This window comes from Acomys russatus, chromosome 8, assembly GCF_903995435.1.
Source record: "Acomys russatus chromosome 8, mAcoRus1.1, whole genome shotgun sequence".
Taxonomy (NCBI): domain Eukaryota; kingdom Metazoa; phylum Chordata; class Mammalia; order Rodentia; family Muridae; genus Acomys; species Acomys russatus.
The window spans coordinates 48,316,709-48,460,887 of NC_067144.1; the positions used below are offsets into that span (position 1 = coordinate 48,316,709).

The 144,179-nt window shown below is 35.5% G+C and overlaps 1 protein-coding gene across 1 annotated transcript; it reads left to right on the top strand.

Annotated features, from left to right (window-relative positions):
• Nucleotides 1-131,043: 131,043 nt before the first annotated feature.
• On the top strand, nucleotides 131,044-131,314 carry LOC127193139 (thymosin beta-10). Its single transcript, XM_051150470.1, has one exon. It carries the CDS (start codon nucleotides 131,071-131,073, stop codon nucleotides 131,203-131,205), a length of 135 nt encoding a protein of 44 aa, XP_051006427.1. The 5' UTR covers nucleotides 131,044-131,070; the 3' UTR covers nucleotides 131,206-131,314.
• Nucleotides 131,315-144,179: the final 12,865 nt, after the last annotated feature.

Below are 144,179 nucleotides of genomic sequence, written 5' to 3' on the forward strand. Positions count from 1 at the left end.
GGACCCTGTGTGGATTTTGGGCCCAGAATCCCTGGCTGAGCTCGGCAGATGGTTCAGGCCCTGAGAATCTAGCTGAGTTCGGCCCGTGGTTCGGGACCAGTGGTCCTGGCTGGACTGGGCAGAGGGCACAGAAGGCTGTGGATACCTTGGCCTGACCCAAAACTCATTCAGAGACCCAGAATGAGTGCAGGACCCACAGCATAGGGGAGCTGAAGATCACTGACTGTGAGAGTCCAAAACAACAGGGCTAACCTCCTAACATCCACACTAGTGAAGCATTAGAGCTCCCAGCCTAGGAAAATCATGAGAAAACAAGTGAGTCTATCATCAGACTCCCTCCATCCAACTCTGGAAGCTACCCAACAAAAACAAAGATGGGAAGATGTCTAAAGGACAGCTAAAAAGCATACGCAAAAAACCCCAAAACAACATGGTGTCTCCAATTTCCAGCTCTCCCAAAGAAAATAACCCAGAGAACTTATATACAATGGAAATACAAGAAAATGACGTCAAATCCTTAGTAATGAGGATGGTAATGGAGGAAACAAATAAAATTTGTAATCAAATGCAGGAAGACACAGCCAAACAGGTGAGAGACATAAAAGAAGCACATAGAATGGAACTGGAAAAGTTGCAGGAAAATGCAAGCAACCAGATGAAAGAAATAAATAAAACGGTTCAAGCTCTGAAGACCTATAAAGAGGCAATGGAAGAAACTCAGGAATGTACAATCAGATGAAAGAAACAAAAAAATCAGTTCAAGATCTGAAAATGAAAATGGATTCAATGATAAACACACAGACAGAAGAAAAACGAGAACGTGAGACCTTAGAGAAGAAGGTGAGCAACACAGAGGTGAGCTATTCTAACAGAATCTAAGAGATGGAAGAACGAATCTCAGGTCTAGAAGATACAATCACAGATCTTGAAGTAACCACTAAAGAAAATGCCGAATCTGGAAAACTCCTGACACAAAACATCCAAGAGATTAAGGACACCATGAAAAGAAGAAATCTGAGGATAATAGGCATTGAAGAAAGAGAAGATATCAGACTCCAAGGCCCAGAAACTATTCTCAACAAAATCATAGAAGAAAATTTCCTCAATCAAAAGAAAGAGATGCCTATAAACATACAAGAGGCCTACAGAACACCAAATAGAATTGATCAGAAAAGAAAAACTGCCTGTCACATAATAATCAAAACACAAAACATACAGAACGAAGAAAAAATATTAAAAGCTGCAAGGGAAAAAGGCCAAATAACATTTAATGGCAAACCTATCAGAATTACACCCGACTTCTCAGCAGATACCATAAAAGCCAGAAGGGCCTGGACAGAGATCCTGCAAACGCTAAGAGACCACAGATGCCAGGCCAGACTACTTTACCCAGCAAAACTATCACTAACCATTGAAGGAGAAAACAAAATATTTCATGACAAAAACAAATTCAAACAGTACCTATCCCCAAATCCAGCTTTACAGAAGGTACTAGAAGGAAAACTCCATCCCAAAGTGTCAAGCTACAACCAAAACTACTCAGGAAATAGATAACTATCCCATGACAAAAACACAACTACACAAACGCTCGACTGGAAACATCAAAATTAAGACTCTTAACAGTCACTGGTCATTAATATCTCTCAACATCAATGGTCTCAATTCTCCAATAAAAAGACACAGACTAACTGAATGGGTGCATAAACAAGATCCAACATTCTTCTGCATCCAAGAAACACATCTCACCCATAATGATAGGCATTACCTCAGGGTAAAAGGTTGGAAAAAAATATTCCAAGCAAATGGTAACAAGAAGCAAGCAGGCGTAGTCATTTTAGTATCGAACAAAATAGACTTTCAACCAAAATTAATCAAAAGGGATGAGGAAGGACACTTCATACTCATCAAAAGTAAAGTCAACCAAGATGACATCACAATTCTGAACATCTATGCTCCCAATACAAGGGCACCCACATTTGTAAAAGATCTCCTAAAAAAGCTTAAACCACACATCGATCCCCACACAATAATAGTGGGGAGACTTCAACACCCCACTCTCACTGAAGGATAAGTCATTGAAACAGAAAACTAAGCCGAGAAATAACATCATTAACCAATGCATTGGGTCAATGGATCTAACAGATATCTATAGAACCTTTCACCCAAACAAGAAAGAATATACCTTCTTCTCTGAACCCCATGGAATCTTCTCCAAAATTGATCACATCGTAGGTCACAAAGCAAGCCTCAATAGATACAAGAGGATTGAAATAATACCTTGTATCCTATCAGATCACCATGTTCTTAGGCTGCAATTCAACAACAACAGAAATAATAAAAAGCTTACACATATGTGGAAACTAAACAACTCTCTGCTAAGTGACACCTGGGTCAGGAAAGAAAGAAAGAAAGAAATCAAGGAGTTTCTGAAATTCAATGAAAATGAAGAAACAACATACCCAAATTTGTGGGATACATTGAAAGCAGTTCTAAGAGGAAAATTCATAGCACTAAGTGCCTTTAAAAAGAAATTGGAAATATCGCACATAAGCATCTTAATAATACAACTGGAAGCCCTAGAAAAAAAAGAAGCAGAAACACCCAAGAGGAGTAGACGTCTGGAAATAATCAAACTCAGTGCTGAAATTAACAAATTAGAAACTAAGAAAACAGTCCAAAGAATCAACAAAACCAAGAGCTGGTTCTTTGAGAAAATCAACAAGATAGACAGACCGTTAGCCAAACTAACTAAAAGGCAGAGAGACAGTATTGAAATCAACAAAATCAGAAATGAAAAGGGAGACATAACAACAGACACTGAAGAAATACAAAGAATCATAAGATCCTACTTTGAAGGCATATACGCCACAAAATTTGAAAATCTAAGGGAAATGGATGATTTTCTTGATCAATTTCACTTGCCAAAGTTGAGTGAAGAAGAGATAAACAAGCTAACTAGTCCCATTTCCCCTACAGAAATAGAAGCAATCATCGATATTCTCCCAACCAAAAAAAGCCCAGGGCCAGATGGCTTCAGTGCAGAATTCTACGAGACCTTCAAGGGTGAGCTAATACTGATTCTATTCAAGCTACTCCAAAAGATAGAAATGGATGGAAAATTACCAAATTCATTCTATGAGTCCATAGTCTCCTTGATACCCAAAACTCACAAAGACTCAACAACGAAAGAGAATTTCAGACCAATTTCTCTTATGAACATCGATGCAAAAATACTAAATAAAATACTTGCAAAATGAATACAGGAACACATCAAAGATATCATTCGTCATGACCAATTAGGCTTCATTCCAGGCATGCAGGGATGGTTTAATATACGGAAATCCATCAATGTAATCCACCATATAAACAATCTGAAAATAAAAAACCACATGGTCATCTCTTTAGATGCAGAGAAAGCATTTGATAAAATCCAGCACCCATTCATGTTTAAAGTTTTAGAGAGACCAGGGATACAAGGCACTTTCCTCAACATAATAAAGACTATATACAGCAAGCCAATAGCCAAAATCAAAGTAAATGGTGAGATACTCGAGGAAATTCCTCTAAAATTGGGAACAAGGGAAGGCTGACCACTCTCTCCAAATCTCTTCAATATAGTACTCGAAGTTCTAGCCAGAGCAATAAGACAACAAAAGAAGATCAAGGGCATCCAAATGGGAAAGGAGGAAGTCAAATTATTCCTATTTTTAGATGATATGATAGTGTACATAAGTGACCCTCAAAATTCCACCAGAGAACTCCTACAGCTGATAAACACTTTCAGCAAATTAGCTGGATACAAAATTAACTCAAAAAAGTCTGTAGCTTTCGTATCCACAATTGACAAGCTTTCAGAGGAAGAAATTAGGAAAACCACACCCTTCACATTAGCCACAAGCAATATAAAATATCTAGGAGTTACTCTAACTAAGCAAGTGAAGGACTTGTTTGAAAAAAATTTCAAAACTCTGAAGAAAGAGATTGAAGATGACCTGAGAAGATGGAATGATCTTCCTTGCTCAAGGATCAGGAGAATTAACATAGTAAAAATGGCCATCCTGCTGAAAGCAATCTACAGATTCAATGCAATCCCTATCAAAATACCTACACAATTTTTTAAAGACATTGAAAGTCAAATTCTGAACTTCGTATAAAAAAACAAAAAACCCAGAATAGTTAAAACAATCTTGTACAATAAAAGGTGATCCAGAGAAATTTCTATACCTGATCTCAAACTGTACTATAAAGCAATAGTAATTAAAACAGCATGGTACTGGCACAGCAACAGGCTGGTTGATCAGTGGAATCGAATCGAAGACCCAGATATGAATCCACACACATATGGTCACTTGATTTTTGACAAAGAAGCCAGATCCACTCAATGGAAAAAGGATAGCATCTTCACCAAATGGTGCTGGTCTAACTGGAGGTCTATGTGTAAAAAATTGCAACTGGACCCATATTTGTCACCTTGCACAAAATGAAATCCAAGTGGATTAAAGACCTCAACATAAAACCAGAGACACTAAGTCACTTAGAAGAAAAAGTGGGAAAGAGCCTAGAACATATTGGCACAGGAGACAACTTCCTGAACAGAACACCAACAGCCCGGGCCTTAAGGTCAACAATTAATAAATGAGACCTCATGAGGCTGAGAAGCTTCTGTAAGGCAGGAGACACTGTCAAGAGAACAAAGCGACAGCCTACAGACTGGAAAAAGATCTTCACCAACCCTACATCTGACAAAGGTCTAATATCCAAAATATATAAAGAACTCAAGAAATTAAACACCACCAAACCGAATAACCCAATTGAGAAATGGGGCTTGGAACTAAACAGAATTCTCAACAGAGGAATATCAAATGGCTGAGAAACACTTAAAGAAATGCTCAACCTCCTTAGTCATCAGGGAAATGCAAATCAAAACAACTCTGAGATTCCATCTTACACCCATCAGAATGGCTAAGATCAAGAACTCAAGCGACGCCACATGCTGGCGAGGATGTGGGGAGAGAGGAACACTCCTTCATTGATGGTGGGAATGCAAACTAGTACAGCCACTTTGGAAATCTATCTGGTGCTATCTCAGAAAAATGGGAATAGGGCTTCCTCAAGACCCAGCTATTCCACTCCTTGGAATATACCCAGAAGATGCTCCAGCACACAACAAGAAAATTTGCTCAACCATGTTCATAGCAGCCTTATTCATAATAGCCAGAACATGGAAACAGCCTAAGTGTCCCTCAGTAGGAGAATGGATAAAGAAACTGTGGTACATATACACTACGGAATACTACTCAGCTATTAAAAACAAGGAATTCCTGAAATTTGTGGTTAAATGGATTGAGCTAGAAATGATCATAAAGAGTGAGTTAACCCAGAAGCAGAAAGAATCAAATGGTATACACTCACTTATATCTGCATACTAGCCCAAGGGGCATGTCCCACGAAAGCCTTCACTTACCAGGAAACTGGGACAGAGGTAAGGACATCCTATTGGGACTCTAGATGAGAGAAGCATGGGAGAATAGCAAAGTAGAAGGATCCAGAGGGTCCTAGAAACCTACAAGTAGAACATTATGATAGGCAGATTTGGGCCAAGTGGTCCTGCTCAAACTAAGGCACCAGCCAAGGACAATACAGGAGGTAAACTTTAAACCCCTACCCAGATCTAGCCAATGGTCAGAACATTCTCCACAGTGGAGTGGAGAGTGGGATATGTCTTTCTCACGTACTCTGGTGCCTCACATTTGGTCATGTCCCCTGGAGGGGGAGACCTGGTGGCACACAGGGGAAGGGCAGCAGAATACCAAGAAGAGATTTGATACCCTATGAGCATATACATGGGGAGGTAATCCCCCTCAGGAACAGTCATAGGGGAGGGGAATAATGGGAAAATGGGAGGGAGGGAAGAATGGGAGGGTGCAAGGGATGGGATAAACATTGAGATGTATCAAGAATAAATTAATAATAAAATAAAATAAAATAAAAAATTATAAATATATAATTAAAATATAAAAAAAAGTAAAACTAGATTATGGAAGAGGATTTGGAGGGAGGAATGAAGAGAGAAAATGATATAATTATAACACTAAAAGTAAAAGAAGGAAAATGTTTGCATTCACACATTTTGAACATGAGCTGATTGTATTCATTTTCCTTTATTAACTTATTCCTTAAATATTGTCCCATTAAAATTGCTTAATGTATTTTGCTTAGCTACAGAAAGATTAAAAATGCAGAATAACTTGACATAAAAAGATAAAGTATTAAAATACTAATTTGGATTTGAAACACAACGTTATGGGTAAAAATGAAGAATCATAAACCACTTAAGGGATAAGAATTCTCCCCAGGAAAAATTATTTGTTGACAATTTAAGAGCACTAGGCCAGGTGCCAAGGTCAAATCTAAGCCCCAGTATGAGTTATCCATGGACCTCTCAGGAAATGCTTTAATCATTGTTGATATCATTTGCATTGTAATCAATTAATAATTATTTGAGATATTATAAGATACCTTTATGAACATTTTTCCTATTCTTCTGCTTTGGTTACATTTTAAAAAAATAAGTGGCATTTAAGACAAACACTTGACATTTTTACTACAGAATATTACATAGTTATGATTGTCACTCTGATAAGCAGTCTCACTTCATGATGCTTTTAAAGAACTTTGTTGCATAAAATTCATTATTTTGAAAAAGTCTTTCTATGTTTAGGATTAACCAGTATCAAGCAACTAATCTCTCCCTAGATTTTAGATGAAAATAATTGTATATGAACCCATTTCCTAGACTTATTTATATGTGAGAGATAATTTTCAACCAAGTAAATGTACAATAAATGAATAAATATGCAATAAAATAATAGATATTTATTACAGATGACTTTTATGCAATTTAGAATATTTTCTTATGCTCACACTGTGTTTCACAGATAAAGACCCTGAGACTCCAGCTGAAAAAGTAACCTTGCTGAGGAAATATGGCCATTCAAAGGTAGAATAGAAACTTAAACTAAGGCAGTCTGTTCCTACATGTTTGCCATTGGATTTTCCATGTACTGTATGTTTTTTGTTGAACCGAGAATCCTACATAGATACAATTATTGTGTATTATTTATAAGATTCATAATTTGTGTTTGTTATTAGCTAATGGTCTAACAAATCTCTTTCCATTTTGTACTTTAAAATGTATGTTGTGTACATGGAAAGATGTGTGTGTGTGTGTGTGTGTGTGTGTGTGTGTGTGTGTGTGTGCACCTACTTTGTAATTTGAACACTTGGAAATAACCCTGTATACAAGGGTTTAAATAAATGTTAACTCTCTTCCAATCGGACAAATTAAGTAAGCAAACATGTCAAAATATTATATACAGAATAATGTAAAATATATAAAATTTACCATAATAATGTTTTACACAATCATATTAATTTATCGTTTGAGACATTTCTTCCATTTTATTATGTTTTTAAAATACTTAAATCTATTTTTAGGTTTTTTATTCATTCAAATATTAATCTTGATTTTTGCAGTTATCAGTTTTGTACGCCTATTTCCCTTCTACAATCTTCATTTCCTTTGCTGTTAAGAGCCCATTGCTGTACAGAAAGTATTTGAATACAAGTAGAATAGATAGAGATTCTGAAAAAAAATCAGTTTCTGATATACCACAGTATACTGGAATACAATGAAACAAAACAAAACCCAAACAAACAAAAAATATTATCTACCTTAACTCAAATAGAAACATGATCTTGATTCATCATATATTTTCCCATATAGTGTTAGGTTAGTTCAAACCTGGAAGAATTCGAATGAGAAAGAAGAATACAAAGAAGAAGAAGAAGAAGAAGAAAGAAGAAGAAGAAGAAAGAAGAAGAAGAAGAAGAAGAAGAAGAAGAAAAGAAAAGAAGAAGAAGAAGAAGAGAAGAAGAAGAAAGAAGAAGAAAGAAAAAGAAGAAGAAAGAAAGAGGAGAAGGAGAGGAGAAGGAGAAGAAAAAAGGAGAGGGAGATGGAGAAGAAGAAAAAAGAAGCAGGAGAAGAAAGAAGAAGAAGGAGAAGGAAGGAACAGAAAAAGGAAGAGGAGGAGAAGGAGAAGAAAGAGGAGGAGAAGGAGAAGAAAGAGGAGGAGGAGGAGGAGGAGAAAGAGGAGGAGGAGGAGAAGGAGAGGAGGAGAAAGAGGAGAAGAAAAAGAAGAAGTAGGAAAAGGGGGAGATGGAGGAGATGGCGAAGGAGACAGAAAAAGAAGAAAGAGGAGGAGGAAGAGGAGGAGGAGGAAGAGGAGAAGTAGGAGGAGGAAGAGAAAGAAGAAGAAGAAAGAAGAAGGAGGAAGGAGAAATTGAAATAAAAAACAGAGTTTGAGAACATTTGCATATCTCAGTGAGAAATGATGAGGAGTTTATTATAGGTGGTAACAATGTGATCAAAGATAAGTGTGTAGGAATAAAATACACTTGTAGACTAAATGCAAGAAATTTATGAATAGGTAGATATGAGAAAAATGGACAGAGAAGGAAGAGTTGATGGTTTATATGAATCTATCTTTCGTTAAGGGAAATTCATGTCATTTTTTCCTGTAAGAAGGAAGGCAAACGGGAAATGATTGAAATAGAAGATGGAGCATTTGATTTTGGAATCATCTAGTCCAAAATACTATTAAGAGAGAGAAATAAAATATTCAAGGTATATTTAATAGGTTAATTGTGTTTTTCTATTCAACTAACTTTTAGATGTAGTTCAGTATTAGGGAGACACCAAAAAACTTTTGAATGGTTTTTGAAACAATGAAAACATTTTAAGGAAATTAGAGATAAAATCCTCTCTATGGGCTGGAGAATTTGCCTTTGAAAGGAAGATTTGAAAAACAAACAAGCTGGGAATGTTGGCCCACACTTTTAATCCCAGCACTTTGAAGGCAGAGGCAGGCAGATCTCTGTGACCTGGTCTACAAAATGAGTCTAGGACAGCCAAGGCTACACAGAGAAACCCTCTCTGGAAAAACCAAAACCAACCAACCAACCAAACAGTACACCAATATTTTTTCATTTCAAAGTTAAAAAAAAGAAATGTAAAGAAATTCATTAGATCCATTTTGTTACCATTACCCAATAATATATATACTGATGTATTTATGCAAAAGCCTGAAAAGAGGATAAAACCTGAAAAAGCCAATTTCTTAGTGATAGAATACTGTAAATACTCCTGTTATATTCTCAATTTCAAGTGTCATTTGTATAAGTCTAATAGTATTTCATATGCTTGTATATAGCAGAACTTTGAGGGAGGGCAAATAAAACGCAAAGTAAAAGCGTTTAAAAATATGTTTGCTTAGTCTCAGGTTATTTCAGGTCATAATTTCATCAATTCTGGAAATGGCTCTATATTTGATAAAGAATATCCATAGAGGTTTCATCTGATACTCTAAGACATTTGGGGGACCTAGAGGGAAAATATTATTCAGGTCATTAATATGTTTATGTCTGTTCTTTTCCAATACAAGGTGACAAAGAGAAGAATTCAGGTTTATGTTTCAGTTTGTTTTGTCTGTTGCTAAAATTTCTTTCCAGGCATGGCTAGTTTATTAAATGTGAGAAGGGAAAAGGTTCAAGAAAAAAAAGGAAAAGGCACCTTCAAAAGGACATGCTTTATCAGGTAATTTATCTTGGAGTTAATACCATGACTCAAATACTATTCTTCTTTTTTTTTTTCAGGATAGTCTAATTCAAATAATATTCTTAATACATTCTAACTGATAATCATTTATAAGCTCAATAAATTCCAGATCTCTCATTTCATTGTTAAACAATGCCAGGGCTAGTTTTGGGAATCTCTGAAGTACCACCAAGATTTCTTATGCTCATTACATAACTGAATGATTATTTCTTTGACCCATTGATCTCCTGTAGGTTATGATGTCCTTAACATCTCAACCACCTAAAATATAATACACTCTCCTTCTTCTATTCCTATTTTTCTTAGATTTGGTCTTTTTGTAGTGTCCTAGATTTCTTGGGTGTTTTGTGATAGAAACCTTTATTTTTTATTTTTGTATTTTTGAGGCAGGGCTTCTCTGTGTAGCCTTGGGTTCTCCTAGACTCACTTTGTAGGCCAGACTGGCCGAGGCATCCACCTGCCTCACAGTGCTAAGATTAAAGGCGTGTGTCCCCACACCCGTTTTCCTTGACTGATGTATCAATAACTTCTGATCGATCATATCTTCCACACTTAAGATTCTCTCTTCCATCTCTTGTACTTAGTTGGAAGATACTAGCACTTCTTGTCTACTCAGATAATTAATTTTATTCCTTTTCAAGTCTCTGATGTGATTGAAGACAAGATAGTTTAGTTTTGCAATGAAGCTTCATTGTTTAAAGGTTAAATTATTTTTAGGTATAGATGGATTTTTTAAGTTGATGAAGATGAGATATGATAGATATTAATTTACATTCAAAATTTTAGACTCACCAAGATAGGAAAAATGTTTTCTTCAAGGTTGTACAATACAAATAGCCAAAACACTATGAATATAACATTTATATAATTCCTGTTTATTTCATTGTTCTTTTTGCTATGTGTAGTTTAATATATATGTGTGTAATAACATAAATATATGTGGAAAAAAGAAAAAATAATAAAAATTACACCCTCAAAATTCTTAATCTCAAGTGTTTGTAGTGAGATAGATTTAGTTTTGTTTTGATAATAAAGATGGTACTGTCTGTATTCACTTGTACAACTTAATGATTTCTTTATCTCTTTTGATACGATTTGTATAGAGCTTTCTAGAAGGAAAAGGATTTCATTTGTTTGTTGTTGGAGGTCATCAATTCATTTTTTCTAGAATATATGCAAATTCCTTCTCACTCCCATAATGATTTTTGGAGTCTACTCACCATTTTCAATTTGCAGGGAAAAACTGCTATGTGTACCTTAACTTTTTGATAACAGCACTGTGTAAACAAGTGAACTGTCACAGTTCATAGGAAAACCTATCTAGCACTTTGGTTTGGAAGTAAGGCTTTGATAAACATAAGTAAAGTAAAGCATTGGCAATCTCATTAGACGTTCAAGTTACAGAATATTTTAAAATATGCTTACCCTTTTTTTAATTTTTAAAAAATACGTACTTGGATTACCTGATTATGCTGGAAGTGCAGGTTAGTAGCTTTCCAAATGAGAAGATGACAGAGACAGTTTGCTACCTGAATAGTTAGCCAAAACTCTGTTATGTTGGGACATCTTCTTCAGCTCTGGCCCAAACTATCTGACAGACATATTTGTGAGGGAGGAGCTATTGAGGACTTGCTTACCCTGTCTTGGCAGAGACTTTGGCCTTCGACTGCCTGCATCCAAGCATGCCGTTTATTAGGTAGAATTCTGTCTGTGGTAGAAATGAGGACATTTTCCCCAGTGGCTTGTTTGCCAAATATGAAGACATCTCCATAAGGAGGTTCTTTGATGCTCATCATCCTCTTTGAGGTAGGCAGGGTATTTCCAAGAGTTAGTCTGTTTCATTGTTAGTGAATCTTTATAATAATAAAAGCATTTTAAAATGTCATACTCTGCATGTCTCTGAGGTTTATTCCTTCTCAAGTCTCTGATGGGGTTGAAGACCAGGCAGCTCAATTTTACAATGAAGCTTCATTGTTTAGGGGTTAAGGTGGTTTTTAGATCTAGATAGATGTTTTAAGCTGTTAATGTGGTGGAGATTGATTTACATTCAGAATTTTACATGCACCACGATAGGAAAGATGTTTTCTTCAAGGCTATCAAACACAAATAGCCAAAACATGGATCTTCTTGCTATAGGTAATTTATTGTATACATGTAATAATACAAATATATAGGTAAAAATAAAAAATGTTTAATAATAAAATTAAAAATTCATAGCCTTTTTTTACATTAATTGTTTTTTAACACACACACACACACACACACACACACACACACACACACACTCCAGAATATATAAATACATCTTAATTGGTCTGTATATTATTGTGTTTTTGTTTTCAAGTCTGACCATTGGTATTGCATAGCAAATTAGTGTGCTCCTCTCTGGGGAAAATGATTCTCCCTCTCCCATTCTCAGGATTCCTTTGTTTCCTGCAGTTCTTGATATACTGGTGATGCCTCCTGAGTTTAAACTACCAGTTTACTAAACTAAAATAATCACTTTTGATTTTAGTAAAGGTAAATACTATAGTACAAGGAGATAGGCCATTTAGATACCGAGTGACACGTGATCCTCCTTGTCACTCCACTGGACAGTTGTTGGCTCCATTGAAATGTCTGATTTTCACACTCAAGAAAGATGAAGAGTGACATCTTCCTATGACTCTACAGTGGAGATTATTTTAATAAAAGCTATCCTCATTTTAATTGCTCCCTTGTTCAGTAGCAACTCTTTAACTATAAACAATGGTGATTTTCTTTTGTTACTTTTTTTTCTAGTGACAATTAAACTAATAATAATTTTAATCACAAAGTTTGGTATTTGGCCTAAATCATTGATTTCCCAGAATGCAGTTTGTATTTTCTTCATGAAACAGTGGATAATATTCTTAGATATGGAAGATAAAATCATCATAAAATAGGTCACAATTTTGAAATGCACTATTCTTATATGTTTAGTGTTTTTCAGGGTACTGAATTGAATCAATGTGGTATTGAATGACACATGATGCATTATTTTGAATACATTACTTGATTGCTCCAGAAATATTACTGATTACTTATATATCTTGATTGGAAATAATTTTATGTTTTAAAGTTCTCAGTAGCTTATAGATATGTTTGATTTAGCATTAGGTAAAAATTTTTGGTACCATGTCCCTCAAGTTTAGCTCTTTATATTCTCTCTTTTTTTTTAATTAATTTATTCTTGTTACATCTCAATGTTTATCCCATCCCTTGTATCCTCCCATTCCCCCCCCCCCCATTTTCCCATTATTCCCCTCCCCTATGACTGTTCCTGGGGGGGATTACCTCCCCCTGCATATTCTCATAGGGTATCAAGTCTCTTCTTGGCTACTTGCTGTCCTTCCTCTGAGTGCCACCAGGTCTCCCCCTCCAGGGGACATGGTCAAATGTGAGGCACCATAGTACGTGAGAAAGTCATAGCACACTCTCCATTCAACTGTGGAGAATATTCTGACCATTGGCTAGATCTGGGAAGGGGTTTAAAGTTTACCTCCTGTATTGTCCTTGGCTGGTGCCTTAGTTTGAGCGGGACCCCTGGGCCCAAATCTGCCTATCATATTGTTCTACTTGTAGATTTCTAGGACCCTCTGTATCCTTTTATTTTGCTATTCTCCCATGCGTCTCTCATTTAGAGTCCCAGTAGGATGCCTTTCCCTCTGTCCCAGTTTCCTGGTAAGTGAAGGCTTTCGTGGGACATGCCCCTTGGGCTAGTATGCAGATATAAGTGAGTATATACCATTTGATTCTTTCTGCTTCTGGGTTAACTCACTCATTATGATCATTTCTAGCTCAATCCATTTATCCACAAATTTTGGGAATTCCTTGTTTTTAATAGCTGAGTAGTATTCCATAGTGTATATGTACCACAGTTTCTTTATCCACTCTTCTATTGAGGGACACTTAGGCTGTTTCCATGTACTGGCTATTATGAATAAGGCTGCTATGAACATGGTTGAGCAAATTTTCTTGTTGTGTGCTGGAGCATCTTCTGGGTATAATCTAAGGAGTGGAATAGCTGGGTCTTGAGGAAGCCCTATTCCCATTTTTCTGAGATAGCACCAGATAGATTTCCAAAGTGGCTGTACTAGTTTGCATTCCCACCATCAATGAAGGAGTGTTCCTCTCTCCCCACATCCTCGCCAGCATGTGGCGTCGCTTGAGTTTTTGATCTTAGCCATTCTGATGGGTGTAAGATGGAATCTCAGAGTTGTTTTGATTTGCATTTCCCTGATGACTAAGGAGGTTGAGCATTTCTTTAAGTGTTTCTCAGCCATTTGATATTCCTCTGTTGAGAATTCTCTGTTTAGTTCCAAGCCGCATTTCTCAATTGGGTTATTCGGTTTGGTGGTGTTTAATTTCTTGAGTTCTTTATATATTTTGGATATTAGACCTTTGTCAGATGTAGGGTTGGTGAAGATCTTTTTCCAGTCTATAGGCTGTCGCTTTGTTCTCTTGACAGTGTCTCCTGCCTTACAGAAGCTTCTCAGCCTCATGAGGTCCCATTTATTAATGGTTGATATTAAGGCCTGGGCCGTTGGTGTTCTGTTCAGGAAGTTGTCTCCTGTGCCAATATGTTCTAGGCTCTTTCCCACTTTTTCCTCTAAGTGGCTAAGTGTCTCTGGTTTTATGTTGAGGTCTTTAATCCACTTGGATTTGAGTTTTGTTTAAGGTGACAAATAAACTATATATATTTTATTATCTTGAAAATTACATGGCACATATTATACATGTGTTTAGTTTTCATAAGTACTCATAAAAATATCCCAGATACTTGCAGCACAAAACACATTCGTTCTGCATAGTTTATTTCCTAATGCATATTTTAACAGCTATGGTATGTTATGAAACGTACAATTAGAGAGAAAGAACACACACACATTCAGAATCACCAATAAAAATAGATAAGATCAATATGTTTCAAGAATCTTGTTTTTTAATATAGAGATGTATATTACTTAGATAAAAATGGATAGCAAGTGATTCTGTGATTAAGTTATAATACTTAGTTTTAGGGGGACAGAATATAAACTTAAGTATTACTGAATAACCATAAAATTATCTGTATATATAGTCAAATATTATGTTCGGTTATGAATAAGTTAATATACTGTAATAACAAGGAACTTGTAGATGATAAAAACAGTTATCCCAACAAGAAAATCAAAATTCAAAGCACACAAAAGCAAACTAGTTCTGGTGCCTTCTCTTTACATTATTGTCACATTTGTCATCTAAAAAGAGATTTCCTTTACAGAAATTGAATTTTTGTTTAAATTTAACTGTAGATCTTTACTATTTGTCTAATTCTTAAAATCCCTGGATGGAATAAGATATGCATATCACACTCCTACCACAAATATAATCCAAACTTTTAATAAACTGTTTCCTAAACAACTAACAATCTTGAAGTGCATAGTACAAAAAGGCTGATTAGCATTGTTTATGATTTGCTATTAAAAGAGCCAAAGAGTATCTATCCAATTGAAAACCACTACTATTGTACAGCAAAGAAAGAAAACAGGACTGGCCTCACACTTAAGATAGAGCTCATGAATTTAAATATCCCATGATCAATATTAATAAATAGAGTCTCTCTAGAGGGCTAGATATAGTCTTTGCTATAAAGAAAAGCAGGAGCTGAAAGACAAGTATCTGTATACTATCAGCATATGTGTATCTTCATTTAATGTCCATAACTAAAGCTCTTTCTCCTCTTGTATTATTGCTAATGGACAATCGTACACTCATAATCTCTTTCATCGTTAACTATAGACTGTGTATATTACCTCCAAATATCACTGTCAGATTAAGCCGCTGCATTACTTTTCAACCATTACATTTTTTCTTTAGAAAATTTCATACACATATATAGTTCAATCTGATCACTGTCTCCTTTATTGCTTTCCACTCATATCAACCTCCTTTCTCATACTCAGAAGGTCCTCTCTTTAGTTCATTACTTTCTGCTTCCTTTGGCATTGGTATTATCATAGATTTGCTATGACTCATTGGAGTATGGTGAGCCTAGGAAGACTTAGACTATGTTTTCCTTATATCCGTAAGAAACTCATAGTTTGGCAGGAAGGGATAGAGCCACAAAGACTCCACCCTGACATGTGATCGAGTTTTAACAGGCTGAGAATTATTTGGATCCACTGCTAGCGGTGATTGCTGTTTTGAGATCTTGATCTCACTGCCTGAACCATACTCAAAAGATAGTATTTCACAGCTCCTTTTACTGTATTCCAGATTTCATATTTTTCCCGTTTTATCTTCTATATTGTTCTCAGTCTTTGTAACATGATATGGATATCCCGCTTAGGGATAAGCATGGAACAATCACTTGAGAAAATACCTATATTTGTATGTTCTTCTTATCATGGTGAAGAGAAGTTTCTCCAATTAAGGATGAGACTCAGGGGGCTGGAGAAATGGCTCAGTGGTTAAGAACACTGGCACTCTTCCAGAAGACCCAGGTTTAATAGCACTCATGTGGCAACTCACAATTGTGTGTGACATTTATAAAAGAATTGCTGGAGGCATCACCATGTTTGATATCAAGTTGTATGGCAAAGTTATAGTAATAAAATAATGGATGGTACTGACGTAAAAACAGATATGGTAATCAATGGCTGGAGTTTAAGACATAAATTCACATACTTACGGACACCTGACTTTTGATAAAGAAGCACGAAATAAACAGTGGAAAAAGACACCATCTTCAGCAAATGGTGCTGGTAAAACTGAGTGGATGCATGTAGAAGAATGCAAATAGACATATATATATATATCACTTTGACCAAAACAGAACACCAGTGGACCAAAGACCTCAACATGAAACCAGACTCACTGTTACTGATAGAAGAGGAAGTGGTGAACAGCTTTAAATGCATTGGCACAGGAGACAACTTTCTGAAGAGAACACTAATAGTGCAGGCACTAGGATCAATAATTAATAAATGGGACCTCATGAAAATGAAATGCTTCTGCAAGTCCAAGACACTGTCAATTGGACAAAGACATAGCTTATTAAATGGAAGAATATATTTGCCAATTCCACATCTGATGTAGTAAAATATCAACATATATAAAGCATTTATGAAATGAGATATTTCTAAAAACTAATTTAAAAATGGAGATCTAAACAAAGACTTATCAATAGAGAAATCTCAAATTGTGAAGAAACACTTGCTGAAATGTTCAATATCCTTAGTCCTCAGGGAAATGCAAATCAATCTATTTTGAGATTACATCTTACATCTGTTGGAATGGCTAAGATCAATAACACAACTGATAGCTCACGCTGGTGAGGAGATGGAGCAAGCAGAAGACTCCACTATTGCTGATGGTAGTCCAAACTTGCAGAGCCACCATTGAACACAATATTTCAGTTATTCAGAATATTGGGAAATGATCTCCCTCGAGACCCAGCTATAATTCTCTGATGTATATACCCAAAAGACACTCTATTCTATCACAAGGACACCTGGTCAACTACATTCGTTACAGCTTTATGCATAATAGCTGGAAAACAAAACAACCTTGATTTCTCTCAGCAATGGATAAAGACACAGTGGAGCCAGACACAGTGGCACATGCCTATAATCCCAGCACTCAGGGAGGCAGGGCCAGGTGGAGCTCTGTGAGTTCAAGGCCAGGACAGCCAAAGCTACACAGAGAAAACCTGTTGAGAGAGAGAGAGAGAGAGAGAGAGAGAGAGAGAGAGAGAGAGAGAGAGAGAGAGAGAGAGAGAGAGAGAGAGAGAATATGGTACATTTACACAATGGAGGATTACTTAGCTGAGAAAAAAAGGACATCAGGGTCAAAGGAGGCATCATCAACAGGAACAATGATGACCCCATGGAATCAGAAATAGTGGAATGATTTCATGGAACATAATGGTGATTACTAACTCCAAAACAAAGGTCAGGTGGCAACACTTGACTGTCAGTAGTAAGATGAGAAATATTATTTTAATGGGCATTAAAATAGAATATCATTAAGGGTGGTATGAATAGCAAGATTAGAGAATCATGACTAACTAACTACAATTTTCCTAAGATGGATGTCCATCCCATCAGAGATATCCATGTACATAAATGCATATATATATATATATAAATACAGATACATAGTATAATACATATTTATTTGAAGGATATTGTTGTTACTCAAAAATTGGAAATAAAATAGCACATTAAACTAACTCAAGAGTTTACTTTACTGTTTATATATATTCTACGAAATTATTAATTTATAGGTAAAGAAGAACTGACAAATGAAAGAGGTTAATCCAAGTAGCCCTTCCATTCCACCTTTTTTCTTTTCTTTGTTTATCATTTTTGAGTCATTATTGGTTAATTCAGAGAAGCATCAGGAATCAAAATGTATATAGTGCAGTTTTCTCGAATTTCTTCCTTCCTTTCTTCCTTCCTTCCTTTCTCTCTTTCTCTCTCTTTCATTCTTTCTTTTTTTCTTCTTTTTCTTACATTTCTAACCACACACACTTCTCTCTTCAAAAAGAACTGATTAGTGAAATGTGTCAGACAGCAACTGGTTAACTGCTCCTGAATCAGTATAAACCATTCCTTCCATGCACATAAGAACAATTCAAATTAAACTCAGTAGATCACAAAGTGACAATGTAAAAGTGGAAGAAAAACTATTAGAAAGTGTTTAGCAGCAGGGGGGGGGGGAGGAAAGATTTATGGAGTGTGTGTAATCAAAACATTATAAGTGTTTATGAAATCGTGTAGGAATCAACTTTAAACAGAAATACATCAATCCTTTGTTGGCAGCACTTGCGTTTGGAAGAAATTAGAATAACATTTGTTTTGTAGTCACTTTACTCTTCTGAACTACTATGTCATGGGCTCAATGAAGCAGGTATTCATGGAACATTTTATAAGTGTCAAGGAATTGGGTCAGCATAATATTCACACATTTATAACTTCTATGTTCAACTTCAAACTAATTGCTCACTGATGTAACTTCAGTGACCACAATGCTATCAGTGTTTTGAAGGAAGGAGAGAACATTGAATGAAGGAAAGGATTCTTTAAAAGGAAAGTCCTCCTGGTGCTACAGGCAAGGTCACAGGCTTATGAAACCATGCTTGATTTTGAGGAGGGATACAGCTTTATTAATGAAAGTGAACCTATGTGGCAAGATAGACATTCTAATTCCACCTTACCTAATCAAATTTAATAATGTTCCCCCTTTGCTTAAAGGCATGCTCACTCTATGAGGGTGTTTATAGTCATGAGCCACTTGACACTAGTTAGAATCTCTCCAATTCTACTCTCCTCTTGTTTGGCTATGGCTCATTTTCTATTGCCCTGTCCTCATATGCTCACTTCTACTTAGAGAACTATTCATTCTGTCTGGCTGTGTTTTATAGAACCCAAATGTGGAGCTCATTGTTTTTCAAATATAAGCTATTAAAGTTTTTTTTTTTCCACTGTGAAACTTAATGTTAAATTCTACCTAATATAAAGTTCTACTGCTAAATGTATTATAATATGTTATATATGTATTAACTGTTGAGCATAAGATAAGACTATCTTCTTTCCCATTGCTGGAAAAAATGTCTACCACAATGAGAAATGTATTCCATCCTAGGTATAGGCATACACTTCAGAATAAAAATGAATTCTTTGGGAAGAGAAAGGCAGCTTTTCAGTAGAGGTTATAGGAATAACCATTGGGAACAAAATTATAATTCACCAAAGGCTGGTCTAAAGCACTACAGTTCTTTTGGAGGGAAGACTATCTCTAATGATTCCACAATCATTAGGCAGAAAACCAATAAAAACCAGGATATGACATCTGAAATGCATTATCCATGAACCATAAGAGAATAATTTTGAGTGTTGCTTCTGTAATTCATTAAGTGTAGCTGTGTAGTCAAGACATAAAGCTTAAATGGGAGATCAAAACCTGGCCACCTTGTATAGATCACTTGTCAGACAAGAGATGTATATATGGTTCTATCTCCATTGCTTCCAGGTCACCTGTCGTCTTCCAGGCCACATAATTACAAGGTGTGAAAATGACTTTGAACTTTGTTCTCTTTCTTCATTTTACAGAATGTTATGTTATAACAACCTCTTTGCTCAGTTTCATTTTTTTTTTTTAACTTTCTTTCCCTCATCTGAGTTTCTGAATTCTAATCATCCTTACAAAATGCATCAACTCATTTCATTTTTCAACCAATACCTGAGGGCATCCTGATACACTACTTTGGAAGTCATGTACTAAATGCAATTTTCCCTTGTTAATACATGTTCCTTACCATCCGAGTTTTTAGAACTCCCATTGCATGTAAATTTTGTTCTCAGAATGTATTTATTAATATGGTTTCTTGTTTCACATTTTCCTTTCTTCCAACAAACAAAATGCCAGTATTATTTCCAAGTTTGTCCTGTTTTATGCCATTCCTGATAATTTGTATGTCAGAATCTGTGAATTTTGGTAATCTGCTGTGAAAATGTTATCTCACTGTGATTTGAAATTTACAACTTATTACTTGTTAAATGAGTTAAGTATCTTTTCACATGACTAAACTATTTGTGTTATATGTAGAATACCTTCCACTAAATTTTAAAGGTTATCTTGAAAAAATTTGGATTTAACTTTTTCTTTGATTTATGGCTTTTATATTTTTCCTCCATCTGTTAAAATGTATTGACAATCTTTATTTAAGGTGGTCACGTGACTAGCTTCACATCAGTCATGTTGTGACTGTGCATGTTGCATGCATGGACAAACATCTACATCCTCGTATGTATGTAGGGGTGTGTGTGGGGTGCTGCTGCTGCTGGTGGTGGTGTGTGTGTGTTGGTGCATATATATTGAGGCACACAGTTGTTTTCAGAAATGATCATATATCACACTTCAATCTTATTCATTAAGACATCTCTCTGTTAAACCCGGAGGTCTGAGCACTTTTCTCTACCTTTTGAGGGCAGAATTGTCTAAGTACCACTACACCTATCTGATATTTTATGTGGGATCCAGAGATCTGAACTTAGGTCCTCAGGCTTAAGCAGTGAGTTCTTTAGCTACTGACATACATATTTACTTCACTGTTTCTTTTTTATATGTTCTATGGTCTGAAGGCAGGAATTCTATAATTCACTTTTCTAATTCTTATCACAATTCACCTACTGCGTTTGAGTTCTACATAAAGCACATTTAGTATACAGGTATTAAGTAATACACGAAAATAAGAATGCTCCCTCTGAAACGTTTGATTTTTGGATCAGAGTTTAAGGGTACAGAAAAGCATAGCAGTGAAATCTGGGTGGTAGTTGCTTGAAGCAGCTGGCCAAGTTACATCAGCAACCAGGAAGTGGAGAACAGTGCTTCTCTCAGTTCTCATTCTCCTATTTATACATTTAGAATCCCAGCCCAAAGAATGGTACCATAGGTAGTGAGCTAGTCTTCCCACTTCAGTTAACCTATCTGCCCTAATCCTAATGGCTCCGGCCACAGGTTAACCTAACCTAGACAACCTCTCACAACATTACCTTAAGGCATGTTGCCCAGGCCATTCGGCATCTCATCCAGTTGGTGGTAGAGATTAGGCATCACACCAGCATTTCAGGTACCCAGCAGAAGACTTCAAATATATGCCTTGTACATAAAGGGAAGTTATAGGACTGGTTTTATTTTGTTTTGCTGTTACTATGTATAGGAAGGCACAATGACTATTTGGAAATCAACATCAAAATCTCTCAATACTATTGACTAAACTCATTGGTTGTTTTAGGTGTATTGTGAAATAATACAAGAGATACTTCAGAATTCCACATAAATGCATGTTTGCAATTAATTTCATGAATACATGTATGTATATTTACATCAAACCACAATGTCTTTATATCATATATGTAGTAGAGAGCTGTCATCAGATAGAGAAAAACTCTACTGTGTTTCAGAACCGTTATTTAAATTTCTTCTTTTGGAAAGACTGCTCTTTAAAAAAAAAACTTATCATTCCATAAAAATTATTATGACCTAATATTTGAAGTTATGAAAATAGATATCTCCTTGGATGATTAAGACAATCACCTAATACTGACAACTATCATATTGTACATTTTACAAGGATCATACACGTCATCTATTTAACTGGTAAACATAATAACATATGGTCATATTTCCTGATATTAACTCAAAACACATTTTATTCTTACATGAAAATTGCCTATTATAACCCAATCCCCTCCATCAATATTGAATCATTTTCTTCCTTTGAAACTTTTATAGATTTTTCACATAAAATTGCATTGGTGGGAGTATGTGGTATGGGAGTAACTTCTAATTCCAAATTTTAAATTCCTAAGAGTAACAAGATTACATAGAATTTTGATATAAGTTGAGAGATAAACATTTAGAAAACCTAGTAATGAGAAACTTCCTGAACACCTCTCTAGGAATCTTGTGTATTTTTGAAGGATAGTTTTGCCCCATATTGTAAAGTGGTTGGAATTTTCCTCCCCTGAAGCAGTCTGGTAATATCCTACTCATTTGAGTGGCAAAAATTCCATTGAGAAATCTGCTAGCAATGTGTTGCAATTCTCTTGAAAGAAGCAGATCACTTTTCTATCACTCTTTGCAAACTTCTTTCCTTGAATATTGATGATTTGGTAAGAATGTATATTGGTACTTTTTTTTCATTCCTCTTTTGGGGGACCTGCTTAGTTGATCTGCATGTCAATTTTCTTAGCTATCTTATCTGATGACATTTTATAACTCCCTTAAAATTATTGAACTCTTTCTTACCTTCTTTCTCCTTTACTTTCAGTGGATAATTGCCAGTAAATTATTTTTGAGTTCAATGGCTATTTATTTTTATTGCCTTCATCTACAATATTCTTTCTTAGTAAATTTTTGGTACATTTACTGTACATTAAATTTGAAGTATTGTAATTTATGTTTTTTATTTTATTATTATTAAAATCATTTTTCCATATGATTATTTTCTCAAACTGTTGCACAATTATATTACTGTTATTAGAATTCCTTCCATATCTATCAATTAATCTATCATCTCTCTCTCTCTCGCTCTCAACATCTATCTACCTACCATCTATCTGTCCTCTATCTATCTATTTTCTATCTATCTATCTACGTATCTGTCTATCATCTCTCTATTATCTATCTATCATCTATCTATCTGTTTTTCTATCTATCATCTCTCTATTATCTATCTATTATAATTCTATCTATCTTTTTTTTCAAGGGTTCTTCTATTTCAGATTTTGTTTTCTAGAAGGTGTTTACCTCAGAGTTTTTGCATATTTTATCTTCCAATTTTCTAATTTTTTTACATATTTTTTAAAATGTGTGTGTTTGCTATGCCTCCATGTATATCTGGGGCTCACAGTGGGTAAAAGAGAGCATCAGATCCCCTAGAATTGGAATTGCAGGTAGTTTTAGGGTGTCATTTTGATGCACAAGTTCTCTAGGAGGATAGTCAGTTCTCTTAAGCTCTCAGCCATATCTCCATACCCCTCAGCTTTCTTAATCTGTCTGTCTGTCTGTCTCTCTGTTTATCATGGATATATCTTCCATCTAACTTTTATTCTCTATTTAGCATCTATCATCTATCTATCTATCTATCTATCTATCTATCTATCTATCCTATCATCTATCTATCTATCTATCTCTATGCTCTTTAAACATATACTGATAACTCTAAGCAATGGAATAAATGTTTTCTTATATATATTTTATCAAGTATTCTAAAAAAGAACAATTTTACAGTGGAATCTGAATCTGTTTTAAATAGTGTTTGGACTCTTTGGTTTGCCTTTTGATTCATCTAATGAGAAAAAATAGAATAACTACGCCTTACTATTTCCTTTTCTTAATAGTTTCCCAAACTGAAAATTCTCTCTCAAGGGGGAATAATAATGTAATATAGTGCCCCTACCTCATTGTAATAAGAGCAGAGTCTGGTATTATTGCAACACTTTTCTATTTCTATTAAGTTAAACATTTATAGAATGATTGAGACTAGTACATAAAGAATAAATAAGACATACCAAGCTAGAGATTTGAATAATTTTTAAAATTTATTTATTATTCTCTGATATATCACAATCATGTTTCCTCTTCCTTCTCTCTTCCCAGTCCTTCCTACTCACCTCTCTCCTCCTTCAGAGTCATTCCTCCCTGCCTCCCCATGTCCCTTCAGAATACAGCAGTACTCCCAAGAATTTCAACCAAACATGGTATATCAAGTTATCAAGTTGCAATAAGACTAGGCACCTCCACCCATATGAAGACTGAACAAAAGAAAAGAGTCCCAAAGGCAGGCATAAGACTCAGAGGCAGGCCCCACTTCCATTGTTAGGAGTCCTGCAAAAACACCAAGCTATTCAACTATATACATAGAGGACCTAGGTCAGTCCCATACAGGCTCCATGGTTGTTGGTTCAATCTCTGTGAGCTCCTACAATTCCTAGTTAGCTGATTCTGTGGGCAATATCTTTGTGATATTTTGACCCATGTAGATTCTAAAACCCTTCCTTCCACAGGATTCCCTGAACTGTGCCTAATCCTTGGCTCTGGATCTCTGCATCTGTCGCCATCTGTTGGTGGATGAAGTCTCTCTGATGACAATTATGCTAGGCTATGGTCTACAAGTATAGCAGATTATCATTTTAAAAAGTGTTTTATTCACATATTTCCTGTTCTTTTTCTTTGCCATTCATGGCAGGTGGTGGTAGCACATACATTTAATCCTAGCAGTTGGGAGGCAGAGGCAGAAAGGTAGGCAGAACTCTGAGTTTGAGCCTAGCATGGTGTACTGAGCAATTTGAAAAACTTTTCAGCTCATAATACACAGGTGTCAAATATACTTATAGAAAAATTAAAATTAAGGTAATTTTTATTTTAAATATTTTAAAATACATTTTCTGTAAACTACTTGAGTACTAAACAACTCAGAAATTATTAGAGTAATTTTATAGTGAGATGATTTTTAAAATCAATATCATGTAATATAACATTAATTTATTGTTATGTATCACATATAGAATGGTTATCTTTAAATAAGAATTTACCTTTTATTTTTAGAATATTGTTTATGATTACATGTTAAGAGACTAGAGTTTAAAGATTATATAATTACTAGTTAATTACTCAATATAGCAAATTTTAAAATTTTCCAATTAAAAATATAGATTTTCAAGTAGTGATGATAATTATTGTAACATTTATTCTCTTCTTAATTAAAAAAATTGTATTTAACCTTTATTCAGGCCTTGAGACTATCATACAAAGTATCTTGGTCACATTCCTCTCCTATGCCTTCTCAGCAATGATCTGAGATCCATCTCCTTCTCCCCCACCTCAGCCACCACACATACTTTGCCTCCTCTTTTCTTCTTAGAAGAGACTGTCTTGCAGCAGATACTGTGTTTCCTGATGTTACAGTCCATGGTTCCATTCTTATTATACAGTATTTCCTGAGCAGTGCAGTGTTTGTGTTGTAAATGTGTTAATTAGAAACTGTTACCCCACCCTCAACTCATCTCTGCATCTCGACCAGTTGTGGTTTAGTGTATTGATCGTCATGTACAACAAAACTAAGCTTCTTTAACGAGAAGGGAAAGCTGCATCAGCAAAGCTGCAGGACAGCTGTAGACATGTTAATTTGTGGTAGAATAGATGATTGGATATAAATTATCACTATTATCTTATTTTTTGAGACAAGAAGATAAAGTGTTAGAGTGACAACATAGCTGCTAGGGTAAAGTGTTACAACAAAACTGTCCTTTACCTGAGAGGATAGAGAAAATCAGTTTTCTCCAGTAGAGTGACACTGGAGAGATCAACTACTCCAGTTCAGTGCTCATGTGCAGGGGTAGTTGACCAACTTTTATTGGATGCCACTGTTTTTTGTGTGTTCTATTTTTTGATTATAGTTTGGTGTTTTGTTTTGCTTTTCCCCCCATGGGAGGTGATTTATCTTGTTTTCTTGTTTTTGTGAGGCTTTGTTATTGTAGTTTATTTTTGTCTGTTTTTTTAACAACATCTCAAAATAAAAAAAATGTAATGATAAAAATGTTTGAGTATTTTGATACTTGTCACAACCCCTCCAGTGGAGTCTGTGTGACAAATGATACTGTAAAACCCGAGGCAACAAACCCTGTCCAGGGAGAGCCACCTGGAATTGGTCTTCTGTTCCTACCAGGAGTGACTGATTGCAGCCTCCTTTTCTTCTTTCTCATTTGTTTTGGAACATTCTGCCTTTTTTTTTTTTTTTTTTTTTTACTTTCTCATCAGAACTTTTCAGACTTAACTGTGTTGCTAGGAGATGCCCTAACTTGAGACTGCAGCCAAGGGCCATTCAGGTTCCACTCCACTTATTCAAACAAACAAGGTTAAGAATTAATCACCAGTTAATAGTTCATATTATGACTTACAAATAAAGTGTATAAGTAATCTCCAGATAGTGATGAGAAGAGCTAAGAAAAAAACTGTCTTGACTCACAGATGTTTGGCATAATGAGACAACATTGACCTTTGATAAAGAGGGCACATGCGTATTGACACTAAACTAGTGACTCAAGATTGATGAAAACACAATTACTCTGCATCCTGTATTTTGAATTGTATGAAAAAAAATGTAACCACAAAAACACTCCCCATTTCAAAAAATGTGTATAAAATCCTAGCTTGCTTGCCTGCAAAATAAACTGACTTAAACTTTCCCCTGAGTTGGTCTGTCAGCTCGTTTATCTTTGCCCACCGATGCTTCGAGAACCCTCGTTTCCCAGGACCTAATCTGCCTGAGATGGTCCGCGGCAGATACTGAATATTAATGGTTTTGTTGTCATCTTGGTGAGTCTGAATATCAAACCCAGAAGTCTGTGTATACTATACAAGTACTTAAAACTAAGTTATGTCCTCATCCCTGAAATTTTTCAACATAACACTCACAGTAATTGTTAAAGTTTAGAGCCCCATTCACATGAGTTATTGACTACAACAGCTCATGCAGTTTCCATGTGTGCTACCTCTAAAGCTAAGAATCCCTAACCGACTGTTAAGATGCCAGTTTTTAGCTGATTATTATTTTTCACTTAGGCATCATAATTGTTAGATCTCCAAATCAGAGAACCTGTTCCTCCTTCCAAACACATCTCACCGGACTCTCTACCTAAACTTTGTCTTCTTCTCATGGCCAGGGTCTCCTCCTGATTCCTATGTACATATATTGTTTCTGTGTTTTCTCTTGGTCTCTTGGCCCATCCAAATTTTTTGGTCCTTAGCTCCTCTCTGTTTTCCCCTCTCCTCTTTTGGCCCAGTTTAGTCTGCTGGCCATGGTTAGCCTGGACTCTTCCTTCTGCCTGCTTTCTCCTTTGTCTCTACAATAAAAATCTTCTAATTTAGGAGTAGTTATGACCTCTTCCTTTCATTTAATTTTTTTTAAATTCAATAATAAAACAAACTTTATCCATAAGGATTTCATTTTGGTTTGAAATACAGATAAAGTAGTCTACTAACTTGAGAATTTTACCTATCAATATATAACTTTGATTTGTATTTCCCTGATGACTAAGGAGGTTGAGCATCTCTTTAAGTGTTTCTTAGCCATTTGATATTCCTCTGTTGAGAATTCTCTGTTTAGTTCCAAGCCCCATTTCTCAATTGGGTTATTTGGTTTGGTGGTGTTTAGCTTCTTGAGTTCTTTATATATTTTTGATATTAGACCTTTGTCAGATGTAGGGTTGGTGAAGATCTTTTCCCAGTCTGTAGGCTGTCACTTTGTTCTCTTGACAGTGTCTCCAGCCTTACAGAAGCTTCTCAGCCTCATGAGGTCCCATTTATTAATTGTTGACATAAATGCAACATTCTAAGTTTTTTTAATCATTGATATTTTTCTTTTTAAAATTTTTATTTATTTATTCATTTTACATCCTGATCATAGCCTCCTCTCTCCTCTCCTCCCTGTCTCAACCTTTCTCCCTTCCACTACCTCTATTCCTCAGAAAAAGGGAGACTCTCCCCTTCCATCCCACCACCACCTCAACAAGCCGCATCAGAATTGAGCATGTCATCTTCCCCTGTGGGCTGGTGTAGCAGCCAAGCCAGGAGAAAGTGCTTAATAAACAGGCAATAAAGTTAATGTTAGAGACATTTCCCACTCCCCTTACTAGGGAATCTACATTGAAGCCCAAGCTGCCCATCACTTACATCTGTGTAGGGAGCCTGGGTCCAGTCCATTCATGGTCCTTGGTGCTTCATTCTCCACAAGGCCCTCTGGGCTCTGGTTAGTTGGTTCCCTTTGATCTTCTTCTTGTCCTGAGATTTTTATTGTTATTTGTATGTGTATGTTTTTTATGGTGTCCACCTGATACTGTATAGCCATTTTTAGTGTTCCTGCAAGAGGAATACAAATTCTTCCTCTTTCAATAATATTAATTGTCTGTAGAACTTCATCTAGGGTTGGAGACTATTTTTAAAAAATTCTCCATCCAGATTGGCATGTCAACTGGTGTTGTTCAAGTCTTTTTAAAGGATCCATGTTGTTTAGACTCATGGGTTAAGCTTTGTTCTGTACATAGAAGACACAATGTCGCAGTCTTTTTGATCTTCTGGCTCTTAAAATTGTTCAGATTCCTACAACTTTCCCCAATAGTCCCTGAGCTTCAGATGAAGATATTGTGTTTTAGATGAATTGCCTAGGGATGGCTTCCACAGGAGCAGTTATTTTCTGCATTTTGAGTATATGTGGCTTTCTGTAAGGTTGCCTCTGCTGCCAAAAGAAGCTTCTTTCATGAAGGGTGAGTGATAAGTGCATCTGCGGGTATAACAATGTTTAGAATGGAAGCAGCTCGGCTTCAGTAGCCATGGGAAGTTGCCTAGGTTTACTGTATCACAAATGAGTTTCCTACTGTCGAATGTGCTTTAATTCAAATCAGACAGCTGTAGGTTATCCGCTGGACATAATTGGTACTCTTGCACCTTTAGAGGCAACTTGTTGAAAAGTAGTATTTTTAAATTTGGAAATGCTGGCATCAGCAATCTACATTTTGGTGCTTTGAAGCACGGTGTTGTCTAAGAAGCCCAGGCTGGCCTCAAATTTATTATTCTCCTACCTCACCTATCCAAGTGCTGGATCACAGGCAAAAAAAAAAAAAAAAAAAAAAAAGAAGAAGAAAAGAAAGACAGAAAGAAAGAAAAAACAAATGTTTCTCTTTGCATAGTTACCTAACACCAACTGAAGTTCTTCTAACCTTGATGCCTATCTGTGGTGTGTTTGTGGGAATTATTTCAGATACAGAGATATTTTACCTCAAGACGAGATGATAAAACAAAGAGTGGGAAATATAAGTGCCTAACTGTCATCCTGGGTAGCAATTTATTATTGTACATTCTAAAGAGACATGTGCTTCCTTTTCATTGGCTGTTTGTCCACTGAAGAAGTAGAACCCAAGAGTTAAAATTTCCTATGGAATCTTATTTTTGGGGTAGGGGTGGTAGTAAGCAAAAACTAAAGACTAAAAGACTAAAGCCAATGATGACGTGTCTCCTGATAAATCTTTATAATGAATCAGAGGAACCTAGAAAGGTGAGTGGCACTGAGACAGTGCACAGTACACCTTGGTAGGTACGTTTATTTTTGCAATTTTCTGTCTCTGTCCCAGTCTCTGTCGTTCATCTTGCATTTACTTCTTATCCTCATGCTGGTCCCTGAAGATGATTTGCTTATGGGTCCAGAAGAGGGCCACTCATGTTCGCTGTCTCTCTTTCCAAGATGACCACATTGAATACATCTCTTTCATTCTGTTTTTTACAATTACAGACTCTAGCACTTTGATATTAGTAGATGGAAAATCATCTCTCTTACATGATATCTATAGTTGAACATCTTTTATTAAAAGTTTTCCTGTTTGTGCAATTAGTGCTAAATTCCAAGTCTTTGATATTCATGTATCACCTGTGTTTATCTTACAGCATCATTCCATCTTCACATCAAAGTTAATCAAAAGAACTACAAGATTGTTAGTCCTATGGTATGTTGATCCTATAGCTATTGTGGAGTATCTTTGGATTTCACTGTATTATTCAATTAAACAGATTTTACTTTTCCCAACTCTTTTTTTTGTTGTTTTACATATCATTTTTTAATGATGTGGGACTGTGTACTAGACCAATAAGACATATGCTAATTTGGGTAAGGGTGGATCAGTAGTTTTGCCATGTTATTTTAAATGACAAGGTCTCTTTCTTTTTTTTTTTTTTCTATTTTTTTTTATTAATTTATTCTTGTTACATCTCAATGTTTATCCCATCCCTTGTATCCTCCCATTCCGCCCCCCCCCCATTTTCCCATTATTCCCCTCCCCTATGACTGTTCTGAGGGGGATTACGTCCCCCTATATATTCTCATAGGGTATCAAGTCTCTTCTTGGCTACCTGCTGTCCTTCCTCTGAGTGCCACCAGGTCTCCCTCTCCAGGGGACATGGTCAAATGTGAGGCACCAGAGTACATGAGAAAGTCGTATCACACTCTCCACTCAACTGTGGAGAATATTCTGACGATTGGCTAGATCTGAGAACACTTAAAGAAATGCTCAACCTCCTTAGTCATCAGGGAAATGCAAATCAAAACAACTCTGAGATTCCATCTTACACCCATCAGAATGGCTAAGATCAAAAATTCAAGCGACACCACATGCTGGCGAGGATGTGGGGAGAGAGGAACACTCCTTCATTGCTGGTGGGAGTGCAAACTAGTACAGCCACTTTGGAAATCTATCTGGTGCTATCTCAGAAAAATGGGAATAGGGCTTCCTCAAGACCCAGCTATTCCACTACTTGGAATATACCCAGAAGATGCTCCAACACACAACAAGAAAATTTGCTCAACCATGTTCATAGCAGCCTTATTCATAATAGCCAGAACATGGAAACAGCCTAAGTGTCCCTCAGTAGGAGAATGGATGAAGAAACTGTGGTACATATACACTATGGAATACTACTCAGCTATTAAAAACAAGGAATTCCCGAAATTTGTGGATAAATGGATTGAGCTAGAAATGATCATAATGAGTGAGTTAACCCAGAAGCAGAAAGAATCAAATGGTATATACTCACTTATATCTGCATACTAGCCCAAGGGGCATGTCCCACAAAAGCCTTCACTTACCAGGAAACTGGGACAGAAGGGAAGGCATCATATTGGGACTCTAAATGAGAGACGCATGGGAGAACAGCAAAATAAAAGGATCCAGAGGGTCCTAGAAATCTACAAGTAGAACAATATGATAGGCAGATTTGGGCCCAGGGGTCCCGCTCAAACTAAGGCACCAGCCAAGGACAATACAGGAGGTAAACTTTAAACCCCTTCCCAGATCTACCCAACTCTTTAAACATGAAATAAAGTCCTTACCTGATACATAAATTGCATACATTCTTTGATTATTTGGTTGGAAGAATTTTTTAAATTAAGTTTAATTATTTTATGTGGATAAGTGCTTTTTGTCTGTTTGTTTGTGTGCATGCATGTGTGCATATGTGTTTGTGTGTGTGTGCATGTGTGTGTGCATGTGCACATGTGTATGTGTGTGCATGTGTGTGTGTGCATGCGTGTGTGTGTGCGTGCATGTGTATGTGCGTGCACACACGTGTGTGTGTGTGTGTGTGTGTGTGTGTGTGTGCGCGCTCGTGTGCATGAGTGCATATATGCATGTGCATGGAGGGTTGTGAATGTCCTCTGCAAGATCTCTCCAGACCCTGGAGGAAATATTTTTATTTGTATTTTTTCAAAAATACCATTTTAGAGTGCTGGAGATATTACTCAACAATTAGCTTTTCCTGCTTTTCCAAAGGACAAAGTTTGGTTCTTAACAATCATCACCTGTAACTCCAGCCCCAAGGGAGCAGACATCCTCTTTGAATCTCCATGGACACCTGCACACTTGTGGCCTTTACACACAGAAACGTAAATAAAAATAAAAATTTAAAATAAAAAAACAGTTGTTTACAGATTGAATTGCATCGTGATTTGGAATAAAATGCTATATAGTGGCTTATACACAATGTACCATCTTCAGCATAGAGTGAGGCGTGAGTTCCTGAAAATGGTAGCTAAGCAGCTTCTAAAGGAAGGACTTTCATACCCTATGACTGGACCAATTATGTCCCTCTGTGTGTGAGTTAGGCATCAGATTTCGATGAGTATCTTTGGTGGCTCTGAACACAAATTAGGAATTACGATGGGCTGATGGATCTTCAGAAAGCCCGAGAAAGCTCACCACTAGGAGAAAAGCCTTCTAAAAATTTCTAAGGGATGGAAGAACAAGGATGTGAAAGTAATAAAGGCTGCTGTTTAGCTGACAGCTTGATGACTCATGGCTTTGAGGATTTTAGCTTCTTATCTCTGATTGTGCAAAGATTATTGGAAAACCCCTGTGATCTAAGAGCTGACTACTGGTTCCACTATACAGGAATTTTTCTTTCCTCTGGCCCTATAGTCCTGAAGAGAGGCAGATAGAATGGGGCCACCTTTCTCTTTATTCTTGTTATTATTGTAGGCATGTTTTGAATTCAAATCAGCTGACTGAAGTATGCTTTTCAACTTTATTATGAAGTAAATGACAATTTTAACAAAGTAATGCCAATCACCATGTTTGGATTAATACATATGATTTACATCTGTGTCTGTGATTTCATAACATAGATATATCTAAGAAAATTTCACTTAAAGAGATGCTTTTGGTGATAGTTAACTACCCTAATGCTTCCCAACCATACTAGCCTAAGCCTTTCGAAGTGTCTAGAAATTACAGAGCTGAATTTCTTACTTCCAGAATGAGTCCCTTAATACAAGAGATACATTTACAAAATTGCTTCCATTACCTACAAATACAGGTAGAAAAAAGTGCCAGCTCTGCAGAACTTGAGAGCCACCTCACAAGAAGTCAGAGAGCATTTTCTGCCCAACATTAACTGCTAAGAATGAGTAACTAGGAAAAATGTTACAGGGAAAAAATACCAACAAAAATCTCCAAAAGTGACATGAAGAAAATAAGGAGCTCGTCATTCGAAATTCTGTGGAGAACACTAGAACAAGTCAGGGGAATCGTGCATTATGTGGTAACTTTTACAATTTTATGCTTCTTTACACATTTTATTAATTGAATGACAATTTCTATTTACTGTGGAGCACTGGGAAATTCTGACACAGTAAACGACGCTGCTTCTCCAAAGAGTGAAGGGCACTTTCCTTACAAAGAATAGAAATAAAAATAAATATTGTTCAAGACTGTTTAATTCTCAAAGCAAAACATGTTAAAAAAAAAAAAAAACATTTTCCAAAGGATCAATTCCTTTAATTTAGGAACATTCACAATTCATATGTAGATTGCAGTTTCTGATCTAAGAAAATGGTTGTGACATAGATGTTTTGGTAATCTAATCTAAACAACAACATGACAAAATAAACCCGTGTACAGACCTGGAAAATATTTGCATGCCTAACATATATTCTGTGAAAAAGCTACACCTGTGCTGAGGCTTGTAAATATGGTATCTCTCAGCTAAGCAGACCCCAGATAGGGTAAAAATACAGCTAGCTACAAGTGAACAATAGTATCTAACTTACAGAATATGATTAATTACAAAACACTACAGTAATTGTGTGGTTTTTATGTCATGCTATCATTTTTTTAATAAAATTGTACAGATTTTGAGTTTAGATCTATCAGGTTATATTTAAAAAAAAAAGAAAAAAATAAAAATTATCATTAGAAATATTGGACTTAAGTTTCGTAGCTAGAATACTTATACCTTCAATGTTTTGTTATAAAAAATACAGTAAATTATGTGAAGAGAAAAATACTGCCTTTTATAAATAACATTCCTAAGTTACAGTTAGGTCATTATTTTACTTTTAGCTGTTCTTAAATTATTGATAGGCAAATTCCAGGACATAAGCCATACCTGACACATAAACTTTTATTGGAAAGAAGACCATGTGCATCAATTGACCTTCTGTGGTGGTGAGCTTTATGTCAACTTGGCACAAGCTAGAGTCACTGGAGAGGAAGGAGCCTTAATTGAAAAAATGCCTCCATAAGATTGAGCTGCAAGGAAGTCTGTAGAGCATTATCTTAATTATTGATTGATGGGGGAGATCCCATTCTACTGTGGGTGAGCTGGTGGGCTTGGGTTCCATAAGAAAGCAGGCTAAATAAGCCACGAGGAGCAGGCAATAAGCAGCATCCTTCCATTTTCTCTGCATCAGATTCTGCCTCCAAGTTCCTGCCCTGATTGAGTTCCTGATCAGACATCCTTCAATGAATTTTTACAATGTGGAAGTGTGAGACAACATAAACTCTTTCCTCCCCACCTTGTTTGTGGTCCTGGTGTTTCATCACAGCAAAAGAAACTCTAAGACACTTTCTTATAAGTACATTCCCACTTCAATGACAGAGGTTAGTAGCTCTCAAAGAGATAAGTTTGATGTGGTCCAGCACACTGAAATCTGGTAAAACAGAAAATCCCTTGATTCTTGCTTTTAACATAAAGCATCAACATTTTCCATATCTTTGCAATTAAAGCAACTTAAAATAACCATTAAGTATTAATTTTTTGCAAATTAATTGAGCATTTCATATATTAAGAGATTATTTGAAGTAGAAGTTTCTCTTCATAGTCAACCAATTTGATATTTATAATTGATCATCATTTTAAAAATAAACTAAATGAGGAAATACAATGAAATAATATTTGGAATCTGGTTGATAAAGTACAGAAAATTTTGAAAGGATTCATAGCTTTACAACAAAGCAATTACTTCACAGTTGTAATATTTAAGAATTTGATGTTATCAATTTTATTGAATAAGAAAGCTATCTGTTCAGTTCACTTTTTCGTCATAATGACCTACAAAATGAGATACAAATCTCAATTTACCATTATTCTGTCATTTAAGTGGCAATGAACAGTTTCTGTGAGATTTTGGATAGTGTCACGGCAAGTTCTAATATTACTTTTTACAAAGCAATGTTTTACTAATGACTGAAACTTAGCATTTTATCTCTCTGAAACCTTTCTTATATTTCCAGTGGTGGGGGTTCACTTTAGGGGCCTGCCTCTTTGTGTGGAATCCTTAGAGCTAACACAACCCCACTTTGTCTCCTGAGACCGCTGCTTGTTGTAATCTCATTGTTGCTTTTGTGTTTCCTTCAGTCTTCTAGGTCAGAGTGATTCATGTAGAGTGTTGTTTCTCCTCCTGCTCCTGCTGTCATCTCTTGCCTTAACAGCATGCTTATGAGGATGGATTCTATTATTAGTCGCACTTGCTTGCATAGTATGGAGCCATTAGAATCTCCATGGAAGGAGAACAGAATGATTCAATTATAATGGCTTTCCTGGAAGATGCATGTACATCATGCAGTTTCCTATCTCTTTGATTTTTTCTTAATGTTTGACTTTTAAAACTTCTCCTTAAGCATAACTATATATTAAAAAAGAAGATTAACAAAAACTTCCATTTTACAATTTTCAGTGAAAGAACAGGTCTTATATTTCTACAAAGATATATTCATCATAAAAATAAGATATAAGACTTCTACTTTTGGGGGGTCTAAATCATACTTAGACTTTCTAAACTAGTTCCATGACTGCTTAAACAGACAAATCTAAACTGAAATAAATTCAGTTTTAACAAAGAAAGAAATGTATCTTTTACTGTGATACAGATATGAACTAATAGAGGTTGAAAAAGCACAGATAAGACCTGTCCACACAGAAGTGAGAACATATCTCGGCATGGGGAGAGGAACTAGCCATCAAGTCCCACCGATGACAGAGGAGCTATCAGCAGTCTGTAACTTCTGTGAGACACGTGGTCAGTTTTCTCTAAGAATGCATCCACTTACAAGTGGATTATTATCCTGTGAATGGCAACACAACCCTGATTATTTGTGTAGAACAAATTGGCCTGTGTGGGGCACAAATTATTGAAAGTCAGGAAGGGACACAAATTATTGAAAGTCAGGAAGGGCAGTTATGTCTGGAAAGAGCTTGGGGAAAGAGAGTGGATATAAAAAAGCACACATGCAGTTTTCAACAAGCCACACACACACACACACACACACACACACACACAGAGAGAGAGAGAGGGAGAGAGAGAGAGAGAGAGAGAGAGAGAGAGAGAGAGAGAGAGAGAGAGATATCACACATTCACACATTCGAAGGAAAAATGGACAGAGTTGATAGACTTAGAAAACATAAGATTAAACCAGGTAAAACAATTAAAGGAAAAAAAACTTGCATGATTTCTCTCATAAATGGATCATGGCATATTACACACATATGTGCACACATATACATATTTACATAAACATATACATAATGTGAGTGTGTGTGTGTCTGTGTGTGTAAAACACATTCACATGTGAGCACAATGAAAGATGTGGAAGGGATGAAATGGAATATATTGGTTAATGAAGAAAGATGGAATCCAAGTAGTGATCATTTGAGTCAAAAAGGTCATACATTAAAAAAAATTAAAACTCTGTCAATTATTTGTACAAATTTTGTACAGAAGTAGATAGGTGCTTTAAAAGATAAGTGATAAAATGAAAGTTTAAACTCCAATGTGACTCCAGTGAAAACTCAGGATGACTGTTCTAGTGGCACAGAAGTTTGCTGAGATACATAGATTTTTATTCTGGCTAATATCACTGCATATTTTTATTTGAAATTTTTTACAATAAATTTTTAATTATTAAAACATAACTTACCTATAAAATTAAAAACAATTGAAATGTTTTTTTTTGCTTAGAACATTTCTAATAATTTATTTTAATACAAATTCTCTATTAATTGTTAAGTAATAATTTAGCTGTATATCATGTTAGTGTTTTCATTGCCTCATGACAAGTATCTTAAAGTGTTCTTAGAGTATTGCATGTTCATGTGGAGAGCTTGCCCTTTCTGTCAAGGTCCTTGTTATTAGTAATTACTTTTACATGTATACACATGCAACAGCAGCATAGATTTATTTAGATAGCAAAGAAAAAGCATGTGAGGGAGCAAATGTTGGGAAGCTGAGAAGATGATCCCCTAAATGAATATTTCACTGACTGAAAATTAGAGGGAATGGGATAAGTGTTGATAGGAGAGAACTTGTGATTAGGAACTACTTGAATAGTTTCAACTTTATAATTAAGTTTTATAAGGGGGTTGTATACTCTCTATGTATGTGCATATTAATTAATTGACACTGTGAGACATGTTACTTAGAGCCAATGTTCTCTAAAATTCTCCCTTGCTTTGCTCTGGCTCTAGTGTTAGGTCACAAAAGGTTATCTGATGTGGGTATGGGGGGATTTGCTTGGTCAGATTTCTGGAGCCAGTCCTAGTCTTGACAACCCAGTGGAGCCTATGGGAAAGCAGAACACTCCCACAGTCTTCCACATCTTACTCAACACTGAGGGGATGGCCTAAGGACAGTACCAGAGGATACTATTCTCTGCAGTGGCACTGGAGCCTTCTCCTGCTTTAACAAGACATTCATTTCTGACAGCATATAAATTTGAATTCCTTTCCCACATTTGAAACAGGACCAGATTCAACTACAAGCAAATGGTTTTTATCCTTCGTTTTCAGCTTGTCAAGAAATTAACATGTTTTACTGTCATCGCACAAGACTCTGGGCCAGAGTTTTCTTTTTTTTTCAACTTTAATCTCATTACTAATTTTTCACTTAAAACAAGTGAGAACAGTGAAGATATTTCTTTAACAGTGAAGCTGTATCCTGTTTGTCTGGTGATGAGTTTTGACTTGCTATTGACTCCCTCATGTCAGCATTTCTGGTTGAGTCTGCTTGGTGGCATCAGATTACTGCATTCAATCTTAATGCCATAGGAAGATATGTTTTTCCTACATTTGCTGTGTTTTTAAGTTTTTTATTTCACCACATGAAAACTCAGTGCACGTAAATTCAAGAGACTGAAGGCAGGCTCAATGTACTTTTCAAGTGAGATAGGGCCCTTGCTTATAAGCTACAGAGGTTCCGGATTGGACAAGCTAAATTATTTTGAGTGAATATTAACTTCTGATTATAAGAAAACTTCATTCCCTGTTCTGCACTATTAATAATACATATGTTGACTCAAATTTTTATCTTAATTTTTTAGTGAAATGTTTCTTTTTCAAAAGATTTATTTTTTTAATGAATATGAGTGTTCTGTCTTCATGCACACCAGAGGAAGAAAGATTCAGATTCCATTACAGATGGTTGTGAGCTCCAATGTGGTTAACAAGAATTGAACTCAGGACCTCTGAAAGAGCAGCCAGTGATCTTAACTATTGAGGCCTCTCTCCATCCCCATGAAATGTTTTTTACTTACTCTGTTACTGAATATAAGCTACACTATGGTCACCATAACATAAAACAAATATTAATTTGAGCTCTAGTGTAAGACTCTAAACTTGATAATGTCAAATCACAAATTTCTATTGCAACACAGAGTAGGACATGTTTCACATATGGTCATCAATCTATACATATTTTAATCAGGTCACAAGATGACTACAGTGAAGTTAAACAGGCTGCGACTCCATCAGGCACCCAATAAACTACATGTCATATTGGCCAGAAAATCAGCTTGCAACACTGTTAGGCGTGCCCTGTGAACACACCAGCTGAGCAGGACAGTCAAACAAGTAACACACAAACATCATCTCTCTGAAAATCCTGAGAGGAAGCAGAAACCTGGACCAAGGACACCCACCCAATAATGATGAATCCAGATATCAGCACCTGGACCTATAATAATCCCAAACCCAGATACATAGACACCAGCATTAGAACATGATCAATAACATTCAGGAAAGTATTCCCACTAGAACCCACCTACACTAGCACAGCAGGCATTGCATATTCCAACATAGATGAGGTAGAAAGAAAATACATTACAACTGACTATATGAAAATGATAGATGAGGCTGGCTTCAAACTCAGAGATCTGACTGCCTAAGAGCTGGGATTAAAGGCTTGCAGAAATGAACAAACAACAACACAAAACACACAAGAAACAACAACCCTACACACACACACACACACACACACACACACACACACACAACCTGGGCCTCAAGAGGCAGAGACATGCAGACTTCTGTGAGTTTGGTCTAATGAACAAGTTCTAGGATAGCCAAGGCTACATAGGGAACCATGTCTTAAATAGCAAACAAACCAAAACCAAAACATATATACACATATATGTACATATACATATGTATATATTTAAAATATGTATATATTTTGAAAGGAAAAAATAAGTTATTTAAATAAGACCAATAATATGAAAATAATTGGAGAAATAAATAAGTTCCTTAAAGAAAGCCCAGAAAATACAAACAAACTCTTCAAGTAAATAAATAAACACATTCAAGATCTAAAAATGGAAAAAAAAGAAGCATAAAGAAAACACAAACTGGGGAAAATCTGCAAGTGAATAATAATCTGGAAATGAATTAAGAATTCAAGATGGAACTACAGAGGAAACCTTCACCAACAAAAAGCAAGAGATGGAAGAGATATTTGCTGGCATCAAAGGTATCATAGACGTGGATACCTGCATTAAAGAAAATGTTAAATCTAAAAAAATCCTGACATAAAATATCCAGAAAATATGGCACATTAAAGTAAAACTCAACCTGAGAATAATAGGAATAGAAGAAAGAGAAGTATTATGGGTCAAAGTTCAAGAAAATCATAGAAGAAAAATTTCTGGGCCAGAGGACCTCACCTGCCAGAGGTCTAGGGGAGGGGAATAGGGTGAAGAAGGGAGGGAAGGTGGGAACAGGAAAATAAGAGACAAGAGACTACGACTGGGATGTAATGTGAATAAATTGTAATAAAAAATAAAAGAACTGTAAAAAAAAAAAAAAACAAAAAATACATGAGAAACGAAAAACAAAACAAAATAAAATTTCCTAACCTAAGAAGGAGATGCCTATAAAGGATCAAGGATCATAAAGAACAACAAATAGATTGGACCAGAAGAGAAATTCTCTTTGTCAGGTTATAAGCTAAGCATTAAGCATATAGAACTACAGCAACAAAAAGTAATATTAAAAGCTACAAGGTAAAAACCATGTAACATAGAAAATAATACCTACTGTAATTATGTCTAGCTTTTTAATGAAGATTTTAAAAGCCAGAAAAGACTGGACAGAAGTGTTTCCAGCTATTAGAGACCAGAGCTGTCAGCTTAGACTATTCTACTGAGCAAAACTTTCAATCACCATAGATGGAGAAAACAAGTATATCATGATATCAAAAATTTAGTATCTATCTATAAAACCTACAATACAGAAGATGCTAGGAGGAAAACTCCAAACCAAGGTTGACCACACCAATGGAAACACAGAAAGTAAATAATCTAAAACCAGGAAAATCTAAAAGGAGAAACACAACCACATACCATCATCACCAACCCCACCACCACCACCACCACCACCACCAACAACAACAACAAGAAAAATATCAACAAAACAACAGGGATCAACAATGTTTCATAATTGATATCTCTCAATATCCATCATGGTCTCAATACCCTAATAAAAAGACACAGACTAACAAGATGAGTTAGAAAATTGGATCAATCCTTCTGCTCTGTCCAATAATACAGCTCAACATCAAGGATAGGTATTATCTCAGGGTCAAGGATGGTAAAAGATATAAGAAGTGAATGAATCAAAAATCAAGTACGTGTAGACATTTTAATATCTAAAAAATCAACTTCAAAGCAAAAGTAATAAAAAATAATGGGGAAGGATGCTGCATATACAGAAATGGAAACAATCCACTAAGGTAACATTTTAATTCTTAACTTTTATTCCCCAATAGAAGATTACCCAAATCTGGAAAAGTAACACTGCCACAGCTTAATTTATATATTGATCCTTACACACTGATAATAGTAGACTTCAATACCATTCTCTCACTGATTGGCAGATCAGTCAGACAAAAACAAAACAGAAAAGTTATGGAGCTAACAGATTCTATAAACAAAATAAACCTAACTGATATTCACATATTCATTTCACCCAAATATAGAAGAAAATACTTTCTATTCTGTACCTCATGGAACATTCTCCAAAATTGATCACATAATCTGTCATCAAGCAAATCTCAACAGATACAAGAAAACTGAAATAACTACCTGCATCCTCATGGATTAAAGCTGGCATAATCAAAAACAGAAACAACAGGAAAGCTGCAAATTCATAGAAACTATACAGCTCTCTACTGAATGAAGACTGGATTGGGGCAGAACTTCAAAAAATTAGACTTCTTATAGCTCAATGAAAATAAATGTACAATATATCCAAACTTAGGAGACAAAGTAAAAGTGGTAAGAGGAAGTTTCATAAGTCTAAGTACCTATATTTAAAAAAGTAATTGGAGATATCTCAAACAAGCAACTTAAGAGTATACTTTAAAGATCTAAAAAGAAAGAAGCATGAACACCCAAAGGACTCCTGGATCTAGTAGATCTTGTGATTGGCTAAATTACAAGAAATAACCAGAGGACTGAAATAAATAAAATAGAAAGAAAGTTCATAATACAAAGAATCAATTAAACAAAGAGTTGGCTCTTTGAAAAAAACTCAAAAGTTAGACAAACTCTTATCCAAACTTACTAAAAGACAGAAAGAAAATATTCAAACTAACAAAAGACACTAAAAAATACAGAGAATCCTAAGGACATATTTCAAAAACCTGTATTCCATGAAATTAGAAAATCTAAAACAAATGGATAATTTTCTTAATAGGTATCACTTACCAAAGTTAAGTCAAGGTCAGATAAATCACTAAAACAGAGCTATAAGCCCTGGTGAAATAGAAACAGTCATTAAATTCTTCCACCCCAAAAGAATCCCAGGGCCAGATTGTTTTAACACAGACTTAAATACTCTCAAAGAAGTGTTAACACTAATATTCATCAAATATTTCCACAAAATACTAACTGAAGGAACACTGCCCAATACATCTTATGAGGCCACAGTTACCCTCCTAACTAAATGATATGAAGATGCAAGAAAGAAAGAAAATTACATACCAGGTTCCCTTATGAACATAGATGCAAAAATACTCAACAAAATACTTGGAAACTTAACCTAACAACACATCAAAATATCCACCACAGTTAAGTAGGCTTCATCCCAGTTATAAGGAGATGACTCAACACATTGGAAAAAAAAAGACAGCATCTTTAACAAATGGTGTGAATCAAATTGGTATCCGCATGTAGAATTCAAATAGATCCATATTTATTACCCTGGACAAAACTCAAGTACAAGTGGATCAAAGCCTTCAACATAAAACCAGATACATTGAACCTGATACAAGAGAGAATGTAGAACAGGTTTGAAACTACTGATATAAGATAAAACTTTCTGAACAGAGCACTACTTGCACAGCCACTAAAATTAACACTTAATAAATGGAACCTCAAAGAACTGAAAAGCTTCTATAAGACAAAGGCTGCCATTGGACAATATGGTAGCCTAGAGAATAGGAATTTTTTTAAAACTACCTCCACATACCATAGAAGACTAATATCCAACACATATAAACATCTCAAGAAACTAGATATCAATAAACCCCTAATATTCAAATTAAAAATGGAGAACAGGCTGAACAAAGCATTCTCAATAGAGTAATTGTAAATGGCTGAGAAAAACTTAAAGTCTCAGCATCCTTAGCTATCAAGGAAATACTAGTGAAATCTACTTTGAGAGTCCACCTTCAGCATGGCTAAGAACAAAAATACATGTGACATTTCATGCTGGTGAGGAGGATGCAAAACAAGGTGACACTCCTCCATTTCTGATGGGAGTGCAAACTTATATATATCCACTATGGAATTCAATATGGTAGTTCCTCAGAAAATTGTCAATTGATCTACTCAAGTCCCAGCTATTCCACTCGGGTATATACCCAAAGAAATCTCCCTCCTATCACAAAGATACTTGTCCAAGCATGTTCATTGTTGCTTTATTCATAATTGCCAGAAACTGGAAACAAGGTAGATGTCCCTCAACAGAAGAATGGATAAAGAAAAGGTGGTACATTTACAAAATGGAGTGTTACTCAGACGTTAAAAATATTATCATGAGGATCATGAGGTGAGGTAGAGGGAAATCATGCAGGGAGAGACAACTTGAACTGGAAAGCATCCAGGGTATAAAACTGAGCAGTGGAAACTTCCTGAGACCCATAAAGGTAGACATAATGAGGACTCCTAGTAATGGAGGATATGACATCTCAAAGGTCAACCTCTTACAAGGTTTTCATTTGTAGCAACTAGGTTGTATTCATTGAGTTGTTGGTAAATGAAGTCTGATAGACATCCTCAAACAACCCAAAAGAACATGGGTTGCCTTCTGCATATTGACAGTGAGGGCCCATTGCCAAGGACAATGTCCACTCAACCCAGTGAACATGGAGAAATCAAGCTTCTGTCTACACAGAACCTTCATGCTGAAGTTCTAATCTCTTTGGTGCAGGAACATGTTGTTTAGGGAAGGTACTCAGTCAGCTATTGAAAGAGAGACATGGATACCAACCAAGCCACAAAATCTTTGACCAAATATATGACCTGCCTACAAAATAAGTTAAGTCAATGGAAGCATAAAACTTGTGGGAGTAGTCAATCAATGCTTGATTTGATTTAAGGCTAACTATAGAAGAAAGAAATGACACCACATAGTGCTTTGATAACCAAGAACCAGAGACCAGATATCCTAGAGACCTATGTAAAACCAAACACTTCCAATCTAAAATAATAATAATAAGATGATTCCTGGTAATATTCCTATATAATCATAATATAAATCAGTCTGTTATTCAATCATTATCAGAGACACTTGCTCTGGCAGAAAGTAGTAAAGATGTAGAGATCTATGCTAGATATTATGTGTGTGTAGGAAATAGAGGGGGGAGAGAGAGAGAGAGAGAGAGAGAGAGAGAGAGAGAGAGAGAGAGAGAGAGAGAGAGAGAGAGAGAGAGAGAGAGAGAGAGAATAAATAGGAAATTTAAATCAAAACTCATTCTTCATAACCCAAGGAATTCCACAGAAGAAGAGGTAGAAAGAGAGTTTAAGAAGAGCCAGAGAGAACGCAGGATTCCAATCAACTAAACAGGGCATATATGAGCTCAGAGACTGAAGAAGCAAGCCAATAGCCTACTTGGGTCTATACCTGGTCCTTTGCATTTATATTGAACGTATGAGCTTAGTATTTTTATGGGACTCCTAACTATGAGAACAAATAGGTCTCTGACTCTTTTGCCTACTCTTGAGAAATTTCTTCCATCAGTTAGGTTGTTCGGTATGAAAGAGATCACTCATCTTTTTATATTTTATTTAGTCTTCTTTGGCTGTTTTCTCTTAGGACCTATTCTTTTCCAATGAAAGAAGAAATGGAATGGACCTGGAAGGGAGTGAAGGTGGTAAGATTTGGGAGGAGTAGAGAAAGGGGAAACTATAATCAGGATATAGTATATGAGAAAAGAATCTATAGTAAAACAAGCAAATAAATTAATGGTAAACTGATCATAATCTTTATGTTCCTTGCATTTCTATAGATGCAGAGGAAAAGTTTTCCAAAGAAGTAAGAAAAGAAAAGGAAATCTGAGATAGATATTGAATCTCATTCGGAGATCTAGAACCAACAAGACAGGAAAAACACTTACTTCAAAGGAGACGAATGCAGATGGCCAAGTCACTATGAATGTAACATATATAGTACTCAGTATTCTCATGAATGTCACATGGTTCTCCCTGTTGTATGTGGTTTGTTTTATACATGTGAAATAAAATAAAAGTATATATTAAAAATTAAATTAAAAAAAACAAAAACAAAAAACAAACAAACAAGGAATTCCCGAAATTTGTGGATAAATGGATTGAGCTAGAAATGATCATAAAGAGTGAGTTAACCCAGAAGCAGAAAGACTCAAATGGTATATACTCACTTATATCTGCATACTAGCCCAAGAGGCATGTCCCACGAAAGCCTTCACTTACCAGGAAACTGGGACAGAGGGGAAGGCATCCTATTGGGACTCTAAATGAGAGACGCACGGGAGAATAGCAAAATAAAAGGATACAGAAGGTCCTAGAAATCTACAAGTAGAACAATATGATAGGCAGATTTGGGCCCAGGGGTCCCGCTCAAACTAAGGCACCACCAAGGACAATACAGGAGGTAAACTTTAAACTCCTTCCCAGATCTAGCCAATGGTCAGAATATTCTCCACAGTTGAGTGGAGAGTGTGCTATGACTTTCTCACGTACTATGGTGCCTCACATTTGACCATGTCCCCTGGAGGGGGAGACCTGGTGGCACTCAGAGGAAGGACAGCAGGTAGCCAAGAAGAGACTTGATACCCTATGAGAATATATAGGGGAAGGTAATCCCCCTCAGGAACAGTCATAGGGGAGGGGAATAATGGGAAAATGGGCTGGGGGAGGAATGGGAGGATACAAGGGATGGGATAAACATTGAGATGTAACAAGAATAAATTAATAAAAAAAAAGAGATGGGATAATAATTTAGATATAATATGAATAAGTTAATAAAATAGTAAATAAAAACAAACAAACAAACAAACAAACAAAAAAGACTTATTCTTTGTTAAAACTTTGCATGTGTTGGTCACTGGAAGATATTTGAATCCATGTTTGATATTTGTATTTTCTTTACAGCTAAAAATACATTGGACATTGTTATTACTGCTGTATTACTATGTATATGTGATTACATAAAAGGATTATTTTAAAAAGAAATTGCATTCAAAAGGTTCCAAGTATATAAACTATAAATTGGCATGGATTCAGAAATTGTGGTGGTGGTGGTGGTGGCAGTGGTTGCCATGGTGGCAGTGGCAGTGCATGCCTTTAATCCTAGCACTCAGGAGACAGAGGCAGGCAGATGTCTGTGACCTGAAGGCCAGCCTGATCTACAGAGCAGCTAGGGTTACACACAGAGAAACCCTGCTTCAAAAACCTGAAAAAGGAAAACAAAACAATTTCATCACAAGTTCCTTTTAGACGCTTAAGGGCAGGGAAAAGAGAATCCAAAATTTTAACATAGCACATATGAAACACAGTGATATTAGCATGTCCTCTTCATTTTAATAAAACTACAAGAAATGACAATTAACAACAATGTTCTTGATTGAGATTTAGAAAAAATACAAATAAATTATCTCTGGTGTTCTCCTGAACATTTTAGTTTTATCTTTTCTTTTCTTTACTTTTCCTGGCTGACCCCTTAACTTTTAACGGTTTCCCACTCAGCAACAAGTCATAACTGTCATTTCTATTGAAAACTTTGTTCAGAATCCTTCTTCTAGATCCTGCAGACCTATTTTATAGGTTGGGATTGCATTCTATGCACATTTTAAGATGTCTTCAAGTTAGTCCATTTCCAAAGTTTATCCTCTTGGAATCTTGAGCCTCCTACAAATGTAATTACCCTAGTTTAAAAATTGAAATCAATAATAACTTGTAACCAACTCCCATTGAAAATAACCCTCTATATCCCAAGAAAGCAGCCAAAAACCTACCCGACCCCCCTAAAGGAAATGTGGCATAATTCTCTTAAGGTTTCTTTTGGCTGATTTGTGATGAATAGTACCTTGTTAGGGGCCCAAATCAAACTGGGGAGATGGTGGTACAGCATTTGTGGTTCAGTTTTTAAATGTTGACAAACTCCAGGTTTAATTAGAGTCCTGTGTGGGACAGATTGAAATGCTGGGCAAATTGGGAGGGACGCTTTCTTTGAAAGTGTCCTGGGAGCTCTCTTGTTCTGATGAGGAAGAGCAACTGAAGCACTTGGTGCTGGAACATGAAGGATACAGGAGGTCAGTGTCCTGCAAGATGAGAGGAATGCATCTTTTCGGGTCTGATCCAATGCCAGTGTCTGGTTCTTTTCTTTGGAAAGCATATAATTTCTCATAAGCGTTACACAATCCTAAAACTATAAGTGTATAAGGTGTTCATGATGCACAGAACAATTAAGACTGGTCTTCTGCTCTTTGTAGAGCAGGAAAAAAAATCTGTAAATCTTCATTCATGCCATATGAAGAATGGCAGCTAATAATAATTCATAGGGGTTCTGTAGCCAACCAGAAGCATTGTCTATGCCTAGACATTCATATCTCAGCCAGTCTCAGAGCTATTCCAATGTAGTGGAATTAGCAATATAAGTTACCTGCTTATTCTGCAGTTAAAATTCTTCACATCCCAATTGTATCTCTCTCCTTCATTCTTTCCTGATACCCCTCCCTCCCTCAGCCCCTCTCCTTCTTTCCCCTAGTCCTAAGAAAGGGGAGCCATCCTCCCCTAACATCTGACCTCAGCCTTTTAAGTCTCATCTGTGCTACATGTAATGTCTTCCTCTGTAGCCTGGCAAGGCCATACTGCCAGGGGGAAGTGGTCTGAATTCAGTGGCGACAGTGCATGTTCGAAGTAGTCACTACTCTCTACATTTTGGCATCCACAAGGAGACTGTGCTGCTACATCTAAGCAGAAGGTCTAAGTCCATATCATACATGATCCTTGGTTGATGTTTCAGTCTCTGTGTTGTAGTGTAGTTATCTTGTATTATGTGGCTAATATCCACTTATGAGTGAGAATATACCATGTGTGTATTATATATCATATGTTTCATTCTGGGTCTGGGTTACCTCAGTCAGGATGATCTTTTCTAGTTCCATCCATTTGCCTGCAAATTTTAAGATTTCTATGTTTTTAATAGCAGAATAGCATTCCATTGTATAAATGTGCCACATTTTCTTTATTCATTCATTGGTAGAGGGACATCTAGGTTGTTTCCAGATTCTGGCTATTACAAATAAAGCTGCTAGGAACAAGGTTGAGCAAATGTCCTGTTTGCATGGTGGAGCATCTTTTGGGTATATTCCAAGGCATTGTATGGCTGAGTCTTGATGCACCAAGCTATGGAAAATATTTTCTTCAAGGCTATCAAATACAAGTAGCCAAAACAATAAGAATGCAACATTTATATAATTCCTGATTGTGTCATGGTTCTTCTTGGTATAGGTAGTTTATTGCATATATGTGAAATAATATAAATGTATATGAAAAAATAAATTGAAAAAGAATAAAGGGGAAATTTAAATTAATGACACATGATTAAGATATAGAATATATTTTATTGGTCTTACAGACATAATGATTATAATGCCTGAAATAAAAACATCCTATGTAATTTAAAACCACATACACCTATTTTAAACATGAGATAGGCAAAGCAAATCTTAATTGAAAAACATTCTATAAATCTCATGTAGTTTTTCTACTTGCAGTTGTCAAAATCCTCCAACATATCTAAATAAAAATGGTAACAATCAAAATTAAAATATAGGAACAATCAGTAAGAACAGATTCTAGTGCCCCATGACATCCTAGGAAATACTCTGAATGAGAGCCAGAAACACAAACAGGACTTTAGGAAAAACTAGAGAAATGTGAATGACAAATGCACACTGAGAAATATGGCCAGTATCGGGTTTGCAATTATATTGTTGAGATTTTTGTTTTGCTTCTATGTTTGTAAGGAGTATTGGTCTATAGTTTTTATTTGTGGTGTCTTTATCTGGGGTAATTATTAAAATTACAATGGCTTTATAAAAGAAAAGAAAACTGAAACCAAATACCTAACAATTGCTTTCAGTCTTTACAAGTATATTAGACCATAAGGTTGGAGGTATAATTTTTATATGTTTTAGAATCTCAAACATTTAAAATAATTTATTCAGATTACATCTCGATTGTTATCCCCTCACTTGTATCTTCCTGTTTCCTCCTCCCATCCTCTTTCCTATTCCCTATTCCTCTCTCCTAGACTTCTGACAGAAGGAGACTGGATCACAGCCTATTAAGTCTCATCTGAATAGCCTGCTTCCCCTACCTCTGAGTGCCATCACGCTTCCCCACCTAGGGGAAGTGATCAAATAGGGAGTACCAGAGTTCATGTCAGAGGTAGTCTCCGCTCTCCCCACAACCATGGAGAATGCCCTGTCCATTGGTTATATCTGAAGAGGGGTCTAGGTTTACTGCATGCCTTGTCTTTGGTTGGTACAGCAGTTTGTGCAGGCCCCCTGGGTCCAGAACCACCAGCCTCAATAGTCTCCTTTGTGAGGCTACTGGATGGACACTCTTAATCGCAATTCTATTGTAAAATTTGTACCAATATAAGTTTTTAAAAAATTAACACAGAGTTTGTGACAGAACAGTAATTTCCTTTACTAGTACAGTTCCTTTTGTTGATTGACTTATACTTACTTAGCAGCTTAAGCATATGCTACTATGAAAACAATATTCAAAAGCTACAGGCTTGTAGTTTTCTTATAATTTTACTATGAATACAATTTGATCGAATAAATAGATGAAAGTCACAGATATACAGCCATCTTTGAAAGACAGCTATGTTCTCGTTTCTCAACTGAGATATTAAATAATTAAAGTCAGTATCAACAAAATGAAACATTGAACTGCAAGTTAACCACAGTCCAAAGATAGGTGTGGTGAGGTAAACACATGTTCAAAGGAAGGTACCATAGCATTCTGCGGGGCTGCTAAAGATCATCAGTTTTTTTTAGCATTCTGTTTCCTTTATTTTCTTAAGTCAAAGGATGATCTGCATGACTCAGTGAATGATGCAGTCTACACAAACTATGACTGTTGCTTCTACCTACCTGTTTCTCCTTTGTACTTGAGTTAAAACAGTAGAAACAGTAGGGGTTCAAGGAAACTGCAGGCAAGGATGAACGTTGCAAAGAAAATCAATGATCTGCTTTGACTGGTCAAGGCAATCAAAACAGTTTCTGCATGTGGAAATACCCAAAAATAATAAGAAAGATCATGCTGCTCTGGGGTCATGAGTGCCAAGTGAGTCCTAACTATTGATAAATTCTTTTTTGTTTTTTGTTTTGTTTTAAGGAAAGGGAAGAAAATACTTAGTCACAGTTTTTGTTCTCAATCAAAAGCCAAATATGGTCTTTCATTTCTAACAAATTCTTCATTCATTTGACCATTTATTATCCTCCATATTACTATTCTAGTTGGCTAGGAAGTTCATTACTGGCTTTATTTCTTTATCTCTCATTTATTTTCATAAAGTGTTTTCAGTGGGAGATATCAATTAAATCACTTCAAGTTAACCTTCATTTAATACAAACACATACATAGTTTAACCTTGGTTTGATGAATTTTGATTGTGATAATTACACATCAGTACAATCATGTGATTTTTTTTAAATCAAATCCAGATTCATTCCCTTTAAAGGTTAAACTGCTTAAAAATTTCTGAATTCTTTCTTCAACTTGGAACTGTTTGCCTTTTAAATTACGATACATGTTCTGAAAATTAATTTAATATTTCTTCAAGAAGAAAACAGCTCACTGCTTGAGTTCCAATGTTGCTTCAAGGAGCAAGAGGAAGAGCAAATTAAACTTGATTTACACTTTAAGCATACTATTAAAGAAAGCATATTTCCAAGTTCTCTGTAAAAACTGGGATGTTCTATTGATGCTAGTTGCCTTTATTGCCACTGATAATGAGGTGCTAAAATGGCATGTGGTGCTCATCTGCAGCAGTGGTGAGATGACAGCTTTGTCAAAGACCTTTCCACTTGCTGCAGGGTGATAAATCAACCCATGATTTGCTCATTCCTTCAAGCCCTAGAATTTATTTGAACACAGGCAAGGTATTTGCCATTGTTATGTCAGGCATAGAAAATCTGTGGCTTGTTCAGCAAGTAGAAAGAGCACCTGTAGAGAGCTTAGAAGTCTGCACATTAGATGCTTTCTGATGATGGCCCCCATTCATACTACTTACAATAAAGGGAAGCCACATGTGAAGTCACATGGTCAATGTTTAAATTGAATAAACTACTACACAATGTCCACATGTATAAAAACACTACATGTGCCTCCATTAATAAGTACAATTTTTATATTTTATGTGTTAATTTAAAATGGCCTTCAAAAAATTACATGACTCAATAACTTTGTAAATTATGAAGCCAAAGATCTAAACTAAACTTTCATTTGAGCTTTAATTGAATAAAAGTCCCATGTAATTAAATAAGAATTACACTATAGTAGAGAACATTACACTTGGTTTCTTGAATAGAAAGATGTTGTTTCACACTGATGTATCCAGGATGAAGCATATGAAATTTCTATCTGGCTCAATATAAGGAGGTGAGATCTGTTGAGTACCAGACAGTAGAAGGGAAATGAGCTAGTACAAAGCTGTAAGGCCCTTGCCTAGTCAATGTACAAACATCCCTGAATCACTCTATGAGAGGTTGCCTACTTAAATATCTTGGAAAATTTTACATAAGATGTAGAATTTTTTTGCTATGAGAATGAGGTCTTAGGTGTATTTGTAATAGCTGGTAGATTACTCAAAGAAACATATGTATGAAAGATTGAGAAATATGGCACAAATCTCAATATTTCAATATTTGATTCTTAGTTAAAATGTATCTTTTTCTCTATTATCTATTTAATCATTAAAAGAGTAGAAGACAGATGCTAGTATTATATTTTGATGCCCTCAAACGTACAATGTTAGAAATTCAAAAGAATATGTATATTGTAAGGATCCCTTGTTTTCTTATGCTACCAATTCAAGATAACTTGTCTTGTTAAAAATAACAACCACGAGGACAAGAATGTTAGCTTTTATAAAGTTTTCAATTGCAAATAATTTGTGTGGTATATTTTTATTGACATTAAATTATTAATTTTAGTTTAATTAATTATTTTATAATAAATATCAAGATCCCATATGCGTTCGTGGTGACCTTTTGTTCATACACTATTTCTTCCTGTGAGTCAAATATGAAGTACTGATTCCATAACATCTGGATAGTGTGAACACTGTGACAAGTATGTAATTTTTTTCACAGCTACTTTCAGAACCATAAAATCTGCTGCTCCTATAGGTCCTCTCTTACACAAATTATAAAATTACTTAGAAGTTTTAATTTAATGGAAAAAGTAGGCAATCACATGATTTTACACAGAGCAATAAATAGCTAGGGATTATGTAATAGTTGGCCATTCCGGGTCAAATGGAATCTGTATATTTTTGTTCGCTCCACCACAGTCAATGATGAAGGTCTGCATAACCTTATTGCTGTTGCTCACCTCACTGGGCTGAATACTGAATGTTACAAAGATTGAGCCTTCAGAGCTTTCAAACCATCACTTCTCCAGATTTCTCAATATTTTGTTGGATGGTTGATGTTTGTTCTTCTTTGAGTTTATACCCAGGCCACAGACTATAATTAGGGAGGGACAATTGATACTATGCCCCAGTTCTCTCAAATGTAGAGGAAGCAACATGAAAATAATAATTTTGAAGACTTAGCACCTACTTAACAAGAATGATTAGCTAAAAAAGGAAGTTACCAGATGGAACACATGGTTAATAACCTCCATCTGTGAGACACATTGTGAATACTGAGTTGATTTGAGGGCACACACAGTATTGCTTCCAAATTAAAAAAAAAAAAAGTTATACCTCTGTTGTCAGGCTTTCCTCTGAGTGATGGCTTTGCATGACTGCTACTTAAGCCCAAACTCAGAAGAACATGTCTACACTCTTCTTGTTAGAGGAAATGACTCTTTTATAAAAGCTTCTAAGACTGTAGGACTAGAGAAATTGATCATCTTTCCACAAATCTATTGACATTATCTCATCTCACCACAGATGAGAATAACAAAATGAATAAGCAATAAAGTATTCTTTGTCAAGAAATGGTACAGTGAGATAAAGAAAGAAATAAAGATAGGCACAAAGAACAATTATTCTGCAAATAACATTGTAATAGGTATTCAGCATGCTAAAGTATATGAGATGTCAGTAAACTGTGATTAAATGTTTGTGAAGACTAGACAACCTGCATTAAATTTCATCTCCATTTCTTACCATCTGTGTGACTTAGGCATGTGACTTAAGTTCCCAGGAGCTAAGTGACAGAAAGATATTCCATCTGGAAAGTGGGGATGATAAAAATTGCATTCCCTACCTGTGAGCACAGTTGTAAAGTGGAAATGTGATGGTATTTTTAAAGCTCTTAGAACAGACTCTTGAACAAAATAAGCATCATATGGTTTAGACTGATAACTGTGATGTTTTGTATTTTAGTTAGATCCCAGGTTTTTGTGAACTTTGTAGTGCTTTGTGCAGTCTAAAAAAGTTAAATGCTCATTATATTTTCCCATGAACTTTAAAATACAAGTTGACTCTGTACCTTAGTAAAATTGTCAGAAAAAGATAATTTGAATTCTTAGTAAAGGTAAAAAAAAAATGAAGGTATTTAGAATGTTTATAAACATGTTAACATTTCTTAATGGATATATGCATCTATTCTTACCCCGTTGTTCACCTGTGCTGTATTCCCTGACACTGGAACTGACTTGATTTGTTTCCTGCCATGAAATCCACCAGAAGTGATGAAACGTGAAGGGTACCTAGGTGAATTGCTGGAAGCCTCCTTAAGATTCCCAAGTCATCATGAACTTTTGATAAATTGAGAGACATCAGCCTTGTGCTGTTTTCAACTGAATACCATCATAATTCCCACAGCATTTCCAGGAGCAGAATGCACAGTAATGTGGAGGACTTTAGCCATTGCAAGGGTTACTACATGTGTTTTCAGTCAAATAAAAAATAGCAAGAGAAGCAATTTCAAATAAATTGTTCACAAGGTTTAGGTATGATTAGGATTATATCTACGTATTGAAACAATCTTCTGATACAATATCTCTTATGTGGACAAGATTAATTTGGAAATTATTTTCTTATGTTATATAAGTTCTGTTTATAAGTGTGTAAACTAATATGATGTATGTGAGTGCATGTAAGCATTTACATATGGAAGACAAAGGAAAACCTCAGGTATTCTTCTTCAAGACCTGCATATGTTTTGATTGATTTATCTGTTGTTTCTTTGTCTCATTGTTTAGACATGACCTCTCACAAGCCTGGTAGTCACAGAGTAGGCTGAGCTGTCTGTCTAGGAGCAGTAGGCATCCTTCTCCTCCTTTGCTTCCTGAGTCCTAGGATTACAGATGGCTGCCATCATCGCACCATACCTAGTCTCTTTATTTGTGGGTTATAGTAATTAAATCTAGGTTGTGGTGCCTATACCAGCTCTCCAGTCCATTTTCCAAGACATTTCTGCTATTTGTTTATTAGGAAATTAATACCATTACTTTGGTATTTTTTTTAAAAATCCCACATTTTAAACAAAACTATATTTGTAATTTAAATGAAGTCACCATGCTATTAAAAGACTGACTAGTCTTTTTCAATGGACATATGTAGTTTTGTAGGTTATTCTTTATTCTGAGATTATTAAATGCTCTTTTATACTATAAGTGTGAAAATCAGATTTGTAACAACACCATGGAAAGCTATACTGACCAAATTTGCATCACATATATAAAAATAAAACACTATGATAAATATAAATTTATGTCTCCAACATAATTGTATGTATCCAACTTAGAACTAGTTGGTAAAAGTGATTGCCCTAGTTCTGGGTGCTTCCTTACATTATATGAACTCTTTTATCTCATGCTTTCCTCTCTTCGTTGTTTCACCTACAAAATCAACACAGCTTTTACTGTTGTCATGAGTCAGTGTAAGACAATAAATGGTAATGCAGTCGTATACTTGCAAGATATTTATAATTACCATTAGAGAAGATTAGAAAGAGAAAGAGGAATAAGTACATTCTTAATAGAGCTAAACTCTATTTGTGTTTGTGTGTGTGTCTGTGTGTCTGTGTGTATGTGTGAATAACTAAAGACACACACGTCATACAAACTATAGGAAGGGAAAAAGAGAATAACAAGACAAAGGATCCACTTAATCTAAACAGTTCTTCAATCCAATATAGTTATTATCATTAGATAAAATTTAATATAAAAGAGGGTAATATATGTGCTTTGTCTTTGTGACACTTTAAAAGTTAAGATGTCAAAGTTTATAAACAATCCTTGCACATCAGTCACTTAATATAACAGAATATTCCTTCTAATTCTTTGCACATTCTCCTCCGGTCAGTGTCTCTCTCATTAACTCACTTCAAAACCTGTTTCATGATGACTGTAACAAGAGAATAGATGTCTAATGATTAGCAGTAATTTTAAAATTCAAAATGTGATACATATTCTATCCTCCCTTAGATAATTTGCATTAAGAATTAATTTTTCTTATTAAAGCAACATGTACAAATATTAAAACATTCTTCTTAGAGGTCTTATCATATTTACTTAAAAGTATAAATGATTTATGTCCATGCCTTCATTTTGTGTCTTTGAATTGGACTTGAAGTGCATTAGGGAGTGCCAGAAGCAAATGTCGATAGAACACATTTTTCAAGATACGTTCATCAGCTGTCCACATCTACAACCACACACCATCAACATATGATTTCAGGTCTTCTTCATCACTCCACATCATGTCAACTCAGCGCTTTCCAGGTATAATAATGAATCTATTGCTATTGTTCTTAATTCTTCATCAAGTTGGAGTCTGACACTGCACATTCTTGACTCTCTTCTTCTTCTTCCAAAATTTGTCTCTATTTTTCATTTCCTTGAGCCTGACACTTTCCTCCCTCCTACTTCTTGGTTTTTCTCTCTGACTGGTGCTGTTTATAGGATATTATTTATTGCACACACACTCTAGACCTACTTTATTATCATTCATCATAATTTCTTACATATTTTTTCATAAAGCTATATTGTTGCTTTGGGGCAATTTTGAAACTAGTTCTACATCATGGCCATGTTGGAATATGTGACACAGAAGATGTTGAGATGAGGTTTATCTAAACACATTGGACAATAATTTCAACCCTAGGAGCAAATCCACTGGTATATATATATGAATTAAGAAGAGTATGGTCAGTGTTCAGACATTTTCATTCCTTCAAAAACTCACTTTGAATCTCATCTCCAGTGCAATAGTTGTCTGGAAGTATATGAGTCAGGAGGTTTTGCTTTAATGGGTGAGATAAGACATTTACGTGGACTTTCTTTTAGCCAGTCTCATGTAGCATAGAATGGCCTCAGTGTTATTATGTAGACAAGAATAAACTTGAATTCCTGATTCTATTTCCTCTATATTTTCAAAGCTAGGAGATCAAGTGTATGACAGCCTGTTAATTTAAAGTCATCTTTCTATAAGTCCTTTGTGGAGAAAGGATGAAGACCTTTTGACTTTTTACTATATTTTCCCATGTAAAGCCACAGTGAAAACTCTGCAGAGTTCACAGTGTTGCTTCATCTTATTTGTGAGGAGCAGGCTGTTGTTGAATAGCTCTATCTGTGGTCTTTTCAGAAAGTGTTTGTCTATCAATGATTTTGCTCTTGTAGGGGAATTTGAATCCAGCAACATGGATGTTTTCTCAAGGGACCAAGGCCAAAGACCTAGGCCTTTCTGATCCATCTAGAATACAGACATGCCATCATTATACACCTTTAATTCCGCTGGCTGGAATGCAAACCTTTAATGTCTCTGGCTGGAATACAGAGAAACCTTTAATTTGCACCTTTAATCCAAAACAGTGACATCTGATTGAGGGTCAAAGTGACTAATCAGAGAAGGATTTGACAGAATGAATAGACAGGATACGCTCAATTCACAAAAACAAACAGGAAAGACAAGCTACTTAAGAAAAGTGCAGAGAATGAGACAGACAGACAGAGACAGCGAGAAAGAGAGAGAGAGAGAGAGAGAGAGAGAGAGAGAGAGAGAGAGAGAGAGAGAGAGAGAGAGAGAATATTAGTTTATGGAGATAGTACAGTAGAGTTCAGGATTATGGAACACTGTGATGTGGTTTGGGGCAGTTCAGTTGAGTGCATGAGTTTGTGCAATTCAGTTCCTGGAGTTCAGAGGCTAGTTTTCCAAACAGACCAATTTAGTGAGAAGCAGAGAGTAGCCAGTTTGAATTAATCAACTTCGAGAGAACTTTTGAGCCAGAACAGTTAAGTTGAAACAGTTAGCCTGAGTTCATAAAGAACTAGAAAGGGTGAACTTATTTAGCATTAAGCTTCAGAGGCTGAAAACATTCTACACCTAGGTTAGCAGAAGAAGACCTGAAGCTGAAGCCTTCAGTGTCCTGGCTTGCAGACTATTAGATCCTATGGAGGTTAAAGCTTTCAGGCATAGGCCTAGGGATAGGTAAGTAGAAAAGCTCTGGACTCGGGTCAAGTCATGTATTCTTAAATCACCTGAGCAATAAAAACTACAACCACAGCTCTTCTGAATACTCTGGTCATAGAAAGCATATGTGTGCTCTGCCTACACTATTTGAAGGTTTGTATTATATATGATAAAAATATGGCCTCTCATTTTAGGTAAATAGATCAACTTTTAGATAATTTTTTGAACAATTTGTCAGAAAATTGTGGAAGGGATGCAATATTAATAGGAAAATTGTAAATATCTTATAACAACATAGAAAGACTTTCTAGATATGACACATTGCACAATTTGAATTGTCCTATCAACCTCCAGTCTTCTTTTAAGCCCAGCCCTAGTGGGGTTCTGGCTATCTCGGAATTGTCTTTATTCTACATGTATTAGTATGTTACCGTACAAAGTCTTTGCTAATTTTCAGATCTCTTGCTTTCTTCCATAAAAATACAATCTCAAAGTCTAGGTCAACATCTTTCCACAGGTAGCCTCACAAATTATTTAAGGCATAGTTAATTGTTCTCATGTTTAGGCTCAGGTGATACATTATTTGATATTCTGATACAATAATTATCACACTGAAGTTTATTCATTCTGTATTATTTGTCTTTCAGTGGTTTTAGTTACAGAAGTAGAGATCTTTTAAAGTCGTCTTTCATAAACTTTAGTTCTAGAGTGCAAAATATAATGCACAATTGCTGAATAGATTAATCAGAATTTTATGCTAATTTCTGGCTTTGTGAATTACACTAATAGCATCCCAGGGTGCCCTCTGAATAATCTATGATTATTTAAAAAGCAGAGCAGCAGTTCACCCTGGAAGATGGGAAGCCCTGATGACCTAAGGAATAATTAGAAATTCAGTGGAAAACAGCCCTCTGTGCTTACCTGTGTTAGTCTGCACTCTTCTTTCATCAATATGAAAGATCTTTGCATGCAAGGATAATGGAGACTTCAATATAGAATATTTGAGAATTACAGAATTACATGAAATAAAAATATCCTCAATTAAATTAGCGAAAGTAGATGAACTATTATTAAAAATCCAAAGTGAGACTTTTAAATGTTTTCGTGATTACAAAAAGAAATGCTTTAAGTTAGGTCTGTGAACTAACTTCATGACCATTTACATTGCATGACCTGAGCTGAAGCAGGTTTTCTTACCACGTTGTAATGGCAGCTGCAGTTTTATGGTTTTTAATTATTGTTATTTCAGGATATTCCCTTTCCCACTTGTTCAAAAAGATACAGATATGCTGGTATGAAAGCCACCAGCATAGGCTTAAAACCCATAACTACTAAAGTAAAAAAAAAAAAAAAAAAAAAAAGGTATAAAGGAAAAATAAAATTGTGAATTTAATATTTTAAATTAATTGCCAAAGTATAAATAAAAGTAGTTACCTCTATAAAAATTTCATTAAAAATTCTGAATCTTTGGTGGGCTGGAGAAGACATCCAGAGGCCCTATCTCCACCATGCCTTTGGTTGCAGGCAGAGGGAGGAAACGAAGAGGCTGCCTAATCACATGGCTCAGCCTCCGCAGGAGCCACTACAATGTGCAAGTACGTAGTGGGCAGGTGAGAAAGTGAAGCAGAACAGTCTGAGCTTTATGAAGAGAAGTGGAACTGAGAACAATAGCCTGTTGGTAGCCAGCCCTGCCACCTGAGGCTATGGTGAGGTCTTAGCCTGTGAAGAAAAGTGGAACTGAGAACAATAGCCTGTTGGTAGCCAGCCCTGCCACCTGAGGCTATGGTGAGGTCTTAGCCTGTGCTATTTCTGAAATCCATTGTCATGCAGTAGCCCAGATCTGTGTTGATAACCGTGGCTCATATTAGCACTAAAGACATGTCCCTGGTCTGGGCAGGATCATGTTGCTGTCCAAAGGCTGTAAAGCGTTGGCCCCAGGGGTCCTGCTTAATCTATGGCACCAGCCAAGGACAATACGTGCAGTAAAATTCAAACCCCTACCCAGAACTATCCAAGGGTCAGGACATTCTCCACAGTTGAGTAGAGAGTGGGGTCTGACTTTTACAGGAACTCTGGTGCCCCATATTTAATCATGTCCCCTGGAGGGGGAGACCTGGTGGCACTCAGAGGAAGGATAGCAGGCTACCAAGAAGAGACTTGATACCCTATGAGCATATACAGGGGGAGAAAGTCCCCCTCAGTCACAGTCATAGGGGAGGGGAGTAAGGGGAAAATGGGAGGGAGGGAGGAATGGGAGGATACAAGGGATGGGATAAGAATTGAGATGTAATATGAATAAATCAATAATAAAAAAAAGAGTTAGCCCCCATCCCTCACTGGCTACTGCATTCTGGAGAGCTGGCCTTGTACCTCACCTTGGCCGCACAGTAGAGTTGGCCCTTGTGCCAGGAGCTTGAGTGAACCATTCCCCACTCTTATTGGCTGAAGCATTCTGGAGGGCTGACCCATCTCTTGCCCATTGGCTGCAGCATAGGAAGAGCCAGCCCAGCACCTAGACTGGGAATTTCAGTAGAATCGGCTTGGGTCGAATGGATGCTGGTGTGCTGGCCCCAAGGACATGAGAATTAGAGAGCTTGTCATTCCCCTTATTGGCTGTGGCATTGGGTGAACTGTCAGAGGATGTTCTGGAGAGCTTACCCTAGGGCTGTAGGTAAGGGAGTGGTGGGAGAATGACCAATTCAACTATCACACAGGCCCAGATCCAGAGCTTTGTGTGTGTGCACCCTAATGTCTACTTCATTCATGAACTACTGGAGTGTGTGAATACACTGGTCCATAAGATACAAAGTTGCAGAATCTCTATGACGTAGGGCAACAAGAGAATATCCTGGAAGAGTCTTAGCGAGTACTGCAACACCAGTACTGATGCTTAGCAGTAGCCAGAGGCCTCAAAGTAAAGCAATGACTCATTGCAATGAACGCTTACAAGTAAAGATGTATACACAAAAGGGTATATTGTGGGATACACTGTGACACACTACAGCTTCCGTGATGAGATTTTTTAATGTTTTATCTTTTATTTTATTTTGTTGAAGAGGTTGCAAGGTTGCAAAGTGATGGGGAGATGAGTGGGATGGGCTGCATGATGTGGAAGTCACAAAGAATCAAAAACTTAAAAAAAATTGAATGTTTATATTAGGAAATGGCTATTCCATTACATAGAAGAGTATGGAATAAATTTTATGGAGATTAGTGTATTAGTATAATTGATACACAGTCTGCTATTATGTAGCAGCTTTTTATTAGAACCATAAGTTATTCTACAGTTAACAAGACAGCATACATAGATATACCATATAACCTAAGAGAATACAAACATGTATATAATTATACATATATCTAATTTGTGATAAAAGGACATATAAACTATGCTCTCTACCTTGGAGGAATACATACACACACAATTATAAGTGCAAATATAATATAATATAATAGTACAAAATGGTTCAAAGCGTCCACAAATACATGTAATGGCTTTATTAGAGGAATCATCTTTATTAAAGCAAATAGAGTGAGAGCCTGGTGAGGCTCAGAGGGACATCAGACTGTACTCTGAGACCAAGTAAAAGCATCTTAACCTGTCTTGCACCTTACAAAAAGTTCTACAGGAACATTTGGCATCTCTGAGACATCTCTATGGATCTTCCAATAATCAAAGTATCCTAGCCTCCCTGCTATATTTACTCATTGCTCAAGTCTGTGACGTTCTGCACAATTGGAAAAGAATCAGGGATGCTCCTCATAATGGCAGCTTGGTTCTTATTCAGTTATGTACCTCAAAGTTGGAGGCTGATGAGCTGCTCATGCAGAATACAGAGCATTTATATTATTTCTTTTTCCCTTCAAAATAAAATAGCATGCATTTGAGCTATTGGAAGACTGGTACTTCACTGTTCTATTTTATCCTGTTAAGGTTGTTTCCCTGGAAGATGTATTTGGTTATCTATAAAAGAAACAAATGAAAAAAAATCAGTGTATCCTTAAACTCTAAAACAGACAACTTGTGTGCTCACTCCTATTGCTGTCAAAACTAAAACTCAACATTGATAAAAGTATGTGGTATTCTTCTTTCTGATACTTGATAGAGGAGGTATAAGAAAGAAAAGCTGATCATCAAATGAACGTCTTGCTGCACCAGATAGGAGTAAATACAGAGACCCACAGCCAGACATTATGGACAGAATAAGAGACGTCAGAACATTCAGCCTTAAATGAGATGTCTTCATCCAATCCCATTCCTCATGGCGAGGGGAACATCTGGGGAGGGAAGGCAGAAATAATTTAAGAGCCAGATGGGATGGGGGAGAGGACGGGCCAATAAAGCAACATGAACAAAGCCAATAAGAGCTCTCAGAGCTGACTCAGGCTGCACAGTGTCCGCATGGGTTTGCCCCAGGTTCTCTGTGTATATATTATGGATTCCAATTGAGTGTTTTTATGAGATTCCTGCATGTGTGAACAAGTGGTTCTATGCCTCTTGTGCCTTTTCTTGGGCTCTTTTCCTTCTTTTTGTTTGTCTTGTTTAATTCCAATATGATAGTTTTTGTTTTATTATATTTTATTTTGTTATATTTTATTATTATCATTACTAGACTTCTGTTGTTTTTATTCCAATGAGAGGCAGAAGAGGGTCCAGTTGTAGGGGGATATTTGGAGGAGCTAGGAGTTGTAGAGGAAAGGGAAGTCATCGTCAGGATATATTACCTGAGAAAAATATTTTCTATAAAAAGTAAAATTAAATACATAGATATTTAGGTGAATAAATAATTCAGACAAAGAAAGCCTAGTTTTCACTCAGTTGGGAGTTTTTTTCCATTATTATTTGTACCTGTTGCTTTATAAATGAAGTGCCATAGTATGGCTGATGGGAATCATTCACCATGTGGTGTCTGAGAAGTAAAAGAAAAAATAAAGAGGAGGAACTCTAATTACCTCTTCTTACGCACACTCCCATCACCAGGCTTTCTAACAGTAGGCTTTAAATCCTAAATGTTATATTATGTCTCTGTAGCATCACAGGCTTTTGACCAAACCAACTCATGGACCTAGGGCAATATTTCATAACTAAACTACAAAATTTTTATTTAGGAATATTGTGGGATTTTTGTTTGTTCTGTTTTGTGTTTGGAGATAGGGTTTCTCTGTGTATCCCTGGCTGTCTTGGATTCATTTTGTAGATTATGCTAGCCTATAACTCACAGAGATCCACCTGCCTCTACCTCCAGGGGTGCTGGGATTACAGGAGTGCATCACTGTGCCCGTCTAGAACTATTCTTATGTTTGTATCTGATTCCTTATTCTCTTCAGAAAGAATATAAATGGATGATCTTTGTCTCAAATTCTGCTACAAGTAGGATGTTCCAAAACACAGTGCTGAAAAATGATATATAAGAAGTATTTTTAGAGACAAAAATAGCCAGGAATATATTTTCCTAATAAGATTGACATATGTGCTTGAATATTATCAAGGTTATATTGTACATAGATACAACATATGTGAAGGCCATACTTACAGTTTTATTTATATCTGTTAGTATTAATGACAACTCTAGTTTTTTAAAAAAAATTTTTATTAATTTATTCTTGTTACATCTCAATGGTTATCCCATCCCTTGTATTTCCCATTCTTCCCTCTCTCCTATTTTCCCCTTATTCCACTTCCCTATGACTGTTCCTAAGGGGGATTTCCTCCCCCTGTATATGCTCATAGGGTATCAAGTCTCTTCTTGGTAACCTGCTGTCCTTCCTCTGAGTGCCACCAGGTCTTCCCCTCCTCAACATAAGACAACTCTCGTTTTTAAAGAAAATTTATTTTAAATTTTGATGTGAGTCTATATTTTGCAGTCAGAATGCTATTGCTCATCTACCATTGCCCTGATTTTCATGTCCTTTTGACATTTTTTTTCCCATTTGACAATTTAATTTCTTCCTTCATTTTGAGTATGCATAGAGAATATTATGTAGTTATAAAGTCTAGGAACGAGAAATGAAAGAAAAATATATCTATATGCTCTTCTGGGACTGGCTTATTTACTTGATATGATAATCACCTGTTGATGTATTTTTCTACAAATAACATATATTCATTCTTCTTTATTGCTGAAAAACCAATTATATGTATATAGCACAGTTTTTATCACTTCACTGACTTTGAGTACCAACTTTGGATATGTAACAACTGTTAGAATAATGTGGTAACTAATTTTGGTGTGGCGGTATATATGTTTTGTTAACTTGTGATGACAAATCTGCACTAAAGGAACTGTGTCAATGAGAGTGTAATGAAAGAAGTACCATGGACCAGCCATCTATCAAATTAGAAGATTTGTAGGATCAAAAAATTCTTGTTTTCCATGACTAAACTCGTTTTATATATGTACTTCCACCATTATTATTTGATATTTACATTTGTATTTAAGAGAGGAGAGAGGGCACAGAAATAGCTGGCTTATATAATATATAAGCACATACAGGATATCAAAGGATAATAAAAGGTTAACAGAATATTTGCATTTTTATAATATCTCATGAGGAATGAATGTCATACTTTATAAATAATTTTAAGATATAGACTCCTCCTAACAAAAAATTATTCCCCTCCCAACAGAAATGCAGTTACGTATTCTGCTTTGACTAAAGGCTTATAGTAAAACCAATAAATATTTATTAGATTTCTGAGACATTTCTAAGTTTAAAATAGCTGAGTTACATGAATTTTGTTTGGGTTGAACACTTTGAGTCAGAAGTATGTTTTGAGAGTATTGGAAAGAAAATCAAAAAATATTCCAAAAGTTGTAGGTGTTGTTAGAAGTATTTATTTTCATAAAAATGACTTTTTAAAAACCCTCCATTGTAGGATATTTTTATTTAAACTTCAGCAACTAACAAAGGACCAATTTACACCATCTGTTTCAGTTACACTCAAATGTAGATTTACTTTCCATTTTTTCTCTTTAAATAGACATTCTATTTGGCACCTTTTACTTAACTACATGTCTTTTAGTAAGAAACGTAGTTAGTTTGACTTTATGTCAAACCAATATTTATTCACAAATATTGTTTTTGTTGCTTTCTTGCATGAAGTCATGTAACACATTCCCCCGTGAGGCGCTGGCTCACAGGCAGTGCGAGGAGCCAGCTGGAACTCTGACAGTTTGGGGTATGCCAGGAGTTTTCATGATGGACACTTTGTTGCTTGCCTTTAGATATATTTTATATTGAAGGGTGTTACTAGTACATTAATTCTGAAAGGACAAGATATTTCTACTTTTAGTCTACATGCACATATTTTGAGTGCTTAGTTAATGGTGACAATACCAATTATTTGTGGCAGTTATCTTGGTGACTGATATACCAGCTCCAGAGAAAAATTGAAAGCTAACGTCTATCTGTTTGTAAGATATGACTCCAGTGTTTAAGAGGTTGATCATAGCACATTTGGAGGAGAGAATGCCATGTATTTTATTCATAAGTATGTTGTGTGGGAAATTATTGCTTAGCAATTCATGCTTCCCTATTCTATGGCTTCGAGCATTAGAACTACCTGACTCTGCTTTGGGGAAACCTTAGCAACTTGTAGAATTATTGCAAAGTTCATTTTCTAAGCTTGATCAAATTCCTGACGTAAAATTCAAATCTTCAACAGCCAGTAGTAACCCTCCCAGTTAGAGATGTCTGTTTATGCTGTTATCTACACAGCCAATGTTGAGACTATATGACAGCTACAAAACAAAATAATTTTGGCCTTCATTATATAAGTAAGTCACCATGTCAAAAAAGATCACCCCACAAAACAGAACTAAAGTTGTATCCATTTGTAAGATTACTTCTGTTTACTGGCAATTACATAAAATCAAAACAAACAAACTAAACAGTACCTCTAATCAACACCAAATAAATAAGAAATGATTCAAGGTATATACACAGAATAAGAACTTAATGTAAAATACATTACTAAACACCGATGTAATGTTTGAAAAATATTGTGTGATAGTAGGACCAGGACTAGAAAGAAAATGTGACAAAACAGCATCCATCTTGATTAAAGCATATTCAACAATACCCGTTCTTGGTGATACAACTTTACCTAAGCACATTCAAAATTGAAAATTAATGGACTTTTTTCCTAACTGTAATTTTTAGGCAAATAAAATGCCAAGATGAAAGGTCTCATTTATTTGTTCATGTGCTCAGCAGCAAACTGATACACTTATTGTCCATAAGAGTCTTTATTAGTACAGAGCACAGAATCAATTTTAAAATATTCAAGATTTCAACAGAACCTTAGTTGACTATGATACTGAAAATGATATTTAGGCAGTATTCAAATCTCAGTTGATCTTGTGCTTGTTTTAGGCACTTCAGGCCCCGATAGCATGTTTCAGGCTACTGTCCCATGAAGGAGATAAACAATAGAGTCCTTATGGCTGAGCTAATAAAAGCATTTGATGTGAAATCATGAGGACAAGAGTTCAGGTCCCATCACTCACAACAAAAGGCTTGTGTCCCCCAAACACCTGTAACTCTAGGTTGCAGCACTCCAATAGCCTACTCTTTCCTCAACACACCGAGAAGCATCTGCACCTATACACACATACACATACATATACAATCATGGAAACACATACCTATACACACTATGCTGAAGGACTGTAAAAAATTAAATAATTGGAAAAATAATGTTATTGTAATTATAATTTATTGTCTCTTCAGAAATTATAAAATATATAATTGCTTATGTTTGAAGGTGTATTGAATCTCTGTGTGTAATGGAATAATTATTCTGTAGGGACAAGCATACAGTAAAATAAATAAATAGAAACTACACATCGTCATCTATTTTTTGGTCATTTTAAGCATCACCTTCTCTTACTCTGTCTTGCATTTACAAATTATATTTCCTGACTTAGACCTTTTTATACTTAAAGGTTAATGCTATAATTCTGCTGATATGATTCAAACTGGAAAGAATTACTATCATACAAATCCTTATTGTCCACATATGGAGGAAAGTGAGAGTCCTTCTAAGTTATTAAGGGTATAAATTTAAAAAATAATTCTATTTTCAAACTATTATTTGCTGAGACATAGTTTTTATACTTTAAAACATATTTGCATTATTTTATTCATGTGTGTATGTTTATGTTTGTGTGTAGTTATACACATATGAGTGCATGAGTGCAAATGTCCACACGGGCCAAAAGAAGGCTTTGGATCCATTGCAGTAGGAGTTACAGGTAGTTTTGATCCACCTGAGGTTAATGTTGGAATCTGAAATCTGGAGGTTTGAAAGAGTAATATATGCTTTGGAATGCTGAGTTAACCCCTCCACTTGGGTTTCTTTATTTTTCTAAAAGATGTGCTTTTCAGTCTGGTCTACAAAGCAAGTTCCAGGACACTCAGGGCTACACAGAGAAACCCTGCCTTGAAAAACCAGCAGGAGTTGGGGTGGGGGGGGGGGAGAAGACTTGCTTTTTTAAAATTAGCATTTCCAGTGTTTTTGTTGTCATTACTGTGAATAAAAGGGAAGGGTAGTCACTACTTTCTTAAATATTAGAAGGCGTCTACAAACAATTTTGTTCTGCCAGGCATTGTTATGGCTAGATGGATCTTCTTGTTTGGAACTGTCCATCTCCTGTGGGATCTTCTCGATTCATCTCTAACCAGGGTGGCTAAGCATATGTGAGACTTCATATATTATTATAGCAATTTGGATTTAGCCAGCAGCTAGATGCTCCCAAGATCATCATTTGGGGCCATAATTTTCACCATTTCGATACGCGATGTTCTAATTTGTTTAATATGAAAATGTCATTCTACAGTCAGCTCAAGCCTTTTACTCTGTGGTAGATAACTAAAGAAGAATTAGGAATAAAAATGACGAGAGACACTCAGACAAGATGTTTGTATAGATGGGAGATACATAGAAACACATGAAAATGAAGAAGAAAAGAAAGCTAATTTATGAATGGAGTAGAGAAGTGAATGAAGAATGAATTACACTTGTAATTTGAGTTTCAATGTAGATGATTATACTATTAATAACTGCAGCCCATGCATAAAAGGATTTCCCAGGAATCAAAATCATTGATAGAAATTGCCCAGTTTTGTTGACACTGAGATATCCAGGTATAGAACTAGAAATTGGAGTTACTTTGGGTCTATGGTTTGTAGCATGATTATTCTGTACTTTTTGACTAATATTCATGATAAGTGTGTATATACCATATTTCTTTTCATGGGTCTGTGTTACCTCACTCAGGGTAATCTTTACTAGTTCTAATTATTTGTATGCAAAATTCATAATGTCATTATTTTTAAAGGCTGAGTAATACTCCATTGTGCAAATGTACATTTTCTTTACTCATTCTTCAGTTGGGGGACATCTAGGTTGTTTTCAGTTTCTGGATACTATGAACAAAGGTGCTATGAACATACTTGAGCAAATGTCCTTGTTACCACAAGGACATATGGTAGAGTTTCTTTGGGGTATGTGCCCAGGAGTAGTGTAGGTGGCTCTTGAGATAGATCTATTCCCATTTTTATGAAAAACTGTCAAATTGATTTTCAAAGTGATTGTATAGGTTTGCACTCCCTCGAGCAATGTAGGAGTATTCCTCTTGTTCCAAGTCTTTTCCAGCATGTGCTGGAACTTGAGTTTTGGATATTAGCCATTTTGAGCATTGTAAGATGGAATCGCAGAGGGTATTTTTGAATTGCATTTCCTTAATGACTAAGAGTGTTGAACAATGCTTTAAGTGCTTCTCAACTATTAGAGGTTATTCTGTCAAAAATTATTTGCTCAGGTTTGTATTTCATTTTTCATTGGGTTATTTGGTTTGTTGAGGTCCAAGTTTTTTTAGTTCTTTATATAATTTATATATCAGACCTCTGTCAAAAGTAGGTTAGTGAAGATCTATTCCCATCTGTAGGCTGTCCTTTTGTCCTTTTGTCAGTGTCTTCTGTCTTATAGAAGCTTTTCTTTTCATGAGGTCCTGTTTATTAATTGTTGATCTTAGTGCCTGAGCTGTTCATGTTCTGTTCAGGAAGCTGTCTGCTGTGCCAGCATGTTCAAGGCTTTTCTGTAATTTCTCTTCTATCCAATCTAGTTTTTCTAGTTTTATGTTAAGGTCAATGATCTACTTGTACTTGAGTTATGTGCAGGGTGATATATATATGTGTGGCGCCCGTGCCACCACGATACTGAATCAAGGGCGAGGGACTGCGGATTTAACTCACACACACATACACACACAATAACACAGCAGGTCCTTCATGCTAAGAGAGCAACAGTGGCAGCAGCAGCAGCAGCTTCAACAACAACAACCTTTATTCAGTGTTCAAAAAGCCTTCTTATAGACAGCAAAACAGGAATACCATTTGCAGGTGAAATCCCTCAAGAGGTGATTGCGCACAGGAGGAAAAGTCTCGAGAAGGGGTGAGGTGCATTCTCAGAGCAGTAAACATGACCAGCTGACCAACATAAACACAGACACGTAACCTGCTAGAAACAGGACATGAAACAGCAAAACAGGCAGGCAACGCAGTCAGACCTGGTTCCTACATATACGGATCTATTTGCATATTTCTACATGCAGACATCCAGTTAGACTAGCAATATTATTGATATATTAATTATATTGATCTATGAGCATGGGAGATTGTTTTATCTTTGATACCTTCTTCAATTACTTTCTTCAAAGAGTTAAGTTGTTGTCATAGAGGGCTCTCATTTAATTGGTTAGAGTTACACCAAGATATGTTATATTTTTTGTGGCTATTGTGAAGGGTGTTGTTACCCTAATTTCTTTCTCAACCTTTTCATCATTTGTATATGGTGCAGAGGTTAAAGATAGAACAGGGTTTGAGGGAATGGCCAACCAATAACTGGCCCATCTTGAGAACCATAACAAGAGAGTAAACCTACTCCAGACAGTATTAATGATATTCTGCTATACTTACAGTCATCAGAGAAGCTTCATCCAGTAACTGATGGAAACTGATACAGAGACCCACAACTACACATTAAGTGAAACATGGGGAATTCTGTGGAAAAAGGAGAGTAAAGATTTAAGAAGCCAGAGAAGTCCAGGACATCACAAGAAAACCTACAAAATCAAGTAACTTTGACACATAGATGTAAATAGAGACTCTACCAACTAGAGAACATACATGAGATGAAGCTAAACACTCTGCGCATGTGTAATAGTTGTGCACCTGGGTCGTCATATGGAATTTTAAGCAGGATCAGTGGCTGTATCTGACTACAATCCTGCCTTTGGATCTCTTTATCTCAACTGGGTTGTTTTGTCTACCTGAAATAGAAAAAAATGTGCCTAATATTACCGTAAATTGATATACCAAGGCTGGTTGATATTCATGGGAGGCCTCCCCATTTCCGGGGAGAAAGGGAGAAAGGATGAATTGGGTTGGGAGAGGCAGGAAAGAAGTAGAGACTTGGAGGAGAGGAGAGAGGGGAAGCTGTGATTGGGATGTCCAAAAAATAAATGAGTTAATCAATAAAAAGAAGTATAATATTCTAGATAACTTAGAAAATAATGAAAATTGTGACAGTAGTTATGAATAAGATATTAACATTAAATAAACCAGAAAGTGGAAGTTGCAAAAAATCTAGTGTTAAATGGTACACGAGGAAACTGCTGGTTACTGTAAGATCAAAAGCATTAGATGTTAAAAGATGCAGAAAAAAATAGACAGAGATTTCAGATAATATTAAAATAAAAATCCTTAAAAAATTTTAAATTATTCTTTTCTTCTTTACATATGAATTTATATTATTACACATATATAAAATAAAATACCTGCAGCAGGAAGAACCACAAGACAATCAGGAATTATATAAATGTTTCATTCATAGTGTTTTGGCTGTTTGTATTTGGCAACCTTGAAGAAAACATCTTTCCTATCATGATGAGTCTTAGATTCTTAATGTAAATCAATATCTATCATATCTCATCTCTATCAACTTAAAACATCTATCTAGACCTAAAACATATTAACCCCTAAACAACAAAGTTTATTTGTAAACTATCTGGTCTTCAATCCCATAAGACACTTGAGAAGGACTAAAATTTAATTACCTGAGTAAACTGGAAATGCAGGTTATCAGCTTCCAAAATAAAAAAAATGACAGAGATAGTTTGCTGCCTGAACAGTCATCCAACACTCTGTAACATTGGAGCATCATCTTTAGCTTTCTGGCCCAATATATCTGACAGACATATTTGCCAGGCAGGAACTATTGAGGGCTTGCTTACCCTGTCTAGGAGGAGTTTGGCCTTCCAGGTCAAATCTTAATATAAAGACAGAGTATATTTAAAGAAAGCATAAGAATCTAAAAAATGATTAAAAGAAAGTTAATGGTTATAAAAGAGAACCAGAATACGTGCCAACTTAGAGTGCTTCCTGTTGTCATAGTTAGCTTTATTCAAATTGACACAAACACAGATATATCTCCAAAGAAGGAATCTCAACTGAGGGATTGCCTTGACCAGATTGGCTGGCCAATTGGGCAATTTCTGAACTCCTAATTAGCATTGTAAAGACCAGTCAAATGGGAGTGGTGTCATCTCTGTGTGGGTTGCCATGGCTTGTACAAGAAAGATGGCTGAGCAAGCTGCAAGGGAAGAGAAAGTCAGGAGTGTTGCACTGAGATCTCAGCTATCTCCCAGTTCTTGGCTTAATTTCCTGCCCAACATTCCCTGATGATGGAATATAACCTGTAAGAGGATATTTATCCAGCAACAGACAGCAACCTAAAACACACTGAGGGAGTATGTTAATATTTTCTGACAATGGTATTGAAACTTGAATACCTCTGTTTTCTATGTTTGAATGTCGAAAGCCTCTGATGTCATTTACTGATAATCAGCTTCTTGTTTATGGAATTTGGGTCATTTGTTTGACAGCAGATAAAGAATCTTACTATTTACCCACAAGTATTCTGCTTCTCACTATAAAACACTGTCTAGCCTCACATTTGTAAGTCCTCTTCTCTTACATTTGAATATTAAGCTGGTGCCCAGTCAGTCTATGTTTAAATAAAATATTCTTGTAGAGCCATCTGGATTTATTAACTTCAATTAAGCTCCTATTGTGTCCTTTAATTAATTTGCTTCTTTACATTTAAACCAATTTTCTACGACAATAATGTTCATTTATTTGCTTGTTTGTTTGTAAACTACTCTGTACTTTTTCTTTTTTTTTCTTTTTTTTTTCCTTTCTTTTTTTTTATTTTATTTTTTTTATAATTATTTTTTTTTATTAATTTATTCTTGTTACATCTCAATGTTATCCCATCCCTTGTATCCTCCATTCACTACCCCCCCCCCATTTTCCCATTATTCCCCTCCCCTATGACTGTTCCTGAGGGGGATTACGTCCCCCTATATATTCTCATAGGGTATCAAGTCTCTTCTTGGCTACTTGCTGTCCTTCCTCTGAGTGCCACCAGGTCTCCCCCTCGAGGGGACATGGTCAAATGTGAGGCACCAGAGTATGTGAGAAAGTCGTATCACACTCTCCACTCAACTGTGGAGAATATTCTGACCATTGGCTAGATCTGGGAAGGGGTTTAAAGTTTACCTCCTGTATTGTCCTTGGCTGGTGTACTTTTTCATGATTTTTTCTCTATATGGAATAAATATGCAGAGATGTGTGCTTCTTCATTTTATACAGCAGCCTATGTGGTAAGCTTTCTTTCCTTTCCAATATACTTACTTGCGAATATTTGTTGATTGAATTAAAGAACAACATAGAGGAAGAGGCTAAAATAGAAAAGGGATGTTCCCATGTAGATTTGAAAGTTTTGTATCATTGGAATTTTTGTTAAGAGAGTTACAAGTAGACCACTGGAAATTACAAAATCAAGAATAAGAAGCAAAGAAGAAATTATTTACTGTGTGTCATATGCTGTTAATTGCTTTGCCTGTACTATGTGACTCAATCCTCAAGACATTTCTATAAGGTTGTTATTATTTCTATCTCAAGTCATTCAAGAACAGAGGGCAAGAGAGTTCACATATTCTTGTTGAGGAAGCATTGAGCTAAGACTCGATTCTGTGTCATTTGTGAAGCTACTGTGCTGCCTATATTTCATGACTTTTATAAGTAAATTGGAAGGAAATGAGTACAGAAAGTAAAAAGGTACTGTAATTTCAATAATTTTAGATAGTGGAAAAAAGAATACATATGGGAAGATGATTGTCAGTGGTAGCTTCACTGCAGAATTTGAGCATATGTTTATTCTGTAACCAAAGTTGAAAATTCCTTTCCTGTTAGCAGTTTTTGGAAGAAAAACGCAATTGATCATGTGAAGTACTTGAGGGTTTTGGAGACCATGTATTTGATGAGTAAATATCACATTAAAATATCACTAAGCTGAAAGGGAGAAGAAACATATTGTGGGTGGTTCTAATACATTTATAGGTTAGAAGGAGCAGAGAAGTAAGAAGATTAAGCAGTAAAGCTTCTGAAAATTTTTTTCTTCTGGTAGAAATATTCTATAAGAATTTATAAAACATAGGACAGCCCAAGAGACCAAAAGATGATGAACTGGTCTTAAACCAAATGTTGTTCAAACAAAAGTAATCAATAATGGAAGATAAAGAGAGTATCTGATTGACTTAAGTAAATTTTATAACATTGAAAGGGGTTTATTCTATGCAAATAATTACACAGAGGAAAAAATATTTTACATCCAGAGGAATTTAATAATTGTTCTTTTTTTCTTTTACAATTTATCTATGACAGTTATGTAAGTGTAAGTTTGCAGGAGAGGTGTTATCGAAATAAGTATGCAGATATTTAGATATAAAATATAAAGCTACTAGTATCAATCAATGAGTTATAGAACAAATGAGAAGAAAGAGATAGAGGAACGGAATGAGAATATTGAGGAAGAAGGGAGGGTGAGGAGAAAAGAAAATCTCTTTAGCATGTATTCAGTTTACAATTAATCTTCTACTACCATAATGCTCTCATGATATTTTACATGCCAATTTGCTTGAAAATTTTAGTGGATGATTTATAAGGAAACTGCAAATCAATATATCCCCTTTGGAACACATTCCATATCCTCCCTGAACTGTGAGTTACTGTTATTGGTATGAAAAATATAAAGTAATATAGAAAATAACCCTCACCTCCAAGAGGCTAATAATATTTTGTAGAAAGAAGAAAGCATGCAGAATAATTAAAGAATATTCATGGGCTAGTCTGTGAAACTAGATTATAAATGCAGTAAAAGAAATAAAGGTAAGGTCAGTGTCATCGAAAGTAATCAAAAGAAGTGTATAGTTTGGTAGATAGGAGCTATTCCAGGTCATGAGAAATAAGTAAGATTTAGATAAACAGAAAGGGGGCGGGGCAGGGGGTGAGGGGAGGAAGAAAACCACATTAAGATAATGTGAAGATTCAGGGCTTGCAGGTGACAAAGGAGGATGCAAATGCTGCTTCAGGTAGCTGAAATCATCAGAACACAATCAATAGAATGCCCAAAACCCCTCCATAATAGAGAAAGAGTAACTATGGCAGATATTGTGACTTCTTGCAGCATTAGGAGCAGCAGACCGACCAGATGGGACTGCATAAGCCAGGGATGGGGTGGATCTTTTTAAAAATAGGCATCAAGCTACCCATTAAATTGAGAAGCTGAGGCCAGGATGGTGACAGGTTTTGAAAAGAATGGGCGGAAAGAAATGTAAGCCACAATTTGGCTTTACAAAGCTGCACATGCACAAACAAAAAAACATCTTTAAATATGAAAGATGAGAATGTGGGGTCCAAACAGTAGCGACCTTTAGTTGTTTTCTTTGTCTGTATATTTTTGAACTTTAAATCATTTATTCCCTCAAACTATTGTCTCTAATATTTGAATATTTAATTCTTCAAATGAGTTCACAGCAGTTAAAGTAAACATTAGGTAATAACAAATTTAGTGATAATGCCAAGATAAAATAAAGCTTTTCATATGTTTGATAACATTTTCAATGTTTAGATTTACTGTTAATATATTTTAGAATATTATTTGGTTTTGGTTTTTACTTATGTGATGCTACTATTGATATTGTTTAGATGAAACTCATTTCTCTGAGAACATGTAGTAATTTAGAATTATATTTTTATTATACATTTTATTCAAAATTAGGTTCTGAGCCAGGAGAGATGGCTCAGTGGTTAATAGTACTATCACTATATAGGGCCAGTGCTATATTCCCAGCCCTCCCTCAAGCTGAGAAATTGACAACAAACTTTTAACTCTAGTTTCAGGGTATCCAACACCGTCTTCTGCCTTCTATAGATACCTGCACACAGTGCATATAATCCTGCATGCAACCATGCACAAGCAGACACGCGCGCACGCACACACACACACACACACACACACACACACAAGGGTGGAGAAAGATACACACACAAATAATAAAATTAAATCTTTAAAAATACATCCTGGTTAAATCTTTTCAGCATTTTAAAGCAAATAGTGTATCTATAATATATTATACATGCACAGCTATTTTATATAATTTGTAAGTAAACTGGAATTCTATCAAGAAATTAAAACTTATATATTTTATATAATAGATATGAATGTATGAATGAGTGATTAAAGTAGTCACTGAAAATAATAAAGAAAAAATAACTATGTAAAATGGAACAATAGGTCATGGCATATATGATTAACACATTTCTCCAGTTTTAATTATTTCAATGTGTGAAGGATTTTTTCATTATGTAAAACAAAGTGAATTGCTGCTATTAAACTATTTCTGTTTGGTAGTTTGAAAGAGATTATGTATGCAAATATTAGACAGTTTTAAAAACTATTCCTTCTTAATTCCATGCTTTGAAAAACAAGTTGATTACATTATATAAATATTTTGGTATTATTTGAAAGAAAATAGCTGGTGTGGGAGATGAAATATTCTTCCCCAAGGAAGTCCTCATTGTAATTATAAGAACTGTGAACGTGACAGCATCGTGAAGGAGTAGCTGGGAGTTCTTCATTTACTGTCTTTAGACACAGGGCGGGCTTCCTTTGTGTAGGTAGCGCTGAGATCCAGGTCAAGTTGCTAAATCTAACCTGTGAGAGACAGAGGAATGTGCCTGTGAACATTCATGGCAGAGAAGCATTGTTTTAAGTATTCAATGCACAAGGTTTAGAGTCCCAAACAGACCTAAATTCAGCTCTTGAAATCTGGAGTTTAGGAAATTCTCTTGGACTTAAGTAACCCCGCCTTGCAATCCCTGTTGCCTCACCCCCACCTTCTCCTGTTTCCAGCTTCTCATCCACTGCAGTTTCAGCCTGTCTGTGCTCTCTTTTCCTCAGGACACTTATTCTTAGCTTCTAGTACACTCTGACCTTGGTTACTCTGGAACACTCAGCCACTTCTGTTTTTTTTTTTTCTTGGTTTGTTTTTTCTTTTTAAAGATGTAAATACATTATTTCCCACACTGTTTCCGCATTCAGTTGTTCCTCTGTCACTCCCTACTTTACTTTCTCTCCTAGAAATGACTCAAAAGTTACACCCATGATACTGCAATGTATGACTGCATGAACATGACCCAAACAATAACAATAACAATACCTGTGGACATGCTAATATGGTGCTCTAAAAGCTCACATGGTCCCATCAGTAGACAAAGAGCAACAGGTACCTAAGGACCACAGAGAGACAGAAAGTTAGTCATCTTCAGGGATGAGCTGAGGTATGTAGAGAATTCCTGGGTTGTACTTTCAGCGAGTTGTCACCTGTGCTGCTGTTGTGTTTTTAGTAATGTAGTTTGCTTTTGAGTCATCTCAGAATCTGTATGTAATTTAAGGCCCAGTCAGAACCTTAAATGAGAAAAATGAATTATGTCACACTTCAGGCAGCTGTAAACCTGAAATCACTGGATGATCCTTCTGGAGGGTTCAAAGAAGAATGTGTCTATATTTGTTGCATAAAATCCAATAATTTCTATAACTCAGTGATCCATTGCTTGAAGAAGTGTCAAGCTAATATCTCACCCTATGTTCACATAATGTTTTTGTCTCCTTTTTCTGTTTTCTAAAGAAAGTGTTCCTTTGGATGAGGCCCTTCTTATTATTCTTATGACCATACACTGATGGCTTCACTACATGTATAAGAAGTCAGTTTCCAAATCCCTCATGTTTTGAAGAGAGGGATGCCTACTTACTTCAGGGAAGCTATTATGCCACACAGCACTTGGTATGCTTCAATATATGACCTTTATAAATTCACAAATTATATATTGTTACAAGAAAGTACTATATCAAGGAAGGTTTAATTCTTCTGCAGTTGCCCTAATTTTATATATGTCTATTTTGGGGTGTTATACAATTGTTTCTTGAATCTGCTTATTACCAAGAACATATGAATGATCATATATTGGTAATAATAATAATAATATACAACTTTTCATTGAATTTAAGAAGGAAAATTTTAAAAATTTTCATGGAACAAACTTGGATATAGCTCTCAGAGTTTTAAAAATATTTTCCAAATTAATACAGGAGTGCCTTTGTGCCTAGCTTTTTTTACATATGTGCATGACAGAGTTTCTTATCTTGGTTCATGATGTTTGTAAACTCTAGAGATACCAGTGCTAATTCATCTTTGTTACATTCTTGGATAATCTGCTTTGAGGCTCTGTGTGTTGCTGACATGCAATGTTCAGGCTGTACTTTTCCTCAGTCAAGCTTATTTAACGTTGCTATCACTAAAGCTTGGTATCGTTTATTCTGCTCATTCAGCCGCAAGGTTCAATCCCTGTCCATCATGCTCTCTGATGCCGGCTGTTTGCAAGGTTTTGTTTTTGTTTATTGGCATAAGCTGCTTTTTGCCCCTTTGGGAAGATAATAGCTCTTGGTTTTTTTTGTTTTTTTGTTTTTTTTTTTTTTACGGAAAGAACCATTTAATTTATTCTTTCATTTCAAAAATATAATACATCTTAGAAATCATTATAGCTCAGGAAAATATGAAATGTGATGGTGTCTTTCAATAGTTTTATTTTTAAAATGTAAATATTGTTAGAGAAAGATATTAGAAAACAAACATATATAGTATGAAGGTATAATAATACATTAAACAACCCAAAGTATCCAGCAATAAAAGATGCTCATAAATAAAAAAGTTAGTCAGTTTTAAACAAAGAGTGTCTAGGAAATCTTATAATCCTAAAGATATAAAGCTGAGTCAGGAAAGGTACAGGAAAGAGGACTATTGGTTTTCAATTAATTCAGATGTGTTCATTGACGAAAATGATTGGATTTGGTGGGGTTCAGCTTTAAAAATAAGCATGGATTCTTTGTCATGTATGGTCATGATATGTACAGTGGCATTGAAGATAAAAATGAGTTACATGCATAGCAATCATCCTGTCAGATAAGTATGGAACTAGTGTTTTGTGAATTGTCAGCTTGTGATGTTTTAGTCATGAAAAACTCAGCACAGAGCAAGTGCTCTTAAAACCCACTGCACTTTCAATTGTGCTAGAAGTAGAGCACACAACATCATTCACAATATATAATGCTGGCTAATGATACTAAATGCAGTTTGAATATGTTATGCATTTTATGCTACGTTTATTACAGGATGATCCTAGCTATACAATCTATGCTGGCAGCAGCTTTGTATTTCTTTTTACCCTGATTCATGACAAAATCACTTTCTCTCACACTCAAATGAACTGGACTAGCAGTTCTTCCTGGGTTCTCCAGGGACACCCTTTACCAAGGGGATGGACCAATAATGACAATGAAAACTATGGTGTCGGGGTCGGGGGGGGGGGATGTAAGAAATGATGACCCAAGACTCCTGAAGCGAGGAAAACAAGTCAGTAAAGCTGAAGTAGGGGGACTCAGAGTACCCCTAGTTCCTCTTCTTCATAGTACATGCTAATACAGTAAGCAAAACATTTCACGTCACTGTGTCTGAAACATTGTGTTGGCTCTGTTTCTTAACAATAAAACTTTATAATACAACCCAACTAGCTTACACAAAAGTTAAAAAAGGTTAAAAAAAAAAAAAAGTGAGCCTTCCGGTATCCTTTCCACGGGACGGGTCCCTTGGTGTCTTTGGCCTGTGCGCGTGTCCGGCCTATACGCTGATCATTCCCCCAATCTACATGTGCTAAAGCCTGGTCTGAACCTGCTGCTCCTCTCTGTCCTCTCCGCCTGCCTGTCTCTCACGTGCAAGGGGCGGTCTCCCTCTCCCATTGAAGGTGGATTAGAAACACAATAGTCCAGGTGGAGTCCCTTGGTCCCCTTCCTGAATTCCAGGCCCAGAATGGCTACATGCAATCTATCTGAAGGTTAATCTCAGGGAGTATCCATGGTATGTGCAAGGGCAAAGCCCGCCAAGACTGCTTTCACCTGTGACAAAGCTTACAATCCTTCTCATACATTGGACCATAGCTTTATGTGGAAATTTCCAAGCTCCAAGCCCTAACCTCCAAACCCCAGAGCCTTTGCACCTGTCAGTTACTAGCCTTTCCATGCATGACCCTGTCAGTGAATGAAACCCTTCACTCGTTCTGTTCACAGGATGCTGAAGGGTCTTTGGCTCTACCTAACCCTAACACTTGCTGTCATCTTGTGCATGTCTTTTACACAGCTCCGGGAATGCTAGCCTTCCAATATGCAGACATACCATAAAGCTTAAGTGTATTATGTTTAATGGGCTACACCATCAGAGTTTGATTAGTAGTTGTATGAACTATGATGTTCATGCAAGAATGAAATCAGGTGATGACAGCTTTCATTTCAACAGAACCCCTTTACACTGATTTATAACTGTACATCTAATTAAGAAGTGATAAAATACAGTGCAAGTATAAAAATATATGTTATAAAGATTTATCAATCCTTACTACTTTCTCACACATTGTTGTATGTATTTAGAAGTCTCAGTGATACAGACATCTTCTACACTTGTGTGCTGGCTTTTTTGCAATCATATACTTTGAGACATCCTGGGAACACTGAATAAGGGGATGCTAAGGGAAAAACTTGCTTCATCCTTTCCTCATGGACAAGACAACACATATTTCATTACCCTACTCTACACACTTCAAAAACTGTATCTTTTGACTTGTTCTAAGTTCTGTAGAGTGTCCTAGATTTTGTGAGGCAGACTCTCTTGTGAATAAGCTTCCGTATAGGTAGTCCTCATAAATACTTATGGAGTAAAACATCATTTTCATATCTGATGCTAGAAAACTTGCCTATAAAGTTTGTTTGTAGTAAATTTCAACACCTTTAAATTGCTAAAAACACCATTAAATTTTTTTAGTTGAAACTCTTGTTTCTCTTTTTAGACTACATAGTATCAAAGTGTAATAAGTTGATTCCTTCTTGAAACTCTAGGGAGGGCACTTTTTTTTTTTTTTTAATTTTGCAGCCCTCTAAAGAGTCCCTGTGTCCCCTGACCTCTAACATTTCTGCAGCTCTGTATCTTACAGGGACACATTAGCATATTTTCTTTATGGAAGTTTCCTACATTCATGTTGCCTTCCTCTGTGCTGCTGTCTTACATCTTTATTGTAATGACTCATGTGTGTACATTGGGAGCAGGATAATCCTGGATCATCTCAATCCACTTACAGTGTCTGGAGATTGGGGTGGGATACATTAGGAAGGACGGTCATTGGGTTAGACTACCACACACCATATGGCAAATATTTTAATATAAACTTTTTTTTACAAGTTTCTTGTATTGAAAATAGATTCTTTTCACATACAATATATTCTAATTATAGTTTCCCCTCCATCTACTTTTCCCGGTTCCTTCCCACCCCCCGCCTTTCCAAATTTGTTGTTCTCTTTCTGTCTCTCATTCGAAAAGAACAGGCTTCTAAGAGATAACCAAATATGACAAAGTAAAATAATAAGAAGATGAAGTAAATAATTTCATATTAATGCTGGACATAGCAAGCCAACAGAGTAAATGAATCCCAGGAGGAGACACCAGAGTCAGAGTCATATCACACAGGCTGTTACGGAAGTGTTATTCCATTGTATGGACAACTGGGTTTGTGATGATTAAAGGTCTAGGTGCTGACTTCTGGTCTCATCCTTGTTGAGTGGATTTTTGTTCCTTGGTTCCTATTTCATCTCTGGATTTCCAGAGTGTGGGGTGGCTGTGTTTTTGTCTGTCTTTCAGGCCTATTCAGCTGGTATGTTCACAGGGAATGCTCGAGGTTGTTGGACGTCGGGTTGTGTTGAGTTGCAGTAGGGAAATTTGAAGGAGAAAGCCTTAGGGATGGGTCAGAAAGAAAAAGGAGACCATAGCAGGTTTCCAGCTTCAGAGCTGGGCATGAGACTTGGAAAGTCGGAACTCAGAAGGAGTCAGAGAGGTGTGAGTCTGAATTCAGCCTGTTGAGGAGCAGCCCTTGGGATGACAGGCTTGCCTACTGGAGGTGGTGTCTGGGACAAAGCAACAAATCGGGGAGGGAGGTTAGGAATGGATGGTTTGTGAGTTTTACAGGAGGTTTGGGCAGGGGTGAGCGACAATTGCAACTCCTGTTCTTTTACAGTGCTTGGAGAGCAGACCGGGAGACTGTGTCTGGGGAGAGAGCAATAGCGGGAACAAGAGTGAGAACAAGAGTGAGAGCAAGAGTGAGAGCTTGTGAGTTAGAGCAGAGGGAGGAGGGAGGAGGGAGGAGGGAGGAGGGAAGAGGAGAGACAGAGAGACAGAGACAGAGAGAATATCTGTAGGCAGCCTAACTGGTTTACTGGAAGGCATGACGTGGGTTCAGCAGGAGGTTCCTGCTGGAGGTTGGGGCTCAGATATAGGCAGGAATCAGGACTCAGGGGAGGGACATTAAGAGGCATTATTCAGGTAACTTTTTTAAAAGAGAAAACTAATGGTTTGCTTCAAATCCGGCGTTAGGCTATGCCAGGTTTCTAGGCTGCTTTGACTCCTCAAGAGAAAAATTCCAAAGGAAGCACAAATGGGCCTATGGTTGGTTTTTGGTACCAAGAAACAAGAGTACCTGCATTTCTACGTCTTTTAAAGCTGTGATGTTTTGCAAAGATGGAAGTTTATGGTAATATGAGTGATGCAGAAGTGCATGTATCTTGTAACTACAGGAAAACATGGAGCAAACTTATCTGGGACTATAAGAAAATTATTGGCAAACGCTACTGTGCCTAGCAATGTGTTTCCATTGATAATATACAGAAGTGATTCTAAAAGAATGAATTGTTGATATTTTTGTCTCTTTGAAAAATCCTCCAATAGTCAGTGCTTTCTGAAGGTCTATAGAACAAACCAAAAATGGGAATTCAAAGTCATAGAAACAGATTATTGTTTTTTCAGTTGCATGAAAGAAGGAAATATTTAAGATTACTACATGTTTATAAAAACATATTTTAACTGCTCTAGAGTAAAATGAAGTAAACCTCCTCTCAGAATAAAATATTTAGAAGGTGATACACATATATCTGACTTATAACTCAATTTGTATTCATTAAAAAACAAAATCTAAATTTTGGCACTATATATTATTTCAACAACTTGTGGCTAATGCAGTAAGAATTCACATTTTGCAAGTTTTAGTAAAGCAAGCCAACAGTTTTCACAACATATCCTCCTCTAATATCATAATTAGGAGAAACATTTCATGTCGTGGGATTGTCAACAGCTAGGTTTTAATGCAAGTGTGCTAATATTAGCAGGAACAAGGAAGAAAAATGTGCTCTAAAACTAGCAGCATAAGAGGAACAGATTTCATATCTATCCTAGAACCTAAAATACGACCACTCCCAACTTAGTTTTTGCAGTAAAAATAAATTTAATGTAGTATAGTAGTTTCAAGTTAAAATGAAAAAATCTGTATAAAGTCAGGCAAAATTTGGTACATGTGTATAAAAATTATTTAATTTATTCAACATCTTCATAAACACATATCTAAAAGAAAAACAAGTGCCAGTCATGGTACCGTTAATCTCAGCATGTGGGAGGCAGAGGCAGACAGATCTCTGAGTTCACGGCCTGCCTGGTTTACAAGTGTAAGTTCCAGAACAGACAGAAATATATAGAAAAAACATACCTTAAAAATGAACATCATATACATAAATAAAAATATATCAATTAAGGAAGAAAAGAAAACCAAGATTACATAAACTATATTGCCAATACTATATTTTTAAAAAATTAAAATGGTGATTCTTTTATTCTAAGATATGTTACTATATCAAATTTTGTCATATTTTATATTATATTTGTTATATTGTGTTATATGCTTCTTCACATGAAGATACAGATTTAGTTCTAAGTATACAAAATATATACTTATAAAAGTAAAAGAAAAATGCAGAGATGTATGAAATTTCTGAATATCTCAGAATGAAGTGAATGCCAAGGTGGCAAAAATTGCCTCTTTGTAAAATAAAACCAGCAATTCTACATTGAAATAGAAATACAAAGGGATTTAAATTTCAGACATTGATACATTTTCCATGAAAGATTAACATCTTTTTACTTAAGAACAGAAGAGTTGAAAGCAAATGAGAGTATATGACTCATGAATCAACAGTGTCATGCAATATCTTGTTTTCTACACTTAGGGTGATTGAAAGTTTTGCAAAGTACCGTAGTCTGGAATGACATCTGTGGTCTCTTAGGGAGTGCATGATATCCATCTAGGCCCTTCTGGCTTTCATAGTCTCTGTTGAGAACTCAGGTGTAGTTCTGACAGGTTTGCATTTCTATGTGACTTGGCCTTTTTCTCTTGTAGCTTTTAATATTCGTTCTTTCTTCTGTAAATAATGTGGCAGGAGGATATTTTTTTTTCCTCTGGTACAATCTATTTGGTGTGCTGTAACTTCTTGCATATTTATAGGCATCTGTTTCTTTAGTCTGGGAAGTTTTCTCTTATGATTTTGTTGGAAATATTTTTGGGGCCTTGGAGATGGGAGTCTTCTCCTTCTATTTCTATTATTGTTAGCTTTGGTCTTTTCATGGTGTCTGAGATTTATTGGATGTTTTGTGTCAGGAACTTTTTCATTTTAACATTTTCCTTGACAGATGTATCCATTTCTTCATTCACATCCTCCATGCCTGAGCGTCTCTCTTCCATCTCTTGTGTTCTGTTGGTGATGCTTGTGTCTACCATTCCTGTTCTCCTCCCTAGGTGTTCCCTCTCCAGGATTGCCTCAGATTGTGTTTCTTTATTGCTTCTATTTCCATTTTTATGTCTTTAACCCTTTTATTCATTTCCTTCTCCTGCTTGATATTATTCTTATGCATATCTATAAAGGGTTTATTTAATTCCTTCACCTTTTTGAATATATTTTCCTGAATTTCTTTGAGGGGTTTACTTTCTTCTTTTCAGGCCTCTGTCAGTTTTATAATATCACATTTATACTCAGCTTCTATAGTGTCATCAGAGTTTGCTGTGGTAGGATAGCTGGTTTCCGCTGGTGTCATATTGTCCTGGGTTTTGTTGCTTGTGTTCTTAAGCTGACCTCTAGCTCTCTGATTGTCTCTGGTTTTAGCAGGTTTGGTGGATCCTTTGCTGGCCTTGTTCTGGGTGGATCTATGCTGGCTCTGCAAGCTCTCTCCTGTCTGTGTCCCAGGTGGGTTAGGCAGATGGAGCCAGCAACAGAGAGAGGTCTCTATGCTGAATGTTGTCTAGGCCAGACCCAGGCCTCCTCAGGATGTAGGATGATGGGGCTTTTCTTTATTTTTTAATCTTGGCTTTTCTTTGAAAATATAATAAAAGTCGTTGATTTAGTAAAGTTTGTTTTCTTTTAAAGGAAATAATATAATATTATATGCAAATAATATAAACGAAAACAATGTAAAATTAATGTAAGTAAAATACAATACAATATAATATCATATCATATTCATGATAAGATAAAAGAAAACATAGTATATCAGAATTGGATGAAACAAACAAACAAAAAGAAAACCGCTCAAGGGAAGATACAAGTTTCATAAACCCACTTCCCCACATGTTCAGGAATCCCATGAAAACACGAAACTGGAAACCATAATATAAAGAAAGTAGCAGGTGAGGCCATCACAAAGACCCTGGTAAATACTACTTATGCCATGAATATTTGGAGATATTTGTTATTTACAGAGACACAGCCTGATACAGTCTTCTAAGATGTTTTAAAAATCCAAGAAAAATTACACAACTGAGTTTTTGCCAGTGAAATGGTCTCTTGTTTAAAGAACTTGTCTCTCTGACTGGTATCCTGAGTTTTCTCCTCAGAACATTCGCTATGGGGGGAGAATGTCACCTCTCACAAGCTGTTCTCTTTTTCTGAACAGTCATGCTGTGGCATATGCACTCATACATGCAAACAGGCACATGTACAACCCCACACATACACATGTGCAAACAACAACAACAAAACCCACCTGATTTAATAGTTGAGAGATTTAATTGCTGGAACAAAATTGCCTAAATTCCTACATTGTTCATAGTTTTGGTAGAATATATACTTTTGTGACAGAATATCGTGACAAAATATTATCTATCACCACAATCATTTTGGTTTCTATATGCTAGTCTGTATGGTTAATGTTATCATTTTGCACAGATTTAACAATTCATTTTATTTTCAATGCCCTTTTTCATCGACTCCTGTGATTTTCAGTCTCCTTTAACTGTTTGGAACTGTGTGATCATTGTATCATCTTATACGGAAAGAAAAACAAGGAAACAAGGATACGCTCCTTCTTAAATTTCTTTTTGAGTAAATGAGATGCCAGTTTTCTTAAACTGAGTTCTATATTTTGCACAAGACAACCTCTAGGAGGAGAAATTTGAGGGTATACTAGAGCCAGAAGATAGTCACCTATGAAACCATTTATGAAACCCTTTATTTAACTGTGCATCATAACATCTCACTGGTAACTAAAAATTATTCGAAGTGTTATTTTTTATCCTTTGTGCAAGTTTGCAAAATATGCACATTATTTTTCCAAGCTTTATATCATTTAAAAATTATGATTGTGTATTTTTAACTTTATATCTTTTAATGCCTTTCTTATAGAAACTTTCAAGGGCTAAAACATTATCTTCAAATAATATTTCTATACAAATTTCTTAGTTATTCAATCCTTCTTTTAAATGATTAAAAAAACAGTTTTGTAAAATATTTCACCAGTGACATTTTTAGCTTGTAACAAATGTCTTATTATAAGATTTGTTCAATTTAGAAACCAATGACACATAATTTATTTTTAAAGCAGAACTATACATTGATGATTCTCCATACTGTCTTCCGTAGTGAGTAGCTTTGAGGCAATTCAATGGCCTATGGAGTTTTACAAATGAGACATGGACAATTATACTTTATTTACTATTAGTTTCTACTCTACAACTCAAAATGTGACTTGATATATTGCTCAATATAGCAAAAAGTAATCCTACAATTTCTTTGAAAAGAATAGAGCCAAAACCCCAAGAGTAACAGTAATCATTACCATGGTAACTATTTAAGGATGTACAATAGAAGAGCATGTATATGAGGCAGGAAGAGTGAAGTGATTAAAGGAAGAAAGACGTGACAGTTATTGAAGAAACCCTTCATTAGCTTCTGGCACATTGATACAGTTGCATGCAGAGCGCAAGACTGGTTACAAAAAGAGTTGGTGTTTGGATGCATGCCATGATGGGAGCATGAATGGCCACTTAGTCTCAGCAAGAGCTGTAGGGATAAAGAAGAGAGAACTACGGCATCTTAGATGAGTAGCTACATGTCTTTTTTTTCTTTAAGCAGAGGAAATTAAACCTAGAAATAAGAGAAAATAAGAATGAGGAAGAGAGTTTCATTCCTACTCTTTGGATAAACATCTTGCTAGTTGTAACAGAGAAATAAATGATCCCTAAGATGCCATTGGATTGAAATTATAATTTGCAAAACATGTGCACATAACTGAAAAACTGCAAGTGTGAAATTCTGCACAGAATATTAAATTTAAAGGGGGTTTAAAATATAACTGAAGAAAGTGTTGCTTTTAAAATTTATCTTGTTCACGAGTTAATACATTCTTTGTTTGATGTAACTTTGATTTTAAAAGCAATGGCCAATGGCCATTCTAGGTCATGTGGAAACACCGCTCATCTAATACATGCATTCCTGGCTCTAAGAACAGAACCCGACTTTAGAATATCAAATGCTACTTCAAAATTATTCCTGGAAGTCATTCTTAATGGCAGCATGAACATAACATGTACAAATCCTAAAAGTATTGTACAAATAATGCTGCAGTACACTTTCTTTTAACATTCTGTTATTTAAAGGACTAGATACAATGTCAAGGTATTTTTATTCATTTAGTAACACAATAAGACATCCTATATTTTGTTCCTCTTTACATGTGTGAAATTGATCATGAAATTCCATAATTTATAATTTGGAAATCACACATAGATTGGAGAATGTAAAAAGATCAGCAAATAGTGATTTTATAAATCATGAGAATTATGTATCATTAAATAAAATAGTATGATGTGCTTTTTAGAAGCATGCTCTGCTTCTGTGGTGATGAAATTTGTAGGCTAAAGAGCAATATTGGAGAGCAAGAAGACTGGTTTGGGGGGGAAGGAATTGAAACCTTACCATTTCTCAGCTTTGTGGTCATTAGGATATTATTTTGAAATGAGTTTGAAATAAGAATTTGATAGCCTTCCCCTTCCCAATACACAAACAACACACACACACACACACACACACACACACACACACACACAAAATGGGAGAGCAATCTAAGGAGAACAAATATATAGAAACATAGCATAGTATTTTCGGTGTTTTAAAAGCAATGTGAGATATAGGAGATGGCCAGATATAGATAACAAGTATGTCATATTGTCAAGATGTATTTCGTATTAAGTGATAGATCATTAAATCCCCTAACTACAGCCTGGGGAGATGGTTCTGTAAGTGTCCTTGCTACAGAATCAGGATTCTAAGTTTGATTCCAGCATTCATGTACAGAGCCTGCCGTGGATCCATGAACACCTATAGTCCCATTATTACACAAGGGTGGACACAGGAGGTTCATGTTGATCAGTGGAACTCTCTGCCTCATAGGAACAAGGAAGAGCATGATGGAGACAGACAACAGAGCCATCATCCTGTGGTCTGTATCTGCAAACGTTGCCATGTACACCTGCACTGACGCTTGTATGCTTACAACCATCAGCATCTCTGCCACATGATGAGTAGATTAGCAAAATTTCTACTTTAATAAGAATATATGTATAGATATATATCACTAAGAATATATGTAAGAATATATTTATCTAGTATTTATTTATTCATTTACTTATTTATTTATTCTTAGTTTCAAAAGTTAACTCTGAAAGCAGATGGCATTAAGAAGCCTGATTTCTTCATGGTTATTCTAGACTGGAGATGAGAATTTTTTTTTAAATAAAAAGGTTTAGGAGTTTGGATAAAAATAAAAAATCAGAATTATTACAGTATATAAGTAAACAATATCTTTGTGGTTAGCATGCAGATATCCTGTTTGGAGTTTAAATAGACCAACTCGTAAACATTTCAATCTTGTATAAATAATAATTGTAAATGCTAAATATGTTTTATATATGTAATAGTAAAAGAGTAATAGCAAACAGTAAATAGAAAGAGTAAAAAATAGTATGAAAGGACATAAAAAAAAAAACAACAAAATAAAATACCTTTTGAGAAGTCTTGCAACTATTTAAAAACTCTTGCTGAGGTCTGAAGCCATAAACTGTTATGTAGGAGGAAGCAATGTGGTAGAGCAAGGTGTTTTGGGAGACACTGATGGGTTTTCTAGATTGGGAGATAGATATGGGTTACACTTGGACAGACTATATGCCACCCTAGTGCTTGAATGAAATTGTGGAAAGAAACGATGATGAAGCCCAAAGTAAAAAGAAAAATTTTCACTTATAGATGTAGTTACATTAATATAATAATTTTGTAAGTCTTTTCTGATATGTCTTTAAAATATGTTGAAGAATAGAAAATATGCCAGTTGATCACAAACATTTCTTTGCAGATCTTTTTATTTTTAACATATATGTCGGTGGGGGGATTCTGTGCAGGTGAGTGCAGATGCTCAGAGAAAGCAGGTCTCAGATCCCATGAATTGGGCATTACAAAAAGTTGGAAGCTGCATAATTTAGCATCAGGAACTGACCTTAGGACCTCTGGAAGGACAGCAAGTGTTCTTCCTTAATCTATGAACCATCTCATCCTCCCAGTCATACTACATGCTTAAAGCTATGGCATTGGTAGAATGCTCCCAAGTTGCCAAAGGAAACCATTCATCTTTTTAATATTATCCCGATGAGTTGTAGAAAAATCTTATAAAAGACAAAAGAAAATTATATCAAACACTAAAAGAATTAATATGATATTTGCATTTTTATAGTGAATTCCGATAGTTTCAAAAGCTTTTGAGATTTCTTTTAAACCAACACAACTAAAAGTATTCTAGAGTCTTGTGAAGTAGGGGTAGGCATTATAATTTCTGTATTGCAGCTGGAAATCTCGAAGCACAAAACCATTTAAGTGATATGTCCAAGGTCACTGAGCAAGTCATTGGTGAGGCCAAAAATAGAACCCCAATGCTTCAGCTAGTCCTTTGTTCAAGTGACCATATTGGTTCTTTTATTACTCTGAGGTGAAAATTTAGCTTTATATCTGTAAATTTTCTTCCCTGTTCCCTGTATGCCAATGCAACAATCAACATTTTAAAAGACCTCTGAATTACATTAAATCAAATCATATTTCACGCTTGAGATTCTCCTGGTTACCCTTTAAAAATGTTTTCTTATTGTTTAAGAGAAAAAGATCCATAGGTGGTATTGCATGGTTTTCATATCAATTCATAGAACTTTTTTCCCTCCCTAAATATTTAATGGCTCTATTTAACAATGAATATGTTCTGCTTTCTGCACAACCAAATGCATGCTGTAGTAATTGGCTTTTCCTTTAGACAGCTTAGTCAGCAAGAAATCAGGCAGCCCATAAAAATCTTTTTATTTGCTATCAGTTTTTTTTAGAATTTCAAACCGGTGAAATACATTATAAAAAGAAGAAGCCAACTAAACCATGCAAATTAACCTTACATCTGCTTTATGTGATTCGTGAACCTCCAGATTTGTAATTCCTTATCTGTGGCTCTCTCGAACAATTTTCTGGTTCATAATGCTCTTGGTGCAGTGGTAGGAAGAAAGTGGATTAGAGTTTCTAGTACATGTTTGTGTTGAAGTATTGCATTTTCCAGCCATGAAAAGAACCCTATTCTTCTCCTGTGGGAATATTTGTCAACTGAAAATTTGCCTTTTACAGCACCTCATCTACACATTTGAATTCTGTGTTAAAATTTTATAAGACTCAGATTCATTAAATATTTTAAAAGTGATCTATGTTCACATGCAATGAATGAAACTGTAGATGTAATTATTATTCTTCATAAGTATTTGCAGATATACAGAGACTCACATATATTTATATAATCCATATACTATTTATTATTTATGTTTAATTTTACTATAATAATAGATATTTATTAAATAATTACCTTAGTAATTTCTGTCAAGATTTTGCATGCACTATTTGATCTCTCCTCACAACACTATGAACTATTATTACTGCCTGATGATATTCAAATTGGAAACAGTGTGCTAAAGAAAGCAAATTATTTAACAAATGTTATTTAACTACCAAGTGGTAAAGTAGGAATATATGATTATATGCCCTGTGCTGTATAGAAGTGGTGAATATTACTATGCTGAATATTTTAATAGTATATATTAAATATATACATAAAGCATATTTATATGGATATAAATTAAAATATAGTGCTATAATAAAATATATGTTAATATTCTTGCATACATAATACTAATAATAGACTAAGACAAATTAATAAAATGTAAAAAGTAAAAAATGCAAGTTTCAGTAAAATCTGACAAAATTTAGATGTGAGATGAAGAAAAAGTGCTTTTCCAACTTGAGACTAGGCAATTCCAAGACTTGGGATGTCCTTAGGTAGTGGCTCTTTCTGGCTGTCTAGAAATCAACAGAGCATGTTTAAAATCCTTCACTAGGTCACAATTATATACTTTAGTAAATATGCAATGGATAATTTTCTAATTAAATATTTTGCTGTTATCAATTTTCATGTAAAAGCTTAGGTAAATTAGATTTTTGTTTCCATATGTTTCATTTTCAGGTGATGTGACTTCTTTCCTATTCTGTGTGTAGGACTAAGCATTGATTACCATTCATTATTCAAGGGGATAGGCAGATTTGGGCCCAGGGGTCCCGCTCAAACTAAGGCACCAGCCAAGGACGATACAGGCAGTAAACTTTAAACCCATACCCAGATTTAGCCAAAGGTCAGAACATTCTCCACAGTTGAATGGAGAGTGGGGTATGACTTTCACACTTACTCTGGTGCCTCACATTTGACCATGTCCCCTGGAGGGGGAGACCTGGTGGCACTCAGAGGAAGGACCTCAGGTTGCCAAGAAGAGACTTGATACCCTATGAGCATATACAGGGGGAGGAAATCCCTCTCAGGAACAGTCATAGGGGAGGGGTATAAGGGGAAAAGGGGAGGGAGGGAAGAATGGGAGGACACAAGGGATGGGATAACCATTGAGATGTAACAAGAATAAATTAATAATAAAAAATTAAAAAAATAAATAAAGTTAATCAAATTCTTTTGTTTAAGACTATTAGATCTGAAAAAGTTACATTTAATGGGCAGCCTTAGTGTTTTCTCTGAGGTGATCTTTGCCAGATTTGACACTCTGGATTACTCTTTCCTTTATTCCTATGAGTTCAAGTCCTTCATATTTTCATTTCTCTTGTAACTTTTAAGTTCTGCTTTTTATTGAATTTTTGTTAAATGCACTAAGATAGGAAAGTTGTTTTTTCAAGGCTGTCAAATAGCCAAAACACTAAGAATGTAGCATTTATATAATCCTTGATAGAGTCATGATTCTTCTTGTTATAGGTAGTTTATTGTATATATGTATATAATATAAATGTATAAGTAAAAAATTTAATAATTAAAAATAAAATCCATAAAACTCTTAACAAATATATATATAAATGTGTGTGTGTGTGTGTGTGTGTGTGTGTGTGTGTAGAATACTTTTTTTCTTACTATATCATAGCTTCCTTGCTTTAAAACCTTAGTATCTTCCAAAGTAAGCATGTTTGGATAACTTGGGTATTGGATATGCAGGATAGGATAGCACATACCTATATTAGCAGATTCAGGTTTATTTTCTAACTCTTGGGATGATTCTTAAATCCAATTGAAAAATTACTGGTTACTTTCATAAGATTTGTGCCACTATTTCACTTGTATATATTGCTGACAAGTTGCTGTTATAGGTTGTAAGGTTTGTATCTGAGTGTTATTGATGTTTCCTTTTCTCCTCTAGTGGCATAAAAGTATTTTTTAGCACCATAATGGCTCCTCAGAGGAGTCAAGGTTTTAGGTGGACCATAGTTCAGCTTCTCCATGCTCAATAACACAGGAAGCTAATGTCCTTGGCAATAGGGCCTCACTCTCAAGTTGTGGGGGATTAACAGTAGCTTTAGCAATAATATGCAATTGTTATTTAGTCAATAATTCATTATTAATGATTTTACAGAGTAGCACAAGATATCCACTTGGGGTATGATCTCCTGCATTGTATGTTGACACTACTCTAATTTATTTCATATATATGTAATATATATACACACACATATATATTTATTGTGTGTGTGTGTGTATGTGCGCACGTGTGCTACATGCTTTGCCCCCTTCTTTTGAAGATCATTTCTTCTCCAAGTGTTCCTTACTAACTACCTAACCTCTGGAATTATTCTCATTGAAATATATATATATATATATATATATATATATATATATATATATATATATATATATATATATATATATATACACACACACACACACATATATAAAGCTTAAATTATAACATCATATATAAGAGGAAACACACAATGTTTTTCTTTCTGGGTCTGCATTACTTCATTCAGGATGATTGTTTATAGCTCCATCCACTTACTTGAAAATACTATAATATCCCTTTTTAAAGAGCTGAGTAAAAATCCCTTGTGTAAATATACAATATATTGAGGCTATTGTCATTGAGTTTGGGTAAAATATATTTATTCTATTGATTTTGTATTTTAATTGGTGTTTTTGCCTTTTGGCAAGTACACATTTTGAGTAGCGGTCTTCTGGTTCATACACATTTTAAACTGTGCTGTTTTATCCCTTTTTGTTTTGGTACTGTCTTATTAACATCCCCTTGATTGAAAGCAGTAATTGTTATACTTAGTATTTAGAATTGGTACTATGGAAGTGGTCTCTCCTAAATTGTTGATAGTTCTGTTTTCTAGGTAATGAAATGTATCATTTCATTTTGAATCTCATGTTTCAGTAAAACCGCAAACAGATATACACTAGACTCTAGACAAGACAGATTCAGAAAATATCAAAATAAGGTGAAAAATAATTCTCTCTGATCTTCTGAAGGCACAGCAGAATTCTGATTTCTAAAATTAGGTCACCAAAACTCAAATTCCTTTGCCATACAACAGCCATTAAAGCCTAGAAATAGCTCAATCCATTTATCCACAAATTTCGGGAATTCCTTGTTTTTAATAGCTGAGTAGTATTCCATAGTGTATATGTACCACAGTTTCTTTATCCACTCTTCTACTGAGGGACACTTAGGCTGTTTCCATGTTCTGGCTATTATGAATAAGGCTGCTATGAACATGGTTGAGCAAATTTTCTTGTTGTGTGCTGGAGCAGAAAGAATCAAATGGTATATACTCACTTATATCTGCATACTAGCCCAAGGGGCATGTCCCACGAAAGCCTTCACTTACCAGGAAACTGGGACAGAGGGGAAGGCATCCTATTGGGACTCTAAATGAGAGACGCATGGGAGAACAGCAAAATAAAAGGATCCAGAGGGTCCTAGAAATCTACAAGTAGAACAATATGATAGGCAGATTTGGGCCCAGGGGTCCCGCTCAAACTAAGGCACCAGCCAAGGACAATACAGGAGGTAAACTTTAAACCCCTTCCCAGATCTAGCCAATGGTCAGAATATTCTCCACAGTTGAGTGGAGAGTGTGATACGACTTTCTCACATAATCTGGTGCCTCACATTTGACCATGTCCCCTGGAGGGGGAGACCTGGTGGCACTCAGAGGAAGGACAGCAAGTAGCCAAGAAGAGACTTGATACCCTATGAGAATATATAGGGGGACGTAATCCCCCTCAGGAACAGTCATAGGGGAGGGGAATAATGGGAAAATGTGGGGGGGGGAGGAATGGGAGGATACAAGGGATGGGATAAACATTGAGATGTAACAAGAATAAATTAATAAAAAAAAAATTTAAAAAAAAAAAAAAAAAAAAAAAAAAAAAAAAAAAAAAAAAAAAAAGCCTAGAAATAATATGTTTATCTCTCTTCACCTTTGTATCAGCCCCAAAATAAAATTTCAAACCTACCTTCTTTTCTTAGAGTTCATAAGACTCTAATTCAAGAATAAAATCCTTCACATGCAAGCATCCGTCAGTGATATACAAAGAGTTCAAAAAATCTGCCATGCTGATTAGAGGGTCATGTCTGTTTGGTCCAATCACACTTGTACACAGCAGCTCATATCTCATCAAACAGAAGCACAAACTGGCACAGTTCATCCTGGTAACTCAAATCTTTAATCTAATGGTTCTCACCCAGGAGTGGATCAAAACAGATCCTTGTACTCACTGCTGGACTCTGGATGAGAGTAGTATGGAAGAATGGGGAGATGGAAGGATGCAGATGGTTCAGGATCCCCATAAGATTATCAAGTACAGCAGATCTGGACCCAGGGTGGCCTGCACAAACTGTTGCACCAACCGAGGACAATGTGTGCAGTAAATCTAGACACTCTGTTCGGATCTACCAAACGGACAGCTCATTCTTCATGGTAGTGGGGAGAGTGGAGTTGCCTCTGACATAGACTCTTGTGCTCCTATTTGATTACTTTGCCTTGGTGGGAAGGCCTGGCAACGCACAGAAGGGGAAACAAGCTATCCAGATGAGACCTTATAGCCTGTGGTCATATGGTCAGTGAAGAGTTCCTCTTCTGTCAGAGGTCTAGGGGAGGGGAATAGGGAGGCAGAGGGAGGGAGGCTGGAAACGGGAATATACAGGTGAGGGGATAACAGTTGGAATGTAATCTGAATAAATTATAATAAATTTTAAAATACTGTGGTCAAAAATTGTCCAAGTAATAATTGATAGATTATTTTATATGAATGTAATATAGAACATTAGAAGGATTATTTGAGTTTTCTCAGTGTTTACAGCAGGACACTGGCTACCATCCTGTAAAGTTTTCCAGAGAAAACTTGATCATTGACGGTGTGTAAAAGGAGCTTGTTCTCCTAGAGGTGAAAATTGAACAAAGTCCTCTTACTCAGTGTCTTTACTCAGCCTCCCTGATTTTTTTCATGATGGAAAGAGCAAAGTACAAAAATAGATCATTACAGGATGTAGGTTAGATGAAAGGAGTATTGCCTCAGTGTCTTAGTGTCTTAATTCAATTGTCCAACATCTTCACCTGAATCTTGGAGGACTGATGATGATTCCTCTATTGAAAGAGTCCCTGGAAGTTTATATCTATAGTAGGTGTGCATTGGTAAGAAGGATATTTTAGATTGTGCCCAGACTCTTTTTTAGATATGGCAAAGGAGGATGTAAGATTTCCCAAACAATAAACAGAAAGTGAGAATTTTCTGTTTGAACTGTTTTGTACAAAGAGTAATTCCTGAATGAGGGTCCTCGGGCTTGTTTAACTTTCTCCACTCTGCCCAAGGCACTTTACAGCAACTGAAAAAGTTTGTGTTTTCATTCAACTATTCTGTCTGTGATCAACCTCTCATTTCTAAACCATTGGAGACGCAGCTTGATGAATTTAAAATGATGAAAAGCATTACTTAAACAAATATGGAGATAAAAGACAACTACAAAAGAAATCACTGTACACAGAGTAAGTTTAAAGGAAGTTATCTGCATTGAGTAAAACAGCAAACTTTCATGTATTTTCTGCAAAAAAAATGTGATGCAGAGCATCTGTTTTATAGCTTGAAAAGTTACCATATTAAGTAATTCTTGAGCCATTTTTTTTAATTATATAAAAATTTCTTGTATAAATAAACAGAACTTTAACCATGTAAATGTCTCTCCCATGTAGAATCTTCTGGATATACACCTGAGGTGGTATAGCTGGGTCATATGGTAGCTTTATTATCATTTTTGAAGAACCTTTGGTAATGGCTTTACAGTCTATACACAAGTACAGATTATGGTCTTGGATTTCAAAAGTATTTTCCAAAGCTTTCGTTTGTTTTCCCAGGGATGTGAGATTTACACAAATAGTAGTTTGTGTACCTTTTTATAGCCACTTTATTTAAATAAAAAAAGATGCTTGACTGTCTTTAGTATACTGACACTATATTAAGCGTAATCTATTGATGATTATTTATTCTCTCAAACTCCTGTACTAGCACAACGCTTTATAAATGGTTGAATGTGAAGGTTTGGTAAATAATAGCTCAATGAATAAAAAAAAGTCTCTTCTGTAAAATATATAAACATGTTTAATAAAGAAGAAATAAAACTTTTACACAACTTTTTCCTACAAATCTTTTAATCATATCTTTTGTGAAATGTATGAGCATGAAATTTATATCATGTAGTTAGAAAATCTTCAACTAACTCAAAGGTGTAATGCCAGCTTTCTAGTTAGCCTTGAGAAAGAGCTGGTTGGTGTTTGCAAACACCAGCAGATGCTAGTGGTGTTAATGTTTACAGTTTTAACACAGTGACTCATGGTCACATAAATATTAAATTTGAAATTCTCTCCCAAACTGAAGAAAAGCAGAACGTTTTTAAGAATGGAAGAATTTGGTAAGACTGGTTATATCGAGTAACCTAAAACTCTATTATGTAAATGAATATTATGGCTGAAACAGCTTTCAAGGGTCAGCCCTAAATACAAGCAAATCAGAGCAGAACTAGCCAAGCAGTGATGGCACAAGGTTTTAATCCCAGCGCTTTGGAGGCAGCGGCAGGTTGATCTCTGAGTTCAAGGCTAGCCTGGTTTATAACGCTACTTCCAGAAAGGCCAGGGCTATATAGAGAAACCCTGTCTCAAGCAGAAAAAAATTACAAAAGGAAAAAAAGGAGAACTAATTGGATTCTGTAGGATATATATATGTCTCTTTGTGTGTGTGTGTGTGTGTGTGTGTGTGTGTGTGTGTGTATATAAAACTTTATAGAAATATATAAATTTCTATATCTGATATATGAAAATATAAATATGTAAATTTTATAATATATAAATATATAATACAACAATAATAATTTATAATTTTAGAAGATGTGTCTGGGGACACAGTACAATTTGGAGACGAGGTAGGAAGAATACATATACAATGTGTACATATATGAAACCCTCAACTAAATTACTTTAAATATTTAAAATTTCTTTATGGTGATTTCCTTTCTAATCTCATGCTGGATTTGTTTTAGTTTGCTTTTCATCCCCAAATATAGTCATGTTTACATTGAAATATCAAAATCATCAACAGCAGGTTTTTTTGTGTGATTTATAAATTAATTTATTCTATTATATATTATATCCAGGCCACAGTTTCTCCACTCTCTCTTTTCCCAGCCCCTCCCCCAACCTTATCCCCTCCTCTAATGTCCCCATCCATTCCTCCTCCATTTCCCTTCAGAAAAGGACAGGCTTCCAGGCTGCCCCCACCCGCATATTAAGGCTGGAGGAGGAAACCCGCTAGGAGGACAAGGGTCTTTTTTGTTTGTTTGTTTGTTTGTTTGTTTGTTTCTGAAGACAGGGTTTCTCTTGTCCTGGACTTGCTTTGAAGACCAGGCTGGCCTCTAACCCATAGAGATCTTCCTGCCTCTGCCTCCCAAGCGCTGGGATTAAGGGTGTACAGCACCACTGAGGACAAGGGTGTCAATACTAGGCAAAAACATCAGAGACAGTGCTCACCCCTTCTCTGAAAACACAGAGCTAATGCAGAAGGGTCTAGGTTAGACTCATACAGGCTCTCTGACTGTCAGTTCAGTCTCAGTGAATGCCTGTGTCCAGGTTTGTTTATTCCGTGGGTTTTATTGTGGTGTATTTAACCCATCTGGTTCTTACAATTTTTCTTTCTTTTCTTCAACATCAGCTTTGTTAACTATTCTTAATATATTTAGGTATTTAGGTTTCTTGTTACACTGTTATTCAGCAGATACATCATGGTTAAACTTGGAGCCTTCACAATTCAGAAGAGGGGACTGAAATTTGTTTGGTATTAGAGATGTATTACTATTAATTGCTATTTCAATTTTAAAAATTTAAAGGCCATTATGATTTTGTTTGATAGGTACCTCAAAAAGGCTGTCCTAATAAATTGTAATTACATTTCCCATGTTTTAGTGAGTGGCCCCAGAAAATGCAAATATGGAAAGTGTAATTGCTTTTAGTGAGGTATCAAAATACAAGAAAACATGAAGTGAGTAAGCCTTGTCCTAGAGGAGAGGTATGCCACGTGATCTGAAGGAAGAAATGAATGTTTTTTACATGTGTACACAATGGCACTTATGTATGAAATTCTCAAAGAATAAAAACAAACGCACAATGTTTGTAGTGGCGCTGGTGGTTACATTACTAGTATAATCAACCACTCTGATTGGATTCAAGGCCTACTTCCTGTGGAACTCATACTTTAAACTGCTGAGTTGGTCAAGAATCTGAGCAGAGACAGGTCATGGAACTAGTGAAAACCCACCCCGTTCCTAAGTAGCAACATTGGAAAGTGTGAATAAAATGACTCCCAATGGCATTCTGCTATCCTCATAGATCGCTGTTCAGTCATCCTCACAGCAGTAGCTTCCCGTAGAAGATGGTAAAATACCACACAGACCCACAACTGGACGATGTGTGGAAGGGAAAGGCTTTAAAACAATCTTGGTTTCTCTTTGCACTGACCATCAGAGCCAAGTGTTTCTCAATGCCTTAGACTTGAGTAAGCCACAATAAAGGTGGAATGTAAGGGTCTGAATTAATGTACCAAATTCAAAATACACATAAAAAGCTCACTGAACCTCTCCACAAAATAAAGAGAAAGCTAAAGTTGAGAGGTACCTTATTTAATATAAATACCTAATACTGCTCAATTTTGTGTTAGGTCAGTATAATAAGATTAACAATCAACATAATGTAGAATTCCAATAGCCTTGGTCTTTTTATAGTAATATTCAAATATAGCATGATACCAGTAATTAATTGCATGAGATTGTATGAAATGCAAAAACTTATATGTAGATTTTTCAAAATTCTTCAGGCTCCAATTTGTTCATTAATATTAAGGGAATTCTATTGTACATGTCAGTCATTATCTTAAACAAAAGAGCTCTTACAAATTAAAAAAATCTTATTTATGAGATTTATGAAAATGATTTAACCATGAGTTAATATTACTTAGAGACTCTTGAATTGAGATTTTCCTTCTATTCTTGCAATGGCTTATAAGCACAGAAGCTTAATTAAGAGAAACACATGGCATAAATTTTCTTGTCTACTATCATTGGCATTCGGTGAGCATGAGGAAGAAAATCCATAGTTTGTTCAAAGCACAGTTCTCTGCACTAAGATGCTGGTAATTAATTTATATCAGATTCAGAACAGTTAAGAGAAGATGGTTTTAAAATATGTGCCTCAGAAACAGGTATTCCATCAAACAGTAAGTATTTCCTTGAAACCAGAGTCTGTACACTAATACATGGTTATCTAAAAAAAAACTTTATTTTTGTATATATAATGCATTCATTCTTATAAACATATGATACTTTATTAGCTCATTGTATTTACTTACTCCTTGTATGTTCTTGGGTGTGAGTGATTCTGTACAGGTACATATATGTATCAGGCTTTACATTTGTGGGTGTGCATATGGGAGCAAGTATGACTGAGACCAAAGGACTACATTACAAGTGATTTATCAGGAAAAAAAACCATCTTGGTTTTTAAATCAGGTTCTTGTGCTGACTGGAAGCTGCACTGGTAGACTAGGCGGCCTTGCAGGGCAGCCACAGGCCCTATCTTTCTCTGCAACCATATGTATGGATTAGAGTCACACACCGGTTCACCAGAGACTTTTGTTTGTTTTATTTGCATAGCTTTTTGAAATTGAACTCAGACCTCATGCTTATAAGCCAAGTAGTTTACTACCTGAGCTATCTCTGCAGCCCTCTTGGCCTATCCACATCTGTGTCCACTAACTTACTTTCCTACTCACGGTTCTGTATTATGGAGGGTTTCTAATGCTGCAATGAAACATCACAACCAAAGACAACTTGAGACAAAATGGTTTATTTCAGCTTATAGCTCCACATCAGTCTTTCACTGAGAAAAGTTAGGAGGCAGGAAGTTTAGAGGCAGGAATTAAAGCAGGGGCCATGTAAGACTGCTACTTACTGGCTTGGGCTTGCACCCCATAGCTTTCTCAGGCAGTTTTATTGTATCACTCAAGGTCACCAATTCACAACACCTAGGAGAACTGCCAAAGAGTGGCACTGCCTACCGTGGCTGAAACTTTCCAAATCAATAATTAACCAAGAAAATGCAGCATAAACATGCCCAAAGGCCAATCTGATAGGGCATTTTCTCAACTAAGCTTCCCCTTCTAAATTACACTGGCTGTGTCATGCTGACAAAAAATAGACAGCATCTCTGCTTACACTAATTCTCTATCAGATTAAAAAAGAAAAAGAAAAAAAAAACTGTTTCTATGGACATCAGTTTTTATTCTATTTGAGTAGTAACACTCCATGATGCCTGTGCTTCCTTGAGTTCTAAGGTGAGTTTTAGGGTTTGGACCTCTCATATATTGAAACCATTTTCCATGACTATAATCTATTGCTATCTAAGGAAGGAGACGCACATATACAGAATACATGGAGACAGGTGCACGTGTGTATACATGTGTACACACACACACACACACACACACAGACACACACAGTTAGAGGGAAAATGTTATCCAGACTGCAGTGAAAGAATTCTCAAGATTCTCTAGTTGCCACAATAATAGCTGTGGCCTCTGAGATATGATCCTGTCATCATTGAGTCCATTTTGAAAAACTATACTCATGTGTAACATTCCTAAATCTGTCCTGGCTTGGTTCACTTTCCTTCTGTCCTTTTAATGTTGTACTTTTTCCCCTCTACACAGAGAAACAAGGTCAAAGCATGTTCTTCGAGGCATGTTCATTAACAGCTCTGCAGGTGATGCTCCTAGAGAGGCCTGATGTTTTGTGTGATGTTCTCAAACAAACTATGCTAATTTTTTGATCAGTGATTATGGGTTTTAATTGTGTTTAGGTAACTGGAGATTTGCTAAATAGGCCTCACTTTGAAATGCTAAGTTGTAGCAGTGAATCTTAAAAGGAAAGAAGCCCTAACATCCAGACTTTATCTTCTGCATATCAATATCTACAGAGAGAAAAAAATAGTGGATGACATGATTAGATGCAGCTGAGAATATGTGTATGTGGTGGCTTTTTGCTGTTTTTGCACATGTATTATATTTGTTATAAAATGTTTATATTTGTACCTACTACATAAAAGAGAGAGGAGGGGGGAGAAGAGAGAGAGAGAGAGAGAGAGAGAGAGAGAGAGAGAGAGAGAGAGAGAGAGAGAGAGAGAGAGAGAGAGAGAGAGAGAGAGAGAGAGAGAGAGGATTCTTTACTTTGTGAATGTTGTCTTGCTTAGCATAAGTCACCATCTGAATAAATAAAATTCAGGCTGTTTCTCAGTCCTCCACTCTGGTAAGACTTTTGTTACTCTGAGTCTCTTAATGGATGCTACAACAGATTTTTACCTTATAAATAAGTATAGATTTCTTCCCTAAAGTTTAAAAGTAGTATGTCACTTCATATATCATTATTGGCTCTTTCATATTAAAGTGCTTAATTATTACTTATTTGTACATATGTATAGTATGTATGTGTTTCTCTATGTGCATAACATGAATATACAAATATATTCAATTATATCTCTATTCATCTATGTGTATGTATTTACTACTTTGTACACATATACATATGCATTCATATAATTACATAGGAAATAGTATTCTTTTTGTTGTGTGGATTCATTTTTTATATTATTTTGCTTTCACCATTGGTAATTTGATCTTGTTTTCCTCATATTCAGATTATGCAAAATGAGGACTCCATAGCCTCTTTGCCCTTTTCCAATATTCTTTTTTATACTGTTGGCAGGAATGGAAGGAAACATGATTGCTTTAGAGGTGAGGATGAGTCTCAGTCAGATGAGTGTTTGTTTACCTTATAGGAAGCCTTCCTTCGCTTCAGTTCCCAGTACCACATAAAAGGCTGAGGTGAAATAGGACTGTCACTCAGAAGTTAGGGGATGGAGGCAGGAGATGAAGATGACTCTAAGGTCTTCTTCAGACTATATAAAAAATACAAGGCAACTTGGCCTTGTGGCTCTGCCTCAAATAAAATTATATATTATATATGTGTATATTACATATACATATATAAATTTTATACATATGTGTGTGTTTGAAGTTTCTGCTCTTTGTGTTAGTTAAGACTCTTACATTCTTCACTTCAATGTTACTCCACTTTATTACTTTTCTTAGGAAGAACTGTTGAGCCCATGAAAATGTGGTTTTTCAGTTAGATTTACAAGTTTATACTATTACTTATGTAATGGTTCAAAATGAGCGACTTTACAGTAACCAAGTGAAAACAATCTGTAGTTTGCTGGATCTAAAATTTTCTTATGCATATATATATATATATATATATATATATATATATATATATATATATATATAAATGTTATTTTCATCTTTGATATTAGTTTTGACTATGTTAGATTATATACATCTCCTTCTCAGGGCTGAGAATTCTATGGACACATATTTTCTGCCCCTTGAATGGTTCTATGCCTCTGTATTTGCTGTTGTCCACTGTACAATGAAGCAAACTGATGAAGATGTATACGTGAACTACTACATGGATAGGGAGATAGACATAGAGAAAAGTTTAATCATGTCTTTTTATCAAATGATAGATATAGGCTCTTCCCCAAAGGCCTACGAATGCCAGAGCAATGTAGTAACCCCTGCGTTTCCTTCCATACACCTGGTCTTCATACAACCATAAAGAGGTTGACTAACCCTATAACATTCATGCTACTACTGCACCCCTGGGAACATCTTGTAAGGTTGAATATGGTATACTTGCCAGGAAAGCAAGAGCAAGCAGGAAGAGTGCATGCTTCTTTCTTCCAGTTCTTTATGGCTAGCAGAAGGTATGGCCTAGATTGGATCTCCTCATCATAAAAGATCCAGATTCAAAGTGAGTCTTCATACTTCAAGTTATTTAATTAAGGAAAAACTCTATGAGTACTTAGTCACTTGGAGTTTAGTCAATTCTATTTTTTAAAAAAGTTTACAACCAAGAATAACCATCACCCTAACATTTATCCTTAAGAAGACTGCATAGCACCTTTTGGTACTATGAAAGATAGCCTATATGGAGAAAAATATCATATCTGTTCCACCCCAATTTTTCCTTATACTGTAACCATAATGTGTGCTATATTTGACAATAGCATGTTACTATCAAGTTGTTTGAGCAATCAAGAGCAAAGGCAATAGCCTATCTTATTTTTGGGACCTATGGGAACTTCTCAGAACAGTAAATTGTTAGGATATATCCCATATCTAGCACTGAACTTTTTATTTGGCCACCCATGGCATCTAGAATTAGCATAATCTGCTAATATATGCTGTATATGATAATTCTACTTCACCATCTGTGTGGGATTTTATCTGTCATTTTCAAACATTATCAGTTCAATGTAGCCTTCTCTTTCCTTTCTCCACCTTCCTCTCCCACCCTCTTACTTACATAAACCCTTCCCCAGTAAACTTTCCCCTTACCCCTTTCATATTTTCTATGTTCTATTATCTTCCTTCTCACCATATTTAATTAGGATTACTTGCATAAATATTGGTGTGTACGTTATTTATTTACTGTATTAAGGACAATTCATCAGTGAATAGAACACTGATGAAGATGACATCTCTTCTTGTTGCAACCATTAAGTACCAGTAGTTACTCATGGAGGGCTAAGCCAAAATGATGCAAATATGAACATAACTACTGGGTACCTGGACAAAAAGGTGTTCAATGGAAGAGGAGAAAAAGAATGTAAACAAGTGTGATGTGAGTAACCAAAATCCATTACATGCTTGAATGAAACTGTCAAAACCTAACCAGGAAAAAGCTGAAGATCTACTAAAAGTTTACAGTTTTCATTGTCCAATATTGCCTCTGCCTCATATTTTGCCTAATTTTGATCAGACTCAGAGATACCCAGAGACAAAAGCAAGTGAGCAAGAAAACAAACAAACAATAAAAGATTTCTGTGATGTGGGAAAATCTGATTAGAGTAGTTTTTAGTATTTTTAAAATTAAAATTTACATACAAGAGAGATGAAAAAGAATACAAAAATGGGACTAGTTGACTAGTGTGTATATCTCAGGATGATCTTTTCTATTTACATCAGTTTGCCTGCAAATTTCATGATTTCCTTGTTTTTAATTGCTGAGAATTATTCCATTATGTAAAAAATATACCATTGTATTTTTTGTTTTGTTTTGTTTTTTATCCATTTTTCCATTGGGGGACATCCATACTGTTTCCAAATTCTGACTATCACTAATAAAGGTGCTACAAACATAATTGAGCAAATGTCCTTGTTGTAATGGTGGAACAACTTTCAGGTTTATGCCCAGAAGTGGTATTTCTGGGTCTTGAGGTAGAACTATTCCCAATTTTCTGAGAAGAGCTAAATTGTTTTCCAAATTAGTTTTACAACTTTAGAGTCCCACCAGCAATGGAGGAGTGTTTCCCTTTCTCCACATCTTTGCCAGCATGTGCTGTCACTTGGGTTTTTATCTTAGTCATTCTAAAGGGTATAAGCTGGAAGTTTAGAGTTGATTGATCTGTGTTTCCCTGATGACTAACTAAACAGCATGAAAGAAATGCCCACTAGTTGAACATTCATTTGTTTTATGGCCATCCAATATTCCTTCATTGAGAATTCTCTGTTTAACTCTCAACCCAATTTTTTAATTGGATTATCTGATTTGGTGGTGTTTAATTTCTTGAGTTCTTTATATATTTTGTATATTAGCCCTCAGTCAGATGTAAGGTTGATGAAGATCTTTTCCCAGTTTGTGGGGTGTCATTTTGTTCTGTTGATGGTTTTTTGACATTTCAGTATCTAGATATTAGCCACATATTACAGGATAACCACACTACAATACACAGCCCTAAAGCAGCTAAATGACAACAACAATGAAGAAGAAGAAGAAGAAGAAGAAGAAGAAGAAGAAGAAGAAGAAGAAGAAGAAGAAGAAGAAGAGAAAGAAAGAAAGAAGCAGCAGCTAAATAGCAAGGAAGTTTCTAGGGAGGATTTTTAATTCCCATTAAGAAGGGCAAATAGAATAGACACCACAAGTAAATGTACAGAAGGAAAAGGACTGGACCCTACTATATTGGTCCTCTGAAATATTTCAACCATCAGGTGATTGTAGCAGATGCTGAGAATCACAGCCAAATTTTGGAGTTGAGTGAAGGGAGTCTTATGGAAGTGTTGGGGGACAGAAACACCTGGAAGGGACAGGAGCTCCACAAGGAAACCAAGGCAACTAACAAATATCCTCCCAGAGAGCTCTGCAAAGACTGTTGCACCAACCAAGGACCATGCATGGTAAGGACATAGACTCCCTGCTCAGATATAGTTTATAGGCAGCGCATTCTTGTGAGTCCCATAATATGGGGAGTAGGGACCAATTAAGGACCATGCATGGTGAGGAACTAAACCCTCTGCTCAGATGTAATAGATAGGCAGTACATTCTCCTTGTGTGTTACCTGATATGAGGAGTAGGGGCTACCTGTCTTGTGGACTCTGGTATCTACTTGTTGATGTCTTCCTCCGGGGGGGACAACCTTGCCAGGCCACAAAGGAAAAAGATGGAGGCAGTTCAGATGAGACTTGATAGGCTGGGACTGATGATAAGAGAGGAGGGCTCTCCTTTTCTGAGGACTAGGGGAGGTGAGTGGGGGAAATACAAGGCAAGATGAATGACATGTTTTTAAAAAAAGGATTCAATATTGACATCAAGGGTTTAACAAAGAAAGGGTTAAAAGGAAGGCAGAGAGAAGTGAGGAAGAAAGCCAAACAAAAGGCATATCCTGCTCCAGAGAAGGCTAAAAGAATTAGCAAACAGTTCATACCTTCTATTTAACTTTGAAGGTTGTATAAATAGAGAGATCTGGTTATTTCATGATGAATTTAATAAGAAGTACATTGTTTTCCTCATCTTAGGGATTTAATGACTTAAGAGAGTCTTTTGTAATTTAGAGAAGTATTAACACTCATTAAAACCTATTTTTTAAAAAATTATCATATACTTGGAAATGACTGATTACCATCTTGGGCAGTATTATTTTAAGTTAGAGTTATATAAAACTGAAACAGGAACAAGACTAATTTTGTGAGATGCTGGAGAAATTAGCCAATATCTCTATAGCTACCACGTATTGATCATTATTTGATTTAGGTATAAAGACGACAGATATTCAAGTGAAAGAGAGAAAAATGAGGAATGTGGTGGCCAATTTCTGACTCTTTTGCAAAGAGAGCTAATGATGCTCTCTCACTCAATTTATGAGGGATGATAGATCTGATTATCCAATTAATGCCTTATTTTAGATCCCATGTACCCTATTAATGCCTTCTTTTAGATTGCATGTACCCTATTAATTTTCTCCTCTTTCTTTTATTTCAAATCTGGGTAGTTGCAAGATTATACTTTTTAAAAATAATGTTGCCATCTACCATTGCTTAAATTTAAATGACATGTCTAAGAAGAAAGTTCTATTCTTAGCCTTAATATTTGCAAATTACTTCAGAGGTAACATGAGGGAAGGAATTAAGCATTCCCCCACATATGTCACTGTAGATTTAAATTTTTACTTAGCATTGTATAATCGAAGTCTATCACTATATTTTGCTACACAGTCTTAAAATATCAAATTGATTGCTTTAAATGGATTTGTCTTTATCCTGTAGCTTTGGTGCAATTAATTATTTTAAGTAGTATGAAGGTTTACTGAGATTGCAAATCATAATTTTCTAAATTAAGTATATTTAAAAACTTTTGCTTAAAATTTCAGGACTCATGCACAATGTTCTTAAGTTTCTGTTATTAACTAAAAACATATATACTGTTCTTGAAGCTGTTTAGACATTGAAGTGCCTCTTTTAAAATTCAGTGTGAAATAGCTCCAGCTATCTAGATTATATTATTTGAAATCCATTTATGTTTAAGTTTTAATGTGATTATGTCATGAGTTTTGCTTCATGCAAACATTGGTTGTAGATTAAAAAAAAATTAACGGAGCAAATATGGAGCTCTAAATCCTAAGCTCATTGAAATGAATATGCAATTATTTAGATGCAATATTGTTATATTCTATACGTGTATGTCCCTAAGTTCCTCACACACACAATACTGATTTAGAGCTAACAAAAGCAATATCTAGATTTTTGTATGCATGAGACCTGATAAACAACACCTTTAACAAGCTGTTGTAATACTAACTGTTATACTCCCAAACCACACCTTGACTTGAAAGGACCTAGAGGAGAAGGTATGTCTTATCACTTCATATCAAACCTCAAGGTAAATGTTTCATCTGATAACACAATATATAGATTCCTTTGCTTCAGCCTTCTTTCAGAGCTTCATTCAGAAGCTCTCCATTATATTCCTTCTAAAGGACTAGAATTAAACACACATGCACAAATCTAACTTCAGTCTGCTGCTAGTTAGTTTTCTTGGTTTTGCCCTTTGAGAAACACATGGTTAATCTGATGTTGGGCTTTGAACTTGGGAGGCAGTTGACAACCACAATTACATGTCCTGTCAGCCACTGTGTCAGGCTTCAACTCCAACTAAGTGTATTTAAGCAAGTGTAAACATTGAGAGTCATGGCAATGCTTTCAACCAAATTATAAAGAGAATTTAGCAGTGACTATCACAGCAGGACTAAACTTGACAGGGAATATAGGCAATTTACCTTGACAACAGAAGCATAGGAACTTTATATTTCTATACTAGTCACTCTACTATTACAGAAACAAAATAATTTTAGTGGATGTACTAAAAATGAATTCATAATTTATATAATTTGTTTTCATGCTTTGTCAATGGATTTCCTAAGAAGATATTAAATGTAGTATTGCCATCATTTGGAATTAGGTACAGATGACAATAAATGAAAAAAGGTAGCATCTTCAACAAATGGTGTTGGTCTAACTGAATGTCTACTTGTAGAAAAATGCAAATGGACCTTTATTTATCATCCTGCACAAAACTAAAGTCCAAGTGTATTAAAGATCTCAATATAAAACCAGACACACTAAACCTGTTAGAAGAAAAAGTGAGGAAGAGCCTTGAGCTCATTTGCACAGGAATTGAACAGAGCATCAGTATCTCAGGTTCTAAGATCAACAACAAATAAATGGGACCTCATGAAACTGAAAAGCTTCTTTAAGGCAGAGGAAACTGACAAAAGCACAAAATGCCAGCCTACAGACTGGGGAAAGATCTTCACCACCCTACATCGGACAAAGCCCTAATATGCAAAATGTATAACAAACTCCAGAAATTAGACAACACCAAACCAAATAATCCAATTAAAAAATGGAGTACAGAGCTAAAAAAAGAATTGTTAACAGGTGAGTATCTAGTGGTAGAGAAACACTTAAAGACAATCTCAGCATCCCTAGTTACGAGGAAAATGCAAATCTCAGCATCCCTAGTCACGAGGAAAATGCAAATCAAAATGACTCAGATTTTATCTTACACCGACCAAAATGGCTAAGGTCAAACACTGAAGTAACACCACATGTTGGCGAGGATGTGGGGAAAGGGGAACATTCCTCCAGTGCTGGTGGCACTCCAAACTTGTACAATCACTTTGGAAATCAATCTGGCACTTTCTCAAAAAATTGGGAATAGTTCTACCTCAAGACTCAGCCATACCACTCCAGAGCATACACCCAAATGATGCTCCACCATCCAGCAAGGACATTTGCTCAGCTATGTTCATAGCAGCTTTATTTATAATAGCCAGAATTCAGAAACAACCTAGACGTTCCTCAACCAAAGATTGGATAAAGAAACCGGTACATTTACACAATGGAATACAACTCAGCTATTTAAAACAAGGAAATCTTGAAATGTCCAGGCAAATGGATGGAACTAGAAGAGATCATCCCTAAGCGAGGTAACCTAGAGCCAGGATTTAGCTATAAGCTAAATAATACATGCTAACCATACTACAATACACAGTCCTAAAGAAACTAAATAACAAGGAGGATCCTAGGGAAAATGCTTAATTATTATTTAGAAGGGCAAATAGAATAGATACCTAAAGGGGATTAAGAGAAAGAACAGGAAGGGAACCTATCATAGAGGTCCTTTGAAAGACTCCACCCAGCAGGACATCCAAGAATATGGTGAGAAACCTAGCCAAACTCTGAAGTGGAACACAAGGAGTCTATGGAAGAGTTTGGTAAAGAGGGTCCTGAAAGCATCAGGAGCTCCATAAGGAGACCAATGGAGCCAACAAATCCAGGAAGAGAAGTGGGGTGCTGCAAAGACTGATGCACCAAATAAGGACCATGCATTGTGAACCTAGACTCTCTGCTCAGATGTAATAGATTGGCATCATAACATCCTTGTGGGGACAATAATAGGGGGAGTAGGGATTACTTCAGACATAGACTCTGGCCCCCACAGGTTCATCACTTCCCACTGGTGGGGCAGCCTTGCCAGGTCACAAAAGAAGAGGATACAGGCAGTTCAGATGAGACTTGATAGGCTTAGGTCAGATGTTAGGGGAGGAGGGCTCCTCCTTTTTGAGGACTATGGCAGAGTGAAGGGGGCTTGAGGGAGGAAGGGTGGGATCTGGGAGAGGGCTACAATCCCAATGTAAAATGAACAAATTAAAAAAACATATTCCTCAGGTTATACAAAAATAAAGGCTAGCTTTCTAACACATTTTATTTAAATATGCTAATAGGTTTTAATTTGTTTATCTGTCAAATTCATCAATACATATTTGTATTGTTTCATCAGTAAATGAAAAAATAGTCAGTTTGTATTCAAGTATGACTAGATCAAAAGTGCATGTGTATTATTTAAGTACCAATCTGTGAAATATGTTGTGTAACAAATATACTGTAACTGAAAACAAACACTGCTATTTGGAGTTATCATGAGAAATTAGTCAATAATTTGATAATAAATAAGGTATAATAACTCTTTTTTATTTCTTTTTTAAAATATTTATTTATTTATTACATATCCAGTGCTTTGCCTACATGTACATCTGCAGGCCAGAGGAGGGCATCAGATCACATTATAGATGGTTGTGAGCCACCATGTGGTCGCTGGGAGTTGAACTCATGACCTCTGGAAGAGCAGTCAGTGCTCTTAACTGCTGAGCCATCTCTCCAGCACTCTTTAAGAGACTACGTAAATGTAGCATAGGAGGCAGAGCATAGATAACTAGATCAGCAGAAAGACCCATATTTTCTAGATTTGTATGAATCTTTTGTTCCCTGAATAATGATAGCTTAAGATGAAGTGAAAACTTTATCAAGTATAAATATTGACAACACCCATTTTGGCACTTGTGTTACATGAATTCTTAACCCACAACATGAGAAGCTCCTACAGATCTCACCTTTCTCCCATTTACTTTTCTCTCCTATGCTCAAAGTTCATGAGGTATTTTTCAATGTGAGATGAAGCATTTTTCATCATGACATGTAGATGGTAGAATTTCTTGCTTGATATCACTTCATATTAGATACACAATTGATTATTTTATTCTTTTGCAAAATATGCTTTAGAAAATGTTAGCTTCCTAACTGAGATCTCACTAAAACAAAATATTAACAAATCAGATGGATTTCAATATAGTATTAAAACCATCTATGCGGAAATAACAGGGTAGGTACTAGGTATTGATGACTAAGATGAGACTGAAAGAATGAAGCATTTATGACCAGTTTCTTTATATTATACATACACACATACATGCATGCATATATACATAAACATACACATACATACATACGTACATATATGATACAAATAAGCATTTTATTAAAAGTCGTTAGGATACCTGCTTACCTACGTGAATTTTTTCTTATAAAACCAATTGAAAGTACCACATGGCTATCTTTGCAGTACAAATTATCATTGGAAGGTTTCTCCCGCACAATACAAACACAATGAAGAGTGAAGTGGAATGATCCATGTGCATTTATTTTCCCAATGGTGCCGTGTCTGAATGATCAGAGATTATTCTACTTTGAGTGTTCTTTCAGTATTTAAGTAGTATGGGCTGAAGGAGCTAAGAATGTTCACTCTGTCATACATACTTAGAAATCAGTCTTTCTGATTTCTGTTCTGTTCATTCTCTTCATTCTTCCAAGATGAAATAACAGGAATAAAATATATCAGGACAAGACTCTCAGGTGCATTAATGTGGAAACAGCTACAATTTTATCTCTGATTTGTAACATCTCATTTATTATTTCCCTTTCCTTAAAATGGAAATAAAATTTTGATGAAAATAAAAAAGTATGAAAATAAACTTGTAAATGATTGTACAAATACTCTCAATTTCTTATATAGTATTCTAATATTTAAAGGAAATAAATATTGTGTTTTATTATGTTTTAGGCATTGCAATAGACTGTATGTACATATAATCTCAAAAAGTGCCAATTTTTATTTTCACGTAGTTTGCAATTTAGTAGAAATCACAAAAGTATATGTAATCATTATAAATTCAGTCATATGTCAATTCTTGACAGGGAATCATTCTGATAAACGCATCATTATTCAATTTTGTCATTATAGGAACATTGCAGACTTTATTTACAGAAACCTCGTTATGCAGTCTATTACACACCTGTCCTATATGGCATATGCCATCGTGTGTGTGGTTTGTCCTTAACTGAAATGTTGTAATGTGTCAAGGAAAATGGGTACATTGCATAATGAATGGAAAGAGCAGTACATATGAATGTGGTTTATAGCCAGTCCAGGAAGACTTAAGTCATTCATTCATTCATTCATTAATTCATTCATTCATTCATGCATTTGTGTGTTTGAAACAATGTGTGCACATACCACAAAACACATGTGGATATCACAGGAGAAATAAGGGAGTCAGTTCTCTCCTTCCACCTCTTGCGTAATCTCAGACCCTCAGGGCTTGGTGTCAAGTCCTTTACCCACCAAGTCATCTTATTGGCCAAAGAAATACTTACTACATGATCATCACCTAAGTCTAGAATTGTAGAATGCATATCCTTTGTTATAATTTGGTAAAGAGAAGCAATATATGTGCAGTAAATGTAAACCCCTTGTGACAAGGGTCAGTGCTTGAGAGAAACCAGTGGGAAGCCAAAGTTGTGGTACTAACGTGAGCAATGGAGAAAGTAGTATAAGATCTGGAGTTGCTGACTCGGCCGAGTAGAGAACCCTGAAATGTATTCTGTATGGGAGAAATCACTACACTTGATAATACAGCAGTCAGAAATATTTGGCTTTAAGTTCAAGAATGAGTAGAATCCTTGAATGAATGAGATGCTACACAAGGAACCAGACTGTCAAACATCCATTGTGTAAATTCTGTAGGTAAGATATAATAGTATTTACTTTTCCCAACCTATAAAATTATAAGTTAACTGACAATAAAGAATACCTATTTCAAGGTCATGGGGTAAAATGAATTTATTGGACAGGAATACTGAATTCATCTCTCGGACATCCTGAAGATCATATTTATTTGGAAGGAACATTCTATTCATTTTGTAATTTTTGAGAATATGGATTGTCTCAACTCTTGGCTGTTCTAGCAGGTAGTAGGATTTACCCTTAGGATCACAGCATTCAACTATGGACAAAAACAATAGATAATCCTATTTTTACTGGCCAAACTTTGTCAGAAATTTACCCAGAGATAAACGGAGCTGCACTGTTGATTTCCTGTAAAGACATTTATTTTTTAATCTCTCTGTGTTGGAGATCTATCAATAGACTTTTGGAAACATCCTGGCTAATAGTTATTAGTAAGAATCTAATTCTTTACCACTTAAGATAACTGTCACAGATTGCGATCCATCTAAAATGTGAACTTGGTGTCTAGCTCCAGAGGCTGGCAAGCAAGCATTTTTATAAACAAATTTATTGGGTTCAGTTTTCCCCAAACAACCCAGAAGTTTTGTATTCATTGCAGAGAATAAACAAAATGAAGATTTTGATAATAATTTATTATTATTAGGTTGTACTTTGTTCAAGAATGCCATGGACTGCCACTCCAGCAAGTCTCTCAGTTTCAGTAATGGCACTGAAGTCCTCCAAGGTCTGTGTATTGTGCCTACCTGAACTTCTTGCAGCACTCTTTTGGAAAGCAAGGTCAAGGAATTAGGGATGAGGTGGTTTCCATCTTCCCTTAAGAGGCACAATGTCTTAGTTCTTTCCTACTGCTGTGAAGCCTGATGATACTAATGGTCCCTTCCTAGGAATCACTGCTGCTGCATGACCTGTGGCATTTCTGTAATATTCTAGCAACCTATAGCTGTCTTTCCAAGTGCAGCACAGCTAGGGTTGTGTCCTTGGGAATCCATATTTTACCCAAGACCCTAAAAGGAACTGGGTGCTGCCCCTTGATCTCCCAGTTAAACTAAGTAATGGCTTGCTAGTAAAGGACTCCTGTTGTCTTTCTGGGTGTGGATTGCCGTTTCCCCCATCTACTCTCCAACACTAACCAAGCCCCTGGAGCCTGGATTGTCCAGAAGGCTTCAGGTGCTCAGACTGCAGTAAGTACTTCTGGCAGCCCTCAAAACTCACAGGCCTTGCCTTGTGAAACAGAGTGTGGAGCAGGTCCTGAGTCCCCAGCTCCATGTAAAACTGCATAAAGAAAAAAAAAGTTTAATGGCATAAAATCTTATGCTTTGCAAATCAGATTATATATATGAAAGCATATGTTATCTATATCTAATATTATATGAGATATTATATAAATATTGTAGAGAGATCAAGAGGTATTTAATTTTATTTTATTTAACTGACATGCCTATTGTTTTTATTCTTAACTCTTTTATTAAAATGTTGTTGTAACATTAATGTATTTTCTACATTGAGCTATCTTTACATTCCAGGCATAAAATCTCAGACAAAAGTGTTATAGTGTTATATTAACTTGTTATTTCTTTGGTGTGTGTGTGTGTGTGTGTGTGTGTGTGTGTGTGTGTGTGTGTGTCTTTGTGCGTGGGTGGTTTATGCATGTGTACATCTATTTTTGAGAGTGTTTGTTCTTTTTCATATAGATGTATGTTGAAGCCAGAAGCTTATTATTTTGGGCTGTCTTTCTTGGTCTTTCTCCCCTTAATTTTTCTTTTTGTTCTCTCCCTCTCCCTCCCCCCCCTCTCTCCCTCTCCCTCCTTCTCTCTCTCTCTCTCTCTCTCTCTCTCTCTCTCTCTCTCTCTCTTTCTCTCTCTCTCCTCCCTTTACCCCTTGTTCCCTTCATTCCTTCCTGTATCCCTCACTTACCTTGGCTCGTCTTTGCTACCTTCCCCTCCTCTTTCCTTGCTTCCTTTCCTCTATCCTCCTTCCCTTCCTTCCATCTTTTAGACAGCATCTCACTGAACATGGATCTTACAATTTCAACTGCACTGGTTGTCCAGCTACCTCCAGGATCTGCCTGTCACTGACTCTGGTATTAAATCACACAGTGCCCAGGTTTTACAGTGGTGCTGGAGAGCTGAACTCAGGTACTCACAGCTGTGCAGCGAACATTTTAATCTCTGGTCCACTTGTCTAATCTCCAAGCTTATTTATTTACATTCATTAGGATAAGTCACCCATGGTCTTTTCCACACAATGTTCTTACTATCTTTGCAAAAAGGGTAATGCTAGTATCATGAAAATAAACTGGAAGCTGTTCTCTCCACTTCAGTATTTTCACTAGAGTTTTAACAGGATGGATATTAATTATTTAAATATTTGATAGAACTCATCATTAAAACTATCATATTCCAGGCTTTTATCCAATGTTAGTATTTTTATTACTAGTTCATATTTCTTATTATTAATCATTTCAATCTATCTATATCTTCATTACTTAACTTTTGGCTGGTTGCTTATTTCTATAAATTTAATAATTAGTTATTAGATATCCAATTTTTTTGCATATGATTACAAAAATTCTTTTAAATGTGTTTATATTCCTGTGCTAATATTTGTAATGATTCACTTTTACTACTGATTACATTTATTTATATAATCACTATTATTAACCTTCTAGAGTTATTGAAATTTTATTCTTTCAAGAGGGTAACTTTAGTTTCATTACTTTTTCTGTTGCTTTCTTAATATTACTCAGTTCTGTTCTATTTTTTTTTGATTTCTGTTGCTTTCTAGTCATTCTAAGGTCATTTTTAATAATAATAAAATATTGTCTAGTTTCTTTAGACAAAAATCTATGTTGACTGTTTTCTTATTAATTTATTTATTGTCAAGGCCTTTCCAATTTAAACCCTTTACTATATCATTTATGTTTTTATGTTTTTTCAATTTCCATGTAGCTCTAATTATATTCATTTATAAAATTTCTTCCTACAGAGTTTTAAATTTTTTTTCAAACAAGTCTTTACTTGCTTGGTTAGAGTAATTACTAAATATTTTATATTGCTTGTGGCTATCATGAAGAGTGTAGTTTTCTTAATTTCTTCCTCTGCATGACTGTCATTTGTATATAGGAAGGCTACTGACTTTTTTGAGTTAATTTTGTATCCAGCCAATTTGCTGAAGGTGTTTATCAGTGATAGGAGTTCTCTGGTGGAATTTTGGGGGTCACTTATATATACTATCATATCATGTGCAAATAGGGATAATTTGACTTCCTCCTTTCCCATTTGGATCCCCTTGATCTCCTTTTGTTGTTTTATTGCTCGGGCTAGAACTTTGAATACTATATTGAAGAGATATGGAGAGAGTGGGCAGCCTTGCCTTGTTCCCAATTGTAGAGTTATTTCTTTGAGTAGCTCATTATTTAATTTGATTTTGGCTATTGGCTTGCTGTATATAGGCTTCAATGTTGAGGAAAGTGCCTTGTATCCCCAATCTCTCCAAAACTTTAAACATGAATGGGTGTTGGATTTTATCAAATGCTTTCTCTGCATCTAAGCAGATGATCATGATACCCTATGAGCATATATAGGGGGAGGAAGTCCCCCTCAGTCATAGTCATAGAGGACGGGAGTAAGGGGAAAATGGGAGGGAGGGAGGAATGGATGGATACAAGGGATGGGTTAACAACTGAGATGTAATATGAATAAATTAATAAAATATATTAAAAATATCACTCTGGTAAATTTTCAGACAGTGAATACATTTTTGTTTTTCTTATAGCCTTATTAATAATAACAGAACTAACTATATCTTCCAAACGTCTATGTGGTATTTTAAGAGACATCTGAATATATGGGATTTTGATGTGAAGAACATTTTGTATTAGCAATAACACAAACCATTATTAGAAATGTAACTATGAGACAATTAATAAAAAAAAAAACCTGAAGAAAATAAAGGAACCATGTAGAAATTGTGTAAGAAAAAATTTTCTTCATTGACCTATTGGTTTTTTCCTATACAGTAGTAGTTTTTCAGCTTTCTCTTTTTTTTTATTGGTTACCAGGTTCATCCAACTTTCATCTGAAGTAACACAAGCATAAATTCTGTTTTCTTAAGTTTCAAAGATTTGTTTTACAGCCTAGTATATACTCTAACCCGGTGCATGTGTTTTATATGCTAGTGAATAATGTATATTTTGATGCAGTTGTGGAAATATCCGCATTAGTATTTTATGATTGTTTACTCAACACTGTAATATTAGTAGTCTTCCCTGTTATATTTTCTGTTGATTTGAACTATCTAGTTCTAAATATGGGACACTAAAGTCCCTGAATATTTTATTGTTCTTTACATGTCTTTTCTTGTCTCTTTATATTCACTGTATGTATTTCAGAATTCTAATACTTATTACAAATATAGTTATAATTTCATTTATTTAAAACTATTAAGTATTCTTAACAGTATTTTAATATATTTAAAACTGTTAATTCTTCTTAATAGTGAGTTTGACCTTTTGAAATTAAATAATGACTTTTCTATTTATCATCAGTTTACATTTTAACACTATTTTTTCCATTTTTCGCAGTCACAGGTTCTTCAGTTTCTTAATCAATAGGATAATTTTGGAATAATTTTTACACAACATTGAGAAAGGGATTCCTCAACAGCAATGACAATGCCAGAATCTGTGAGCATTTAGGTCACTGCCAGTTCAGCAATTAACAAAACACAAACAAAAACAAACAAACAAACAAAACAAAAACTTCCAAAAAAACAAAAAACAATTGAATATACATCTTATACAATGTATTATAGGTCACCTCTATGTCTTTCCTCACCCTCACTAAGTCCAACAAATGGATTTTTCTCTAACACTAATAAACTGTATACAATAAGAACAATTGTGAAAACTATCATGAAAGAATTACATTTACAATATTCAGTTCCATTGCATTTGGCAACCTTGGAGAAAGTATTCCATTATCTGATTTTGTGAGTCCAAAATTCTATAAATTATGAATTTACAGAAATTAAATTATTTTCTTATTACCATCCAAGGCTTTATACTCCCTAAGTTTCACAACTTGCAATTATCAACTTTAAAATATCTCCTTAGTCCATAAAACACTTTCTTAGATCTTTTATTACTTAAGCTCATATGCTGGAATAAATATTTCCTAATCTCCCAGCATCTCAGCATCTCAGCATCCTTGAGAGTGACTCTTGACAGGGTCACTTTAACATCATTGGTATTTGGTCCTTTTGTTCTGTAAATATATTAAATATATAAACTTTTACAGGTAATATACACCTTTGTATAAACACAAGCGTGGAATGTACACCTTTGTATAAACACAAGCGAACAATTTAGCTAAAGATGATTCTCTGCTCTTTGTTTGAGCAAGGGAAAGGCATCTATCTTTTCCACTGGCTGGGCTGCATTGTCACTCTCAGGTGGGAAAAGATGTGTTTAGTCCTGGGGTGGCTTGAGATACCAGGGTAGATTGGTACCAGTTCGGGGCCTCCCTTTCTCTGGGAGGAAGGAGAAAAGGGATTGGAAGAAAGGGGCTTGGGATGGAGCTAGAATGATAGGAGGGAAGAGGCTGGGATCAGGATGTAAAACAATTAAATAAGTAATTAAGTGTGAAAGAAGATCAAAATAAAGCAAAACATGATAAGAAAAGGACTGCTAAATTAAATCTACCTAAACATGTCTTAACTTCAAAATTGAAGGCAGGAAATGTGTTATAGTGAGGAAGAGGCTTTGTGTTGTATTAACACAAGAATGAATAAAAATCAGATATGACCGGAGAAAACCCCTGAAGATCTTGGCTGGAGACAGGAAGAAAGATTTCAAGAAATCAAAAGCCAAGTTATCAGTAGAGCTGATTCCTCTACATGGGAACAGCTCTGAAACTTGCTGAAACTTGAGAAAATGTATCTGCATAACTGATAAATCTTGTTGGCTACAGAGTCCTCAGGACTTATCATGCGATCGTTTCATATGGCATAGATAAAAATTTATATTGTCTCTGGTTTATCAAACATCAACTTAGTTATATTTGCTTTATTTTGGTCTACAGTTTAAAGGCTTTTCTTTTCTCTTCAATTTCAGCTTATGTTTGAATTAAAACGTAAAACCAACCTCTTGTAGACTACATGAAATTTTCTCCATTCATCTATAGTATTTATTTTCAATAATAAAACTAATCCTTTAACAATTTTAATACATTTTGAATTAAGATAGCATTACATCACTTTCTCCCTTTTCTTTCCTCCCTCATAGCATCCCACTACCCTCACTCTTTTTCTTTGATTATTACTGTTAAATACATATATATTCCTGCACATATGTACAATAATATATGCATGCTGATCAGTCAGAGTTTATTTATTTACTTGTTTTTAATGTTTGTATGGCTCTATTTCCACTATGGCTTCCCTACACATGTGTAAGTGACCATCATGGAAAAGGGGCAGAAAGCCTTTAAGAGCCAGAATACAAGGAAGTCTACCCAGAAGCAATTCCTTCTAAAAATAGCTGCATAGCTAAACCCGAACAACGTCAATATCAATAGACATGGCAACATGAAAGGAGGAAAAGTTCATGGGGTCCCACTCCAAGACAAAGTGATAAAAGTCACTACTGACTTCTGGGAGGAGAATTAGCCTCTCATAGGGATGAACATTCTTATTGACAGGCCAGTATCAAGTTTCCATTCCTGAAGAAACAAAACTAATTCTTTAAAAGCTGAGATAATCCTATGGAATTTAAAAAATGCAGAAAGCTACCTCTGTAGAAGCTTCTAAAAATATATCTACACATATACATCCAATAGTTACATTGGAGTTACCCTATAACAGTGACACCTCTACTGGACATCAGAGCCTAACAAAGAAAGCACACACTCTGGAGAGTAAATGAGGTACTTCTTTTGAAGTTGTAATCAAGTAAGTCCTCAAAGATGCCAGACATCATAGACCACTGGCCACACTGTTGGTTACTACCCAGAACAATCCATCAATGGCAGGGGTAGACTAGATATGCTATATTGTTTAACTTAGTTTTTAAATGCTTTAAACATGGACACAGATCAAGAAGTGCCAAGAAGTAATAAAAACATTTCTACTGCCATTTTGTATCCTAGATTTCAAATATACAATATTCTACCACCTCATTTTCACCTAGATAGGAAATTTAGGGGAGAAAAATCATAGAAATAAATATATATTTATATATAATATATATGACATTATATGTGGTTATACATACAATATATAAAAATATATGTGCATATGTATATTTCTTAGCTCTATCTTTCCTTGATTTATGATTACAGATTTGGTAGTACAGCTTAGAGGTTTCCAAAAGAGGGGCAGGGTCAGTCTCTGACATGGACTCCATTCCTGGCTTTTCCATCACTTCTTCTGATGGGACTGCCTTGCAAGGCCACAGGAGAAGAGGACTAACTGAATCCTGATATGATTTGATGAACTGGGGTGCCAAGGTAGTAGGGCTCCCCTTTTGAGGAATAGGGGAGGGAGCACAGAGGAGGGGAGAGGAAGGGTGCGACTGGGAAGAGAGGAGGGAGGGGGCTATGAACATGATATAAAGTTAATAAAAAAATAACAATAAAGAATCTCTGTTGTATCCAGGAGCAGTGACACACACCTGTAATCCTAGCACCCAGGGAGACAGAGGCAGGCAGATCTCTGTGAGTTTGGGACAGCCAAGGCTACACAGAGAAAATTTGTCTCAAAAAATAGTGTGATGTCCCCATATTTTATAAAAAGATGAATAAACATGACAGAAAAAGAATTCTAATTCATAGCACTCATAAATAAAATTATTCTCATGCTGAATTAATCAGTACCAAGCTTCCATAACTAAAGTGTCAAATCCAACCACTTCTTGTGTTAATCCATCTTCTTTAGAATTTCTTTATTCTATTAAAATTTAATATGTAATGTGACTTATTTAGGACACTTCACTTTTTAAAATACTTTTTACTAAAGTCTTATTACACTACTTGTTATATATTTATTAATTTATTTTTTGCTTTTTTCATTTTCATTTGCAAATATAGTTTATTATTCAAAATGTTCTGTTTTATACCGTGCTTAGATGACAATATGTTTATAATAAAAAAGAAGACAGTATTTTACTGATGTAATGTTTCAACTAATCATATTTGAGCACCAGTGAGATGGCTCAGTAGGAAATGTCTGTGATGTGCAAAGCTGGGAACCTGACCTTGATAACCATATAAAGATGGGCAAAAGTAAGTCCCACAAAGTTGCCTTCTAGTTGCCACATATCTGTCATGGCCTAAAAACCTATAGTTACATTACATAAGTTTTTATAAGGTAAACAAAAGAGAAGGTTGTAGGACAGTAAACAAATTGCAAATTAAAATTTTAGAATATTTAATTTATTTTAATATATATATATACATGTATATATATATATATATATATATATATATATATATATATATATATATATATATATATTCAGAATGCACCTTAGACAAATAGCCTAGGGAGATGACTCAGGTACTACAGCACTTGCCTTTCAAGATTAAGCAACTGTTATACATGCCTAGATACCAAGGAAAATGTTAGTATGGTGACAAATGCTTATAATATCAATGATTGCAGGATGGAAGACAGGAAAAGATAGAACACTGGAATTTCATAAATCAGACTACCTGGCTTATACGGTGAAATGTTAGACCAATTATAATCCCTGTTTAAGGGACATCTAGGATGTTTCCAGTTTCTAGCTATTATAAATAAAGCTTACATGAAACAGTTGGTTTATTTACACATTGGAATACTACTCAGCTATTAAAAACAAAGACATCATGCACTTTGCAGCCAAATGGGTAGAACTAGAAAAAAAAAATCATCCTGAGTGAGGTAACTCAGACCCAGAAAGACATGCATCATATGCACTCACTTATAAATGGATATTAGCCATAAAGTACAGAATAATCATGCTACAATCCACAGACCCAAAGAAGCCAATGAGACCCAAGAAAAGATGAGGAAGTAAAATAGACATCTGAAGTAGATGGAGGGAGGAAAATGGTGAGGGAGGGTGTGATGAGAGTAACGGGTGGGGATCAGCTGTGGGAAGAGCAGGCGGACACTGGATTGGAGCAGGACCAGGAAAGAGAATGGAAATTGATGTGGGGTGATTTCTGAGGCAGGGAGGCTCCTAGGAGTCTATGAGTTGACATCAGCCAAGTGTCCTAGTGGCATGGGATTAAGGACTCTGAAGTCACCACATCCTGTAGCCAGGTAGGGCTTCCATTGGAGGGAGAGGACATCAAACCACCTATAAAACCTATGACTCAATATTTGTTTTGCCATAAGCTTGGTGTGGTGGCACATGTGTTTAATCCCAGAACTCAGGAGGCAGAGGCAGGTGTCACTGTGAGTCTGAAGCCAGACTAGTCTACAAAGTGAGTCTAGGTTAGTCAGGTCTATCACAGAAAGAAACATGTCTCAAAAAACAAACAAACATACAAACAAATCTATAAAACTTTTTGTTTTGTCTATAAGATGTGTAGAGATAAAGATAGAGTAGAAATTAAGGGAATGGTAAGCCAATGACAATCCCATTGAGACCCACCTGATGGGAGAGAGACAACCTCTGCCACTACTAATGATCCTTTGATATGCTTGCAGATAGGAGCCTAATATAACTGTCTTCGGAGAGGCTTCATCCAGCAGCTGATGGAAACAGATGCAAAGCACTACAGCCAAACAATAGGCTGAAATTGAGAAGTTTAGTGGAAGAGTGGGAGGAAGGAAAGTGGAAACTCAAGGGGTCAAGGACACCATAAGAAGACCTACATAATAAACTAATCTGGGCTCATGGGGACTCAGAGAGACTGAACCACCAAAGAGCATACATGGGCTAAACCTAGAACACCCCTACATATTCGTAGCAGATGAAAATCTTGGTCAACATATGAGTTCCTGAAAAATGGGAGTAGTGGTTGTTTCTGACTCTGTTGCTTGCGTTGAGAAAGAAATATTTCCTTTAGCTGGGTTGCATTGTGAGGCCACAGTGAGAGAGGATATGTTTAGTCTTGCTATGACTTGAGATGTCCGGCTGGGTTGGTACTCCTTGAGGGTCACACCTTCTCTGGGAAGGATGTGTGGCTTGGGGAGAGGTTGGGCATGAGGGTGAGACTAGGAGGAGATGAGGAAGGGGGCTAGAATTAGGTTATAATGTGATTAAAGAAAGAAACGAAGAATTAAAGAATCTCTGTTTAAAACAAAGGTGGAAGACAACTGGGAACTTGAGATTTCCTTCTGATCTCCACATACATGCTGTACCATATGTATCCACAACTAATTATGCTCACAACTGCAGGAGTATACACACACACACACACACACACACACACACACACACACGGTAATCAATATATTAATGACTTCATTAAAGGTATACTAATAATAGCCATTTTCATAGCTTTGTTTAAATGAATCAGGTTTTCCTGAGTGTGTGGCAAAGTGGGGATAAGAATAATTTATGGGAGTGTGGTTCAAAAAAGAATAAGCAATGTCTATTGTTCTTCTAACTTATTCTTATGTATTCCTGGTTCTTACATTTTAAAAATATTTTGGCTTTATTTTTTCATTTACTACATTATTCTATCAATAGGCATTTGTCTCAAGCCAAGAGTAAAAACACCCACATAACATGCATTTCAAAATGTTTTTACAACATAAATCTGTGAATGAAGATTTAGTTTTTCACTTTCCTCTGTATTTGCATAGCTGTAAGAAGGCTGTAAAACTACATTTTTTTTTGTCCTCATCTGGGAAACTGTTAAACATTACCTCAATTAATACATTAAATCAACTGTAAATATAAAAAAGCCCAACTGTATTTTTTAAAAAATATAAAATTATATAGTAACAAATATATTATCTGTTATTATTTATGTAAAGATATGTGTTATTCTGCAGAAAATTTAAATAGATAAACTGTTACTGTATTACTAGTAAAACCACAGAATTCTTTATATAAAAGAAATTTATGGAGGAATGGGAGGATGCAGGGGATGGGATAGCAAATGAGATGTAATATGAATTATTTTATTTTTCAATAGAAATGTGTTTAAAAAAGAATAAAATACCTTTTTATAACCTTGAGAAAAAAAAAGAAATCCAATGAAACTGTTTGTTTCATACATAGCTTCTTCAGTATCTGCTTCCTCTATAAGCCTTAGTAGACTATTTTTCTATTACAGATTCAATGTTAATAAAGACTGAATGGTCAGGATTTTTTATGAGTCCTTCCTAGCAGGAAGAAGTACACTTTCCTCAGTAGGATTTAAGCTCTGCCATTGAACACAATGGGAGATCTATGAATAGTTTATGGTAATTCCAGAGGCCACATGTCCAAACCCCCAGTCATTGATACCTTTTGGCACAGATATCAAAGAGTGGCAATATTGGCAGCTTTTGGTACCAAATGGATGCTGGGGATTGCTAGTTTTAATTAAAGGTTGGAGTGCTTTGGCACGAACACATAGGCAGACTAATGAACTCTTGAAGATGGATTCAGAAAACTGTAGTCTCTATTGCTATATTCACCTTTTCATTAAGTAGTATATGAATATTCTACTCTATTTATATATTATGAAATGTAATAAAATGCTGCAATGAAATCTTAAGATAAGATATTCATGCTGAAATTTGCCTCTGTACATTAACTCAACAAAAAATTTTATCATATAATACAGTGGCCAAGGTTATTTGCAAATGTATTAATACTATGGAGTTGTGGTAAAAATAAATATAAAAATCTTTCAGAAAAATAGTACTGTGCAAATGAATGACATATGATGTTAACTGTTATTACTGTTGGTAATATTTTTCCAATTAGGGTAAAGTAAAATCATTTTCACTGCAAGCATTAAAGTGAGTTTTGTGTTGATAGTCCTCTGTCTCTGAGATTTCTGTGTAAGGACTATATTCTTTGTGGTTTTCAGAGGCAAAGGAGAGAAACTGCAGGCATCCATTCCCAACTGTCATCATACATGAGAGTGGTGATTCAGGATTAATTGAGAAACAACCCAGGCTTTAGAATCTCATCTATCATTTTGTTTATCAAAAACTGACATCACTTAGCAGGATCAAACACAAATGAAATTGGATAAGAATAACAGCAGTGATGAGGAATATATATATGTGTAGTCTCTATATATATATATATATATATATATATAGAGAGAGAGAGAGAGAGAGAGAGAGAAGAGCTTGAACAGAAAAATCTACAAAGTTGGGAAGAAGCCAAATTAGCTTAGAGGATTAAGACTAGAGCAATAATTGCTCAGTTATTGTGTTGTGAAACTTATCATTAAACAAAAATAAAAGAGTCTCAATTATTTGTGTGTTAGCCAGGTTAAGAGAGAAACTGAGAAACAAGCACAATTTTATAAAATTAATTTTAACACTCACTGGAACAGAGGCTGATAAGGAGACACCATCAGTTGGCACCCTAACAAATACCGATATATCTATATATATTCATACAGAAGCAGTTAGACATCCGCCCTAAAGACAGATAGACAGGCAGGCGGGCAGGCAGCCACAGGCAGGCTGATGAAGGTGAGGCTAAGATTCATTCCTTCTGGGACCTGCGGCATAAGCTCCAGAGGACCACTACTTCCTTGTTTTCTCCCTTTGACTTGCTTACCTACCTTTCTTATTTAATCCAGGTCCATCTGCCGAGGGGTGTACTGCCTGCAGTGGGCTGAGCCCTCTTCCATCAATTAGCAGGTATGAATATAGCCTCATGTACATGCTCCTAGGTCAATCTGATGTCGGCAATCCCTCAGCAGAATTTCCTCCTTTCCAGATGTGTCAAGTTGAAACGCTGATATGTGCTATATGCCTGGCAGGCACGATGTGCTTCAGCTGATTCCAAGTTGAACCAGTCAAATGGGTCAAGAGGTTAATGCTCTTGTCTTAGAGTGTAGACCATGCACGTCTTTAGTGCCACAGTGCTCAGTCTCTGGACATGCCGCTCTTTTTATTCTGATGATGGAAGTAGCAGTTTTTAATTGGGCCATGAAACAGCAATTGATTCAAGAAAGTCTGCAAGCCAACATTTCACATTATTTACCTTTACAATGATTCACTCCAAAAGTGCTATTTCTAGGCAAAAACATATATTATTGTGCGGTAACAGAGAGCAGGAGAAATTAATGCTGAGTCTGGAACATAAGAGGATGTTTTGTGAATTCAGGAGAGGAAGGCTCTGCAGAGAAGGAAATCTTAAAAAAAGATTTTCTCTGTAGGAGAGACAGTCACTTCAAGTTATTGTATATCCCAGACACGTACGCATGGAGAGAAGATGGTGTGAAAATCAACTGTTATGTGAGGGGTCTAAATGTTGCTTCCATAGCACAAACTGTTATATTCTCCCTTCATCCCTGATTTGAACCAGTAGGTCTTCACCCCGCATCATTTTTCTCCTTTAAAATTTCACTGTCCTTTCAGTGTATTCAGTGGGGATGGTAACTAACAAAGTGAAAAGACATAGTGAGAAAAGAAGCCATGTGCTAGTTTAATTGTATGCGTCAAAGTCATGTTCCAGTATCAGCACCGGTTCAGCCACATTCCATCCTGTGTTTCGGATGAAATCTATAAGGGTAAACAATTTAGACTAAGTTTTGTGTCCTGCTTGTAGAAATCCATCTAATCCCTGTGTACATCAATAGAAGCTAGTATGGTTTTAAAGGTGCAAAAAAAAATTTTTTTTCCTGCCTTGCTACCATTAGTATTCTCAGCTGCTTTACGGTCCATGACCAGCAGCAGGAGACCACTTAGGCCTCCATCACCTCTAGTGGTTCTTACAGAATATAATCCCTGATTCACTGCAACACAGAGAAGAGTCTTTTGTTCTCAAGTACAGAAACTGGAAAAAAAAAAAAAAGCACAATGAGATTATTGACAGCGTGGCTGACAAACTTGATAATTTGGTAGAGGCTTCAGGCTGTTATCACTGTTCAATTAGAATCCTTTAAAGTTATGATGTTTTGACTGCTGTCCTTTTTTTTTTTTTTTTCTGTTTAAGTTCAGACAGTTTGTAACTGAACAGAATATCAAGTCATGGCATTCAGCAGAAGTAAAGTTTCAAAACGTGTATATACAATACAAATGGATTAGAATCCTGCATTAGGAGGTACAGTGTTGCCACCTCTAGTGCACGTCCTGAATGTGGACCACTTATTTAGTACACTACAAAAACAGTAACTTTACTGACATGTCAATTAATGTGAATGTAGTTTGATTCCTACTACATTTTGTAGACTATGAATTACAATTAAAAATAAAATTAGACACTGGTTTAGACAAATTGCAAAAGGTTCATGTTGCAGTCTTTAGAATCACTGGCTTAATTCCTCAATGATTTTAAACATCAATCTTAGCACCGATCATTCATGTCATCATGTGAATTGATTACATAATTGTGTATGACAAATATATCATGATGATAAAGTGTCACATCGTGTAAAAATTCCAAATGTTTAACTTAACCACATTTATTTTCAGAAAAAAAAAAAAGGTAATACAAGTCAATTTGTTTTTCAAACCTGAAAATGTTGCTTTTTAAAGTTACTCAAAGTTAAGATAGTAATAAGTCATATTATTTATAAATTTTAAATTTGCATTTTCAAGGATAAGAAAGTGATTCAGTTAGTAAGGTACTTACCCTAATGGCATGAGGAACTGGGCTGTGACCCTTGACACTCACTTGAAACCAGCCACAGAGGTTTCTTCTTACAGCTAGAGGAGACAGAGAGAGCCCAAGAGATTACTGCCTAGCTGAGTCAATGGGCACCATATTCACTCAGAAAACCTGTCTCAAAAAATTAGGTAGATACTGATGGAGAATCACATCTGAAGTTGACCTCCAGCCTCCACGCTAACAGGAACATACATGTGCACACATACCTGCACATAGGCCGACACACATGTGTATAACATGCACACACAAAGAAATAACAAAGAATGAACAAGAAAAATTTTCTCTCTCTTGTTATATATGTTCGAACTCTCCTGACAGTAAACAATAAGACTAACACATAATAATGAGATATCGTTTGATGTTTTAATGTATATAACCATACTATAATATTTAATTGGGAATGAATATATTGATCACTTCAAGAATCCATGGTTTCTTTATGGAGGAAAACATTAAAAAATTTCTAGCCTTATAAAGATATGTACATGAATGGAGATATGGCTTCACGGTTAACAGATCTTATTGGTCTTATATAGGTTTTCAGTGCCTATATCAGAAGGTTTATAAGCACCTGGATGTTAGATGCCATTTTCTGGCCTTTAGCAGATTATGACACATATAGTAGATACAAACCCACACACTTGTAAATGTAAAGGAAAGTAAAGATAAAGTATAAAAAAGGATAAACTGTGTAATTGTTATCTCACTTTACTACCCAAGATGACAAATCACCTCTTCCTTCCACTAGTCCGTAATGTAGCTGAAAGCAACGATTTTCTTTAATTATCTTTTCTGTGAATGGCCCAATTTCTGATAAGCAAGTTTAGAGACAAGGAATCCAGGAGTTAGTACTATCACAAATTTTTTTCTTTTAAACTCATTGTATATTTATATGTTTATAAATATATACTCATGCAACAATACTAGTTATTAAAATGAATGACAAAAAGCCATTTAAAATTAATTATAATTAATATAATGTGACTGATATTTTAAATACATTTTCTTTGAAGGAGTTGCATTCTTAGTTAATAATCTTATTAAAGAAAATGATTCATAAATTAGTTATGTCTGACAAATTTTACCATGTTAGGATGAAATTCTGTCTTCAATAAGGAAGGGAATAGACAATAAAATCAAATATTAAGATAATATTTGAATAAATATCTGGTCTTTGCTTAAATTCTCACACATTTGTAAATATGTGGCCACAGGTAATATTTTCTCAAGTAGGTGGTGAAGCAAGGTGCAATGTTTCTATTGTCACAGAAATTTTTAACTGTGCTGTTTTTAGCATCTTAAATAAGAATGTTGCTGCATACGTGACTCTGGTCGGTGATTTTAACACTCGTAACTGAGGTAAGTATTCAAAGATAACCAAGGTTACATGATAAGATGATGGCCAGCTTTGGGATTACAGTGTGATGGTATCTCTAGAACATAATTATATTAAGAATCCTAAATTAAGTTTTAACCAGAGTTTGTGTATTAACAGGTTGTACTCTATAATGTTATCATGGTCTTTATATAATCTAAGTAGTTGCTCCTCCAACCATCATTAGAAAACTCACAAAATTATATGATAATTTACATAACTTGAAAAGAAATCATCAAGTCCACATAAGATTAGAAGATCTCCTTAGCAGATACAGATTAACATTAATCAAATGAGTTTCATGAATACAGTTTTAGATGTTTAAATTTAATAAGGTATTATCACTAAAAACAGTGACGATGAAGTTAATTTCTCCTTATATGCACTGCTTCAGCAGGCGAGGTACACATATTATGTCAAACTACCTCATATATTAGAAACATCAAGAAATTCTGAGAGTTTTTTCACAGCATTGAAGTTGGTTGGAGGGAAGAAAGAGATTCTTTTCCTGAAAGTTCCCCAACTTACTCTGCTGATCTTACTTAAATCATTTCATAGTCCATAAAATTTAAATACCTTAAATACATGTTAAAATTAACTTTTTTAAAAATTTTTTAAAATTAACTTTAATAAACTACATTTAAGAAGTTTTCAATGTATTATAAAACAATTATTTTATGTTTACCTTTTCTTCTCTGAGTTACATCTACCTAGATGGAAAGCACTAGAATATAAAATAATACATATATTTATTCATCATAAGATATATGCCATTATGTAATTTATGTTTTAAAGTCATATAAACTATTTCCCTTTTAAATTTTTATTTATATTTTATGTGTTTGTGAGTGCTTATATGTATATGTACAAAATGGGTATATAATTCTCTCCTAGCCTCTTGAATCCTTCTGCTTGCACAAGTGCAGAGGCATATGCACTCCTGTGCAAGTGTGTAAATGCGTTTGAACACAAATACACATGAAAGAAGTATAAAGACACATTGAAAATACTGAAAACATGTAGTATAACAAAGCAAGAGGAGTCTAGGTATGACTTAAATATTACTATAATTATCAGCATAATAGACCAAGCAAAGAGTTCATGGATATCATATAAATGAAGAGAAGAAATATTCCAGGGAAGTGTAGAATAGAAATTATTTCTTTAAAAAGTTAAGAACGATAATGGGTATGATATTACTAAGAGAAATAAATCCCAGGTCATTTCTGCAGCCTTATATACTAAGTTCCATAAAATTATTCAAGCTTGGACAGGGCTTGGAACTAAAACTAATCATAAATAGGATGCCCTTTCTTCCCAGTGATTTTGTTCAAATACTAAAAGAGTAATTTTTCAAAACATCTAGGCTCTAAAGTGATAGCTACGATATAAATTTTTAAATAAGAAATAAATATTAATCTCTATGATGCATTTTATAGAACCATCACCTTTGCATTTCAAAACATGTAGCAAACACTTTTGACAAAGCCCTTCTAATTAATATCAGTGCCACAGATGATCAGAGTAAACATTTATTGAGGACTTTCAGTGTGAAACATTTCATAGACATTGATATGATCCGATAAAGCAGCTGAAGTGATAAACATGAAAATATGTAACGTAGCCACTGGGAGCTTAACTGGCATTCAGCCTGTTATATATTGTCGAGGATTATGGACAGTTTCCAAAGGCCTCAGAGTTCAAAGGGATAAACTTTGTGATTAGCCAAAAGAGGATTGTGGAGAACTGAATGTGTATAAATGTTTAGAAGGTATATTAAAAAGTACAGAGATACATGGAATCAACTGAGGTAAATACTAAATATTTGCCAAAATCTCCTTGAGGGCATTCATGACCCCAAAAAATTAGATGTGTTTCTCTTTTCCTCCTTTATAAATATTTCCAAATTTTATTCCCAGTAAAGCATGTATCTTAGCCTTCATCTTCAGATGACCCTTGGTACAGTCATATGACAAGTTAAATGCCATGATTTCTTTTCTCCTCTGGAAACTGAAACTCTACCTTATTTCTGTCACTGTGATGTTGGCACAGGGCAGAATGTATGACTACCACTCTTTGTTCAAATGGCACTCCAAGAATTGCAAATCAAAGGAAGACTGGCATAGATAACTATTCTATTCTGAAATGGTATATAGCTTTTGGAAAGGAATTACTATTTTCAAACATTTAGGCATACTTTACATTTTATTTTGGACCTTTGCCCAGGTCTTCACATCTTGAATATAAAAGTTGGCAGGAATGTCATAAAACTAATCCTAAACTCACCACAGAGCCATATGTCAAAATTTCTGATGAAACTCAGTTTTTCACAAAGAAATCCTCACCCGCCAGGGAATAATACTATGCATATTGTTTAAGTTCTGAGAATCATATATTAAATCGCTTGCACTTATAATGTTACAAAAATAATGTTGCCACTTAAATTTAGTTAAAATATTAACATTAGGTTCTTTGAATTATCATTCTCAGTTCTATTCGGCTTAATGTGTAGAGTAATAAATAGTATCTTTCCTTTCAATCATCATAAATTAGTTACATGGAGTCACAAATAAAATAGTCCTCAAAGATGTGAAATATAAAATACATTACTCAAAGGAAATTCCATGGCAGTCTATATGGAAAGTTCAATATCAAATTGAAGTAGCTGATTTAAAATTATGCTAATATACTATATATTTTTGATTATCTATGTTCAATATTAGGCCTATTTTGTGCCTAGAATACTGTGAAGATGACATGTCTAGTCATTTTCTTAGAAATATTTATGATTTCATTTCCTACATCATTTAGTTATCATGAATTTTAGTCAGATTAAATTAAATGTTTACTGATATCCTCTTAAGAACAATCTTTGAGTCTCTTGCTGCAGCAACGCAAGTGGGAGCACCTGGAGCGCCAGCTCAGAGCGAGACTTCACGGATTGCAAGAAAATGGCAGACAAACCGGACATGGGGGAAATCGCCAGCTTTGATAAGGCCAAGCTGAAGAAAACCGAGACGCAGGAGAAGAACACCCTGCCGACCAAAGAGACCATTGAACAGGAAAAGAGAAGTGAAATTTCCTAAAAGCCTAGGAGGATTTCCCCCACCCCACCCCACCCCATCATCTCCAAGACCCCCCTCGTGATGCGGAGGAAGAATCACCTGCAAGATGGACGCAAGCCACAAGCTGCACTGTGAACCCAGGCACTCCACGCCAATGCCACCGGCCTGCGGGTCTCTGAAGCGGGACCCCCCCTTACTATAATCAGACTGCCAAATTTCACCGGTTTGCCCTGGGATATTATAGAAAATTATTTGTATGATTGATGAAAATAAAACACACCTCGTGGCAGAAAAAAAAAAAAAAGAAAAAAGAACAGTCTTCGAGGCTGCCAAATACAAACAGCCAATACACTAAGAATGTAACATTTATATAATTCCTGATTGTTTCATTTTTCATCTTGTTGTAGGTAGTTTATTGTGTAATATTATAAATAATTTATAAATATAAATATATATAAAGATAACTAAGTTATATGTGTACTAATATAAAAGGTTATGTAAAAAATAAAAAAATAATAAAAAATAACAAACTTTGGATCACTAAAAATAATTCCAATATTAAAAGAAAACAGTGATATATTATTAATAATTGAACATTTTTAATTCTATATGCCAAACAAAATATTTGCAAATAGGAACCCCAAATACTATACAGTAAGAATGATTGAAATTCCCTGAAAAGATCATAGAGAGAAGGAGACATCTGGTACATTACATTATTTCACATCAAAGGTAGATCTTGATAGAAAACATATAGTGTAATTGGTATCATATAAACAGGTGCAAAATAAAGAAGAATAGCAGAAAATAGGTAATTATAGTTAAAAATGTGAAATAGAGAACATGATGCTGGAGAGAAAAAAGTGCTGAATGTGTCAGCAGTCAGTAAGCAGAGAAAATCTAGTGGGATGTGATAATAAAACCTCATGCCCTGTCCATTTTAAGGACTCTGAGTTCCACATCTACAACCTGCCCAAATAGCGTTGTCCACTAGGTCTGGCTTTTAAACGAAAAACATCTTATAATTAAAAATAAATAGTATCCCAGTCAGAACATAGTTTTGATAACCTCTACCAATAATTTATATTTGTCAAATTTATTTTTATGATTGTATATGTGTGTGCACCTAGATTTTCTACAGCTTTGTTATTATGTGTAATTTATATCTGTACAACCACAGTACAGATAAAGTGCAGAGCAAATACCTTGTCGTGCTTCTATGATCTTGCCTACAGCACTCCCCAACCTTCTTGCTAATCTGTTGGGATGACTCACTGACATTTCAAAAAGAAATGCATGCTTCCAAAAGTTATAGAAATGAAAACATAGCATAAATGTCTTTTGAAAATGACACTTCACATAGAGCATAATTTCTGGAGATTGATTCAACTCATTACATATACGACTGCATTTATTTTCTGAGCAGTATTCAATAATTTGGATGTTCTTTCTATATAGGTCAGCTATTCTTAAGAATATCGCAGCTGAGTCTTCATGTTCACTATGATGAGTAAAGCTCTAGAGTCATGTGGTCGTATACATCTACCATTCTAGTACTAAGAATGCCAAATCCAGGAAAAGCACAGGTTATAAGACAGCCTGGACTACACACAGGGATATTGTCTAATAAGTGAAAAGAAAGAGGAGGAAGATAGGAAGGGGGAGGGAAAGAAAGAGGGAGAGAGGGGGGAAGAGAGAGAGAGGGAGGGAGGGAGGGAGGGAGGGAGGGAGGGAGGGAGGGAGGGAGGGAAGGAGGGAGAAGAAAAATAGATTTCAAGGTAACTATGAACATATTACTACAGGCTTTAAAGTAGTATACTTTTATTTACTATGACATTGCTCAAAGGTTTTCTTGATGGGCCTTATTGAAGTTCACAGTTAATTTATAAGAACTGCAGACTCATTAGAATTGCTGCATTACTTTACAGCCTAACCAGTCATGAATGAATGACCTGTTGGTCCTTAACGGTATTCGAGGTTGCTAATACTGAATTATTTTACATGTCTATTGTACGTGTGTGTATTTGCATGTGTGTGAGTGCATGTTAATTTGTGGGTGCCCACACACAGGCCATGCCACAAGGGCAGCGTCAGCCCTCTTCTTCTACGCTGCAGGCTCTGGAGGTCTAGCTGAGTTTGCCAGACTTGGGACAAGCCCCTCTACACACCAATATTCGCCAGCATCTCTGTTGTTAATATGAGCGAGTTAGACTTTAGAAATTCCATTTCCGATAGTTTTCACAGCAAGTCTCTGTGACAAAGGAATAAAACAAAATGGAACCCAGTCAGAACACTTCATTTTTGTCTGTGGCATCTGACCCATTTCTCAATCCAGTAATATATCTATTTAACCTTAAACTCACTCATCCCGTTACCCTTAATTCTGATAAATTGCATTTCCTCTTATTGTTTATAATTGCATTGAAATTCTGTCTTATATTTACAACTCTGGCAGCCAAGTGTTTAAAATATAAGTTAGTAAAACATTTTGACATATTAAAATCAACTGATAAAATAGGCTAATATAAATTTTGTCAAAATTCTATCATCTAATAACAAATATCACAAATCTAGATGAATTCAAGTTAATTACCCCTCTGGCCAATTACTAATTTGAATAAATTAGCTTTTGTAAATGTGATGTTCCTTACTACTACTGCCCTTCCTATATTTCTGTATTAAACTATAAATTCCTTTTGATACAAATAAGCACACATACACAAACACACACACTCAACTTGGCTTTATTCAAATTCACATACACAATTTTTATTTTGTATTTTTATACTTTCCTTATAAACAATTTTTTCAAAGTTACATCCAGTATTTTCCAGGGGAACTTTAGATTAAATTTGAAGTTAAATCCTCCATAGTCAATAGAAATGTTTGGTAAAATTGACATGCACATACGTAAACAGAACACATACACACAATTATATCCATAAAAATAATTGATTTAAAGTGATGTCTTAGTTTTTATTTTTTAATGGATTTTAATGCATTTTGATTCAATAATGAAAGAGATAAGTTAGAACTAAGCCAATACAAACAAAAACACTCATGTGGACACTGGTTCAAGAAAGCAGAGTAAATTTGGGTGATGTATAGCAGAATATAGCAGTTCAAGATGAACTTCCATTCTTTAAATATTTTTGTACTTTTACAACACTCAGCCTGGCTATATTCTAGTTGATTTTATGTTTATATGATTAATGGTAGATCTATGAGTTCTAAATGGTAGTTTTGACAGTGATACAATAGAAACAATGAAGGGTTATCATTGGCATGTTTGTTGACTAATGTGTGTGGCAAAGTTAGTAAATTCCAGAAAGTTTAGGCCAGGATCAACATTTTGTAATGTGGGAATGAGAATCAGTCTTTTTGTCACTAATCACATGCTCTTTTTTGTTAATGTAAGACTGCCTGTATGTTTTTAGGGATGACCATTTAGCACTGAGCAGCCTACTCTAAGGAAGGACACTTCTCCCATTCCCAGCTTTGTTCAGTTCTGTATGTTTCCTTGTATAAGCTGTGGCCTCATGGGCATCTTCCCTGGTGTCATTCTTGTTCAGCTAATGTTCAGGCAGGTCTGTTGTGGAGACATTATATGTGAAGCTTTTGATATTCAGTCCCAATGGAAAAAAATATGAAACTCTTCTGCACTTAAGGCTCAGGTGTCATTGAAGAGGATCAGACTGAAATATTTTAAGGGTTAGAGGATCACAGAGTTTGCTGTGAGATTGTGTCTCCAAGTGATGATACCAGATACACTCAAAATCTCAACCCACATATTCTCACCTTGAAAGTTTCAATGCCAGCACTGTACTCAGTCCAGTGAAAATCTGGTTCCTCCCCTTATCCACTCCAGTCACTCCTATGCAGCCATTCTCTTTCTGTCAAGTTCATGGCCTCTTTACTTGTTGTTATCTAATTTAAGGTATGTAGAACTATGTTCTCAGTATGTATAATGTTACCTGTATGTATAGGACATTAAAGCTGATCACTTGGTAATGATAATCAATTGGTGGCTTTTCCCTGGTGGAGACCATTTATACCCCTCTTTCATTCCTCATGTTCTGTAATTCTTTGTCTAGAGCTTTACAGCTTCCGGATCAGCATCTCCATTACATGTTTTACATGGTTGTACATGTCAAGTGTATGTTCAGGCATTCTGTTTTATTCTTTCATTCTGACAATTCTTACAAAATAACCATTTTTAAACACAGGTAGTACAATGAAAGTACAATAATATTTCAGTGACTCCATTAATTATTCCAGAGCAGAAAAAATAGTTAATGAAAATAGACATTTTCTCCAAAGTAAAAATCTTTAAATGTTAATACTTATTTTCCAAAAATATATGAGACAATTATGAAAAAAGAATATTAGCCACCAATATAGTAATGATTTCAAATTTGCATTCATGTTAGTTATAATGCACAAACTAGCAAATCAGCACTTTTGTTTTCACAGGTCTTCAAGCTTATGGACTTAATGTCCTGAGAATGGAACACAGACCCAGGTTCTTCATTTGTCTCTGTATAATAGCAGAGTCCAAGTCTAGACATTCAAGCCTTTGAGCAATTCCTAAGAAAACTGTGCGTACATCCTGATGGCAGTAACTGCAGTGGGTAGATGGATTGCTAGGTCCTCAGGTATTTATTCAAAACTTCATCAAGAGGCAGAATCTACCTAGGGTCTGGAGTTTAGCTTCACTGAGATGTAAGAACTGTAATAGGTTGTAATATCAGGTCACCTTAAGCACAGGACTACATGAAGTTAAATGCCTAGTGCCCATAAAAACTGATGCACATAAGTATATACACATGTATATGTATGGGCAAAACATGTACACATGCAAGAAATTTGATATCTTGTAGGAAAATGATTGTCATGAATGAAATTAAGAAAAATATGACAATTTTATAGAAGGTTTTTGAACACATGTAGTTTTTATTTCATTTATCCTATGAAATAAAGTTTGTAGTCAAGACTATTTGATATACACTTTTGAAGCAAATAGTAATTTTGAAAACTCTCCTCTATTCAGCATTGTTGCTTCTATGACTATCCTTAAGAAAGAAAATGGCATAATGATACTGGGCATCAATTTATAGCACTGTAATTGAGAATGGACTGAAATCACAGCAATTTTTGAATCAGTACTTTTAAAAAAGCAGTAGATTTTTCTTGTGGAAGCAATCTATATATTCTACTCCTAAAGTATTTTTTTTCTTAGGCTTATACAAGAAGGCATAGTAATTATTTCTCAAAGTTTTATTCTTATTCAATGATTCACTGGGGGAAAATACTTTGCCTTGATGGGATTCATCAACCTTTTTCTTTCCATTTCTCTTTCTCTCTGTCTCTCTGTTTGTGCTTTTAAATGCAACTTCAGCGGTACAAGGAATGATCCTCTTTTGAACTTGATAGGCAGGCTAGTACTTTCTCCTTATACAAAGAGGCATTCTTGATGAGATATATACAATTTATGCCTGCTTTTGTAGTGAAGCCATAAGATTAAGTTTAGGTAGAAAATGAAAAGAAGATTCTTATTTGGTCAAAGAATCAGAGGTTTCATTGATGTATAATGGCCAATGGCTTGGCTGGCCTGTGAGGGTTAAAATTATTTAAAGGCTTGCAACCTGGTTATTTAAAACTTGTCTCATTCCCTGTTTAATTCATGGTGACAGTTGAAAGAAACCAGATTTGAACAACAGTTAACTGTCATCGATATTTAAATTGTATATTTTTATTTTTTTCATTAAATTATATTGTTGAGTGACTAAACCCATATAGATGAATTTTTTTTTCTGTCTTCTTAAAATTGTTCTCCATAGTGACATTTCTAGGATATTCCAGGAGATAATGTTTTGTTGGACACAGTTTTCTGGATGGATGACTAAATAGAAAGAAAATAATAGTAGAAATTCTATGCAAAGTTAGAAGAATACCAGTATATGTCAATTTAAAAATTTAAATTTAGTTATTTTAGCCAAACTTGTACAGCAGGAAATTTTCCAATGAGAGCATATTTTAATACACTATGTTTTAAAAAACATTTTTGAGGTTTTCATATAATCCACAGTCTTTGAATAAGGAAGAGCTTCTGTTGAAATGTCATTAAGAAACACCCTGTGTGGTCAAATAAACATTGCACATGAAATACCTACCATAAAGAATGGTAGGATTAATTTCTGAGATTAAATAATTTTCGTAGTAATGGTATTTTCAGTTCGTATGTCAGTTGACTTCAGCTGAAATATATGGAGAACATGGTATCAGACGGTCAAAATATTAGGTAGCTTCTTCTTTAGGAACAGAAAAACATTGTGGCGTGCTTAATAAAATTTCCTATTCTGATGGAGGTAAACACATAAATATGATGACTGAGATGAGACTAAATTCAAAGACAACTTTACACGCAATGAAACTGAAAATTCCCTGTTGCCACTATTTCCCAAGTTCCATAATTGTGAGACAAATTCTCCTGGTTCTAATGTATCACAGATGGATTTGTAGCACGGAAAACAGATTCTCCAGCTACAGAAAGAGGACTATTTATGTTTTCCTTTGCTTTTTACATTTTACTTTAGTGCTAGATCTTCTTTTATAAGAATAATCCTTTATCTTTACTCTGCTTTATTATAAACAAGGATGGATCAACATGGAGGTCAGCCAGGGGCATCACTGAAGACGTGGAGTCTGAAGAAGACATTCACGCAATCAATGCCATACATGAGCTTTGGCACTTTCAGTACAAAAACCTATCCTAGGTGCTCAGAGTTCATATCAATTCAAATCTATACTTAAATAATTAACAGTGCAATTGCATTTGTTCCACGATGGTCTTCTTATAGTTCAGTGTATGGATCTCAAATTTAAAATAAGTAAATACTGATCTTTAAGTTTTTCAAATGCTGTGAGTATTGAATAAAACCTGAATTTTTAATATATAAAATTTTACTAATTTTTTTTTTACTATTAGATGTTACTATAGTATCTGATACTTGATAATTTAAAGAATAATCTATATAAATGATTATCACAATGTATATCCCTGGAACTTCAGAAATTAGTAGAGAAGCTACAATCTCATCATTTCTTGTTAAAAATAGTAAGACATTGAAGTTCTATATCTCTTTGTATGAAACTTTGTAATAAGCTTTAAAATTATATTACATACTGATAGAAATTACAGACTAAGTATATATAAATATGAAATATTATATATAATATATTAATATTTTTATTAATTCTAAGTACATTCTTCATCGGTAATCTGGAATATAGAAAGTATAAGGATATTTAAGGTTTCATATTTAGTATCTGAAACAAATGACTTCGGCCTTCTCTAATGAAATGATAATTCTTTCCTTTATAAATAAAATAATACTCTACTGAACCAAAGAACACAATACAGGAATATTCTGGTGTACACCAAGCTCCCATTTTTACCACTCATTTATCTAGTGCTCAGGGCCCTATACGATAAAATTTTCAGTAGGTTTTTCTTCTACTTATTTTCTACCTTATATTAATTTTCTTAGTTATAGGTAGGCATTTGTGAAAGTTCATCCTGTGCTAATGGCAAGGCAGCTGCTAAAACTCTAAGGGAAACCATAAATGCCATTTGTCTCTCTTATATCATAGGAAGGACACATAAATACCTGCGGCATAGAAAAAATTATATGGGTTCATTGTAAACACGAGTTTGAGGTTTTCTGGGGAGAAGCTGAAGCTACTGCTAATCTCAGTCCAGCTACCACTTGTGGGTTCATATCTAAAATGAGTGACCTTGGCACATCAAAGAGGTACCCATATACATATGTCTTTGGTGCACTGTTTTCAGTAGCTAGGACACAGAATCAGCATAGATTTCATTTCATTAATGGATGAGCCAAAAAGATATTAGAGGATATTATGCCAAGCAAATCAGGACTCAACATATATACTAAATATTTAATCTTCTTTTACATGTGGATGTTTTTAAAAAGTCAATTGGAAGTATAGTAGCAAGAATGAAAGTTTGAGAAGAGTGGGAAGTAAAAGCAAGAGTGGGTTTAGAGGAGAGATAGGTAATCAAAGTGACAGAGACATGCTGACTTAGTATTTTCTATGAAAAAATGAGGGGTATGTAGTTTACAATAACCCATTACAGGTGTTATAAGTAATAACAAAAGGAGCATAAAGTATCTAAGCACACAATAATTATAAGGAGATAGTGCCATTAACTATCCCAATTTGATCAATGCATAAGTTGAAATTTATTGAAATATGACACTTTACCATATAAACATAGTTATTATTGCATATTATGGAAGACATTTAAAAAGATTTAAGATGAATCTATTAGCTACAATGGTTTGTTCATTCATAACCATGTAAATATATTGAATTATCAGAATATATTCTTCAAATTTGTACAATTAAAATAGTAACTTTGTACTTTTTTGATGGATCTGCTTGGCAGAGCAAGCAGAAAAACCAGGATGAGGAAGCTCAGAATGTAGAATGAGGAAACCAGGCACTATAGAGACCACCTGTAGTCATCTGCACAACATACAGAAAGTTGGGATCCCCAGAGGAGCTGACAGCCAGACTAGCTGAAATGAAACCCATATCAAAACATAAGGTGGTAGACTCCCATCTGCAAGCATAGCAGAGAGTTGTTAATAATGTCAAGGGTTGGTTCTTTTGCATTGTGTGGCCAGGCATTAGTTGGATATTCCATTAATCTCTGTTCTTTCTTTATCCCTGCACATCTTGTAGGCAGGGTAAATTTTAGGTTGAAGTTTTTGTGGGTGGCTTGGTGTTTCCCTCACTCTGTTAGGAGTCCTGTCTGATTAGAGGGGCCTTCTTCAGTCTCCATGTCCGCTGCTGCTAGGGATCTCAGCTAGAGTCAGCCCTATATCCTACCCCATATTCTACCCTGCCATAGGCCTCCAGCATGCCTCAAAGATGATCCCGGCAAGGGTTTCTCCTCCCTGTAAGCCCTCTGGCTTCCTGTAACCACTTCCCATCTCCCTACACCAGATCCTCACTCTCATTTCCCTCACACTCACTCTTTTATCCTGTTTGTTCTCTTCAAGCACTTCCTCTGTATACTCTATTTCGCCTTCTCAGTGAGATTGATGCCATCTTCCCTTGGTCCTTCCCTGTTACTTAGCGTCTTTGGGTCTGTGCATTATAGTATGTTTATCCTATAATATATGGCCAAATCTGCTTATAAGTGAGTAGATACCATGTGTATCTTTCTGGGTCTATGATACGTCACTCAGGGTGATATTTTCTAGTTCCATCCATTTGCTTGCACATTCCATGATTTCCTTGTTTCTAGTAGCTGAGTACTAATACATTGTGTAAATGTATCACAGGTTTTTTTATTCATTCTTCAGTTAAGGGACATCTGGGTTGTTTCCAGTTTCTGACTATTACAAATAAAATTGATGTGAATATAGTGGAGCAAATGCCCTTGTATGATGGGAAATTTTGGGGGTTATGTATCCAGGAATGGTACAGATGGGTCTTGCAGTAGAGCTATTCCTAATTTGCTGAGAATCCTTCACACTGATTTCCAAAGTGGTTGTAAAAGTTTGAACTCTGACTAGTAGTGGAGGAGTGTTCTCCTATCTCACATCCTGAGCAGCATGTACTGTCACTCCAGAATGGGTTGAAAGAGATGATGAGGCTCATGGCCAAATACTTGGTAGAAGAATTGGGGAGAGGATAAAAGGACATGGAGGAAATAGGAGTTCCACAAGAAAACTAACAGCACCGAGTAACCTGGGCCCCGGGGGAGCTTGTGGATACTGAAACACCAACCAAGGACCATGTTTGGACTGGACCTAGGCCCACTACACATATGTACCTGATGGGAATGTTGCTTATCATATGGGTCCCCTAGTAAGAGGAGCAGGGGCTGTCTCTAACAAGGACTTTCTTGCTGGCTTTTCTATCTCTTCGTACTGGTGTGGCTTCCTTGTTGGCCACTGTGGTAGAAGATGCGTTCAGTGGTCATGACGCAACTTGATATGCTGGGATGATAGGGGCATCTCCCATTTTCTTATATAGGGGGAGGTGGTACAGGGAGGAGGGAGGAAGGGTGGGAATGGGAGGAGAGGAAGAAGAGCATTATGATTGGGATGTAAATTGAATAAATATATTAATTTTAAAAACCCAAGGTGGTGAGGGGTGGGGAATGGGAATTGGAAGATATGAGTGAGGCGATAACAATCAGGATGTAATGTGAATAAATTATCATAAATAAAAGATAAAAAAATAAGGCAGAGAAAACTTATTAATACATACACAATCCACTTTGCACTGCAGCCACACATGTGAGCTCACACATTTGGAATATAATATACATACACATGCAATTCATATATGTCCCCACAAATTGATTGGTACGTGAAAAGTATGCCTTTGAGGAGGGGCACTGTAAGCACTGAACACACACATGTTCATTCTACTCAATTATTAATAATAGTACTTTACTACTAGAAATAGCTCCTTTTAAGTAATCATTAACCAACTGACTTCAGAATTTTACAACTCATCAATCCTCTACATACATAATTTTAAAAACAAAGACATAGTAACTATAATTAAAGTAAGTGAAGAACCTGACTGATGTGGTGACTTTTCCATAATTAAATTACTAAGCAATAAATAATATATGTGTTGAGTATCACAGGAGATGCCAATCTGGGCTTTAGAAAGACCAGACCATGTGTGTATGGGAGCTAGGGTATTGAGTCTAGCCAATACAGGTGAATTCCCATGTCATCTTCGTGTATCTTCTGGAAACATAAGGGCTAATGTCCTTGGAAGGCAAGCAAAATGTTCTTGAGATATCCTCAGTCCAAATGATACATCTCCTTTCCCATATTCATAGACATAGATTTCAGTGTTGTTAAAAGAGTCTTCTAGAAGCATTGCTCTCAGTGTGGCCTAAAACTAAGGCTATCTATCACTTTTGGTTTTTTTAAATTTCCAAATCCAGATGAACTTAAAAATTAATTTTTATCATAATTTGTGCTGCTTAGAAATGTAGAAGAAATAACATCTTATTAATTTAACAGAGGAACAGAGATAAAATTAACTAGAGGCTAAATTCTCAGAAAGAGAAAAAAACCTCACATTCATGTATTATTCCCAATCTAATGAAACCATACATGCAGAACAATAATGGTATAGTAGTACGTGGTAGGTATGTGTGCCTTAGAACATGGTCGAAAACCTGACACCACAACACATTTCACAGTATTCAACTTTAATATCTTAGGTTTAATATAACATTGCTACTACTAAATAGAAAAACTTTTCCTCTATGCACTTAGAGAGAAATCATGGTTAAGACTCGGTAACAATTACTTTTGTTCGTATTTCAGGTCCTTTAGTGTTTCTTCCATCACGCACAGTATTTTTAAGGTTTTGGTGACTTTTCACTGTACTATATAACTATCCTCTAACAGTACCCTGAAGAAAATTCTTCCTGGTACACATAATAATATTTTGATACTATGGAGTCTATTGTGAGGAATTCTCCTATGGCTTTTACTGTCTTTTATCTTTAATGTCTTTCAAAGGCTTATATGTTACAAACTAAGTCCCAATCCAGGACACTATTGGGAGACGGTAGAAGGTTTAAAAGATGGGATTTAGTTTGAAGAAGTTAGGGAGATGTCTTTTTACAAGATATATGCAATCTACCCAAGAAGTCTCTCCCTCTCTCTCTCTCTCTCTCTCTCTCTCTCTCTCTCTCTCTCTCTCCTCTTCTTTCTCTTTCTCCTTCTCTTCTTCTTCTTCACTATGAACTAAGTACTTTTATTCTACACATACTTCCCCATGTCATGTTTTTCTGCATCCAAATAGAACCAAAGACAATGGATGCAAATGACTGCATTTTAAAATATCTGAAACCATGGGATATAGCAATTTTTCTTTTTATAAAGGATTTTTCTTTGTAATAGAATGCTGAATAAAATAAAATTTGAAAACAATACCTTTTAAATTCATAGTTTGTGAAGATCAACTGTTAAATTTGTGCAGTCTTTTCTAGAACTTGGTAATATATTTGGATTCTACCATTAAATGTTATTATTTGTCATGCACCTTTCCTTGACTATCTTTAAGACCCATTCACCAAAATGGAAACCATGTCTGGCACTGGAAACTTAGCAAACTACTCAGGGCTATGAATTCATAGATACCAGAGAAGAATCTACAATCACAACTTTAGTAAACCAGCAAGAGCTCTAGCTGTACTTTACATTTGACTTTATATCCACAGAAAACTATAGCTCTCGCCTCTCTCCAAGGAAACAAAACTTTGAAGCAGACATTGACCATTGTGAAAAATCAAAACCAATCAAAATATAGTTATTGTGTGTAATCCCAATGGAAGCATCTATGAATACCCCTCTTTCTAAGCCTCAAGGAATATTATAGAAAGGATGTGGGAAAGTTAGTTAGAACCAGAGTATCAGGGAATTAGCGGAGATTGAGTTTAGTAGTAATAATGTCAGAAGCTACATCTACAAACAAACTTAATAATTTGATTGCTTAGACATGTGCTGAACAAGGACAAAAAAGTTAAACATGCCAAAATGGACAGGAGGACTCAGCAGTACATAAAGCAACTCAGGAATCTGAGGGAAACAATCTACCCAGAATAGAGTACACCAATTTCTTATCCACAATTGAATGGTCTGTCTTGAAAATATGCAAACAGGAAACATTAATCAGTTTGAACAAATTATTTTTCCGAATATATATATATATATATACATATATATATTGTGTTTAGGAATATATATGAATATATGCATGTATTTTTTAAAAATAGGCCATAATTTGAATGACATCAAAGAGAATACATGGCAGATTTTAAATTAAAAGTGTAGAAAATTATTACTTTTAGGGAATATTAATTATAGTTCATTTACTTGGTATTTAAACAATACTACTGGGGATACATTGTATTTCTA

Bases quoted from the DNA above. Each gene is read 5' to 3' on its own strand.
- LOC127193139 (XM_051150470.1), top strand. From the start codon at position 131,071: ATGGCAGACAAACCGGACATGGGGGAAATCGCCAGCTTTGATAAGGCC.